The sequence below is a fragment of the Manis pentadactyla genome, chromosome 4, assembly GCF_030020395.1.
Source record: "Manis pentadactyla isolate mManPen7 chromosome 4, mManPen7.hap1, whole genome shotgun sequence".
Taxonomy (NCBI): Eukaryota; Metazoa; Chordata; class Mammalia; order Pholidota; family Manidae; genus Manis; species Manis pentadactyla.
In genome coordinates, this window is record NC_080022.1 from 179747659 (window position 1) to 179867917 (window position 120259).

General features: G+C 38.3%; 1 protein-coding gene and 2 long non-coding RNA genes across 7 annotated transcripts; all 3 read right to left on the bottom strand.

Annotated features, from left to right (window-relative positions):
- Positions 1-13402: 13402 nt before the first annotated feature.
- Positions 13403-72846, bottom strand: ABCA6 (ATP binding cassette subfamily A member 6). Of its 4 annotated transcripts, none has more exons than XM_057501651.1 (39): positions 72082-72846; positions 70878-70978; positions 69399-69603; positions 68546-68707; positions 66982-67085; positions 66370-66596; positions 63246-63387; positions 62261-62446; positions 60753-60900; positions 59778-59946; positions 55930-55988; positions 53241-53351; positions 52070-52245; positions 51797-51916; positions 51401-51539; positions 50739-50829; positions 49724-49863; positions 47730-47846; positions 46532-46715; positions 45990-46156; positions 42813-42946; positions 34294-34431; positions 31801-31908; positions 30809-30982; positions 30470-30583; positions 26889-27005; positions 25273-25347; positions 23894-23985; positions 23093-23213; positions 22397-22514; positions 21196-21287; positions 20791-20969; positions 20285-20360; positions 20113-20207; positions 18564-18683; positions 18224-18364; positions 16646-16725; positions 14867-14938; positions 13403-14735 (listed from the first exon to the last, which is right to left on the bottom strand). In XM_057501651.1, exons 2-38 carry the CDS (start codon positions 70971-70973, stop codon positions 14907-14909), a joined length of 4749 nt encoding a protein of 1582 aa, XP_057357634.1. In that variant the 5' UTR covers positions 70974-70978; positions 72082-72846; the 3' UTR covers positions 13403-14735; positions 14867-14906. The 4 variants fall into 4 exon arrangements, with proteins under 4 accessions (XP_057357634.1, XP_036756067.2, XP_036756068.2 ...); XM_036900172.2 differs by having other exon boundaries at positions 14867-14922; positions 72082-72844; XM_036900173.2 differs by having other exon boundaries at positions 14867-14922; positions 70878-71044; positions 72082-72844.
- Positions 72847-77846: 5000 nt separating this feature from the next.
- LOC130683599 (uncharacterized) lies at positions 77847-83803 on the bottom strand. The gene is made up of 4 exons (XR_008997430.1): positions 83479-83803; positions 81376-81455; positions 80423-80478; positions 77847-78110 (listed from the first exon to the last, which is right to left on the bottom strand). It is a non-coding gene; the product is annotated as an uncharacterized LOC130683599 (long non-coding RNA).
- Positions 83804-83835: 32 nt separating this feature from the next.
- Positions 83836-87500, bottom strand: LOC130683601 (uncharacterized). Of its 2 annotated transcripts, XR_008997432.1 has the most exons (4): positions 87440-87500; positions 85653-85746; positions 84397-84524; positions 83836-83902 (listed from the first exon to the last, which is right to left on the bottom strand). It is a non-coding gene; the product is annotated as an uncharacterized LOC130683601 (long non-coding RNA). The 2 variants fall into 2 exon arrangements; XR_008997431.1 differs by having other exon boundaries at positions 83852-84524.
- Positions 87501-120259: the final 32759 nt, after the last annotated feature.

The following is a 120259-nucleotide window of genomic DNA, read 5'->3' on the forward strand; positions in this document are numbered from 1 at the left end:
TTGTGCTGGGGAAGGGCTTGAGGGTATGGTTCACCTGCCCTTTCTCATGAGAAGAAAGTTCCATCCAACCCTTGACCCTCTGGCATACTTCCCAGTGCTGGCAAGTCTTTCAAACTGCTGCCTCTGCTTTGGGTCTCAGGAATGGCAAAGCATGCCTTCCCTCCACAGTGGCTGGAGTCTCAGCCTCCCACACTGTTGCCAGTATCCAGCCCTACTAATCATCAGTACCCAATGTAATGTGGGCTTGTGATCCTGGAGCAGATCTCCAGGGCTAGATGTGGAGTGCTCCTGGGGTCCTACCCCTGCCCTGCCCCATTCCCCTTTCTCCTGCCTATAGACTGGCATGGGGGAGAGGGCTTGGGTCCTGTTCAATCTTGGCTTTGCCACCTAACCCTTTTCTTTGTGGTCCTCTCTTCTTCCTTAGGTAAAGGTGGTTTGTTCTGCAATATTCAGGTCATTTTCAGGTCCAGTTGTATTTGTTGTATTTTCCTCTTTTATGTGTTTTGGGAGGAAGTTTCCATCTGCCTTCCTATTCTGCTGTCTTTAATCCCCAAATATTGTGTTTTGTTAACTGTATGGATATGATGAGCCTTGGCTACTTGTTTGATAGTATTTGTTAGCCCCCCTTCTGGTAAATAGGCAGCTGACCAGTATAGTGAAAGCTGGTTGTCAGATATGGGTAGCATCATGTAGTGATTTAATGACTTTCCATTGCAGACTTAGGGGTAGAAAAAAGAGGCTGTCTTTGGTGAGCCACCCAACAGCCTGTAAAAAATATATATCCTTGTTGCTGGCTACAAGTCATGTTCTCCTCTCTGTACTGAGGTGCTGGGAGGTTAGTGGAGGGGAAGACACCACCTTCAAAAGAATATCCTGAGGCTGAGGGGTCTCGAAGACCTGCCTGTTTGGCTGCCTGGTCGGCTAGATGGTTGCCTTTTTGTTATTTGAGCATCTCCTTTCTGGTGTCTCCTGAAACGTACTACATCTACCTGTTGCGGGAGTTGTTCTACTTCAAGCAGCCTCAAGATCTGATCTTTATATTTAATTGGAATGTCTTTAGTAGTTAAATATCCTCCCTCTCCCCAGGTGGCTGCTTGGGAATGGAGAACAAAAAACCCACACTTGCAGTCACTGTACAGGGTAAGCCTTTTCCCTTGTGCTAGTTCCAAGGCCTGAGATAAAGCAATGAGCTCAGCTAGTTGAGCTGAAGTGCTGAGTGACAGAGGCTGGGCCTCTATTGTTTCATGTAGGGAGAGTATAGTATACCTAGGCTTTTCGTTGTCCATTAAGAACAAAACTGCTCTTACCAGTGAACTAGATAAGATCTGGGTTGTCTGTTGGTCTGTAAGGTCAGGCTGGGGTGGCATATTCAGCCTTCCCTGGGTGTCTGGGAGCACGGTAGCTGGATTGAGAGCTGAACATGTAGCTATGGTGATGTCAGGGTTTTTTAACAGCAGGGCTTGATATTTGAAGAGTCTATTGTCAAACAGCCATGGGAATCCATTATATTGTAAAAAGTTAGGGATATTGTGAGAGGTATACACTAGGATGTGAGTCCCCAGGGTTATTTTCTTCTAGCAAAAGTGTAAGGACCCCAATGGCTCTAAAACAGGAAGGCCATCCCTGTGCTGTTGGGTTGAGTCTTTTTGCAGGCCATAAGTTGGTGAGTTGAGGCTAATTTGTGAGTTAGAACTCTGAGGAACCACTCCTTGTCTTTCATGGGAGTACAGTTGGAATGGCCTGGCTGGGTTTTGGAGTCTCAGGTAGGGGCCTGTGTTAACAGGTCCTTAAGGAGACCTATATAGCTTTTTGTTGTGATGGTCCCCAGTATAAAGGTTTAGTCATCCTTTCCTTTTAGGACTTCCTAGAGAGGCTGTTCAGTGAATCCAAAATTTGGGATCCATAACCTGCAATATTCTGTTAGTCTTAGGAAAGCCCCGAGTTGTTTCTGGGTAGAAGGTTGGGGAAATGAAATAATGGCCTGAACTCAGTCTGGAGAAAGGCTTCTCTTTCCTGGAGTAAGGGTTATTCTCAGCTAAGTGACCTTTTCTTGCATTAACTGAGCTTTGGCCCTTGAAACTTTATATCCTCACTCAGCTAAGAAAGTAAGAGTTTGAATGGTATGACTGATGGAGTCATGTTTTGTGGGGGAACAGATTAAAAGATCATCTAGATAGTGTATGAGTGTGCCCCCGATGTTTAGGCACAGGTGGGCTAGGTCTTTTGACAGGGCTTCTCCAAATAGATGAGGACTGTCTCCGAACCCCTGGGGGAGGACAGACCAACTTAACTGGCCAGAGGTGTCTAATGGAGTGGTCCATTCAAAACCAACTAGTGCAGTGACTGGAATGGGGTATGTGGGGGGGGACTTGATAATAAGGGGGAGTCTAGTAACCACAATGTTGTTCATGCAATTGTACATTAAGGATACCAAAAAAAAAAAAAAACAAGTAGTGATTGTGATTGTTTTCCTAAGGGGATGCAGAAGAAGGCATTCTTGAGATCTAGGGTTGTAAACCACAGGTGTCAGGTGGAATAGTTACTAACAGAGTATATGGGTTTGGGACTACTGGGTGGAGAGCAAAACTGCCTCATTGATAATTCCTAGATCCTGAACTAGATGATAAGTCTGGTCTTTCTTTCTGATGGCCAGGATTGGAGTATAATAAGGTGAATCAGTTGGAACTAGCAGCCCATGTTTAAGGTATTTGGAAATTAGAAGCTGGAGGCCTTCACAAGCATCAGGCTTCACAAGATATTATTTGGCTAGGAAACTTAGTCGGGTCTTTGAGCTACCCCAGGATGACTACAGGGGAGGCATATCTAGCCTTCCCTGGGATTCCCTTATCCCAAACATCAGGATCAATAGACTGTTCCCAGTCCTAAAGAGCTGATTGGGAGGTTTTGGGAATGACCAGAAGCTGCAGAGGAGTCTGACTGGCTGCGGGAAAGCTGAAAAATCATCCTGGTATGTTATTTTTCTAGTATGTCTCTTCCCAGGAGGGAATAGGGCATGCTTGTACAACTAAAATTGGATGTGAAAAATAATGGCTATGGAGGAGACATGCTAGGGGTGGAGTGATGGTCCGAGTAATAGGGGTTCCTGTCACTCGAAGCACTGTACAAGTTCGAGGAGATAGGGGTCCAGGAGAGGAACTGAGGACAGAGTAGGAGGCCCCAGGTGTCAACTAAAAAGAAAGGTGCCCTACCTGCCACGTCCACGGTTACCCTTGGCTGTAGTCCAGTGATGTCGATGGCGTGGGTTGGGACCAGCCAGTTAGGACCTCTTCATTTCTGCGAGAGGAGCTAGCTCAATGACCATGGGTGGCTCCGATGGCCCAGGGACTATGTGGCCTATGAGGCAAAGGGCAGCCCAATAACCTGTTTCCTTACATTTGCAGCAGGGAGCTTGTGGAGGCCTATCTCTGCTAGGACAGTTCTTTGCCCAATGCCCAGTCATCCAGCAGATAATACTATCTTTCTTTCTTAGAATTCTGGTTGGGACCTTGTGAGATGATGTATATGGACTGAGCCACAAGGGTGGCTAATAGCTGGATATGTCAGGTCTCCTTCCTCTTCTCCTTTTCCCAAGCCCTAGCCTCTTCTTCCTGATCATGGCCCTAGAATATGGTATTGCCCGTGGCCAGGAGTTCATCTACACTGCTATTAGGGTTTGACTAGACCTGTTTTTGTAATTTTTTTTCTGATGTCACATACTGACTGCTAGAGGAATTTATCTCTCAGTATTAGTTGTCCCTAATCTGAGTCTGAATCTAGATTAGTATATTTAGTGAGGGTGTCTTGCAGTCTTTCTAAGAAAGTGACTGGATTTTCCTCTGGCCCCGGACTAACAGCTGCAACCTTTGAAGAGCTAATAAATTTTGGCCTGATATTCTTTAGCCCTGTCTTTATGCAAAAAAGGAAGTGGTTTCTTCCCCACATATCATCTCTGTCATTATAATCCCAGGTGGGGTCTGTAGAGGGGATGGCTGTTTCCCCAGAGGGAAATTTAGTATCTGACAAAAGGAGGCCACTGGCAAATTTACGGGCTTCTTTAATAACTCTCTCTAGTTCAGGGTCAGAGAATATCTGTCCTAGGATTATCATGACTGCCTTCCAGGTGAGGTCAAGAGCTAGGTTGATATGCCGGAATTGATCAATATAGTTACTGGACTGGTAGTACAGCTGCCAAGACCAGCTTGAAGCTGTTTTAACTCAGTTAGTGAAAAAGGTTTCTGGACTAGCACGGTGCCAAATTCTCCACCCACCGTCCTCACTAATGGGAGAAAATCAGTAGGTGCCTTTGGGAGTAGATCTGAATACTCAGGACTCAGTTCTCAATGGCCCTGTGGGGTAAACTGTGAGACTTTGCCCTTGGGGGATCCTGGGTACTGGGGTAAGGGTAAAGCAGGAAGAGGAATAGAGGAAAGGGTGAGAGGACTATTTAATCTCAGCTAAAAATGGATGTGAAAAATAATGACTGTGGAGGAGACACGCTAGGGGTGGAGTGAAGGTCCGAGTAGTAGGGGTTCTCAATGGCCCCTACTGGTTTCTAAGATAAAAAAAAGCCTGAACATATGGGATCTCTGCCCACTTACTCAGCTGCTTGCAGAAAAGGTCAAGCTGCGTGAGGGTGTTAGGATTCAGAGTTGAATCAAGCGGCCACTGCTTCCGGTCCCCTTGTTGGCATTGGGGCCAAATTGTGTTGCAGAAGAATCAGTCTTTTCTTTCTCAGTGTCTCCAGATCTGTCTGGGACCAATGAGAAAGGAAACAGCCCAAAGGCATGGTAGCTCGAATAGACTCCTGGTTGCCCCTGTGGGAAGAAACAAATGGGTTACAGAGCCTGGCATCTAGCATTCCTGGGGGCATTCCAGAAGTCTTAGTGTCCCAAGACCTGGAAATCTATTCCTGTCTTTGGACATCTCTGATAAGAGGACAGAGGACTAGAGTCCTGAGGCTCCCTGTCCTCGGACGTCTCTGATGACAGAGGCCCAGAGCCCTGTGGCAGCTTCCTACTTTAGGCCTTAGGGGGCTTCCCGTGATCTGTGGTGATCCCAAAGAGACAGAGACAGTGACAGTGGAAAGAGAAGCTGGCAGAAGATCTCTCTGGGAGCCAAAAGGAGGCTCAACCAAATGGAAGCTGGAAGAGAGAACACGTTGGGCAGCCAAAAAAACCTGTTTGGGACGCGGCCAGGGGTTGGACTTGGGTGTGATTTACTGTGTACCTAACTCGTGCAGATGTTGTCTTGCGGGTGGCGGGGAAGCCTAGTGCGTCTGTCCCCGATCTGCTACCACCTTATGCTCTCACGGGAGTCTTCTAGCGGCGGCCTGCCCTAGAGGCATTTTAGTGTGGCCTTCCTGTGCCCGCCTTTGGCCAGGGTGGCTGCCCAACAGAACAGGAAAGTAACAGTGACTTACCACCACTCTATCTGAGTCACGGCTCCAAAATACGTTGGGAAGGCAGGAACTCTTATCTGCTGGGGTGATGTTTAATATTTAAAAATTTAGGATGTGGGGGGTGGGTAGGGTAGGGACTACAGGAAATAACACCCAGGAAGTCTTTAGCCCAGTTCCTAGCCCTGAGTGAGTATTCAATAAACACTAATGATGATATTCTCCATAGCCTTGCCCAAACTTGAAAATTATAGATATTTTTTAAATGACTAAATTCATTGGTAAAAAAATAACAAAAAACCCTACCACCTTGAGTACTTAACATATGTTTCTTACATAAGTTGTGATGGCGATCATACTTTAATATAATTTGGGTCATTTGTAAGTTATTTGATTAACCAATCTGTCCATTTTCTCCACTGAGATTTCTGTTACTCTGTTATTCTGGGTTTTTTTGTTTGTATTTTTGTGTTTGGCCCCGACCGAAACTGTCTTAAGTCATTCACTTGAAAAATAACATGTTACTGTCTTTTCACATCTGGTTTTGCTGATAAGAATGCTTAGATAATTTTGATTCTCATTAAGTTGAGGGGTTTTGTTTTTCTCACTAGAGTATTTTAGGGTTTTCACTTTAGCCATGAGTGTGTGCATTTCATGACAATGTACTCTGGTGTATTTTTTTATTTTGTTTTTGTCCTGCGTGGCACTTTGCTGTCAAAGAATTTGCCTTTTTCTTAAGTTCTGGGAAATGTTTTAGCTAATACGTTGGTCAAATGTTATTTCCCTTCTAGTCCTTTTATTCTTTTCTCCTGGAAGTTTCTTAGGTATTTGAGATCTATTGTCCATTCTTGTCTTACCTTTTGTTTATGTACCAACTTGAAACTAGAAAGCAACCCATTCTCACACCACATATAAACAATCTTGCTGACATTTAGCTTTTATAATATTTCTCCCATTGCTACCTTCACAGTGTCCTGGGTTCTTTGCAAAATCACACAAGGCTTTTATCATCTGGTTCTGTTTCTCTCTCTAGACTCTCCCGTCTTAACTTCCTCCAACTCCAGTCATACTTAGGCATGAATTTTTTCTTTAATGAATGCACCACATTCTCATTTACTTCTATTTGCTTTCCTGGAATTAACCACTCCTTTCAACTGCCTTCCCAGAAAGACTACCTCTGTCTGCCCAAATCTACCTGTCCTTCATGTCTCAGGTCTGACCTCTTTCCCAGGAGACTTCCGGGCCCTTCTCATGTGGGTCAGCACTCTCCCAGGTGCCCCCGTAGCACACCATGCTGCCTGCTGCTATGGTAGTATGCACCACACCGTATTTTAAATGAATCATACTCATCTCTTTCTTCCACTGTAGACTGTTAACACCTGTGAGGGTTCTACAGAATCTTCACCACTGTACACTATCACAGAGCCTGGGACAGGAAAGTGGCTCAATACATACACTTGAGTTTTAAATGTATAATATTGAATGTGAGGTAGGGAAGAGAGAAAGAATACAACCATTTGTACTTTCTAGAAGCCCTAGTTATGAGAGAAAGTCCATTGGTGGGATGTTATGTTGGCTGAGGGTAGACTTTTGAAAAGATGGTATTTAGAAGGGGAAGTGAAAAGGGAAATTCCGAAACCTGGGAGAAATCAAGTACGAATGGAGCATTGGTTTTGTGTGGGGGAGGGTAAGCAGAGATTGGGCCAGAATATGAGAAGACAGCCTTGAAAAGGAAAAGAGAGAGTTTCTTTGTCACCAGGAGAAAAGGAGGTGAAAGTGAGAGGCTGAGAGAATTTTTACATTTTTTACAGAAGATTTTACTCCGTGGGAGTTGAGATACTTTTTCTGTGAAGCAGAGAGCAAATTCTACAGATGTGCTTGACAACTGAGGATAGTGTTAGGAGTCCTCATAGGCCCTCTCATGTGCAGTGCTGCAGAGGGAGGTCATACTCCTTAAAATGGAAGGAAAATATGTCAAGTTTGCCTCTGAACTGATGGCTCAAAATAACATATTTTCAAAAGTCTTTTATCATTGCCTGAAATCATTGGTGGATCAATAGAGGTATCAACGGCTACCAAAATGACCAAATCATGAGTTATGAAAGACTTGAAAATGCTTAAAATGAACAAGAAAAAAGTGGCTATCAAACAAGGTGAGTTACCCAAACTTAGGACACTACATCAGCTATCGGAGCTCAGTGACCAAAACAGCAGCACGGAAAGTACATGAACTGGTGTACATATCATGGAGTTTTGTATTGTTCTTGATATTTCATTCTTTTTACCAAATGTATCTTGCCAGATGTATAATTAAGTATGATTTAATAGTCTTACTTACATTCACCAAGTCTGAATTTATATATATATATAAAGTCATTGGGTCTACACAGGTTTCTCCCTTTCCCTCATTTTATATAAGACTGTGAAGCCTGGGGCTTCTTAAATATTACCATCAATTATAGGTACATCATTGCAGGCTGGATAGATTTACAGAAGCTGCACACAGCTCATTGGGTTTACAAGAACTAAGCAATACTGCCATTGGTTTGCTCAATTTTTGTTGACAGTGAGGGAATAGCTCAAGGCAGTATGCAAAAAGTGAGTTTATTTGTTGTGATAGATACCAATCCTAAAGCAGAATGCCTAAATGGAGCCTGGGAAATCTCAGCAACTTCTCTCTTCTAGAGTGGAAGATCCAAGCCTTATTTCACATTTTTGGCTATTAGTCTTTTCTGTGTTTGTTCTCCAGATATTTGATTGAATCCATATATCTTAAATTTTGCATGCACTTTTTTCCTTCACAGAAATTATTTACTGTCTATTACATAAGGAGCTCAGATGCTCAGCTTTTTTTGCAAAATAGTCAAGAGGACTCAAAAAATTATTCTGTCCCCTAAGAGTATTTTTACAATATATAAATATTATTCTTCTAAACCCACTTCTAAAAGTGTTTTTTGCAAGTTTTCTGGTTTATTTCAAGTAAAACTTAAAAAGCTGGTGAAAAGATTGGCTACTTATCTTTCAATTGAGCATTTTCACCAAAACAGCATGCAGTGTGATTTTAAGACATTTATAAGATTTCTACCCATCATTAGACTGAAGTGTTTGCTCTCTCAATAAAGATATAAAATGGATGCATAAAATATAACAAAAGTAGAAATCCAAAGCAGAGCAAATAAATACCCACATTCCATAAATGAAGCAAGAAAACAAAGCCAAAATAAGATTGCTATTACAAGCCAGTGAGTTTTAGGTGGTTTGGCAATAGCTGATTGGTAAACCAGCTAAAATAGAATTCCTGTGTCAGGATAAAATAGTCACATCTTTAAACAAAACCTGGGGCTTCTTTCATAGATATCTCTGAAGGAACTGATAGATATCCTTCAAGAAGAAAAAACTTGAACACAGAAGGACGTAGTTGGATGCTGGAAACTAATATTCATTACATTTGTCAATAACCAACTAGAGACTTCCACCTTGCTGGGTGGAATCTCTCGACTCTCCTCTCTGTCTCTCTTCCATGTTCTTTTTGATTCCTTTAGTGACCTGGCTTCAGAATAATCCACAGGGGAAGTTGAGACAGCAAATCTGATAAAGCTTCTGACTGATTTTGCAAGAGTTATGCCACTTGGATGGGGCCCATTTAATCATAATCTGGCAATGGGCATATTCAGAAGGTGAATATCACAGTCATCAGAAAGCCAATTCCATATGACCTGCATGCCAAGCACGTTAGCTGCTTCATCTGACTTTGCAGTGGCTTTTATCCAATCAAGTCTACCAGAAGTCACTCAGGAAAAACCTTCTGTATGTCTGGATCACATATAACCACCTCTAGGCATTCAATAGTGAGCTTTGGGTCCTGTATCACCCCAAACATGCTCTTCTAACCTACAATATTCAAAAGTAAATGCCCCATAGCTGAAAAAGATGGTGGTATGAGAAGTGAGGCAGAAACCTCCTCCCCAAACTACATATAACATGAAAACACAGCAAATACAACTAATCCTGAAAGAGTGAAAAGAAAGAAGACTGCAACAGACTGCCGACTTCTGGGGAACAGAGAAGACCCCATGGAAAAGGGTAAAGTAGCAAAGCTGTGATCCAGCAGGACCTAAGCCTTCTCCCCAACCCAGTTCACCGGTGGGAGGAAGAGAAACAGAGAGGAGAGGGAGTAGAATCCCAGGACTGCTAAACACCCACCCCTGGAAAACTATTCCGGGAGCACAAACCCACATTACATCATGCTTAGGGGGGTTGGAAAGCAAAGACAGGCAGAACACTAAGAGAGACTGAGATTCCAGCAGCTTGTGGAGAACAGGAACCCACAACTGGCTGCTTCAGGACAAAATAAAGGTGGTCACTTTGAAGGACTTCCCAACAGTGAGAGGGCTGCTAACAGGGTAAGGATTACATAGAGATTGCTGTTCAGGAGAAAGGACAGGTGGACAAAAGCATCCCAGCACACTCAGCCCAGCAGGCTGGAAACTTGCAGGAGTTCAGGCTCTCCATTCCCATAGCTGGCAGCACAGACACTCCCCATTGCAGTATACAGCCTGCCTCTCCTTCCTTCCAGCTGGCACCAGTTCACAAATCTGCTGCCCACACCATTGCACCAGACCAGCCAGAGGGCATCTCCACCCATGGCAGCTACAAGGGTATAACACAGAGGCTCCTCCCTGCATACTTGGCCCACTGGCCCTGGCAGGGGAGGCAGGCACTGCAGCCAGGAAGCAGGGAAGAGCTCTTTCCTCCTGGCCGTCATTGGTGCTTCTCACCTGCAACCCCCACCATCACTCCAGGGGATGGGCAGCTCCAGAGAGTACAGCTTCTGGGCAATAGAGGGTGCCACCTACACAAAGATATTATTCCGTAGTAAACATTAGAAATATGAAACGGCAAAAGAATCTTGTGCAAACCAAAATCCCTCAAACACCAGAAAGAAGGCTAAGTGAAACTGAAATCACCAATCTTCTTGTTAAAGATTACAAAATAAAAATCATAAACATGCTCATGGAGCTATAGAAAAATATTCAAGCTCTCAGGGAGGACTTCAAGAAAGAAAACTGAAAAATATGCTATCTGAAATGAAACATACACTGAAGGGATTTCAAAGCAGACAAGATGAGTTAGATGAGATGGTAAATGAAATAGAAATTGGAGAACAAGAATACAAAGAAGCTGAGGCATAGAGAGAAAAAAATGATCACTAGGAATGAAAGAATAATAAGAGAACTGTGAAACCAATCCAAATGGAACAATATTTCCCTTATAAGGGTACTAAAAGAAGAGAGAGAAATAGGGATAAAAAGTCTCTGAGTAAATAATTGCTAAAAACTCTCCCAGTTCCTGCTGGCTGGAAGAAAAGAGCAGCAGGCTGTGTACCTCAGTGGGGAGTGTCTGTGCTGTGTTGCCAGCCAGGGGAATGGAGCTCCTGAAGCTCCTAGAAGTTCCCAACCTGCTGGGCTGAGTGTGCTGGGATGATTTTGTCCACCTGTCCTTTCCTGAAGGAAATAGTCTCTCACGCCATGGAAATGTATAGATCTCCTAACACAGGGGACCCAAGGAAAACAACACCAAAACATATAATAATTAAAATGGCAAAGATCAAGAACAAGGGCAGACTATTAAAAGCAGACAGAGAGAGAAAAAAGATAACATACAAAGGAAAACCCATCAGGCTATCATCAGACTTCTCAGCAGAAACATTACAGGTGAGAAGGGAATAGCATGATATATTTAGTGCAATGAAACAGAAAGGCCTCAAACCAAGAATACTATACCCAGCAAGATTATCATTTAAATTTGAAGCAGGGATTAAACAATTTCCAGATAAGCAAAAGTTGAGGGAATTTATCTCCCACAAACTATCTCTACAGTGTATTTTGGAGGGACTGCTATGGATGGAAGTGCTCCTAAGGCTAAACAGCTGTCACCAGAGAAAATAAAACCACAGTAAAGGAAGTAGATCAATTACTGAGCAAATACAAAATTAAATCAACAACCCACAAAGTCAGTCAAGGGATACACAAAAAGTACAGAATATGACACCTAATATATAAAGAGTAGAGGAACAAGAAAAAGAAGGGAGAAAAAAACCCTTTAGATTGTGTTTGAAATAGCATAATAAATGACTTAAGTTAGACTATTAGATAGTAAAGAAGCTGCTCTTGAACCTTTGGTAACAATAAATCTAAAGCCTGCAATGGCAATAAGTACATATCTATTGATAATCACCCTAAATGTAAATGGACTGAATGCAACAATCAAAAGACAACAGAGTTACAGAATGGATAAAAAAAGAAGACCCATCTATATGTTGCCTTCAAGAGATTCACTTCAAGCCCAAAGACATACACAGACTAAAGTGAAGGGATGGAAAAAGATATTTCATGCAAATAATAGGGACATAAAAACAGGAGTTGCAGTACTTGTATCAGACAAAATATACTTCAATACAAAGAAAGTAAAAAGAGACCAAGAGGACATTACATAATGATAAAGGGATCAGTCCAACAAGAGAATACAACAATTATAAATATCTATGCACCCAACATATGATCACCTAAATACATGAAACAAATACTAACAGAATTAAAGGGGAAAATAGAATGTCATGCATTCATTTAGGATACTTCAACACACCACTCACTCCAAAGGACAGATCAACCAGACAGAAAATAAGTAAGGATAGAGGCATTAGAACAGATTGACCTAACAGATATCTACAGAATACTCCACCCAAAAGCAGTAGGATACACATTCTTCTCAAGTCCACATGGAACATTTTCCAGAATAAACCACATACTAGGCCACAAAAAGAACCTCAGTAAATTCAGGATTGAAATTGTACCAACCAGTTTCTCAGACCACAAAGGTATGAAACTAGAAATAAATTATGCAAAGAAAACAAAAAGGCTCACAAACACATGGAGGCTTAATAACATGCTCCTAAATAATCAATGGACCAATGACCAAATAAAAACAGAGATCAAGCAATATATGGGGACAAATAAAAACAACAACTCAATACCCCAAAATCCGTGGGATGCAGTGAAGGCTGTTGTGAGAGGGAAGTCTATTGCAATACAGGCCTACCTCAAGGAAGAAGAACAATCCCAAATGAACAATCTAAACTCACAATTAATGAAAGTAGAAAAAGAAGAAAAAATGAGGCCCAAAGTCAGTAGAAGGAGGGACATAATAAAGATCAAAGCAGAAATAAATAAAATTGAGAAGAATAAAACAATAGAAAGAATCAATGAAACCAGGAGCTGGTTCTTTGAGAAAATAAACAAAACAGATAACCCCCTAGCCAGACTTATCAATTAAAAAAAAGAGTGTACACACATAAACAGACTCAGAAATGAGAAAGGAAAAATCAGTATGGACACAACAGAAATGCAAAGAATTGTTGGAGAATACTGTGAAAAATTATATGCAACAAATTCAATAACTTACAAGAACTGGACAACTTTCTAGAAAAATACAACCTTCCAAGGCCGACCCAAGAAGAAACAGAAAATATGAACAGACCAATTACCAGCAATGAAATTGAAGTGGTAATCAAAAAACTACCTAAGAACAAAGGGGAACCAGATGGCTTCACCGCTGAATTTTATCAACCATTTAGAGAAGACATAACACCCATCCTCCTTAAAGTTTTCCAAAAAGTAAAAAAGGAGGGAATACTTCCAAACTCATTCTATGAGGCAAGCATAACTTTGTAACAGTTTTAAAGTTAAGAAAATTATAATTTATAAAGAATACAAGCAAAGATTTCATCATGTTATTATGTAAAATGGTTATATATGTTGTGATGTTATACATTTGAGCAAGGCAATGTATTTCTTGAGTTTCAAAAATAATTTAATTTAAACTCTTACTATAATATGAATTTACTTTTATAGGTCACTGAAGGCTCCTGAATAAAGAGTAAACTCTAGATCATCAATCACAGATACAGAAACACAATGCTCCTGATATAATTATGGTGTATATAAAATATACAGATAAAATATTTAATTATATAAAAAGCTTGTAAAATGGATAAGAAAATGAAAGTACAAAAATAAAGAATACAAATAATTAACACAAAATAAAATGCAAATTCACAAAGCTGCAACCTCACCGTAAGTTTAAAAGTCAATTAAAACAATCTTGATGTTATATCTGCAAATATGCATATACATCTAATTAGGAAACTATATGTACTAAAATGATTCCAACTAAGTAAGAAATGAACTAAAGAGAAAAGGAAATAATTGAAAATTTTTTTGGTGTAGAGAAATTATGGTGATTCTTTTATTCAATTCTATCAGTGTCCACATTTTTCTCCATTATACAAATTTTCTTCAGTGAGCATAATAGCAATTTAAGTTACTCGACATATCACCAAAAAAAAAAGAAGCATCTGGAATATTGCTTGGTCTTCAAGAAATTTTCTGTCGATATTCAAAATGAGATAGCTCTTGTCTAAGGAAAAATATAAAATAACATGTAAAGCTGATATTTTTAAATTGAGTAATACAAAAGATAAGTGCACGTGTATGTAGAGAGATACACACAGGTACACATATGTATATAAAAGGGAAGCAACCTTAAAATAGCAATAAAGACACAGAAAGCTACTGATGAGGCGATGAGGGAAATCAGCACCCCCCACCACCATAACAACTTAATAGAACATATTCAAAATTTTTAAAATGTGAACAAATGCTGCTGCAACTCCCCTTGTTTTCAAAAGGTACGTTTGAGCTGCTTTCCCAAAACATGTGCTTGTTAATATGTGAGTCCAAAGGACTGCTCACTCTGAATTTCAAGGCAATTTCTGACAAGGTTTCAGGGGAAGTCTCCTTGGGTGGTACTTGTATATAAAAGCAAACTCATAAGTCTGAGCTCTCACCAACTGGTGCATGCAATCATGCAGCCTCCCTTACATATTTCAGCAAGAACATTTTTTTACTAAATGTCATATTTCCAAAAATTTCTATTTCAAAAACCTTCCGAGCTTGTGGTTTTATTTCCACAATACCCCGTGCCTGGTTCTTTAGATGATTTTTTAATACTTTGTATTGACTTTATCACAGATTTTCTATCATCCTTAAATTTAAGGGGAAGCATCATTGTACAATTTATTCGTTTATTAACTAAACATATGAAATATTACTAATATTGATATCAATGACTTTTAAAATTATACACATTGGCATTGACAAAAAGTGAATAGGTTGAGGTTTTAAGGGCCGTCTGAATGAGGGAGGAGTTTCCATCTCATGGATGTATCAACTTCTTCATCAAGGTTTCCCAGCTCTTGCTCTTTAGAAAGTTCTAAGAATACCTACATAGGTGACAAAGCAAAGGAAAAAGGATTATCAAGTTGCTGATTGTCTAACACATACATAGGAAAAATGCAGGTTACATTCATGTGACATTTGCAGGGATGATGCAAAACCATAGGAGCTGACTCACCTTTTCCAATGTGCACTGAGAGAGGCTATATTCTTCCAGGTTAAAGTTTTGTTTCACTGAAAGATAAGAAGGCTGGTAGTAGATGCTTATAATTTGTTACCAATAATTTTTTCAAAGCCATACACAATAAAAATGCAAATCATTAATATAAATGGAATGCAAAATTGAATAAACAAAAGTTTGATGAAAGGATGAAATAATGAAAAGTCATAGGGTTAACACAAATGCATATTAAATTATCCTTGATATTAGAATTTTCTCATGTTACATTTTGATGTATGGCAAGACATATAAGTTTCTTGCAGATCTACATAATTGATTGTTATATTCTTAAATGTGAGGAAGATTTCAATTCCCTTTAAAAGGACCCAGTATTTCTCTGTAACTGCTACACCAGTTCCTCTGCTGTGCCGGCTCTCTGCTGTGCTTCCCCACAAGGAAATCTGCTGAGACTGGTCACCAGATTACATATTCATGTGTTCATGCTCACTATTAAACCCTGAGACTCTTGTAGAGTGAGCCGCCCTTAAGTGCTAGGGACAGAGAAATGACTAAAATGGCATAAACAAAACCCCTACCTTTGTGCAGTCTGTATTCTTGTGGGAGGAATATAGTCATTAAAAAAATAAGCATTTAAATATATTAAAAAGTAAATAATGATAACTGCTATGGAGAGAAAAATAAATCTAAAGGACATAGGAAGTGCTAGGCACCCATTTTACAGGATGTTTGGGGAAGGTCACAGTAATCAGGTAATAACTGAGAAGAAACTTATAAAAGTGTGAGAAAGAACCCGGGATATTTAGGAAAGGAATTCCAGGAAGAGGATTAGCAAGTGCAAGGTCCTGAGGCAGGAGGGTGCATGTCTGAGCATTCAGGAAGAGCAGGAAGTCAGCAGGCGTCTGGAGTGGAAGCAGCAAACCGGAGACTTCTTACCAGGCACTGTGCTAGGCACTTCACAAGTAGACTCATTAATCCTCTCAACAACCCTGCCAACCGGGCACTGACGTCGTTCCTCATTTTAGAGATGAGCATCTAGACATGAAGGGAGCAAGCAGCTTACTAGCTGGAAAGCGGCAGCGCTGGGGTGGGAACCCAGAGGGACCGGCACTAGCAGTTGAGCTCTTCACCACTGTGCTGTGTTGGGAAGTTACTCCATGATGGTCTGCTGTTGGGAACGTCCCAGTTGAAAGCAGAAAAATTATGCCGTAGGGAGGGAATGGACAACTCCAAGTGGCAGAGGAGCTATGCCCGGCACAGCGGACAGCCAGAGACACGGGCAGTTCATTCACGGCAACAGGAGGGCAGGACAAAGCACAGACAGGAGGCCGATGGAGAAGTGGGAGGTTTTCTGTTGCTTTTATTTTATTAGTGAAACATAAGCAAAGGTTCCAACTCTGGCAGAAAAGCAGGAAGGAATGTCTATGGAAGGAAAGAGGAGAGATGTCATGGGTCAGGACACTTGGTAGGAATGGACTGTGTACAAACAGCAGAGCAGGCTGCGCCCAGCGGCTCTCTGAGGAGCGTGTCGTGAATTCACAGTAACACCAGTTAAGTATGACTTAACGTTTTTTGCACCAGAGATTAACCTCTTTCCAGAGAGAATCTTGGTTGACTGTAGATGGGATTAAATCCCACCATTATGTACCATTAGAAATTCTTAAAATCATGAAGTATTTACATATTTTTAAAGTTTATTACACAATTACCTACCATTAAATTATTAGCTAAGTCTGAAATCATGCTCCAAAAGTGTCATTTTAAAATGGTAATTCTTACCTGCCTCTAATTTGTGAAAGGCCAGAGAGAGAGGGCGAACATCCGCCACAGGGAGTTTATAGGCCACGAAGGAGGAATACCTGAGAATAGGAAAACGTCATTTTGACCTTGAGTCTCAAGGGGACAAAATGACCATCAAAATAAATACTGATGTTAACAGCAATTTCCTTTTTTTTTAAAAAAAAATGCAATTGTTGAATCACTGTGCTGTACATCTGAAACTAATATTATATGTCAATTATATTTTAATAAGAAGAGAACCTGAGAACAATTTTTTCAAATAAGCAAAATTAAAGAAATGTAAATTAGAATATAGCTTCCAGATGAAATAAATAAAATAATTTATAAATGGACAATTCTTAAAATGGCTTTGGTAGCTGGCTGTTAGAGGTAGTTGTCCTAGAAATAATCCAGCCTCACTGGGTCATTTATGCTCAGATTATGCAAACCTTTAACCGTTTTCTTGTTGAACACAGATATTCTGAACTCATCCTTTTGATGGTTCAAATTAGGTCGGAATTAATTCCAACTTAATATTTCGTCCTAGTCACCCGAAAGGTAGGGAAAAAGAGATAGGAGTTTGACAGAGAGGGACATAGAGTAGAGAGAGTCAAGTCTTTCCCTAAAAACTTACCTGACCTTGAGGCGGGGAAATAGCCAGAACTGATTTTTGGCAGTTTTGTTTCCACAAGCTACTTCTAGCTGGATGACCTCATGCCCCATTCTCAACTGGTTCCCAAACAGAAATTTGATGTTTTCAGGTGGCCCTAATGCTGCCCAGACCTCCAGGACCGGCCCTTGGCAGCCCAGCCCCTGCTCATCCAGCATTACCATCCAAGACCTTCCGGCCTCTATCAAAACCACATCTCAGATTTGTGACCCCAGGGCTGCGGGAACAGGCTGAGTTACATGCCCTGGCATAGGCCTGCTTCCAGCACGTTTATGTGCCACAGCGGGAATAGCAGTTGCCATGCCCTGCTGCTTTGGTGTGATTATCCCTCCAGGGAATTTCAGAAGCAGCTCCTGCTCCACGTGCTTGCCCTCCCCCCAGTCGCACAGAGACAGACGCAAACACACACACACACACACACACACGCACATACATACACATATGCCTTTCCAGCTCCATTCTGAGGCATGAAAAACTCCATTAAAGAGAGACTGTTCAGTTAGCTCAATTGCTGTTTGTTCCCTTTAAGGGGGTTAGTTCCGTCTTTTACTTGTAAATACCTACATCTTTTAAGCATGTTCAGGGAGGCCCAGGGAAGGTACCAACACCCCAGCTGCAGTCAAGTGTGGGTTCCAGTCATCAGAAGTTCCTTCTGCCCGGCTTCCAGGTCCCACTCTGGACTGGCCCAGCCTTGGTGGTCAAGGAGGCCCATGTAGGGTGTCCCCAGGCCTTCCTGAGGGTCATGGATTCCTGGGGGACTCCCAAATCTCTTATAATCTAGAAGACTCAATAAACCAGTTTTTGAGGCCCCTGATTTTTCATTATGAAGCACTCTCTCACAGAGCAGAAAAGGAACCACTGAATGGGAAAAGCCTACAGGTTTCTCCACAACCAGGAATTCCTTTTACCTCTCCTGCTGTGCAGCCTGTGGGAAAAGCTTCAGAATCTCAGCATGGACCGAAGGCACTTGAGAAGGGTCCTTCACTTTTAGTTCTAGAATGTAATCTTCACCAAGTTTGCTTTTCAGATGTTGAGTGGAGCCAATGCACCTATGGGCAAGAAGGAAAACATGTTGGAAAACGGTGCGCCTTCAACTTCTTAGATTATTTTTAAATTCCACATGTAGGGGAAAGGGCCTCCCTGAGGGGGCAGGAAGGAAGAACTCTGGTGGCCCACAGCAATTTTCCCTTCTCACAGGGAATCAATCCCACATTAGGGGTCAGGTGCAGGCTCTGGGGAGACACCCACCTCAGCCTTCCGGACACCATGACAGCAACACGGTCACAAACGGCCTCGGCCTCGGCCAGGTAATGGGTGACCAGGATGGCCCCCTTCTCTGTGTTTTTAATGGCTGCCTGGATCATCTGCCTGAAGCAAGCCAAAAAAGATCCATTAAAAAGGAGAGAAAAAGAGAGAGGGAAGGGGAGTTTTATAGATAAAATACAATTTATGAATCCTATTAGGACCTCATTCAAACAAAATAGGGAAATGTGAACACTGACTAGGTTCTTGATACATAAGGAAAAGTTTTTAATATTTTTAGATATGCTATTTGTGTTCTGGTAAGTTAAAAATAAAAAATAAAGAAAGCTTCATATCTTTTGGATATACTAACTGAATATTTATAAATAAAGGATATGCTGCCTGGTATCTGCTTCATTGTAACTGGAGAGTGGGGAAAGGAAGTGCGCAGAGGTATATGAGAAGAAGATTGATCTTATTTTGGTAACTTGAAATGGGGTGATGGGTATAATCGGCTCATAAGTGATTCTGTCTACATTTGTATCAAGTTTTCATAACTCAGTTCTTTTAAAAAGCTTGGAAAATATCAGACAATCACAAACATGAAACTAGATTGGAGAATTTTATTGACCCAAGTGCAAAGTCATAGATGGAAAAAAGTGGTCAGAGGAGCTGAACAGACAGTCCTCCAAAGAAGAAATTCAGATGGCCAACAGGCACATGAAAAGATGCTCCACATCGCTTGTCATCAGGGAAATGCAAATGAAAACCACAATGAGATATCACCTCACACCAGTTAGGATCGCCACCATCCAAAAGACAAACAACAACAAATGCTGGCGAGGTTGTGGAGAAAGGGGAACCCTCCTACACTGCTGGTGGGAATGCAAATTAGTTCAACCATTGTGGAAAGCAGTATGGAGGTTCCTCAAAAAACTAAAAATAGAAAAACCATTTGACCAAGGAATTCCACTCCTAGGAATTTACCCTAACAATGCAGCAGCCCAGTTTGAAAAAGACAGATGCACCCCTATGTTTATCGCAGCACTATTTACAGTAGTCACGAAATGGAAGCAATCTAAGTGTCCATCAGTAGATGAATGGGTAAAGAAGATGTGGTACATATACACAATGGAGTATTATTCAGCCATAAGAAAAATAGAAAGAGTTTTTTAAAACTTAAGAAAAAATACATAAGCAAATTTGACAACTTTGGTGAAAGGGTGAAAAGGGGAAATGGGGAAAATCTGGTGGTAAGTTAATAGTTTCTAGGAAACAGTTATAGACATCTAATAATTAATAGACAAAATTAAAATACACTCCAGCCTGCAAGACCTAAAACTAACAACATGGTTGTTGTTTCTTTAAAATGTGAATATCACATGAATAGGGTGCAACATTAGAGAGTCTGCTTGTTAAATATTTGTTTTCCTAATAATATGAATTATTTCCACTAAAACAGAAACAGGTGGACTTGATTTTTCATGCTCAGTCGAAAAGTGCAGCTTTGCCCTGAGGTTATCACTCCTGGCTCGAGGGTTCTGGTGCTTCTCACCACATCTGCTGCTGCCCGGTTGGATCCATGCCTGAAGATGGTTCATCCAGAAGCAGGATAGGTGAATTTCCCAGGATGCTCAGCATAACACACAACTGAAATGCAGAGAAACACCTCGATTTGCCACCACCACCACGTCAGTCCTCAGAATAACACCACACACTACACATACCTTTCTTTTGGCTCCTGCTGTTAGTTTCTGTACTGGAACATTCAACTGTTCACACAGTTTGAAAGTATCCACCAATCTGGTGAAAACAGGATGAGCACATCAGATCGAGAGAGGATTTTGAGAAAATGCAGTCACATGGAAGAATAACAGCCTTGGAGGGAAGCAGTATTATTCTCAAAATTCTAACTCCCAGGATCAAAGAACAAAAGCAGTTTGTTTTAGATATGAAAAATGTTTCATCTTACAAAAAGTTTTTAAGAAAATAACTAGAATTCTGATTTTGGAACTGAGATGAGTGACTATTCATGATTATTCATTCACTTAACATTGCCAATTATTTTATGCAGTTATTTCTCTTAAAGATCTCTTCAGCAGGGATCTAGGGGACAGCTCCTGTACTCCATCCTTGTTCTACCACTGACACTCCACTCTCATTAGTGAATTCCCCATCAATGGTGCAGCCTCCCTGCCTCTTGACCCAAAGGAATCACATGACTTATCTGTACCTTGAGATGGCGATAGTGGTGTCCGCCTTCCTCATCCCCTTCACGGCGGCAAACACCTCCAAATGTTCCGTCACTGTCAGGTGGGGCCACAGCGCATTCTCCTGAGGACAGTACCCCAGGAACCTGATCACGCCGTCTCCCTGATGATCCCCAACTGAACCACATCCTTTCAGTTCCACCTAAGAAAGCAAACTGGCTTTAGAAACACACATAATGGCCTTTCCTCCAATCATGCAATTACTCAAGAAACTGACATATAGGTCATAAATGCCTGGGTTCTTTGAGCATCAAAGAAATGTTATAGAAATTATTTAATGCATTTATTATAGAAAACAACTTAAACTACTTGCATATGTCATGAAAATTTTATTTTGGGAATGGAAACTGTTGCTTATTTTTTACTACCTTTCCAGCCGTTGGCTTCATGAGCCCAGATATCATTCTAATAGATGAAGTTTTACCAGCACCGTTGGGTCCCAGCAATCCCAAAATTTCACCTGAAAGAGAATCACTGACTATCAATGTTGGAAATGAAATATTAACATAAGCCAGTTTCTTCAATAACCTGAGCTATGTGTACCCTTTAGGACCATTTTGAAATTTATAACATATAGGTAATCCATGTCACCAAAATATGTTAACTCTTATAATTACATATAATATTACCGAAAAGTTAATGGATTTGACATCAATACATCTGTCTTTCTTTCCTTCAGATTATTTTTCCAGCTAAAAACGTACCCAGATTGTTTTCAATGGTAGATGGTTAATGTGCTGAGTACTCATGTAAGTGATTTCTAAACTTAGGAAGTCAGGGATATTTTCTTCATCCCAAATTCCACCACCAGTGTCTGAGCCACGATCAACTCTCATGTGAACTGATAGAAAAGCCTCTAAATTTGTCTGCCACCCAAATTCATGAACAAACAATAGCCATTGTGTAAATCAAATGTAAATTACATGGTAAGAAAAAGCAAGCTAAAAACCCTTCCATTGCATTCCACTAACTGGGCATGAATCTAAAGATTGGCTGTATTTATATATCCAAAATTGTACCTAACTGGCCCCACTCACCTCTTTGACTTCATCCCTTACATCCGCAGATGCTGCTGCTTTGTGCCTCAGCCAGTCCAAAGGCATTCTCATGTCTGTGTCCCCACCTCAGTGTTTGCTCTGCCTGAGAGGCTGTCATCTCTCCATGCTCACATGGCTGGCACCTCATCACCAAGATCTTGGCTTAAATGTTACCGCTAAAGGGAGGTCTCCCCTAGCCCTGAGTGAACCCTAGTAAGCCCCAAACACTCATGTCCTTTCACATATTTGAGCACTTCCTACCGAGTGCGCTTGTGTGATATCTGATACTTTTCTTGATAAGTTATTTTTGCTTCCTGACCCTCTGAGTAAGTAAAGTCCTTGAGAACAGGAACTTGCCTATTTCTTTCATAACTATATTCAGAGCTTAAAACATTTCTGGCACACTCAAAAAACATATCTTGAATGAATGACATGAGTGCATCATTCAGCAAGTACCACAGGGCCTGTAATAGAGACGTTCAGCAGCTATTTCTAGAAATAATGGTGAATAAAAAAAGTGATTCTTCCAAACCTTTTTTAACGCAGAAGGAGATATTTCTTGGTGCTATTTTCTTCTTCCTCTTTGAAAAGCAAGTTTTCTTCGGGCCTGCATGTTCTTTGTGTAGGCAGCTAGCGATTATGACAGGTTTCTGGAATAGATGATGGCATGATTTTCCTGTTAAACTTCAGAGACTGTACCTATGTTCTCCCTACTGGAGCTGTCCTTGCCCTACGTCATTAACCAAACCACGTTTTCAGTTAAGTATTCCACATTGCTTGTTTCAAATGTAACAGGCATTGATACTAACAATATTCCTTACTTCTAAAGGGACTGGGATAACTCGCTGCCTTCTGGAACAGAAATATCTAAGCTCATGGAAACATCACAACATCTAAGTCAAATAAAAGAGTAACCTTTAAAAGCTCAATTTCTACTTAGCATTTTTATAGCAAATCTCATGTAAATTCCTCAACTTAGGAAATTTTTGGTTTGGAAATTACAGCTGTACATATCAAAGCCCATTCCTCTCAAAAGAAGAATAAAACCATTATGTTTGGTGTTGTTCTTTGTGTTTCCAGGGCACTACAAAGAAGGGTTTGCATCTTTAAGAATTACGAAAATGCATCAGACTCCAAACTTGCAAAAGGAAAACCAGCATATCAGCCTCTATTCTTGGTAGTTCTTGCCTAGTTCCACGAACACCCCCTTTGTCACCGGCTTTTCTACCTCCTCTAAGCTCGCCGTGGCCAGTGCTGTCGCTGCTCTGATTCTTTCTGCCTGGACATCTTCATCTTCATCAACAGGTTCTTCTGGGTTTGCTCGAGCATCTCTACTTTGGGGGGAAATTCTATGGAAAAAAAAGAAATGTATGACATTTTCTAGTTGCTCACGATGTACCCAAGCCAGCTTCTCTGTGATTCTACCAAAGGCCTTTCTTTCAATGAGCTGGGGGTAATGATGCCCTGAGAACAATGCTTCTGCTTTTCCTGAGAACCCCCATCCCGGTAGCCAGATCCCTTCCTTGGTATTGTTTCCATTCTTCCCACAGTTAGAATCTTTGATACTTTCAAATTTGCTGGCAAGTACTGCCACTTCTTTCAAAATCAGGTCACCTGCTCTCTCTCTGTTCCCTCTGAGCCCATCTTCATCACCCCTGACATTTGCCTCGACACCCGTTAGGATTCGCCCTTTCCGTCCACTTGTGAAGCATTCTGAGTGACGCTGCCAGACCAGTTCCGCCCCATCTCTCCTGTTCAAGGATGTCTACTCGTCACGGCTGGGAGAATGGCATGTTCGAGTACCCATCAAATTTTTGAGGGGCTGAAAACTTCCCTCAGCTGGGTAGTGGTAGAGCCCTCCCTGAGCGCCCTATTTCCTGGCAGTCAGCCAGCAATCCCCTGGCCGTCAAGAAAATCAGCGCGCTGTCTCCATTGTAAATATACAGCCGTATTGACAGGTTGATGGTGAGGCCCCTATCTGGGACTATGAAAACACAATAATAAGTACAAAATTAAGTTTTATCCCAACCTGAAAATAGGATCCTTCCGCATTATATTCTTTCCATACTTTGTTTCCATGCATCTTAGAACAAAAAGGAACAGCAAAGCCTGGAAGTAAGGCTAAGAGCAAAAAGAAAATAAAAATAATACAGTTATATTTAGGCATAAGTTCACAAATATGATTTGAACATTTGAATTTAATTGGTGGCCTTTTGTCTTCAGGTAAAATAAATGTGAATCATTCCTATAAATCAGGGGGGAAATCTAGCTCCACAGTGACAGTCAGATGTACAGTGACTGTCCAGCTTAGCGAACCTGCCTTCTTTCTTGCCCTCACGACTCACATCTGGTCTGTCAGCAAATTCTATCTCCTCTACCTTCCGAATCACCCGGACCCGACTACTTTCACCCCGTGTGTGCCACTCCCACCAGGTCCAGCTCATTATAATTTCTCACTATAGTATTGCAACATCTTGAAACCTGGTCTCCCTCTTCTCCTGTGCCTCAAACATCTATTCTCAACACAGTAACTAAAGCTACTCTTTTAAAACGTTAAGTCTGATCACTTCGCTTTGCTTAAAACCCTCCAGTGACTCCTTGATTATTCAAAGAAAAGTCAGTCTTTGCGGTGACCCAGAGGGCTCTGCGTGACCCCTTCTGCCCACCTCACACTTTACCCCATTCCCTCTGTGACCTGCTCCATACCACTCTCCCCATTGGTCACTCTGCCACACTGTACTGGTCACCTGGCTCACCCTGGAACACACCAGTGTCACTCTTGTCCCCTCCTTCTGGAATGCTCTTCCCCGAACTATACCTCCTGTTCACTTCCTTGCCTCCTTCGGATCTTTATTTCTCAGCCAGGCCACCTATATACAGTATTCCTGACCACCTGCATACAGTATTTATTTAGCTTAGTATCTGTCCCCTCCAACCAAAATATAAACTTGACGAGGGCAGGGACTTCTGTCTGTATCTGTTCTTAAGCCTAGAAAAGTACTGGCACATTGTATTCAAAGACAGTAGCCTTCTTCAGCTTAAATATACCAATGCAATGATGTTTCCCCTTCCTTTTATTATTCAACTTTGGCCTTTTTATCTCTAATTCAAAGGATTTGAGTTACATCACATCTGCATTTTTTACAAGCACTCTCAAATTTGGAGGGGGAAGTAAAGAGGATCGATAAACATGAAAAACTAATTTTATATTGAACTAGGGACTTACAGAGTCCATTCTTGCATATAAAAATAGCTCCAGGAATTAGGATCACACCTGAAGATAACTGCTTATTCTAAGACTATATTAAATGTTTTCAAAGCGGGCACCCATTAGAGAAGATCAAATGGTTACTGTAATAAATGATAACTATGCAAAAAGTAGGTGATGGTGAAGGAAGGCCTTCTTACTATCAGGCACACTAGAAAGTCAGCTTCTCTCAGGTCGTAATTTGGGTCTTCATATTTTGCGGAGCTGTGGACTCTCTGCAAAGACAAAAAAAAATGGCTAAACAGAATCATCAGCTATCTGATTTGCACTTAAATAATATGGAATTGCACATTTGGATACTTCCCTTATTAACCAGATTCCCCCATGCTCACTGGAGACAAGCATTTCCCTGCAGAGAAGAGAGGGCACCCCCTTCTCATCTCTCACTGTTTCTCAATGAGCAGGTAACTTCTGTGTGTTCCTCCCTTCCAATTATTTCTTTTAAATCTTTTGGTTTAATGTTTGCTGAAAGGCTAAGAAAAGTGTAACAGAGAGAGGTGCCTGCATTGTGAAAAATTCTAGAGATTGACAACATTTGTGCTAAATGCCTCTCCTAAGCTTTTCTAAGACCCCTTCCTCTAATGGTGACTGTTTCCCACCAAATAATTAGTCACATATTATTCTTTCTTCTTCAACGAATGTATTCAGAAAGTCACTCCCTCCTCCTAAATAATTTGGGTTCTAGGTTATTGTAGTTCACCTTGCAGTTCTACTTATATTTTAGGAGATAGATGTTTTAAGCAAAGGAATGAATTTTCAATTGAGAATTCCAGACATTGCTTAGCCAATGGAAAACGTTTTTGCAGATGAAAGACTTTCCCCAGCACCCAAGACAAATGATTAGTGAAGCTCTATATTTGAACTTCCATCCAGGATTTTTTCAGGGACTTACCAAGTATGTTCCTGACAGAGCTATTCTGTTCATCTCATCATTCACGTCTTTCTATCTGAATCACATTCAGTTTCTTTAATGCCTCCTGGTCTCTCCTGCTTCAGTGCATTTGCTTCACTCTACAGAACATGCTTACCTCCTGCTCCACTGTCCCATTAATCAATTTTTACTCATTCTTCAGGACTCTGTTTGAACACTGCTTCCCTCAGAAAAGTTCTCTGGCTTTCCACAGCAAAACAGCTGTGCTTCCTATCTTACCCTTGGCACCCTGCCCCTCTCCTTTGTAACCTCTGACCCTTTGCATTGACCGGATTCAGTTGGACTTTGTCTCCACTGAGCTCTGTGAAAGAAGGCATTGGGTTGCCCTCTTCTCAGGTGTTCCTAGTTAGTAGCTGTGCCTTAACATGAACACAGAATAGTGTTTGATACATATTTCTGAATGAATGAATGGTATTGTACATGAGTTTATCCTCACACTGGATAAGGAATACCCATTAAATGAGGCAGCGGCCAATCTTGCATTACTTTTGAACAGTGTTTGACAATGCTTATGTTTTGCAAAATGCGAATGGCAAAACTTCTTAAATAGCTTTACTGGTGTTACATTTTCATGCCAAAAAAACTCACACATAGTAAGTGTACAATTCAAGGAGTTGTAGCAAATTTACAGAGTTGTGAGAACATCACCACAATACAACTTAAGAACATTTCCATCACTCCAAAAAGATACTTGGTATGCAATAGCAGTCACCCCCATTCCCATCCACGAAACCACCAGCCTACTATCTGCCTTTACAGATTAGGCAGAAAACTTTAATAGGGTGAATATTCAATATTAGTGACACAGTTGGTAATATTTCTTACCTGTCCCAAAAAAGTTAGAAATCCAGCCAACGTAGAAGAAGGAACAAATATCATGCCAGAAAACATGGTCTGTAAGTCAAGGTGTTGTAGTGTGATCTCAAACATGATGGTGGTGGTCTACAAGGCAAATCGAAATGTATTGCATGTCAGATCTACTCAGTCCACTGACAGTAGAGAAAATGTTAGATGTAGGTGTTCTCACCCTATATAACAGAATTTTATCATATGCAGATTCACCCCTTTCAGAGAGAGAAGAGAAAGGATGAGCTTTTGTTAATGAGAATATGTATGAACCTTTGGCTCCCCGACAGGGAAAAAATCTGGAGATTAAGGTGAAAGCTAAAACGACCAAACAGACTTCATGACAGTGCATTAGTTACAATCTAAGACAAAAGGATGAAGAGAGAAGTTAGCCAAGGAAACGCCATTGTTACAGTATGAAAACCTACATACATTAGAAAGTTATATGGACAGTTATTTTTAAAAGTCCTTATTGCCCCACCCCCTAGACTACAGCTTTCTAACTGTCATCCCTGCTTCATATCTTCCCCACTCCTAACAAATTATTTTTCTGAGATTGTTCATTTTGATTTTAATGGGCCCATTTTCTTTAAGAATACTGTAAGTGTGAGATGAAGGGATAAATGTAATTTTGTATTTTTCTGTTTTAAGGATCAGTTTATCAGTCACCAAGTGTGTACTGAGCACTGTATGGAACCTTCACTGGGTCTTATTAATGTATTAATTAAAATAAAAGTAGTAAGAATAATAACTACTAAATTCACTGAATATTTCACATATGCCAACCATTAAGAACTGAGCATGAGTTGCTTATTTTAATCCTCACGGCAATTCTATAATGTGGGTGTTCCTATTATACCTCTCTTTACATATGGGGGAATATAGGGCCCAGGGTTGTTAAATAATACCCTCAAGACCACAAACTTAGTAAGTGACAAAGCTGGGATTCAAAACTTTACGTGGGCGATTCCTAAGGCATTCCTTATGCCAGTAAGTATACTGTTGGAGGGCTTGCTGTGTAAGGGAAAATTGTTTCAGTACTAAATGAATTTATAGTTTGGGGGAATATGTAATCTTCATATCAAAAACGATTGGGAACAGAACCAAATAACTTCAATCAACTATTCAGTAAAAGCACAATTAACATTTTAGATGACAAATCCAAAAGAATTTTCTCATTTTACAACCACCACAATCTCTCTGCAAAGGTATTGCATGAGTGTTCACATTTATATGTTTCTCTTCTCTTAGTTTCCATGACATAACATTTTTCTATTTTTTTCTACCTCCTTATTTTTTATAACAATAAGTCCTTTAGTCCACTCAGCTGACTCCTCTTGTTCTTATTATTATATAGTGTGATTTTTTTTTACATTTTGAACACAGAAATTTTTGTTTTACAATATCTACTTTGCCTCTGCTATACTGCCTTGTCTTATTTTAATCCATAAGAATTCAAAAATATAGTAGCTATACTAGTGGAGATGAGGATTCAGTAATATGGTAACTGTTGAACCACTGTGCTGTATACTTGAAGCTAATATAAGATTGTATATCAACTAAAAAAAAAGTCAGATCATAATAGCCCCTTGGATTTACATCCAGTTTCTAAAAAGAAACCTTGAAAAAAATATGCATCTCAGAGAAAATTCTGTGTGTATGCTCTAATAAAAATATTAATCCATAAAAAAATTGTTGACGGCAAAGGAAAAAAGGTATCCAACATGTCAGATATATTTCCATTTTAAAAACACAGTGTTTCAGAGTCACATGTTGGGCTCTGCTGAGCTCCTTTATTTGTTCATATCACATTAGGGAGGGTGGTCCCTGCTCCCTAAGCCAAGAGATGAAAGTTAGTTATTGGTCCAGCTGACTGTGCTGTTACTTCTGGAAGGTCTGCCGTGTTCTGTGGAACTGATGCACTTTGAAGTCCTAGACCTTAGCTGAGAAATTCCTATGCACAATTTTTCCACCCCAAAGCATCACTGCAGAGCTGCTTGCAGGGGAAGACGGCCACCCTGCTCGGCTGCTCCACTGAAAGCTGAGGCACCGCGGTCCCGTTGCCGCTGAGCGCTCCCGCCTCTGAGATCGTCAAACAGGCACAAACTGGGAGGAGTTGCACAATAAATAATGGGCTGGTTTGTCACTTGACACACAGCAAAAATGCCTTCATCTAGACATGCGTTTGTCCCTGTCTGGAATGGTTCCTTTTAAGGAGAGGCAACACAAGAGTGGAAAATGCCATAAAGAAGGGACCATGACTCCAGGCTGCTTATTACTAAGGACCAAAGAGCAGAACTTAAAGACTGTCTCCCAGAGACTCATTAGCAAATTCCAAGCCTCACTCAGGCTGGCAGTAACCGAACTGTCAACAGCCATATTAGCCAATCATCCTGACATCACTTGACCATCAACTCCAAAAAAGACTTTATTCAGAGTTGAAACTACAGAAAAGTGCAGACACCAATTCTTTGTTTCCCTATGCTGGACATACATGAGTGCTGACTGAAAAGAAATAACTATTAGATTCACTTCTACTGACATCCGTACTGATTAATCAGCATTTGGGTTTACACTGGGTAAAGGCAGTAGGTCTGTTAACTGCACAAAAATGTTTCCATACGAAAAATGGAAAGACTTTTGGTATATCTGCATGACTGCCTAAAGCCAGTCTTCCAAATGAGGTACGGCTATAGTTTTTCCTATAAATTCTGTACTTGGACTGAGTTTTCCTGAGATGGTAAGAGGGATGATAATAGACACTACCTGCTGAATACCAAGAAATACAATCTAGAGAAGCCAAATCAGAATGTTGTCCACTGAGAAGGGGTAAGTGAACAGCTCCCTGCTGACCAGGACAGTCCAAGGCTAATTTCTTAGAGAAGTCAGTGGGTGATGTCAGATGTTTTTTCATAGCATATAGTCTTTGCCTGGATTCTTCTCATGGTTTCAGGATTCCCACTTCAAGAACTGGGAGCTGTGTCTGCAAGGCAGACATTCAACCACTGGTTGGGAACATCAACTGAAGTGCTGGGATTCACTCTGGGTCTCCAGGGCCTTGGTAAATATTTCCACCCTGGTTTTCAGTAATCTTAGTCCTTCGGTAATCTTTCATTCATATTTATTAATAAGTTATCTGGCATAGGTATAAAAATATCTTCAGTCTCTGAAATTATTAGCATTGAGGTTAAGCGAGACCATCTTGGAAGACTGTAGAAATGCATTGTATTGTCAAATGTTATAAAGCTGATTTTTACTCTATTATTGCCAGGAATCCCTGTATTCTGAAGAATAGTCATCTTGAATAGTCATCAATAGTAGCATCTTGAACTTTAGGTCTTCTGTAAAGTTCTCCATAAACTTTAATCAGAGAGTTGTACATGATTCTTCAGAAACATCATTGAATCAGTAACATATTACAGTCCCTCGCCTTTCCGTGTATAATTTTAAGGTATTAATTTTCCCCACTGCTCAAGGCAAGAGTGAATATATTTAATGCTACATCGAAAGTTGAAAAGAGAACTCTATCTCCCAATTCACATGTTTATATATGTACTTACAATATAGAAGCAAAAAGACCAAAGGCTACTATATTTTCTCCTCTTGCGAAAAATAAATGATATCACGTATGTCAAGGAGACAAGAGAAGCTGCATAACCAAACGTCATTACAACCTGAAGAGAATATAGACGGCAAAGTCAAAAAAGAAATATTAACTGAGGGAAAATTAAATTAAGAGTATTTTTTAAAATATCTTTTGCATATGCACTTTGCATGATTTCTTGTTTTAGTTTATGACAAAAATAAAAACGAACATATCTTAATTACATAGACTATCAAATGTTAAAATTTATCATAAATTACTTCATAAGATACTGGTTATGCAATGTGCTACTTACCAAAGCGAACACAATTCGACTTGTGACATGAGTGTGTGCTCTGTTTGCCATGTAGAAAATTAAATACATTGAAAAAATAATAAAAGCGAAGAGGTTAATATCCACCAGTGCTTGCCCAAGCCAGTAGGCGGAAGTATAGAGGCCTGAAATCCATAGCTGGGACTTAGCTCTTTTCTGATGAAAAAAACAAAACAAAACAAAACACAGGATATACATGCATTCACTTGAAATCCAAATCTAAAACAAACACATTGGAAGATATTTTAAGATATATAACCTCATCTTTTAGTCTTCTAATAATTTTAATTATGCATATACTGCTTAGGAGCCTGAGATCCAGAGCCAATTCCATAAATGTGGCCACTTTGAATTGATTATTGTTTTATTTTATAGGTTGGGTTCACATCACCATTTCAACCCATGCATAATGAATAGAAAAGCAGACCTCATAATGACCAAGGCATTAATCCTCAATATTGTTGTGTGACCTGAAGGACCATAAATTCTCCATTATCGAAATAAGCTCTGGGAGAGTTAGTGGCCCCGGATGGAGAAGAGTGACTTACCTAAATCTCATTTTACCATTTTGCTTTGGATAATGGACAAAACCAAATACAGATATTACAACAAATTTTATTCTCTGCAGCAGAAAAGGGGATTAGAGTCTTAAATCAGATCCTCAATTTCAGCACCAATGATTTCTTCCTTTGTATAGGAAATAATGTAGTCGAAAATTGTAGAATATTCCCATTTAAGGGCTTAGATTAATATGAGTCCCTGTGAGAGTACTGCACTTTTCTGTAACTCTGAGGTAAAAATATTTTGTTTTTAGAAGTAAATGTTCTGACTTGATAGGAATAACATTAAACTACATTATTGAAATTAAACATATATTTATATGTTTTTCTCACAGGAAGACACTTTGAACACATAGTGTTTAAAATACAATTACTGAAGTCTTGAAGCTTCTTTTCTCACCCCACCCTTCTTACTTTGTAATCGCTGATGCTGCCCATGGCGATGTAGGGAGGCACACTGCACACGACCAAGAATAAGAAGATGGAGCCTTCCTGCAGCCCAATCGAGAAATATATATAATTCTGCAAACATAAGAGGTACTTCAAACTAGTGGATATTTTAAAAAATGAAACAAATGCCAAAAATCATAAAGAATGTGCTCTTTGACATACTGAAAAAATCAAAAGTGTATGTCTAGTTCATTAATATCTATACCCGATGGTGGGAAGGGGAAATGATTTCTGATCATTTAACATGTGGTTTCAATTGCTAAAAAAAAAAAAAAGACATAGAAAATGACTCAGTACCCACTTTAGGACATATAAAAAAGAGCTAAAAAGAGAGAGCTGCCCATACATGCTCATCGCAGCGTGATTCACAATATCCAAGAGGTGGAAACACCCCAAGGGTCTATGAGAGCTGACAGGATCAATAAGATACTGTAAATACATACAATGGACTGTTATTCAGCCTTTAAAATGAAGCAAATCTTGTCACATGCTACAACATGGATGAAACTTGAGGAAATGATTCTCAGGGAAATAAGCCAATCACAAAAAGAAAAATACTATACAATTGTCCTTACATGAGGTAACAAAAATATTCAAAGTCATAGAAAGTTGAATGGTGATGGCTAGGGGCTGGGGGTGGGTGTAGTGGGGCATGCTGGTTTAATGGGTCCAAAACTTGAGTTCTGCAAGATGAAAAAGTTCTGGGCATATGTTTCATAACAGTGGTAGTATACTTAACACCACTGAACCGTACACTTAAAACTGATTAAGAAAGTAAATTTTGTTATGTTTACCACAATAAAAAAACTAATAATTCAGGAGTTATGATCCTAGAGAAATGGAACATTCAGGCCTAAGCAGCACGTCTTTCTCAGCAAGCCTAGGGATGTCTATGTGAAGATGTTGGTAGCTGGGTGGATGTGTTCTGAAGCACAAACCTCAAACTCAATGCTGTCGAGTCCATATTCAAGGAGATGAAGTTTAAATCACTCCCCCAAATCAGTGTCTACCTGAGTCTGGACCTATGCTCAGGTAGAGTATAGGGCTGCCTCTTAGATATAATTACAGGAGAACAGAACAACAGCCTATTTCAAAAAAATTCTACAATTCCCAAACTTTACTTAAGGCTTTGGAGGCTACATGCATAAATTCTTATTTTTTCCTGGGTGGGAGAATACATTATCATCTTCATAAGAATGGCTATGAAAGAAAGGCGTGTGTCACTGGGAAGCCTGAGACAGTAACCATGGGGCCTGGTTTTTATCCTGAACAAACAGGTAATGAAATGAGGAAACTAAAGGACCTAGAGCAGGTGACAACTCTCTTTCTACTCCCAGTTGTTGGTTCTACCTTCTGAGCATTCCATTCAGACACCTGTACCCTTGACATCACTGCTCTCATGGTTAGTGGTGGCTTTGCCTCACAGATGCATCATGTCTACTGCAGACTTGTCAAGGATATTCCATCCTTCTGCTCTTGCCTGTACCTCTAGCACCATTCATGCAATGAGGCCAAACTGAAATTGACCCCTTGGTCACAAAATAAGCTTCCCTTTTTGACCTTTTTGATGGTTCTATTTCTAATCCTGTTTATTGCTCTTCCAACCTCCTGGTCTGAAACAATTGGAGTTAGCTTTAGGAGTTCCTCCTTGGGTAGCAGTCAGGGTCTAGCCAGAAAACCACAATTCCCTCCAGTACTTGAAACAGAAAGTAATCACATGATGATTACATGGGTGCAAAGAGCAGAGAAGTCAACAAGGCTGATGAAGCAAGAAAGCACTGTCACTTCTGGGTTGGAGGGACAAAGGAGGTGAATGATGTGACTGAAGTTCAGGGCACAGGGTCCTTCTGCTCTCCTGCTCGTACTATTGCTTCTGCTGTCTAAATACAGCCTGTAGCCAGCTGGTGGAGTCCTGAAAGGGCAGCCTGTAGGCACAGACACCCCTGCAACGTAGAGCAACTGCAGGTAGGTGAATGAATCAGTCAAAAGGCATGAACTAGAAGATTGTCCTTCAGCTTAGCCAACCTACTTCCCATTTAGTCAATAAAGGGCCCACCAACAAATTATAGCAGATTTATAAGACTGTGAAGCTGGGTTTCAAGTGCTCCTGATTTCCAATTCAGTGTATACACACACACACACACACACACACACTCTCTCTCTCTCTCTCTCTCTCTTTCTATCTTCAATAGACTTCTGCAGTCAAGTATACATCTTTTCAGAAGATTCCACAGGAGACTATGACATAATATTGAAAAGTATTTTCCTATGAGAATTCTCAGATAACTTAACAAGAAAAAAATCAAAATTTTTAGATGTTATCTGTTTAAAATGTTAGGACAAAATAATAGTTCTTAGGATTAATAATCAATTATGAATATTTAAAAGATAAAGAGGGAAAACACAGGTTATTTGTCAAATTCCTAAGTGTTCAGAATGACTAAATCCAATACTTACAAAAGGAAATACTCCTCTTTCGATTCGGATGTGTTGTGTACAATTAAACATTTGAAGTAGCGCGTTGCTGATAATATTCATAAGAATAGGAAAACAATGCACTCTCTTGGTATTGCACACAACTGAAAATCTATAATCCTTCAAATAAAAGAAAGACAAATAAAATAATGTTAATTCTACATCATTAAAGAACAAAGAAAAAGGTTTTATCTGTAAGACTCTGACAATGCCACATTCCCACTGTGTGACCATATTCAAGTTAATTGACCTTTCTGAGTTTTAGCTTCCTTTCCTGTGAAAGGGGATAATTTATGAGTTGCTATATAGTTTAAATGAGATAATGTATATTAGACCCTAGCAAATGCACAGCACAGTTGGCAATATGCATTTTTATTATTATTACTAATTTTAGACCATTTTGCGGCTGAGGAAATTTCAGCTAATGGAATTTCAGCTCAAAGTGGCTCTGACAAGGAGACAATATCCATTTACAGTGAACAAGCAATGGGATCCTGATTTTTCTGGATAGGAGATAATCATGGGGTTCATCAAATATTCATGGTTGCACTGCCAGTGAAATATTTTTACACTTTCTGAAACAATTTTTATGCTCTTCATGTTTATAAAAATATTCACGCATTCATCAAGAGGCTCAATATTGTTTAAATATTACCAATATATATTTTAGATAAGAACATATAAAAGAACAGCCAAAAAGTGTAGTTTCTTACCGTATGCACAAAGAGATTACATTTTTTATGATGTACTTAATTTAGGTAGGACTGAATTCAATGATACACTTTCAAAGGCTTTTTAAAAAATTTCCCTTTTAGCAAGAAATAAAGAGGTTGCTTCATTTAATTTGGCTCCCTGCTTTTCATTGGAGTATATACAAACATCACTTGGGTAGTTAGCCATTGAATAGGATTCCCTGAATTCATAATTACATTGGTGGGAATTATAAGGTCTAATACTTTCCTGAGTCTGAATAATGCAATTATAGTTTCTACTTTCAATGTAAAAATCATCTAATTCAGAAGTTAAGATAGAAAATGTTCTACCAAAACTTACTGAAACCTCACAGTTTATTTAGTGAGGACCCAAATGTTTTGACCCAAGTTGTTATATACTAGTGGGGCTGACTTCCTGTGATTTTTAAAAGTTTAAAAATGTAGCATTTTGGGTGGCAGAGGAGGAAGGCAAGGCGGAAACCTCCTCCCCAAAACAAATAAAACATGAAAATACAGCAAATACAACTAAACCTGAAAATAACTGAAGACTGCAGAACTATCTACAGCTGGGAAAGAAGAGAAGACTTCACAGAAAAGGGTAAAGTGGCAAAGTCAAGATCCGGCAGGACCCACGCCCTCCCCCAACCCCAGCTCACAGGTGGGAGAAAAAGGAACAGAGCGGGGAGAGGGTAGGGGCCCGGGATCACTGAACACCTGACCCTGGAAATCTGCTCAAAGAACAGGAACTCACAGTACAGGGTGCTCTGGTGATTAGTGGGGCTGAACAGCAAAGGCAGACGGAATTCTTGGGAAGCTGAGATTCCAGCTACTGTGGAGAACAGGCAAGCTCTGCTAGCCCCTCTGAGACAAAAGCAAAGCAGGCAATTTGAAAGACTTCCCAGCAGCAGGAGGGGCCCCAGAGGAACAAGGGTTACATGCAACTCTCTTCTCAGGAGAAAGGGCAGGTGGACGATACTTTCCCAGACTGTCCTCAGACCAACAGGCTGGGAACTCTTGGGAGTCGCAGATGCTACACCCCCTTGCGGGCAATGCAGCGCTGAGGCTCCTCCCTGTGCATGCAGCTGGTAGACAACCCACTTGGCTAGAGGGTAGTGTCATATTTTGCTGCTGAGAAGGCAGAGGGAGGTCCTCCCAGCTTTCTTGGTCCCATTTTGGCCCAGCTGGGGAGAGGCCTGTGGGACCCAGCCCTGGGAGCTCTTTCCTCCCAGTAGGCACTGGGTCCTGCCCACCTGCAGCGCCTGACATTGCTTCAGGCCAGGTGAGAGGGCAGCCCCACACACAGCAACTCCAGCAGCACAGCCCCAGATGCCTCCCTGCACCTGTGACCAGCTGACGGCCCACTAAGCCCAGCAGAGGTGTCAGTCTTTGCTGCCAGGTAGGCAGAGGGAAACCCTCCCAGCTTTCTTGCCTCTGTTTCAGCCCAGCTCTACAGGTGCCTACAGGAGACAGCCCTGGGAGCTCCTTCTTCCCCACGGGCACCAGAACCTGCTCAACAGGCCTGGGTGGACATACACACCAGCCTGCTCACCCCATTAACTCTGCAGCCCCCACCACTGTTGCAGGCCAGGCAGAGGGCAGCCCTGCCCACAGCAATTCCAGCAGAGACTTCTGTGCATACCACAAAGGTGCAGCCAAAGCAAACTGCCCACCTACAATCAGACAAGCTGGGCAGAAAGGCAGCCCCACCCACTGCATTCCAACAGCTGGGGCTTTTACACTGGAAAGTAAAGAGTCTTGAGCTTCTGGAAACTAGAGAGTGTCTCCTTCATAAAGTATTACTCCAAAGTAAGAAACACAGACACTTGCAATATGATGAGGCAGAGGAATATGTTCCAAAAAAAACCAAGATAAAACAACAGAAAGAGGGCTGAATGAAATAGTAATCACCAATCTTCTTGATAAATAGTTCAAAGTAAAAGTCATAAACATGCTCACAGATCTACAGAAAAATGTTCAAGCTCTCAGGGAGGACTTCAACAAAAAGATAGAGGACCACCAAAAGAGCCACTCAGAGCTGAATGATACAGTCTCTGAAATGAAACACACAATGGGCAGATTTAATAGCAGACTACCACAGGTTGAAAAAGTTGTAAATGATATGGAAATTAGGGAAAAGGAAAACAACAAAGTTGAAAAACAGAGATAAAAGAGCTCCAGGAATGAAAGAATAATGAGAGTTGTGTGACCAATCCAAATGGAGCAATATTCACATAATACAAGTACTAGAAGGAGAAGAGAAAGACAAAGGAATAGAAAGTCTCTTTAAAGAAATAATTGTTGAAAATTTCCCCAATTTGGGGAAGGAAATAGACACTTAGGCCATGGAAGCAAAGATATTCCCTAACAAAAGGAACCCCAGGAAGACAACACCAAGGCATATAATAATTAAATTGGAAAAGATCAAGGATAAGGAGAGGGTGCTGAAAGCAGTCAGAGAGAGAAAGAAGATTACTTATAAAGGAAATCCCATCAGGCTATCAGCAGACTTCTCAACAGGAACTCTACAGACTAGAAGGGGATGGCATGATATATTTAAAGTACTGAAACGGAAGGACCTCCAATCAAGAATCCTCTACCTGGCAAGATTATTATTTACATTTGAAGCAGGTATTAAACAATTTCCATATAAACAAAAGTTGAAGGACTTCACTTTTCACAAGACATCACAAAATCACTTCACAACTAAGTCAGCCTTACAGAATGTGTTAAAGGGACTACTGTAGATAGAAATGACCCTAAGGTAAATAGCTTTCACAAGTGAAAATAAACTGATAGTAACAGTAACAGACTGACTAATTACAAGCAAGTAAGAAATTAAAACAAAACAAAGTAAGTAAAATCAAATATACACATGTAGAGAAAATGAAAGTTCCTGTGGCCAGGATTCTCAGCTGACTCTGATCAGCTTGCTCATTACACATGTGAGCAATATGTTGCTACTGACTCCATATAAAGAGCTCCACGCAGTGCTATGGGCTGCACAACTACAGGAGAGCAGAGGCTGCAGTGAAGGCAGTACTGATGACAGAGGCTGAGACAGCTGCAGGAGAAGAGAGGCCCAGAGGCTGAGATGGGCTTGCTGCATGCAGACTCACTCCGAGGTGGAAGGGGTTCTAGTTCTTGACCTGCCACCATGGGAATAAAGTTGGGTATGAACCCTTTCAGCCTAAGAACATTCCATTGTCATTTTTTGGTCTCACTGAATCAAGAGGGAACTCGCCTGGGGATGAAACCCAGTGGCAAGACATCACAAAATCAGTCAAGGGATACACAAAAAGTGTAGATTATGACATATAATGTGGAAAATATGGAGGACAAAGAAGAAGGAAAACACAAAGTTCATTTAGATTATATTTGAAATACAGTAATCAGCAATTTAAGATAGACTATTAGATAGTAAGGAAGTTATCCTTGACTCTTTGGTAAGCACAAAACTAAACTCTACAATAAATACACACACAACAAAAATAAATTAAAACAAAGAGAAATCCAATTCTAACACTAAAGAAAACCATCAATAACAAGAGAAGAGTATAAGAGAGGAAGAAAGGAACAAAGAACAGCTATAAAAAACAGCCATAAAACAATTAATAAAATGGCAATAAGAACATATCTATCAATAATCACCTTAAATGTATATGGACTGAATGCACCAATCAAAAGACAAAGAGTGGCAGAATGGATAAGGATACAAGACTCATATTATACTGCCTACAAGAGACTCATTGAGACCCAAAGGCATACAAAGACTAAAAGTGAAGGGATGGAAAAAGGTATTTCATGCAAATAATAGCAAGAAAAAAGCAGGAATAGCAGTACTTATATCAGACAAAATGGATTTCAAAACAAAGAAAGTAACAAGAGACAAAGAAGGACATTACATAATGATAAAGGGGTCAGTCCAACAGGAGGATATAATCATTATAAATATCTATGCATCCAATAAGGGAGCATCTAAATATGTAAAATGAATACTAACAGAATTAAAGGGGGAAATAGACTGCAACATATTCATTTTAGGAGACTTTAAGACACCACTCACATCAACAGACAGATCAACCAGACAGAAAATAAGTAAAGAAACAGAGGCACTGAACAGTACATTAAATCAGATGGGCTTACCATATATCTACAGAACATTCCACCCTAAAGCATCACGATAAACATTCTTCTCAAGTTTACATGGAACATTTTCCAGAACAGATCAATACCGGGCCACTAAAAGAGCCTCAATAAATTAAAAAAGATTAAAGTTGTATCAAGTAGCTTCTCAAACCACAATGGTATGAAACTAGAAATAAATTACACAAGGAAAACAAAAATGTCTACCAACACATGGAGGCTCAACAAGATGCTTCTAAATAATAAGTGGATCAATGACCAAATTAACACAGAAATCAAGCGATACAGGGAGACAAATGAAAACAAAACTCAACAGCCCAAAAATTGTGGGATACAAGGAAGGCAGTTTTAAGAGGAAAGTACATAGCAATACAGGCCTACCTCAAAAAACAAGAACAATCCCAAATAAACAGTCTACACTCAAAATTAAAGAAAATAGAAAAAGAAGAACAAACAGAGCCCCAAGTTAATAGAAGGAGGGACATAATAAAGATCAGAGCAGAAATAAATAGAGAAGAATAAAACAATAGGAAAAAAATGAAACTAGACACTGGTTCTTTGAGAAAATAAACAAAATAGATAAACCCCTAGCTAGACTTATTAAGGAAAATAGAGAGTATGCACACATAAACAACATCAGAAATGAAGAAGGAATAATCATAATGGGCACCACAGAAATACAAAGAATTATTAGAGAATACTATGAAAAATTATATGCAAATAAATTGGATAACCTAGAAGAAATGGACAACTTTCTAGAAAAACACAACCTTCCAAGACTGGCCCAGAAGAAACAGAAGATCTGAACATACCATGTACCAGTAATGAAATTGAATCGGTAATCAAAAAAATACCTAAAAACAAAATTCCAGGAGCAGATGGCTTCATGGCTGAATTTTATTAAACTTTTAAAGAGCTAATCCCCATCCTCCTTAGAGTATTCCAAAAAGTAGAAGAGGAGGGAATATTCCCAAACTCACTCTATGAGGCCATCATCAAACTAATACCAAAACCGGACAAAGACACCACAAAAAAAGAAAATAAAGACCAATATTCCTCATGAACACAGATGGAAAAATCCTCAACAAAATATTAGCAAAATGAATTCAAAAAATACATCAGATGATCCATCATGATCAAGTGAAATTTATTCCAAGGATGCACATACAGTACAATATTCATAAATCAATCAATATCATACATCACATTAACAAAAAGAAGGACAAAAATCACATATTTATCTCAATAGATTCTGAAAAAGCATTTGACAAAATTCAACATCTTTTCAGGATAAAAACTCTTAACAAATGGGTATAGAGTATACATACCTCAACATAATAAAGGCCATATATGACAAACCCAGAGCCAACATCATACTTAGTTGTGAAAAGCTGAAAGCTTTTCCTCTAAGATTTGGAAGAAGACAAGGATGCCCACCCTCCTACTTTTATTCAGCATAGTACTGGAGGTTCTAGCCATGCAATCAGGCAACACAGAGATAAAAGGCATCCAAATTTGTAAGGAATAAATTAAACTGTCACTATTTGCAGATGACAAATACTATACATAGAAAACCCTAAAGAATCCACCAAAAAGCTATTAGAACTAATAACTTGATTCAGCAAATTTGCAGGATACAAAATTAATACACAGAAATCTGTCATATTTCTATATGCTATCAATGAACCAGCAGAAAGAGAAATCACAAAAACAATTCTATTTACAATTGAATCAAAAAAGAATAAAATACCTAGGAATAAACCTAACAAAGGAGGTGAAAGACCTTTACTCTGCAAACTATAAGACACTCATGAGAGAAATTAAAGAAGACACCAATAAATGGAAATCTATCCCATACTCATGAATAGGAAGAAATGGACATCCTGCCTGAAGCAATTTACAGAGTCAGTGCAATCCCTATCAAAATACCAACAGCATTCCTCAATGAACTAGAACAAATAGTTCTAAAATTCATATGGAACCACAAAAGACCCTGAATAGCCAAAGCAATCCTGAGAAAGAAGAACAAAACTGGGGGGATTACACACCCTGACTTCAAAGTCTACTACAAAGCCACAATAATCAACACAATTTGATACTGGCATAAGAACAGAACAGACCCATAGATCAATGGAACAGAATAGAGAGCCCAGATATAAACCCATTATATTTATGGTTAATTTATATATGATAAAGGAGCCATAAATATACAATGGGGAAAAGACAGCCTCTTCAACAACTGGTACTGGAAAAACTGGAGAACTATATGTAAGAGAAAGAAACTGGATTATTGGCCACAAAAGTAAATTAAAAATGGATCAAAGACCTGAATGTAAGTTATGAAACCATAAAATGCTTAGAAGAAAAGACAGGCAAAAATCTTTTGAATATAAGCATGAGTGACTCTTTCCTGGACACAGCTCCTTGGGCAAGGGAAACAAAATCAAAACGAACAAGTAGGACTACATCAAACTAAAAAGCTTCTGTACAGCAGAGGACACCATCAGCAGAACAAAAAGACACCCTATAGTACTGGAGAATATATTTATAAATGACTCATCTGATAAGGGGTTAACATACAAAATATATAAAGAACTCATATGCCTCAACACCCAAAAAACAAATTACCTGATTAAGAAGTGGGTGGAGGACCTGAGAAGACTTCTCCAATGAAGAAATACAAATGACCAACAGGCATATGAAAAGATGCTCCACATCGCTAATCACAAGGGAAATGCAAATAAAAACCACAGTGACATATCACTTCTTACCAATTAGGATGACCACTATCCAAAAGACTAGAAATAACAAATGCTGGTGAGGCTGCAGAGAAATGGGAACCCTCCTACACTGTTGGTGGGAATGTAATTGGTGCAAACACTATGGAAAGAAATACTGAGGTTCCTCAAAAAAATAAAAATATAAATACCATTTGACCCAGTAATTTCACTCCTTGGAATTTACCTGAAGAAAACAAAATCACTGATTTGAAAAGACATATGCACTCCTATGTTTATTGCTGCAGTATTTACAATAGTCAAGATATGGAAGCAACCTAAATGTCCACCAATAGATGAATGGATAAAGAAGATGTGGTACATACACACAATGGAATATTATTCAGCCATAAAATAGAAAGGAAATCCTCCCATTTGGATCCAGAACAACATGGATGGATCTAGAAGGTATTATGCTCAGTAAAATAAGCCAGGTAGAGAAAGACAAATACTGAATGATTCGACTTATTTATGGAGCATTAAAAAAAGGCAAAACAGAAGGAACAAAATAGCAGTAGACTCATAGACTCTGAGAAGGGACTAGAGGCTACCAAGGGGGAGGGGTTGGGGAAGGTGGTGAGGGAGTGGGAAGGAGATATAGGGGCACAATAATTTGCAGTCACAATACTGGTCACTGGAACAGCATGGAGAATAAAGTTAATGATTCTCTATCATCTTACTACCTAGATAGATAGTGTCCACACTAGAGGGGGTGAGGATTTAATAATATGGGTATGGAACTACTGCATTTTATATTTGAAACCAACATAAGATTGTATATCAATGATACTTTAATTAAAAAAATAGCACTTTGTTAATAGATTTTTTTTTCATAAAAATAAAAACAAGAGGCAAGAGGCAAACATACCTTTTGCTTACCAGAAACCATGATAGCTCCATTGTATGATGGGTCATCTGTACCATTTCTATTTTCAAAGTCATCTACTTCCAAAAGTATATTTTGATGCTTCACTGACTGTATAAAATCTTCAATATTTGATTCTAGTATGAAATCAATAACAGAAGACATATAAAGCAAGAACACATATGTCAAGTTTTTAAAATAAACCACATACATACACAACTTAGAGTCAATTTTAGGGTGTTATGTGAAGGCAGGTTTCTTTGCACATCACAATAATAATACTGGTCCATGATGGGCACAGGATCTGAACAGACACTTCTCCAAAGAAATTCAGATGGCCAACAGACACATGAACAGATGCTCCAGATCACTAATCATCAGAGAAATGCAAATTAAAACCACAATGAGATATTACCCCACACCAGTTAGTATGGCTAACATAGAAAAGACTAGGAACAACAAATGCTGGCAAGGATGTGGAGAAAGGGGAACTCTCCTACACTGCTGGTGGGAATGTAAAATAGTTCACCCATCGAGGAAAGCAGTATGGAGGTTCCTCAAAAAACTCAAAATAGAAATACCATTTGACCCAGGAATTCCACTTCTAGGAATTTACCCTAAGAATGCAGTAGCCCAGTTTATAAAAGACATATACACCCCTATGTTTATTGCAGCACTATTTACAATAGCCAAGAAATGGAAGCAACCTAAGTGTCCATCAGTAGATGAATGGATAAAGACATGGTACATATACACAATGGAATATTATTCAGCCATAAGAAGAAAACAAATCCTACCATTTGCAACAACATGGATGGAGCTAGAGGGTATTATGCTCAGTGAAATAAGTCAGGTGGAGAAAGACAAGTACCAAATGATTTTACTCATCTGTGGAGTATAACAACAAAGAAAAAACTAAAGGAACAAAACAGCACAAACTCACAGAACCCAAGAATGGACTAACAGTTACCAAAGGGAAAGAGACTGGGGAGGATGGGTGGGAAGGGAGGGAGAAGGGGTAAAAGGGGCATTACTATTAGCAGACATAATGTATGGGGGGGCACAGGGAGGGCTGTACAACACAGAGAAGACAAGTAGTGACTCTATAGCATCTTACTATGCTGATGGACAATGACTGTAATGGGGTATGTGGGAGGGACTTGATGACGGGGTGAGTCTAGTAAACATAATGCTCCTCATGTAATTGTAGATTAATGATACCAAAACAAAACTAACATTGAGCCAAAAAATAATAATAATAATAATGATAATAATATTGGTCCATGAAAGAGAACCCAGTCTACCATCTTCTAGTTGCCAAATCTTATGCTGCGATGAGTTAGCTTTGTAATTCTGTTTGATGCAAGTTAACATGTGACCATTAAAACAAGATAACTGTATTTTGTGGCTCTTGGTTAAAAAATACATTTGAACTCAGTATTTTGTGGAAATATAATGATTATATGAGGAATATTTCAGATTGGCCAGCTTGAAATGGCCAATAATAACACTCCCCTTTTTTCCCTTATTCCTTGAAATTACATATATGTAATGTACATGTGTAACAAAGAAATATATTTCATATCTGTGTTGCATATTTTTATTTATTACACAAATACATTATTTATTACATAAATACATTTTTTCTTAGGAAATTGGAAATGAAGAGTGCCACTATCAGACCAAAGTTTTTGATATGCCCCTAAGAAGAAAGCAGGTGAGATTGTCTGAGAAGTAAGCACTGAGAAACACCCACAGCCTAGAGTGATGAGGAACAAACAACTACAAAAGTAAAACCAATTTCCAGAATACCTAAACTTAGAGTGGACAAGTTTAAGGGGCAAGGTGGGCTCAGGAGCCACGGTTGGGCTCATTAACTGGTTCACCAGCCCTGGCACAGGCGTCTGCCGGCCCTCCCCAGGTCTCACACAGCTGCAGGTGTCCCCAGAATACAAGTCCCCAGACTTAGTTCTAAGGAATGTTATCTGGGGAAAACAGCAGGGCAAGAACTAAAGCAACTCCAGGCAGTTAAAAGGACAGGATGGAATGGGACAAGGAGGACTCTTGCATTTTGCACATTTGGACTGCGAAATGGAACTTCATGCTGAGGACACTTAGAAGGGACTGTGGGATTAGAAAAACAGGGCCAGGCCCCAAACAAATGGGGGCTCCTCCAGTGGGAAAGGGGTGCACTCATAGAATTAAGCTCCCCGTGCATCCCTGGCAGCCCTGGGGCCACCCCACCTCCACAGTCACCTGTGGTGGGATACCTTAATGGTGATCCACCTCCCCTGAGGCAAACAGGGACTCATTGATTTAAAGACAAACACGTACCAATCATCAGCACATGTTCAGAGAAGAGGAACCAGATGGCATAGAAACTCCAAACTTAAATCACAAAATACTTAACAAATGAGCACAGGGAAGAAAAAAATAAGTAAGTTAACACAAGTATATTGTTCTCAGAGTAACTGGAGATGAAAATGTATGCAAAAGACAGTAACAGGCTGGAGATAATTCTATCTTGAAACTGGAATTGAAAACAAGAATGTCAAATAGAAATGAACAAAATGCCTTTGTTTAAAGAGGAAACTTAAAGAAGCCTGAGACACAAATGTATATGAAAATGGGAATACATATGGGGACCCATCACACAATACTCCTACTCTGAATATGTACATTTTTTGACATCTTGGGCAAAAACATAAAAGCTTCTCTTCAAAGTTCAATAAGCAGCTAGACAAAACCAGTTATCCATCATTTAGGCTAAAAAGAATACAGGTGTCAAATTATCTAAAGGAATCTTCCTGGTCCCATCAGAGGGGTGTAGGGTATGAACAGGCCCTCTTTCCGTGTCAGTAGTGTGTATGATATTTAAGATGCAGGTCAGGCTGCTGTAACAAAGAGGTCTCATAATGGAGTGGCTCAGCCAACGTGCAAGTTTATTTCTCTCTCACATCATAGCTTAGGGGGTCAGTGCTTAGGCAGGTTACACAGGGACCCAGGTTTCTTCCATTTTGTCCCACCATCTCCATCCTTTGCACATAAGCACTGTGCCCCAGAAGTTGTTTTCTATAAAGGAAGTCAAAACACAAATTTTTCTCTATCTTATGATTTGACTTTTTTCCTCCTACATAAAAATAACTTATATCTGGATTTAAAATTTGTTTTTCTGTTCACCTGTGTTATTGATGATTAACAGGCTGGTACGAGAGTCTTGGGAAAGTTGTCCAGGAGACAGGAAATACAAGTCAGGTTTAAATTCCCAGTCACTCTTTTGAATGAGTATAGCACTAAGTATCTTTTCCACAATCAAAGGGAATGTTGCAATTCCAAATACCAATAGCCTAACAACAAAGAAAAATTACCACATGAATCGATAGCCATTTTTTTTATTCAGTCAGACATCTCATGAATATTTGTGGTATACCCACTCTGATTACACCCAGCTCATGATTACAGGTGCTAAGAGTTTGAAAGTCATACCTTCGATGCTACACACTCCAAAAAGGCTTTGCTATATAAGCCCCAAGCTATCAAACTATGCAAACCAAACAGATGGTGGTAAGAGTTATCAAGTGCTGCCACACAGGTATGCCTGCGGTCAGCACAATCGAATCCTGCCCGTAACCATCCTCAGCAGGCATGTTGGCTATCATGTTAGTTTTAAGTTCACTTCTACTGTAAACTATCTAGAAAAACCAGAGCACTCTGATACTCACAGGGTAAAAAGCGCTTTCTTTCCATGTTTTAACTTTAAGAAACGGAGCCGGGCTATTGCACAGACCTGCATTCTCCAGAGGCCCAAGTCACTCACAGCGGGTTGCATTTCAGGGAGAGAAGAGGGAGCCGGCTCCGCCTCTTGCAGGCCTTCTGGGTCTCTTATCATCTCTGCTTGCTTAAAATCTACACACACACACACACACATTATTAATGCCTTCCTTGGGGTTTCAAAGTTCTCTCTTTTTACTAACCTTAAAGATTGTTCTAGAATGTTTGTGGCTACAAAGCAAACAATGTAAGAAATCAATTATGTTTATGACATCTACATGTAATAAACTCAGTGATAAAATATATCGATTCAAACCAAAATTCACACATTCAGTAAAGGGTGATCTCATCCTGCCCATATGCCCATTCTTTGCAAAGGGATAGAAGATCCCATATGTGACAATATTCTGAGGGATTTCAAGAAATGTTCTCCATAGGTATAGCCAATCATTGATGCTAAACTTCTAATAAGCTATCAATAATTTAGACGTTTAAGTGAAAGATCACCAGCTCTGAAACCACCAGACCTGTCCCTGATTCTCAACTATATGACTTATGAGGGGCACATTTCAGGGCAAATCACTTAACTCCTCTGAGGTCTGATAATTCTAATTTAGAAAATTAGAAATGGCACTTGTCAAAAAGGTTGCTGTAGGGAGGTAATGCAATATATCCGTACATTGATCAGTGTCTGGCAAAGAGGCTCCAAATGTGACAGCTCTTATTATCATCCATTAAAATTCACAGCAGATGATCCTAAGCCTTTTCCCCCATTCAGACCATAGTGGAATTTTGAACAAGCTCAGTGGCATATGAAGCTATGAGCAATATCTATATGAAATATCTGCTCAGACTTCCTGGTCTTGGTTAAGAGCCTTGACATCCTCCAAGTCTCCAAGTAGCAGTGAGCATCTGGGGATAAGAGAAAACTGCTAATTAGGAAGCAAGTTGTTTCCAAAGAGAAAGTTGATGTACTCAAAGATAGGACCTGTGCTTAGTCCTTGTAATGATGTTAGGAAATAATCACAAGTATCTTCCCAGACAGCAGAGTCAAATTCTTTCGTGTGAATCATGCCTAAGACATTATCAATTCTAAATTGACACATTATGGGGACATTGGCTTTCTATGAATTATATCAATGGATTTACCGTGTTCAGTAGTTGGTTTTCCTTCCAGTTTCATGAAGACTTCATTCAGAGTTGATGTGGAAATGTCATAACTCACCACACCCTGGCAGGTACCTTTATCAAGATCACTGAAAAGATCTAAGCAACAGACAGGAGTAGATACCTTTGAAACTCCATATCAGTTATGAAACCTGGTAAATTATCACTTATTTTTAAATGATGCAGAATATTGTTCAGAAAAATCTATGTCTTTGGAACCTCACAGTAAGCAAAAGCAAAATTTCATTAGAACACTCTCCCACTCTGAGATGAATTTGTGAGACCGTGCTCTCTATGCTCAAACTGCCTACATTTCTATTCTCAGCTCATGAACTCCCTGCAGACTTCTTTGAGGAAATATGAGCAATCAGAAAGAGCACTGTCTTCTCCCCTCCACACCACAGATCAATGTGCATTTCTACTCATATTCCAGGTCTTCCTTCAGTGTGGACTCACATGTGTTATTTAATTCTGTATCCCTAGCATCATGAACAGTGCCTTTTATATAATAGGTTCCCAGTAAACATTCATGGTGTACCTCTTCCATGGTGGATACTTGGATGAGGATGCAAGCTTCTTTGAGAAGCTTCTCATGTGCCACTTTCTGCATTGGGTGGGCTGATGGGTCAGCAACATTACTCAGGAACTAGATGCATATGAGGCTGCAACAGCACTGTTTTCCCAAGGCCTGCATGTGGCATACAGAGTACCTGGGAGTCCCCTGTGACCTACAAGGACATACATATGCCACTGGACTTGGAGAGGCCTGAGGTCTGTGTGTAGAGGCTGCCATGGGCCCACATATCAACACGAGGGACTCTGGCTAAATGACGTGCTCTTGGGGAGGTATCGGCACAGAGCTCACTGCCCTCCTTCTCCAACCAAGAAAGAAGGTGGGCTAGTTGCTCTTCAGGGATGCTAGTCCAAGAACAGAGGAACACAGTACAGACTGTGGAAGTGAGGACACCCTCTTCCTGCTACTAGGGACACAGGGAGCCGCCAGATTTGGGGGTGAATTCCTGAGCATCTCCCTAATGAGACTGAAATATCCAAATTAGCCTATTTGTCAGGCCTGTAGTGAGTCACATCTTTAATAAGCTAAATGTTTAAACAAAAAGGAGGCTGTTTAAATCAGAAAAGACTCATACATTTTCTCATTTGTAAGACAGAAAAATTAGAGAACGCATCTCATGGAACAGCTGTGAGGACTAAATGAGATGATATATATGAAACCATTAGAATAGCACCTGACTCGTGGTAAGCATTGTACAAAGAGTTAACAATTATTAGAACTATTTAGCAAACAAATCCTAGGTTGGAACTGCTACCCAGGACACTAGGAACCAATGGAGAATCCTATGTTTTTCTCTGGGAATAAACTATATTTTTCTATGGGAAATAAACAGACAATTAAATTAAAGTGCAACAGGGAACCTGTAGCAGACACCTTGATTGATGCCCCACCCTCTTCTCTTTTGAGCTCACTTATACACAGCAAATGTGCTTATTCTGAACACTTGCCTAAACGTATTTCTCCCTGGGCTCTGAAGTATGCCAAGCTCCTGTTGAGCACAAGCCAGATCGTTCAAAAAATTAATGCTCCTGGAAACAGCCCTTAACCAAAAATGGATAGGGAGTGGAGAATAAATGCCCCAACTGTCCTACCCCTCTGAGGACATGACTCTGAGCCCCTTACTTAGGTACTCACTTATTTCTCTAGTGGTGTTACACCCCAATGCTTGCTCCATAATGCAAACTTCCCTGGCTTCCTTCCCTCCCCCTTTCATGCCCCCATGCCCTTCTGCTGTGTCTGGGTATCAATTACTAAACAAACTGTACTGAAATCAATCCTCAGCTCGAGTTCTGTTTCTCAGGGAACCTAACCCAAAACAAACTCTAAATCCATTGAACAATGAAATTATCATAATGAGAACATGTTGCCAGATTTCATTCCCTTCCCATCATACTTAAGTTACCTGGAAATGTATTTGTCCTTTCCACAGGCAAAGTGTACACAAGCTTGTCTTTGCTTTCTATTTTCAAGTCAGCATCAGGGATATGGTGACTAATAAAGGATGTTACTTTTGCTGGATCACATACTTCATTTCTGTATAAGCTAAGATTTAAAAGAAAAGACAATTCATTTGTACTTTCTCTACTACTATCACAAGAGCTTTTATTGAGTATCTAGTGACTGAGTATACTGAGCTTTAGGAAACAAACAAAATGAGAAAATAATAACAATAATAATAGTAATGTCATCAGTTTGAAAAATCTTATGATCTATACAGAGGTATATAAACTCAGAACTACAAATTTACAAACACATTGTGTAATGGAAACTGTATTAAGTAGGAAGATAAACAGACCATTAGGCAGAAGAGTCTTCTCAGGGATAATAATTATTACACCAGACTGTGTGAATATCAGAAATTAGTGACTAGTAGGGAAATTTGGCCTACACGCATGCTTTGGCCATAGGATTTTTGGAGTTTGTTTTTTAAAAATTCTTTTTGTCTGGACACAGTTTCTTGTTAGACATGGTCTTCTTCGCTCTCTGCCACCAAATTTACTCCCACTTTTGATACTAATTTCCAAAATTATTTGATTTCGTGCCCTAGGAGAGAATGAAAATGTCACAGGATTGTACAGATCAACTGCGGAGAACGGAGGGTGGGAAGCGGTAGAGGTGAAGGCCACACAGAGCAATTACCTGGAATACGGTCCAGGAAGTAGCCCAGCTGTGATCTGTCAGCCTGGGCTTATAATTTTGAAATTTTGCTTATCATTAGCATTAGTAATGATATGATTAGTAATGATATCAGTAAGTAGGAAGGTAGGAAGGTAGGAAAAGCATTTGGGAAATGCTCATCAATACAGTTTGGCAGAAATTAAGCATAAGGCCAATTCTCTCTCACAACTGTCTACCTTTTTGATACAGCAGTATTGAGAAAAATATATATGTATCCAGTCTATCCTCAAAGTCTTTACCTTAAGTGATAACCAAGACCCCATTTCCTCTTCAGAAAGACAGAAGAGCCTGCACACCTCAGTCTCCCATTGGACATGATCACTTTTCTGTCTGAGTAAAAGGAAGCAAGAAAGAAACAGTGATAGGAGTCATTTTTTCCCATTTCTCCATTTTCTCTGGATAATATAGGTGAAGATCCAAAGCTCAGATTTCCAAAGCAGAAGTGTTCTATGAAGCATATTTATCTCGCGTGCAGTTAAGAATTTGAAATACACATTAAAATTGATGCATTTAAAAATGAGCTTATGAATTCTAGTCTATTTCAGTGCATTCCAACAATCCTTGAAAAAACAAACAAGCAGAAATTACATGGACACATTTTCTATGCTGGATGCTAAAGAATGAGTGGATATTTTTCAGTCAGATACGTATTAAAGAAGATTTGGATGTTTAAGTCGATTGAAAGCTGATGTAAAACAGAAATCACATTTTTTTCTTCATGGCCACAATCTAGCAAATGTATATAGTTGGCGAGGAATTCTACAGCGAGACAAGGCTCCTGTCATCTCCCAGGCTGCTATGGATGTAATGCACACAGAGATAAAGAGAACTGGGCTCTTTCCCCAGGAATAAACATTTCCCAAGTTCTTTATTGTCATAGTGAGATAAAGCCAGCAATTACCAGCCAGGATGTCAGCCTCATCCATGCAATTGGTACTCAAGAGGATCACACGGTCTGCTTTGCGCTCCTTAAGGAAGCTCCAAACTCGATGCCTGGAAAAGGGGTCCAGTCCAGCAGTTGGTTCATCTAATAGCAAAACCTACAAGGGATGATGCCATCAAAAATATGCCTCTCTCCTACATTGCTTCCACATGATAGCATGGGTAACAACAAAAATTTTAAAAATAATAACTATCCAACCATTTACGTCCAATGTACTTATATTCATAGTTAAACATAGCAGATTCTCTATTGATACGTTACACCGAAAGCTCTACTACTTTTAGTATAAAAGAAGAGCTTGACTTTTTAGTAATAGTCAATCTGCATTCTTCCACACGCATAATCTTCACTTACTTGGGGATCTCCCAGAATGGCAATCCCAAAGGTCAGCATTCTCTTCTGTCCTTCACTTAAATGTTCAGCAAGGTTATCCTGAATGTTTTCTATGTCCAATTCCAATAAAATTCTTTGTACCTATACAAGAAAAGATACAAAGCTTAAGATCACTGATTGTGTTTCATCGCCTACATTTCATTCGTAACAAGGCAGATACATCACTGAGGGGCATTCTGTGGTCATGGTTTAACTTGGCAATGACTGGCTGTGCAGTCAATCACGCTCATTTACCTCTTGCTCCACTGACTGTGGCTGAATCCCTTTTATTTTAGCAAACAGCCTGAGGTTTTCCTTCACAGTGAGAATATCGAACTGAACATTGGACTGGGGACAAACACCAATGATCTTTCTGATTTCCTCCAAGTCTTGCATTTCAGAGAGATTTTTATTATAGATGGTAACTGATCCTAAAAGCAGAAATTTAAAATAATTTAACATTGGCAAAATAATGTGTCTTATTCATGCTTGGAGATCTTATTTTGGAAAATATTGGCATATATTCACAAATACCTAAAATAATGGCTTCATAATTTATTAACTACTAATTACTCTGAATGTACATATATGCTTATAGTAGTGTATATTTCCTCTGAAATATCACATAGCAATGGCACAAAGATAGTGATTCATATAAAAATTGGGGAAATATAAAATATGTTCAAAATCTTTTGGTTCTGTAGCCAAGATATGGAAGCAACCTAAGTGTCCATCAGTAGATGAATGGATAAATAAGATGTGGTACATATACACAATGGAATGTTATTCAACCATAAGAAGAAAACAAATCCTACCATTTGCAACAACATGGATGGAGCTAAAGGGTATTATGCTCAGTGAAATAAGCCAGGGGGAGAAAGACAAATACCAAATGATTTCACTCATTCATTGAGTATAAAAGCAAAGCAAAACTGAAGGAACAAAACAGTAGCAGACTCACAGACTCCAAAAAGGGACTAGCGGTTACCAAAGGGAAGGGGTTGGGGTTGGGGAGGGTGGCTGGGGAAGGAAGGAGAAGGGTATTAAGGGGCATTATGATTAGCACACATAATGTAGGGGGGTCATGGGGAAGGCAGTATAGCACAAAGAAGACATGTAGTGACTCTGTGGCCTCTTACTACTCTGATGGACAGTGACTGCAATGGGGTGTGGTGGGGGGAACTTGATAATATGGGTGAATGCTGTAACCACAATGTTGCTCATGTGAAATCTTCATAAGATTGTATATCAATGATACATTAATAAAAAATAAATAAATAAATGATATGGTTCTGAGAAACAACTTTAGGAAAACAAACATATTTTCTCTTAAGCAGTCAAATTTAAACCTTAACATAAGAAAGACTGCACATGACCTCATTCTATTATCACACATTTTGCCTCTGAGAAATTTCTCTCTGCTCACCTTCTGTTGGAACACATAACCCATTAAGGATGTTTAGCAATAAAGATTTGCCAGCTCCACTTTGACCCAGAATTGCTGTGATTTCACCTTCATATACATCAAACAGCAAGCCTGTTTTTAGAATAAAATACTAACATAAATAAGAGGGCATTATACAGGGATGGTTCTAAAAAATACAACAAGAAAATTAATTTTAGTTGCATATTCTCAAGCATTTCAATAATTTAAAATACATAATACTCAATACTTTCCAGGTTGCTAAGACTACAAGCTTACTGTAGAATATTTGAGAAAAAAATATAATCACTTAAGAAGTTAAAATTAACTATCCAAATATTGATTTGTAATACTTATTTCCAGTGCATATGCATGCACATATATTATATATATATTAACAAATTTTGCTCCTGCTCTATTCTTTTCTAGCCTACATTTTCAGATATTAAATCATAAACATTTTCCATGGCATTACATTCTAAAATATATTCACCAAAAATTAATATTTTCTGTGCCCATTTTTTAAATTAAATCAGTAGAAAAAAATCATTTTGCTAAGAATCCTTTATTTTTTTTGTTTGTTTGCTTCTGCACTAAGTGAAAACCCAACTCTATTATGGAAAATTGTTGGACAGTGTAAGATGAAATTGTTAAGAATTTTATAACAATTATATCTGAAAGATTGGGTCCTTTCAAATATGTGACCTACTTTCAAACATTGAAATTAATTAATGACTGGGCTGAAATCCCAGTTCATCCATTTTCTGTCTGGATGATCTTAGGTAAACCAAACTATAAGGTTCGGTTTACTTAGTTATTAAATGTGTTGGTAGTAACAATTATACATACAGAGAAAATACATGCAATTGTGATCTAATCTATTAACCCCTTAATTGTAATCTGACTAAAATATTCTAAAGATCATTGGAAGAACACACTCAAATAATTAAGAAAAACTAAAGAATAGCAAGAAATTAGTCTTGGCTACATGATACTAAAATTTATTTGAAAAATATAGTAATTAAAATAATCTGTTACTAATATGGCAACATCAGTGGAGTAAACATAATAATGAAAATAATATGCTCCTGGTCCAGGATATACCGACCAATGGGATAGAACTGAATCCTAAAATAGACCGAAGTAAACATAACAAATAAAGATTAGTGAAATGATCTTTCAAATCCATCAAAAAGATGAATTAATAACATTGGTACACTAAACCAGTACATTAACAAGTTTTGTGTTTGCTGTTTCTAAACAGAAAATGTTTTCAAGAATAAGAGAAGAGTAGGCTGACCCATATTAACAGGAAAAAATATATAAGCCTCAGTTTCCTCTGTAGTCAAATGGGGGCGATATTATGTATCTCAAAGGAGTAAATGAGGAAAAGCTCAGGTAACTCACTTACCAGCACACACTAAGTACTCAACAAACTTTAAACATTTGTTGCTATTATCATCATTATTATTGCTGTTGTTCATTATTGCTTGCGGGAGTATGAATTTTTATAAACTTGGAGGGAAATGATTTGAAATATGAATCAAGAATCTTAAAAATACAGTCCTTTGAGCCATTCTGCTTCTAGAAATTTATATCCAGAAAATAATAAATGATCTTTACAAAGACTGAATGAGAATGGCCCTCATGGTGTGCTTTATGATAGCGAACCACATGGGAGCAAATCACATTTCATACACGACCACTGTGTTAGTTCAGTGAATCACAGTTTCCATACAATGTAATTCTGCTTAGCCACTGAAAAACAGGATGTAGATAAGGGACTTCAAGCGCATGTTCCCAAAAATGTTCCAAAGTTGCTTGTTTTAATTAATCTCACCAGTACAGATAAAGTATGTAAATTAGTATAAAAAACTTATCAATTTTAAGTCTAGATGTACTTTCCCCAGAGTGCAAGTAAACTATTATTAATAGCAAATTCATCTTTAAAAATTAAGTAAATCTTCATAATGCATGAGCAAAACCAAAAGTTTCTGTGATGACTGCCCTTGTACTGTTCACCATGTAACTTATTCACTATGTAAGAATTTGTTCTCCATGTAAGAACTTGTTCGTTATGCTTCAGAAGATTGGAGACTGATGAAAATTAGGCTTGGGGTGGATTAATGATTGTGCATTGAGCATTGACTCCCCTATACAGAATTTTATTGTCGTTAACAACCATTTGATCAATAAATATGAGAGATGCCCTAACAACAACAACCAAGAAAAAGTACACACTTCCAATTGTAAAATAAATAAGCAACCGGGATGTAATGTATAGCATAAGGAATATAGTCAAAATATTGTAACAACTTGGTATGGTGATAGCTGGTACTTAGAATTATCATGTATATAAATGTTGAATCACTGTGTTGTACACCTGAAACTAATGTAATGTAATACTGTGTGTCAACTACCCTTCAATAAAAAATAATTATCTTAAAAAAAAAAAAAATTAAGTAAATCACTATGTGATCCCATTTTTTTATAAATTAATAGATGCATGAAACACCTTGAAAGATTTTACATCCAGCTCTCAATCATGGTCAGTATCCAGGTGGCGGAGCTCGATTGTTTATGCTGTTTCCTTTTCTGATTTGCTTATCTATATTTTCTATTTTTTCACAGTGAATTTTCCCCACTTTTTGTAATGAGTAAGTCAATGAAATAATGAAATGCTTCTCCTTACCTTTCAATGCTTCCACTTTTCCAGACATTCCTTTATATTCTTTTTTAACATTTCTGATTCTGAAATGACAAAAGCGGTGCCTACTTAGCCAACACAAAAGTAAAATAGAACAGATCATGAACAACCCTCGCAGAGTGATACGCAGTCGACCACTTTATGTGAAGTAAGGGAAGGTAGAACCAGTCGGCTCAGAAAGATCGACTTATTTTTGATTAATTATTTTGCCTGAGAGAGACAATAAAAGTATCTCTTTAGAAAGTTATAATTAAATGACTAGCATTTGGCTTAAAAAAGCAGAACACTTTGTAATTATCCCCCCTTTCTTCCTCTTGTCTTGGAACATCTGTTTGTATGTTTGTTTTTGACCCTGTACCAGATCAGCTCATTTACCTGCACTATTTCCCCACCTGCTCCCACCTCCCACCTTGTTCATTAATCAGACCCTCAGCTGCATTTTCTATAGTTCTCTCTCTGATACCTTCTCTTTGGCTTCTCACTCTGCTTAGATGTGATCAAATTACTCTCCACCCCTTATCTTAAAATTTTTTTCAAAATAAAGTGTAAACTTGCCATCTCCACTTTCTCATTTCCCGCTTTCTCCTCATTCGCTGTGACGGCTGCACCACTGCTCTCGCTCACCTCTCCTCAGGGCATCGGTGGCCTCCTAATGACAAATGTCACAAACACTTTCCATCCGTACGTACTGGATCATAGGTCACTACTGCCGCCTGTCTCCTTGCCAAAAGTGTCTACTGTCAAGGTGATGTTTGACTTTGTTGGTTTTCTTCCTGTTCTTCTAAATGTTCCTTTTCTTTTTCCTCTCCTCTCTCCCAGCTACATCATGTTGGCATTCCCTAGATCCTCTATGTGCCTTAGGGGTCTGCCCCTTCTAGGATCACTCAGTAAGTTATCTGGTTGGTTCTCGTGGTTTCAGCACTAGCCTAGTGTGGATCCATTCTGTCTCCTGAGCTTTAGGCTCCCACATCTAAAGGTTTGCTGGGTTTATCCATTGGAATATTACACATACACACATATTTCTAAGTGAATGGTTATCAATCCTGAATGCACACTGTGATCCTAAAGGGGTTTTAGGGAGGCATCAGGACACAGGAGCCAAGCTCAGACAAATTAGAGGCGTTGTGACTACATGGGATCACATAAAACGAACCTTCAAGTTGAAAGGGAAACAGAGTTTACCCTATTTTCTGAGCATGAATCAGACTAAAGGTAAGGACATTTATTCAACCAAGATGCTGGTAGTGAGCGGGTTAACACAAACCAGTTGGAAATTTAAAGGCTTAAAAGGTGCTAAATCTGACAAGGTATCCTACTCCTGCCTTTCTTTGTGTGTGGGATGGCCATGTCTGTAGTAGCCAGAGGTTAAGTAAATGGTTAATATTTAAAACTCTCTAATTCTTTTTTTTTTTGGTATCATTAATCTACAATTACATGAAGAACATTATGTTTATTAGGCTCCCCCCTTCACCAAGTCCCCCCACATACCCCTTCACAGTCACTGTTCATCAGCGTAGTAAGATGCTATAAAATCACTACTTGTCTTCTCTGTGTTGCACAGCCCTCCCCGTGCCCCCCAACACTATACATGCTAATCGTAATGCCCCCTTTCTTTTTCCCCGCCCTTATCCCTCCCTTCCCACCCATCCTCCCCAGTCCCTTTCCCTTTGGTAACTGTTAGTCCATTCTTGGGTTCTGTGATTCTGCTGCTGTTTTGTTCCTTCAGTTTTCCTTTGTTCTTATACTCCACATATGAGTGAAATCATTTGGTACTTGTCTTTCTCCGCCTGGCTTATTTCTCTGAGCATAATACCCTCTAGCTCCATCTGTGTTGTTGCAAATGGTAGGATCTGTTTTTTTCTTATGGCTGAGTAATATCCCATTGTGTATATGTACCACATCTTCTTTATCCATCCATCTACTGATGGACATTTAGGTTGCTTCCATATCTTGGCTATTGTAAATAGTGCAGCGATAAACATAGGGGTGCATCTGTCTTTTTCAAACTGGAGTGCTGCATTCTTAGGGTAAATTCCTAGAAGTGGAATTCCTGGGTCAAATGGTATTTCTATTTTGAGCATTCTGAGGAACCTCCATACTGCTTTCCACAATGGTTGAACTAATTTACATTCCCACCAGCAGTGTAGGAGGGTTCTCCTTTCTCCACAACCTCACCACATTTGTTGTTGATTATCTTTTCGATGATGGCGATCCTTACTGGTGTGAGGTGATATCTCATTGTGGTTTTAATTTGCATTTCTCTGATGACAAGCGATGTGGAGCATCTTTTCATGTGTCTGTTGGCCATCTGAATTTCTTCTTTGGAGAACTGTCTTTTCAGCTCCTCTGCCCATTTTTTAATTGGGTTATTTGCTTTTTGTTTGATGAGGTGTGTGAGCTCTTTATGTATTTTGGATGTCAACCCTTTATCGGATCTGTCATTTATGAATATATTCTCCCATACTGTAGGGTACCTTTTTGTTCTATTGATGGTGTCCTTTGCTGTACAGAAGTTTTTAGCTTGATATAGTTCCACTTGTTCATTTTTGCTTTTGTTTCCCTTGCCCAGGGAGATATGTTCATGAAGAAGTCCATGTTTATGTCCATGAGATCTTTGCCTATGTTTTTTTCTAAGAGTTTTATGGTTTCATGACTTATATTCAGGTCTTTGATCCATTTTGAATTTACTTTCATGTATGGGTTAGAAAGTGATCCAGTTTCATTCTCTTACATGTAGCTGTCCAGTTTTGCCAGCACCATCTGTTGAAGAGACTGTCATTTCCCCATTGTATGTCCATGGCTCCTTTATCGTATATTAATTGACCATATGTGTTTGGGTTAATGTTTGGAGTCTCTATTCTGTTCCACTGGTCTGTGGCTCTGTTCTTGTGCCAATACCAGATTGTCTTGATTACTGTGGCTTTGTAGTAGAGCTTGAAGTTGGGGAGTGAGATACCCCCCCATTTTATTCTTCCTTCTCAGGACTGCTTTGGTTCTTCAGGGTCTTTGGTGGCTCCATATGAATTTTTGAACTATTTGTTCCAGTTCATTGAAGAATGTTGTTGGTAATTTGACAGGGATTGCATCAAATCTGTATATTGCTTTGGGCAGGATGGCCATTTTGACGATACTAATTCTTCCTAGCCAGGAGCATGGGATGAGTTTCCATTTGTTAGTGTCCACTTTAATTTCTCTTAAGAGTGTCTTATAGTAAAACTCTCTAATTCTTTAACTTCAGTGTATCTTAGGAGAATCTATAGGACTCTTTAAAAGACACATATATGTGGGTTCAAGTCCACACCCCTGAGTCGGAATCACTGGAGGGAGGGGCTCAGAGCGGAGACATTGAAGAGCTCATACAAACCTGTTTCAAACCACCCTACAAAGTAAACATTACTCTTGCTTCATAGGAGACCCAGACTCAGAGAAACTTCTTCATTCATCCAAGATTACACATCAAATGAGCAGGAAGTATGCTATGAACATCTAATAATTTCTGTTTTCAAATTCTTACTTTTTCCATTATATTATATAAGCCAGATAAAACTATGGAGAAGGGATCTGGAGAAAGAAAAGAGATGGGGGTGCCAGAGACAGAAACAAAGAGGGAGATAAGACAGAGGGTGGTACAGTAACACTATATGGAGCTAAGCAAAGAGAATTTTCCTTTCAAATACCAGTTAGGAGACATGGATGGTGATGGCAGCGGAAGAATTCAAAGTGACATTCATAGAAATAAATTTCTTCTTCCTTATTTTGCCCTTGGCCCATCCTGCTGCTGTTGGTTAATAATTCATTAGCCTTGTACTCATATATTAGTGTAAGTGTGTTACCTGATAGCTTCTTTTCCTTGGAATTCTGGAGGTACTGGTTCAAAATAATCATCAGAGGGATGCTCAGGATCTGCTTCCTTCTCAATGAACTTATTATCAATCTTTCGGTGTTGGAAACAAGAAGATGCATTCAGGAAAAATAATGGAGGATAACGGCGTTCATTTCCATCTAGTTAATCAAAAGGCAATAAAATATTGGGTCAGTGACATTAAAACAAGGAGCAAAGAAGCCTTGTTCAGAATGGTGCAGAAGATCTTGAACTTTTAAGCATCATAGAGAAATTATTTTCTAGCTTCCTATTACTGAGAAGAAAACTTGATAATGAAGTAAGCGAATACAAAGGAAATGACACTCTCACAGAAGTTAAACAATATACTAGAACTTTCAACCAATATAAATCAAGGTTTGAATAAAATATGGTCTAAAAGTTATTTAGAAGAATGAATGAAACCAAGTTTTGGGGAATAGCCTTCCTATGGCACATAAAATGATAAACATGTTGTGAATTTAAGAAATTGCTTGACCACAACAATGTGACTGAATGTAATACTGAAAATCATATGGTATGATTATATAATAAAGTACATGGAAAAATGTATTTGTTCAGGATGAACATATGGTTATTTTCCATATTTAAAACAATGAAGCACTTGTTATTAAGGGCCTCCAGATATTAAGCCAGAGTGATAAAAAGAGAGCAATACACACAAACAAATACATACAAAGCATGTAAGATAACTTTAAATATGGTCCAAGTGGAAGGAACATAAGAAAATAAGAAGATAAATAAGATCATACAAGGAACAAAGCATTCTGATTCTAGTACAGATGAAGGAAGTCTGGACTTCTGTGAAATTTTTGGTTGTTTGAAATAACTGTTATTCTTCATTTCTTAAAATGCATAACCTGTAAGAAAACATTCCTCAATGTGACCAGTATCTGTAGAGGTAAGAGAAAAACCGACTATTACTTACAGGGTAAGATTTTGTCAAAGTACAATGTCAGTACCAGATAGAAAATAGCATCAAAAGCCAATATGGAAAAAGTTGCTACCATTGCATATGTGTTTCTTGAAGGATCAGGAAAATTTACACCATTCATATTATAATCCAAGTGGATAATCTAAGATTCAAGCAAAAATAATAAATATTTAGATTAAATGCATAAAAATAAACCCATGGAGCAGTAAGAACTATCATTTTTCAAGAAGCCCTGAAATCAAGTTTTAGTGAAACCATTTCTATTTTACAACAATCAAAGGGATATTAGAAAGAAATACTGATGTAAAAGATACCATGTTCTAAGAACAGGAATTTTAATTATAATTCATTTGCTTGTTTTCATAAAATTACAATATTCCAAAATGTCTGTTCTAAGCAATGAAGAAATAAGTATCTTAGAAAGAATATGAAGAATTCTTTGAAGCATCTTATTAAGATAAGGATATGGAAACATGCCACTTTTTCTAGTTAGTCCTGCAACAAAGATTTGTATTTATAATTTTGCCATGTAATAGCTACCATGCTCCAGGCACTATTTTCAGTGCTTTTCATATCATCCCATTTAATCTTCATTGCAATCCTATCAGGTGGGCCTTATTATGCTCACCTGCTTTTTATATATGATGAAAGTGAGGCACACGGAAGTAGAGTAGCTTAAGCAACTAAAGTCAAAATCACACAGTAAGGAGGGGCGGCAAAGCTGAACTCCGAATACAGGAAGTCCAGCTCCCAAGCCCACCTCCTCCTCCTGGACACTGCACCACTTCTCAATTTACGTTAAAATGTTAACATTTCATGACAAAGTTGAGTTTATTCTACGAATGCAAGGCTGGGTGGACATTTGAGGATCAATCAGTGTACTTCAACATAAAACAAGATTGGAGGAGAATATAATGTGGTCAGTCTAACAGATACAGAAGAGCCATCTGATAAAATTCAATAATTACTTATAATAAAAGTCTCTTCATAAACTAAGAAGATAAGAGATCTCCTTAATCTGATGAACTAGAGGAATGAAGACCAACACCAAAATCATACTTGACTGTGAAATGTTAAAAAGTTTTTCCTTTATTTATGTTCCTATTCAACATTGCACTAAAGGTCCCAATCTGTGCAATAAGGCAAGAAAAATAAATAATGGCATAAGGACTGCAAAAGGAAAAAAAATAAACCATCATTATTTGTAGACAACGTAATTACATATATGGAAGTCCCAAGATAAAACTCAGAGAAAGACTAGCTTTAATAAAAGAATATAGGAAGGAAGATTTTCAAAAATACATTTTTTTATCAGTCTTATTCAGGATGTTCTTATTCAAGTTTCCACTTGTGAGATGGTAATTTCTCTACAATGTAATGACATTTTCAAATCTTGCTTTAGAGTAGAATTAGAATAAAATCTCATAAGTTGAAAGACTGTTGATTATGAAGGGCTATGAAGAATCACATTCTTGTGAATATTCAATGAATTATGCTCTTACCCTAGTCAGTCCAGCAGTGAAGGCAAAGGGGCTGCAAATACTCAAAATCCACTCCAGAGCTGAAGGAAGTTGTTTATAATATACAGTGAACCCCACACCACCCCAAAAGAGAGTGAGAAGAAATACAACCAAATTGGTGAGGACTGTTTTCTTTATCAGCACACTCATCAGGAAAGCTAATGCTATCTGAAAGACAGAGAAGACATCTAGGTGTCACACAGATTTAGTTCACTGAGAATTATTGATAGCACAATAAAATAAGGATCTTTATATCATGACATAAATATTTACCAGGGAGACAGTGATGAAAATATTAAGGTATAATTATGCTCAGTCCTCTCAATGCTTTATAGAGAGGATCTTATTTTTTTTGCTCTATTCCAAAGGTTGGGCTTTTGCTGTTGTGGAAAGAGTTGGGGGAAAAGCTGCATGAAGAGCTGAAGAAAGGATAAAAATGAAAAGATTGAAAGGAATGAATATATTAACCAAAAGCATCTATACACCCTCTGCAGAAAACACCGTGGAAGGTGGGGGAAGTTAGAGGCTCTTGTTTAGAGAAGGAAGAGGAAGGTGATGTGGGGGTTCAGAACAAGATGAGATATCAAAGGGAGAAGAGGTGTTATGATAAGCTTGCAGGTGACAGGGACCACTGGGGAAGAAAAGATGGGCCCACGGTTTGGAGCATCCTCACTGATCATCTAGAAACATCTTAGATATTTTTTGAGTCAAAATTATTTTTTTCTTTTTGATGCGTCACATCATTAGTTCAGACCTTCATGCAAAAGAGATGACCGATTTATTTAGGTTGCATCATTGTCTCTCACCTATTGAAACTCTCTCAAGCAAAAAACATGTACACATACACACACACACACATACACACAACGGACATGAAAGAAATGACTGGAATAGCCTATCAAGACATTAATTTTTGCTACATCCAGCTAGGACCTAAACCAGAGTTGTAGTCAATGTATGAACTTACCAAAGACAAGCCATATACGAAGAAGAGTGTAAATACAACCATGAAGCCCGTCGTGACAATCATTTGGGTAGATGTTAGGATAATTGTAATGATTATGGAAATAATGAAGATGAAAACAGCATAGATCAAACCCCAGGAGAGCCTAAACAAAGATGAAAAGTTATTTCAGTTATTTTAACTTTACTATGAAATATTTAAAACACACAAAAACATCTAAACAATAATACCATGATTACCCTTATACTTGTCACCTAGATTAGTAACTGAAATATTACTAATATTACATTGGTATGGCTGTGCTGGTGCCTACTGGCTAGGTCCCAACTCTTTATTCATGTATCGTGTAAATAGTATGAATATTGCACAAATAGTACCATCTTCTCCATATTCTTCTACAACTTGCCTTTATCACTCAACATATGTAATATTATACACTTTTGTATAATATTTCATCTTATGAATATATTCTGATGTTTTGTCCATGGAAATTTAGTTTTTTTTTCCCATTGTTACTGCTAATGCAAGAGTGCTAAGAACATCCTTGTCTTTTTTGGGAAAATGCACAAAAATTTCTCTCAAATTGCTGCAGTTCCCCAAGATGAACATTTCTAAAAGGATAAGCATTTTGCATCTGCAGCTTTGTTACGTATTACCAACGCGTTCTAATTGCAGAATTGAAAGGAAACTTAGCTGCTGATCAACCAAGTAACCATGGAAGGGTGGAGGGCAGACGATAATCTGACCATTCTTGAGGCTCTCAGCTGGCTGCACCTCCACTCTCTCATAGTAGAAGAGTGAAATTTCATAACTCCACTAAGCCCATTCCATTCTTGCTATTCCCATTCAGAATTCCTTTATTTAAACTGATACAAATTACGGTACACCCTTACATGTTCACAGCGTTTTGCTTTAGATGTGCTAGTTTCACATTTTTATGAGGTAGTTATTGAGAAACAGTACCCAATCTGAGATCTAACAAGCCTATAGGGTATTTTAGCCCAAGCTTCTGATTTTGCAGAGGAGCAAACTGCAGGCCCTATTTTTAGTTAATGGGCCTATTCAAGGTCAACCAACTAAATCAATAAAAATAATGAAGACCAAGCTGCAGGCCTTGGCTCAGTGTAGAGCTCGTTCCTCTACATAAAACTGCCTAATTAAATAAGAATTCAACCACTGGAAAAAAAAAATAGCAAAAGTATTAAAACCAGGAACTTGAATCAGTATGTCCCAGTAGAACATATTTAAGTAATGTTCATATGACTTCTTTTTAAATTTCATGTCATTACAATTATTCAGCCTGTGTTAGCAACATCAGCATTTCTGAAAAAGCAGAGCACTTTTGCAGAATCTCCTCGCGAGCACAGAAGGGAACTACTGTAGGTAGGAACTGAAAAACCATCTTGTAGGAGAACTAACAATGAAGGAAATTAAAACATTACCTAGAAAAAGGAACTTGTTGGGAATGGGGTGTGGGGTATGGTGGGTAAGATCTTAATAAACCTATGAAAACCTTCATGGTAAAAACAATGCAAGTCAAGCATCGTACTTGACTCATAAGTGCCAGTTACATTTCATATTTATTACCTTAGTTAAAAAAAATAAACAAGGTTGTCATAAAATTTATTTCTGGTTGACATCCTGTACTTTATAAAACATGTTTCAGAATCTTTTTCCTTCCTTCTTAGTTTGGAGGATATACATAAAGTCATTTTGCTAAATTTTAGTCTATATGCATACTAAGAAGTATTCATCCTGAGAATGAACCGACATCTAAATATGCAATAGCTTTCTGATTTTAATCTGGAGTTGACCTGTTCTACCCATTCTTGGGTGACTACAGGGATGGTGTTCCACATGACTTGAAAGAAGGTCCTTTTTACACAGATCCCCTCTCTTTTCCCTCCTAACAGATTCCATCTATTCCTTTCTGTCTCCCCAAGTTTTGCAGTAAGCCACACTTCTCCTTTCTGTTTTATTTCAGGACACAGTTTCCTCGTTTTCTATTTCACAATTCAGGTATATTAGAATTAAAACTCTCTGTTAACAAAACATAATTTATAGAACATTTAAAGTTTCCTAGACCATAGTTTTATTTCAGAGAACATACGGCTGCAAAGGATTGCTCAATAAATAGTTCCTCATCCATTTCAGATAGTTTCACATGTATCAAGAGTAATTTCTTGATATGGGGAGTATATGGAGAAGTATTGCCCAGGATTCAATGTTGAAAAAAATGTTAAGTTTCTTTTCAGGTAAAATAAACAGATTATTTTTCCTAGACAGTACGGATTTGGTAACTAATTGTACTGCAGAATTCTCTGCATTGTCCTCTTGGAAGTTTAGAGCTTGTATGATTTGCATTTTTATCTACTAGTCTTACCTATTTGTTTTTTGCTAGGTTCTTTGTTTCTGCTCTTCAATTATTTTTTTTATTATAGCACAAATACACACACATAGATAGGTACATACATACATATGTGGAAATATATATGAATATATATATTTATTTAAAAATCACTTTAAATCATTTGTGGAATGGGGAAAGATATGAATATACCAATATATGAAGCGTATGCTCTGATTAAGCCCTTCCTATATGCCAGCCTGTGCCCTGCATGTGCTGGGCACATTATATAGGCTGTCTCAGTGCCAACATACAGTGATTGGCTGCTGCAAAAAATATAGCCCTGGTGATCAAACCTCTGAACACAAACTAGCCATTATAGGATTATACTTTCTTCAACATAAGGAAGTGGGGAGAAATCACAGGACAACTGTGGGCAGACCCAGCAGGAGAGGTACAATCGGGGCCCATGGGTTGGAGTCCCAGCTCCGGCACACATCATCCATCTGACTTGGACAACTCTTCCATTCTCTTTGATCTTCATGTTGCCTGCCCTCTATCACAAGATTATCTTAACATGACTCATGGCACAGAAGAAATGCTCAGCAGATCATAATCACTAGCTTGTGGAGCAAAATTAAATGACTAAAGCAAAAAGAACAGAAAAAAATGTAGCCAGTGTATCAAGTTTAAATCATGATGTTCTGAAACAGTAACACTTTTCTATTGCTTGTTAATCTCTCAAAACATTTATTTGCACTGCTGGAATCAGTCACTTACCAGAATGCGAAATCTTGTAGGCCCATCATTTTCATCAAGTCCTTACTCTTTTTTCTCTCTTTTATAACATTGAGTGATACAAAATATATAAATGGGAAGAAGTAAAACAAGCAGTAGAAAATAAATATCTCATTTTGAAGAATTTCCACAGAAATAAAAGGTAATGTCTTCATATTGATAGCAGTAACTGACATCAACTTCTCCATGACTGAGTGATTTGTCATGATCTAAAGTGGGGTTTAAAGAAACAAAATCATATTTCAAGAATGGAAACTGGTGAAATCTGAATCAGGTATGGGGATGGTACCAATGTCAAGTTTGTGGTTATAATATTTCTCTATGGTTGTGCAAGATATTACTGTTAGGAGAAACTGGGTGAAGGGGACATGGATCTCCTTGTAGATTGTTTTTGCAATTTCCTGTCATTCTAAAACAACTTGAAAATTTAAAGTGAAAAACAAAAAGCCAGTGTGTTCCTGTCTAAATCCAATTTCAGCATTTGTACACCTGTTTCACTACATAAACGTATGAAAACCTGAATGTATGTCATCTTTCATCAAAATCTTGATGTATCTGGAGTTAGTTCACATTAATTATTAGAACTTTTCTTACTTGTATAATGGCAGCATCGATTGCAGTTTGTAAAGTCACAAATCCTCTATTCCAGTATTTGGCCAGTGAGCATGAAAAGTGATCATGTGTACCCCAACACTGAGCTATAAGCACAAAGACCGGCATGACCAACATTATTGGCAATTAGAGAATAAGAAACAAGAATCCAAGAGAAAACAATCTAGAGGAGGCTCTACCAGTCAGAACTTCAGCCAAATAGAAAAAAGAAGAAAGTGGAAGTTCTTAATAAGGCAATTTTATTCACAGAGACTATAGTGTGCATAGAAAGTCTTAGAAAATAAAAAGATGGAAGCAAACACTCTACTCCAAACATACCAAACTCCTTGCTGAACTTTTTTTGTGCTCAAATGCTCATCCTCCAGATGAATTCATGGCTCACTCCTTCCCTCTATCCTCATGTCTTCTTAAAAATAAACTCATCACAGAGGTCTTTCTTGGCCACTATAAATAAAAGTATCTAAAACAGCTCTTTCAGTCTCTATCTTCTAACCCTGCTTTTTTTTACTTGGTTGCTCTACCACCACCTGGCAGAGTGAATTGTCCACCCCCGCCCCCCACTGCCCTATCTCACACCTGGCTAGAATAATGCATGCAAGCAGACTCTGTATTTGGTGCACTTGAATCTCCAGGGCCAAGAACAGTGCAGGACATGTACTCAGTAAATGAATGGAGAAGAATCAATTCTATTAGTCACATCAATTCCACCTCCTCAAAGAGTCTCAAATCCATTCTTTCCTTCTCAGCTGCCCCCACTCTGGTCTGAGCCACCACCAACTCACTACTAGGTTTCACTGCACCCTCCCTGACCCTCTGCGACCCATTACCTGCATCCCGAGTACTGTGTCCAGAGGGCTCCTTTAGGCTGGGAAATCTGATCATGTCTCTGCCCCAATTAAAGTGCCTCGATGGCTCCCCATTGCCCTAGGTTTACAGGAAGCCACAGGATCTGACCCTTGAGTAACTTCCACCTTGTTCTCCAGTCACATTCCTGTTCCCTGTTCAGCTGTACTCCTCTTCTTCCATATACACTAACTTTCTCATCCGGGGCCTTCACCCCTGCCCTTCCTCTCTCTGTAACAAAATGCCATTAGCACCATACATGTGCCTTTCCTCCTGCTATTGGTGTAAATATTACTCTCCAGGTAGGACTTCTCTAATCCCACAGTTTATTAGGAACCTGTGGTCTAAGTCCTCCCCTAGTGGCCTCAAGAGCTTTCCTTCCACTTGCCATTAATTGTTCAATGTCTGTTTCTCCTACTAAATTGGAATCTCACTTGAGGCTAAGACCTATCAGTCTTGATCACCCTCCACATTTTTTGCAACTCACCTGTGAGTGCCCTATATACCTGGTGGACGACTCAATACTTTTATGAAAGTCATCCACTGTGAGAAGATATGATTGACCTTGGAATAATTTCAGCAATGAAATGTGTTTTATCTACTTTCTCAGGTGCCATCAAAGCATTTCTGTTGCTCATCCCGACCTACTCCATATGTTAAAAACATGAAAAATGCAAAAATAATATTTTATATGAAAAGTCACCTGTGAAAAGATCTTCATTCAAATATGGAATGTAATATCCCTGAAAAAATTTTAACTTATAAGAGAAGGTATCATTAAAGACGACTCCCACTACTTGGAATAAATTGTCTAGAAGTATTTTATCCATGTATGTCTGATCTGGTGCTGCAATGACTCTTCTTCCTATGAATTACAAGGTACAAATAGACACAGAGCATTATGACAGGCTTTCCCCCAAACAGAATGAGATATCCAGCTGTATCATCATATAATTTTCATCGAAATTAAACTAAAATCATTTTCCAGTTAAACTTATCCCAAAAGTCAAGGAGGGGATCTTTTTTATAACGTTTTAGATTCTAGAATTGGTTATCTCAGTTACATAATGACCTCATTTACAATGAAGGCCTTTAAAATATTTACAGATTACATCAGATGCAGACAGAATATCTTTAAATTATCCATTCTTATTTTTCATAATTCTAAAGTTATTGTTTAATAACCATGACTTAATCTCTTTTAGATGTTTTTTCCTGAGTTATAAATCTTAATCATTGCATTTTCATGTTAAAAACACCCACACCCTTCAGTGGCATTTCCTCCTAGATACTATTCTGCAAATCTGAAGTTATAAATCTACTGTTTTAGTTAAAAGACAGTAGAAATGTAGGTGTTCCTAAATAGGACCCCATCAAGCTGAAAGGGTTTAAAAAGGTAATTGTTAAGAGAAAAAAAAATCAACCAAATGTGTATGAATCTTGATACCTAGATATTTAGCATAACAGATCACTGTACCTCAAAATAAGAATCTATACATCTTATCAAAAAGATACAAAATAATATCAGTAATTCTTTTTGCCATTAGTACACCTACCTTGCAAAAAAGGAGCAAATGCCGTTTTATTCATTATCTGTTGGGTTATATTAGAGATCGGCGTATACACAACAGCTATAGAAGATGTATTAAACTTATCTACCCTTCCAAGATCCTGAGGAGGCATTTCAGGAAAATGCACATTTTCTTGGAAATATGCCAACAGTGCTATATGGAGTCCCAGAATTATTGGGAACCCCCATTCCTACAACAGAGGGGAAAAAAGAATGCATTTAGATGGTATTACCCTTGAAAGCTCAGTCAACACCAAAACACTGCTGAAGACAAATCACAATCTTGCCATACGGTTGGCTTCTCTTTGTTCTCCCCTCTTCAGAGCTAAGGGAACCCAGTGACATACATGCTGACATAGCTGCCACACACATCATTCTCCAATATATTAAATTCTGCACTAAATCATGTGCTACTGTAGAAGCCACCATAGAAACTAGCAGGATGTCTAACAGGATGACAATCTCTGTATGTCTGGGCATCTGACTCTAGATAATCTACAAGACGGAGTAGCCCACACAGAGTTCCTGGTGGCAAATAGCCACATTTTTGTCAGTTGCCATATCCTTGTATTAGAAATCAAAGAAAATGAAGAAGAACTGAAGGGTAGAAATTGTCTAGTGGTCCACCAATTACATGAATCTCTTCTTGTACTGCTCAGTGCTAGACATTCCCAGCTTCTGGAAACCGAGTTCTGGACAATGGAATGTGGGCAGAAGTGATAGGCACCACTTCAAAGCCTGGCTCGTGGAACTGTGGACAACCTTCTATATTCTCTGTCTTGGTCTCTCTACTCCCTGATCTTCTGACTGGATGCTGGGGATCCGGTGGAGGTCTCCAAGGCCTTGGGAGGCAGCCGAGTCACAGATGAAGAAGCCTGGGCCCCTGAATGACTGTGTGGAGATTTCTTCACCTACCCAATGAGCTTCACCTTCACTGCCAACCTTATTTAGATTGTGAAGAGAGTGAAAAATAAACGTTCGCTGTGCTAAGACACTGAGATTTTAGGCTATTACCTATAGATAGCCCGCCTGCTTGGTACAAGCTGACAAGTCAGTGGTGTTACTTGGTCGTAATTCTTGGAAATAATCTCCGTGTAGAAAATGTAGGGCCTTGAAAATGAGTCCCTCCCAAATTAAAATTGCCCCATTTCTGCTAGGCACCATTTTAATTGTTTCACCACTTATTACATATGGTAGCAGCCTTAATAGTTTAGAGTTTCCCATATATTTAAACTTTAACTTACTCTCCTTTTCTTCTTTTTTAAAAACAAGTAATCCTATCAGTCCTTGTTAATTCTCCATTATATTTTAGGGACTGCTGTGACTCTCTTGATTCAACAAGTACAACTAGAGGTGACCTCAGAATCAGTAAGGCCAGTCTGCTACTTACAATATCAAATAAGAAAATCATTCGGCAAAGAAATAATAGTGTTAACTGCAGAAAGAGGCAAACTTTCAGACATACCAATGAGCTCTCTCTTTTCATCCTCCATTTCTTAAGAAAATTCTTGCACAGAAGTGCTTGAGTTTGTTGATACACACTTCTGTGTTTCATATGCATTTAGCCTGTTCATTAAACAAATAAGATAGTAGACATGTATAAGCTAGAAAAATAAGTGTAATAAGAAAAACCTTGGGGAGAAAAGAAAAAAGAATAATCTTGATTATATTTCTGGAGAAAATGATTTCTGCTTTTAAGAACTGCAAAAAGTGGATTTAAATATTATTTCAATAATTCATGACTATAGAATTTTACATCAAATGTACTCACTGTAAGCTGTTCAGGAGACTGGGTAATGGTGACGAGGTAGAGAGACAATTAACACAATTTTATAGTAACATATAGGGTATTACAATGAAAAAGATATTATTCGATTTCAGAATGTGTAACATACTTCATATTTTTTACCTTTTATAACACAAATTCAACTATATGAATAGAGTAATTGAATTTTATCTCATTTGATTAATAAAAATTTATTGTTCTTTGCATTTAAATAGAAATCCCAGAGATAATTAAATTAACATCAGAATTCTGATTAAAGTCTTCTGAGTAATTTATTATGTACATCAGATACAACCCCAGTGAAATATTTTCTTGTGGTGTTTACCCTCTAGATTGAACTGAACTCTTATCAAGAGTTGGCCTGTGAGGTAACAATCAAGATTCAAACTACTTGAAACTTGTTGCTGAGATACAAGAAGAAAAAAACAACTTATCTCAATTTTCTGAATTCAGGAGTCCCTGAATAACTAAAGAAATAAACTACAAAGTAAGTTAAGAAAGAAGGAAGGAAGGAAGAAGGAAAGGAAGGAAAAAAGGAAGAAAATAAGAAAATGGAAAAATAACTTAATCCAATGTTTGCAAATAAACCAAGAGACCTCTTTTTTCAGTTTTTATAATCTCAAAATTAAATTACTAAGATTTACATATCCAAATATTTAGACAATTCTCCTTCAGCTAATATAGAAGCAAATTTTACAATTTTCCTATATTCTACTGTTCTATCGACACAATAAAACTCGATTGAGGAAAAGTAGAAACTTTCTATCATTAGGTTTTCCATATAAAACACATTAGTGTTCGGAAAGATCTGAAAAATAGATTGATTTTAGCAGCGTCCACCCACATATTTTGCATAGCACAACAAAAACAGAGCTTTACTTACTGTCAGGAAAACTGGAGAACTCTCTGGAAACGGTGTCAGAAGCACAGTTCTCTTTGTGTAAAGCAACAGTCAAAATTTCTTTATTGCCACTTCTTCATTTATTCTTTAAATGGGTGCTTACTCCCACGGTTCTTACCCAGGCTGGTTTCTGGAAAGGGGTGTAGTCAGAGCAAGCTGCACATGTTGAACTTGTTTTGTTTTCTGTCTTTTCTTCCCCAAGCCAATTATTTGCAGGGAAATGACCGTACCATGCTTGGTCGGGATAACACAAATCCTGTGTTTGTGCACTTGGCCTTTCAACTCCAGGGATAGAGAGAAAATGGTAAACAAGAAAAATGGAAATAGTCCATCAGATATGATGAGAGCAACATGGGAAAAGAGCAATAAATGGGTAAAAATGAGAAATCTCTAGCTCCTTTTATTTTTTCACTACTAATATGCCTGAACACCACCTCCAGTGGTATATTTGAGTGATTTACACTCCATGGCAGAACATGCTGGAGCTGGCTGACCTTTTTTTTCACCTAATAGGGCTAAGCGATCCATCATCTGCCTTGAAGGAACACCTGAGCTGGACAAATGAAGAATGAGGAACAAGTTCCTTTCTCCTGCTCTGTTGATAATGGATGCAGGATTTCATGCCACATACAAACAAAATGAAAGTAAGCACATTGCAAAGGACAGAAAAACATAAAAAGATACAGGTCAATTTTTATGCATGAAGACTAGGAAAAAAATACTAGGAAGTGTATTCAATTCCCACTGCACAGTCTATCTCTCTCTGTAAAGAGTTGCAAACTTTTCTTGACCTGCCAAAGTAAATGGCAAAACAGGAAACCAAAGTCCATGAATTGGGAAATCTCAAATATTTGACATGGCTCCCAATCCACAGATGTTAATAATCATAAAGCCTGAGAGATGTTCCGGAAAAAAGGAGGATCATTTTTTTAATAAAAGGAAAACCATGATATTATATATGTCTACATTTCTCCCCTTGGCAATTAGTTCTATTTTTTAAAATTAAACAGTGTATTACATATCTTTTACATTAAAAATTGGCAAAAACAAAGGTAATAAAGATGTTCTAAAGATCTCATGAAGGGTGGGGAGGGTAGAAGGTCAAAAACACTGTTAAAAGTTATATCAATAATAGAGATCAATGATCCAAACCAAAAGTCTAAGTTTCTTTTAAATCACCTGGAATGGAATAAAGGTTAGGTTTTCATTAATTTTGTTATTGTTATTATTATAGACCCTATATTCTTTATTTTAGGTATCATTTTCACTGTGCATTTCTTACAACTGTATTAAAATTGACAACTACAACATAAATAATTATTTAGATTAAATATATTTTACTAGTTTCACTTCTTACATTTGCTTCTTATTTATTCTTTGTGTTCCTCATTCTTAACTTCTTGACTCTGATTAACTTTTATTTAGGTGGTCAGCTTCCATGTTTAGATTTCCCCACAACGAGTGACATAATTTGATGAGGAAGTGCCCCATCTCCTCCTAGAAGCACATTGAAATGGTGAATAAAATATATCCAAAAAAGAGGTTCAGATATATAATCAAACTAAAAGGAAGGGAGGAAAAGGTAAAGGAAAGAAACTATCAAACAATGGGAGAAACAAAGAGAAAGGAAGGTGCATCCCCAGGAATTAAAAATGAAATAGGAAATCAAAGCCAGAAGTGTGAGAGAGATCAGCATTCCAGCTGTCCAAAGACGTGTTTAATACCCCCGTGACCTGGATTTTCCTGGACAGGTTATGAAGCTGATTTCATATTTCTGCAGGAACTCAGAAGCTTCACAAGACTGTTCAGTGCTAGAAAAAGAGACTAGAAATAACACCTACTACCTCAAGGAAGAGTAAGGATTTGTATTCTTTGCCCAATCTCTGGCTAAAAAAAGATATATCCTCCATAGAAAATAAAAAGCCTAGGAATATGTAACACATGCCAGGTAGAAGACAGAGGCGAGAGATCTGAAGTTATTCTCCCTGCACAGTAAGGTACCACAGCCATTAGTGTACATACTCTGCCACCAAACTTGGGTTTGAATTCTGGCTCTGCCATGTATTAGCTGCATAACCACACCATCTACTTAACCTTTTCTAGGTTATGACAAAAATGGAGATAATAATATAATATAATAAATATAATATAATATAATATAAATTAATATAATAAAGTGGAGGTTAAATTTATTAATCAAGTTGATAGAAAAATGCCTAGAAAACTCCAAAAACAAAAAATATTACCTGTTGGTGACCATCCTTCTCTTCCTCCTCTTCCTCCTCTGACTCTACTGTTATCCTGGGTCTCCACAGAGAAGAGACAAACAATTTTTCAGAGATATACCCAGAATTCCAGGCATAAAGCAACAGAGTTAAAAGAAATATTCTTCCTAACAGCTAAGCCTATAAATCAAAAGTCAGCCATGAAAGAGAATGAGCAGAGCAAAAAGATGGGACTATTAGCAACCTTGGAAATTGAAGATAATAAAAATTGTGACAGTCTATAAAATCCTAAAGTATTAAAAAAGTAATGTTAATTAAAACATGAGATAATGAAAAAAGAAGACTAATAGGAAAATAACCCATTAGCACTTATAGGCATCTAAAGGAATCAGTAATAGTGAAGGTGGAAAACCAAATGGATGAGTTTTACAGCTGAAGAAATAAATACAAAATTTAGTGCAAAGACAGAACTAGGAAGAAAAATATTGAAGGCAAGTTAAAAGACATGAAAGACAGAAAGAGGATGTCCAATACACATCCCTAATAGGCATTTTATAAGGAAAATAAGGTGAATAAATAAGAGGAGAATGCTCAAAGACAAATGGATAAGAACTTTCCACAACTGAAGATATGAGCCCTCAGTTGAAAAATTTGAAAAACAATGTGTCTTGTGCAGAGTTCAAAACAAACAATAATTCAACAATTATTTTGCAGTGAGCTATCAAAGCATGAAAGAGAAAGATAGGAGAGTGAGAAATAGTAAAAAAAAAAAAAAATAATAGAAAAGCAGATTATCAACTAAGGATTGACAGTTAGTGAAAAGATGACATAAAACAGTGGAATAATGTCCTCAAAGTGCTGAGGGAAAATGAAGTGTCAACCTCAAATTCTAATACCCAGCAAAACATGCATGAAATGAATATCTCCTCAGTGAGAATTTACCTTTCACACAGCCCAGCTGAAAGAATACTGAAGGATGTACTACAGTTAAGAATAAATATTTTTTTTAAAATAGAAAGAGCTGTGTGTCATGTGTGTTTGGTAAATAAGTTGTCAATACTACATATTAACTGTAAACAATAATTTTGTGGGAGACGAGGCAGAACTTCCCACCAATTTACACAATCTTTCAGTCTCTATTGATGGAACCTTAGAGGTTTCTATGATTTCATAGTGTCTTAATTGCTAGTTAAGAACAGAGACAGACTGGGTATGGGAGTGGCAAACATAGGGATTTTCACACATGAACTATGTAACTGTTTTCCTCAGAGTTTGCTGTGGGAGCCCAAAGTTATCTGGACTATTGTCCTCATCTATGTATCACTAGAAATCCTCCCATTTCACTTAAAAGGTAGTCTTAATGAGCTGTAATAGTGAAGACAATGCAGGTGAGGGGCAGGCATTTGACAGAGCATGTTCCTGAGCAGGGGAAGGGGTGGTGATGATGGGATCAAAAGCGCAGGTGTGGATCCTGGCCTTATGCAGAATATTGTTCATTTTTGCACTAATAAGAAGAAAGTCAGAGTGCACAGGTACAATGAAACCCAGTTGGTTGTTAAGATTGTGAAAGCTTGTGCTTTCTCCTACCTGCTTCTATTTTCACAGTCAAGTGAGAAGCAAGGTCATCTGCTGAGAGTGAGAGAGATGCTAGCATCTGAGAAGCAAGAAGATGTGACTAAGTAATTTAATTAGTTATCCAATCCAGCGAAAGAATGAACAGATTAGGGGGAGGTAGATGAGTAGGCATGTCCCACTTGAAAACAGTGGCCATCCATTTAAAGTGAGACTAGTTATTTTGCTTATGTGTATTTCCTACCAATGTTCACCTCCCTAATGCAGGTTTAACCAGACTGGGGTTTTGCCAAGCAATTGTGATGAAAGATGAGAAGACCAGGCATTGATGGTGTATACAAAGGAGTGGCTATTGGCCAAGGTAAGCCTCTCCTTGAAAGACTCCTAAGTGAAGATGGTAGATGCCTCTTCTTCCTTGACAACGTGATTTGGCTCATCAACTCCCAGATCATACTTTCCAGTACACGATGGAGAGCTGACTCGATGTGCCCAGAAAGGTGGAGAACTGGGTAGGTCTGTCTATGTAAGATTACATCAAAGCTGTTGAGGAAAAACAAAATATGTGGACATGATTAATTTTCTAAGAACCTTTTCAAGCAAACTAAAACTTAGACGTTTGGCAGCAGGTTAGAACTAATGACATGTTCTCTGGAATTTTAGCTGCAGCAGTAATTTTAGCCACTGATTTCTTCTCCTTTTGCTTATTTTCCTCCTACAAGCTTCTATATTTTTCTTATCTCTTTTTAAAGAACATGTACAGATATCCATTTGTGACCCGAGTGACTAGGATCAAATATCAGAATTATCAGCATTACCCGAGAACAAAATCTCAGCACAAAGAGTTCATGGAGCTCTCTGCAGAGGCACCCACCCCAGCTGCTAGTGTTGAAGGACTGCCTGCCCGCTTGCTCAGGGCTCACAGGACCCCTCCCTGGGTGTGGCGCTGCTCCAGCTCTCCTCTGTTTTTATCCCTAGTTTGGAGTCACAGGACGTAGGTGCAGCTGTTGGAGCCCCACCCCTGTGAGCCTGCCAAAAGGAGATAATGCTGCCCCCAGAAAAGGGGAAATTGCTGCAGCTGTAAACTCAGCAAGCACTCCCAAATGTAACTAACACAGAATTCTTGAGTCTAGTTTATTTCAAGCAAATTCTATGTTATACATATATTTTACTATAACTTCAAAAAATAAAATGCATTGAGGCATTAAGAATTTCTAGGTAATAAATGCCTGTTCATTTTACTTGAATCCACTGTTGTTTCTTTGTTTTGTTTTTAATCTAATCCAGAGGAATCCTGCTAGATTTTCCAAGGCATTTGCAATTGAGGGCGGGGGAATCTGAGTTAAAAGACATGAACTCTAGCTCATACATGGGTTAAACTCCTTATATGGGTTTTATTAAAAATGACAGGCTTGGTGCTTACTAGCTTGTATCTGCCCCATGGGAAACTGCCCTCCTGAAGAATGAGGGCCAGGCTGTTCTTAATGTAACACTGACAATCATTTGCATCAAGGGCAGAAGACCACAGTCCACCATTCAACCTCTGGGCTGTTGGTTATAAAAGGCCTGGCTAAAATAGCGACAAAGCCAATCACAGGTTTTGGCTTTCTGGAAACCGAATTGGGAAATTTAGAGGAAACCAAAGAGATTCAGAAAGAGAGGCAATGAGGCAGGAGGGACAAGGTTGGCCATGGGGGTAAATTAAAGCTAGAAGTAAAGAGAAGCTTTAAGTAAGCAGAAGGAGTGGGTAAAGAAGAGCTGTACCGAGCAGTTAGTGCCATAGCCAATCAGTGAACTGGGGGAAGAAGTAAGACTCTACAGAATGATGAGCAGGAAAGCGCAAAAAGCTGAGTCTCTAACCTCCGCAGGGGACTCTGTTGAGATTTCATGACCTCCAGCTGTGAAGATTCCTGTGGCTGTCTTGAATCCACCGTACCCTTCAAGTGCCTTATTTTTGGATATGCCTGGGATCACAAGCCCCTCATAACCTGAGTTAATGCATGCGAGTCTATTTCGTGTAACCAAAGAAACCCGAGTAACACAGAAATTACTACCAGGAACAGAGATTTATGAAATACAAAATCACCAAGAATGGGGAGCTTTTCCAATTCATGAAGACATCCTGGCTGGAAAACATTCAGAGTGTTCTACTTATTCCAGAAGTGTGTTTTCCTGGGGTCCTTACCATGCAGCCAAAGATGAGGCTACAGGCAGGAGCTGCAAAGCAATAATTTTAAGGGTGTAAAGAATGAAACAAAGCCGAGTTGGATGATTTTAGCCTATAAAAGTAGCAAATTTACAAAGTTAAAGTCCAGAATGCCCTGCTGAGAGCAGCTGAAGAAACCTGTCCAAGGATGCGCTTTTATCTGACCCTTGGCAGGGCCCACGGCCAAGCAGTTGCATCGGAAGAAATCACAGAACCTCGCAGCATCCTTTTTTGATCAGGACAAGTGCCCATTTGACAGGAATGAGAAAAGCAAAAGGCATTACTTTTTACTGGGCTCCTCTTTCTGACCACTTGTGATAATCTATCACAAAAATGAAGCAAACTAAACTGATCACCTTTTTCTCTGGTTGAGCCATTAGGGCCTGGAAAAAAGGACACATACAAAAAAAAAAAATTCCTGGAGGATCACAGAACACAACAGGAATGTGAGACAGTCTTGCATGCTAGATGTTGAGTAATCAAAGCTTAGAGGATATGCTCACGTGGTTAATGAAATCAGGGTGTCTCAATACCGGCATTGACATTTGGAGCTGGATACTTCTTTGTTGTAGGCATGGTCCTGCAGGTTGTAGAATGTTTGGCAGCCTCCCTAGCCTCTACCTACAAGACATCAGTAGCAACTCCTAGATGAGATAACCAAACACATCCCCAGAGAAGGCCAAACGTTCCCTTGGGAAGGGGGTGAATGCCCCAGGGGAGAACCATTAAACTAAAGCAACCAAATAGGTGTGGTAACCTAGGGATAGAAAATGTCTCAGGTACCAAAATCATAAATATATTTCTTTGTAGATTTTAATTATGCAATTAACACAATGGATAGAGTTTCCTTTTCAAGGAAATTAGAATATTACAGCTAAAATGACAAATTTTTATACACATTTTAAGCCTTCCTACAAGTTAGGAGAACTTGCCTCTTTTACAAATTATGTGTGGAAATAGTTCTTTGTAGGAATCAAGGTGAGGAGCCGCGTTCTACCTTTAAGTCAATGCCAAGGTGAAGGGGAAAGAATGCAAACCACAGACCAGATCGCAGTGCTCAGCAGAGTAGGGGAGTCTGTCAGGGACGAGCATGAGATGAAGAGCTCCTGTAGGGTTTTCAGAAGCTTAGAATGGGCATTGAATTTTTCTGCGGGTCAGAGGACTGATTTATCTAGATCTCATAGAGCAGAGAGCCATTAATTGATATCTGAACTACTTACCATAGCAGTAAACAATAATGAAGACTATAATAAAGATGACTTAAGAGAAATTCATCATAGATTTATTTATAAGAGATAAAGTTGCATATAACCAAAATGGAAAACAATTGGAAAAGGTTCAGTGAAAGCCTTGATAGCTGATCAAAGGAACTCGATACAGTCATTACAACACAGAAGTGTGATAACAACGTGAGAAATGCTCATGAATTGTGGAGTGGAGAAATATGGGAAATTACTATGCTCACCAATGTCAGCTTTGAAAAAGCACTTATGAAAAGCACATTGAATATAGGACGGCAGAAATATTTACTGTGTTTTATTACAGATTACTCTTATCTTCATCTACCTAATTTATATGTATCCTCAAATTCCCCCAAATTTATTTTATAATCAGAATGTACAATTATATTTGAAGGTTATACTGTATAATTTCATCCTTCAACTTATCAATCTTCTTATAGTCAATGTCACATTAAGCTAGTACTTAAGCAAATAATGGTTATAAATAGCTGATATATTTGACATTTAGGTCTAAAAAAACAATATTTTGTTTTTAAAATGTGCTCAACATTCAGCCTTATTGATAATAACAAAAAAACAGTCTAAGATTACGTGAGTTTTGAATTAAGCACAAAATAGGCCTATATAGCGATTCATATGTTAAATTAGTATGTAAAACACTAATTATGTTAAGTGTTTACCCTTCCCTATTTGTATCTCTCCCCTCTAAAGTGCCAAAGTTTAAAACACCATTTAAAATCTTAATCATTATTGAAAATTTAAACTACCAGATGCTTCATTGTGTTAGCTGCAGAAATATGGAAGATTCTTCTGTAATTATAGAAACTGATAATGTAGTAAGACCTAAAGCCTGTTAGGAGGTTCAGAGTTTTAAGGCTCTTTCTGAAGTTTTAAGGCTTTTTGTCCAGGAGGAGTTTTTATCTAACTGTTGTCTCAACTTCGTCATCAAAATTTCCCAGCTCCTGTTTAGAGAGTTTTAAGTAGGAGAAAATTAATAAGGGAACAAAAATGTCAGTGTTTTTAAACGATGGATGCACACAGAGGTTCCCCGTATGATGCTCACTGGTCTAAAGAAAACTTACCTGTTCCAAGGTAGCCTGAGAGATGTTCTATTCTTCCAGTTCCAAGGTCCATTTCACTGCATTTAAAGGGTCTGACATTAGTGACTTACATTTTTTTCACCAGAAATGTTTTCAAAATATGCAATAAACACAGCAACTTCAAATCCATGAGATACTTTAAGACACAGGCCGAGTCCTTAAGTTTTCTTGAAGGATAAATTCAAGAATATTGACACGGCTAATCAAAATAGCAGTACATGAGTATATAAATTACCAGTAGAGTAGCTCATGAAAGAGATCCCGGTGTCCTATTCCAGTATTTTGCCTTTTGATTGTTTATATATGTATGTTTTGGACTCCAAATCAAGCATTGCTTTTTGATATTTATAAATCTATGGATTTATAAATACAAGTACACTCTATGCTGGTCTCTTAGTAATGAATTTCACATTTCTGCATGTTAAGGCCTCACAAATGTCCAGTGTGGGCTCTAGTCAGTGCCTCTGGAACGAGAGCAGAAACCCTTCCCAGTCCTGATTTATCACACGGTTCTTGTCACGTTATCTTCCCATGTAACTTCCGTTTCCGATCTGCATTTGGGCCTCCAATCATTGACTCTGTATTCTTGCTCCTCATGCCTCTGACTTTGATAAATATGGAGATATTCATATGGGGAAGCTCAACATGGTGTTCTTTGGGACAACATGGCAATAACTATCCTCTGACACCATGCAACGGAACCGGCACAGAATGTTCAGACTTATTTGCAGCTCGATTTCTTTGTTAGCAGATGTAGAATTGACCTCAGTCTAGGGCCACCGGTCCTCCATTCCCTTTGGGATTTTTTAAAGACAATTCCAGCAGAGGTTTCCCAAGGTTCGATTGACTATATAATTCTCCTACTTGAAATTACATAATATGTACTCCACATAAAAATATGCAATACATAAAGTCTTAAATATGTCTAAGCTGACCTGCCTTTCATTTGAAAAAGGTCTGAGATAGAGGGTGAACATCTTCCATAGGTAATTTGTATGGCATCATGGGGCAATACCTGAGAGGAAGAGAGAGTGAGATTTATCACTGCGGGTCAGTGTTAAATTGGGGAGCATTTAAAGGGAAGGCAATACTGGGAAGAAACTGATAGCCAAAATAACAAAATAATTTTTCAGTTTTCTTAAATAGAAAGGTAAATAGTTACATTTGAGAAAACATGATTTTAAGCCAAATAACTTATTTTTGGTCATGAAAATTTGATGACCACAAAAATCTGATGGCCTCTCATTTAATGTTCAATCAAGATCGATTCTGAAAAATAGCTCTGATAAAGAACCTTTCATACTCAGCCTGTTCTTTCTTCCAGTGCTCTATTTCTTACTCTGAAAAGTCATTCCTTCAACCTGGAACCTTTTAATCAAATTTCCCCTCTACAGTTAATTTTCAATCTCTCTTATAAGAATTAAAACTGTTGAACTCCCTCCTATTACCAAAAATTCTTCCTTCGCATCCAGCTTCCCGCTCCCCAGATAAAGTCATGCATGAACTCGACATTTGCACGATCTGGGGGATACTCTTTAGTCATTTTTTTTAGACTTCCCAAAAGTATTAAAAAAGTGATACCCATCATCCTTAAAACCACACACACATGCTTTCTCTCCTGGCTCTTGATACAACCAACACACGAATGATTTTCTTTCTCTCTAGATTTGCTCTAAGGTTAGCTATTAGCTACACGTGGTTATTTACATTTAAATTAACTAAAATAGATAAAATTTTAAAGTCAATTCCTTGGTCACACTAGCCACACTGGAAGTGTTCAGTAGCCACCTGTGATTACTGGCTACCACACAGAACAGCAGAGATACAGGACTTTTCCATGATCACAGAAATTCTACCGGACCGTGCTGTTCTAGACACCACTTAGCATTTGTCATTATGGCTGTGGAAGTGGTGGTGGTGGTTTCCCCACCAGCTTTTCTTCCTCAATCCAGTCTCAATACTGAGAGTTCCTGAGCTCCATCCTGGATCCATTCCCGTTTCCATCTTCCTTGATGACCTCACCCATTCTCCTAAGCTTAATGGTCTTCTAATAGGGTAAAAATGTCCCCGTTTGTTCATTTCTAGACCAGATCTCTCAGTGACCTTTCACTTTTCTTCTGACCCAAAATACATATCTGTATTTTGGCATCTCCATGTGGATATCTCTTTATACATCAACTATGTGAGCTTTCTTTCCATCTTTTTCATGTATGAAGTTCATTCTTGACTTAATTTTTACATGTGCTGTTTGCTCAAGTGAGTGGCTCTTATTCCTATTCCTCGGCTGACCAAGCCCTGCTCTGTCTTAAAGTCTTACCTTAATGTAATTTCTCAATTACTTGTATCTTCATGTGCTTAACATCTTTACCCTCAAAAGACTGCAAGTACCCTAAGAACCTTGCCTATTTATTGACTGTTGGATACATAGTCTCCAGCAGATAGTGGGTGCTCAATAAATATTATTTTTTAAAACAAGTAGATAGGAAAACCCTATACATCTTTCAATTCAGTTTAACATCATTCTGCCCTTCCCATGGGCTCAGTTATCCTTGCTTGCTGCCCATATCTGACCATACAAATTTAAAAGAACCATAGGGAATATCAAGTGACTTATAATCAATTATCTTAGGACAGAGTCAATTTCTCTTAAGCATGCAAGTGTGTGTCATCAAGCACTTGATGCAATTTTGCACTTGGTAAAAATGCTATAGGTTGATACATAATTTTCCCTGTCTATTTCTTAAAATCAAGTTCATGGTGTAGTTTGTACTTTGTTCCTAATCTCCAAACTGTTCCATCATTCACACACTCACACATGTGTGCACACACTCCATCCACCTTTCTGAGGTATGAAGCACTCACTGAAAATAACTTCCAATTGCTCTTTTTTTCCCATACATGTGACCCCCCCCCCCAACAACTTATTTTGTAATAAACAAGCCAGCTCAGCCTTTCTCTTCCTGTCAAGGCTAGGACAAAACTAAATGATGTATACTGTAAAACTCAGACCTGTCACCCAAGCCAAAAACCTCCTTTACCTTTCCCGCCCAGCAGCCTGTGGAAAGAGCTTCACAATCTGCGTGGAGAGTCCCCCCTGAGAGGCTTCCTTCCTTTTCACTTCTAGAAGATAATCTTTACCAGACTTGCTTTTCAGATGTTGAATGGAACCAATACACCAAGCTCAGGGAAGAGAACAAAAGAGTTGAAAGAAAAAAATACTTGTCTCTTAATTTCTTCCTTAACTGAAATGCAGAGAAAGGTGTTTGATCATAAATCAAGTTGCTGGAGAGCATCAGCAAAAATCTCTCTTGGGGACCAAGTGCTGGCTCTCAGCAGGCACCCACCTCAGCCTCCCAGACACCAGGATGGCCACGCGGTCACGCAGGGCCTCAGCCTCTGCCGTGTAATGTGGCCAGGAGGGCGCCCCTCTCCGTGTTTTTAACAATGGTCTGAATTGCCTGCCTAAAGGTAAAGTAAGGGATTGTTTACATTTAGAAAGTTACTTAGGAAAATAGATGAATGGGAATAATGACTGAATATAAAATTTTAAACTAAGTTGCAAGAAAAAAATCTTTGCTCTAGAGAGAAAGAATAGAAATTGTACTGAATTATGTAATTATATTACCACACTACTTGGCTTCATAGAATGAAAAGTAGATTGGGAAATAGTAAAATGTTTTTTTTTCAAAGTAACATAAGTTGGGATATAGAGAAACCACATTGTAGGATTTTCAGTAACGGAAAAATTGAAGAAAGAAGTAGGGAAGAGGATTAAGAGAAACAAAGTTCAGTCCAATACATCCAAGAGTCTATCTGATTCTTAAAAATGTTTATTTTTTTCTTCCTTGAGGAATTTTGAATACTATATTGAGTTTCACTGAATTAAATAATAGAGGATGTGATCCTCAAAGGTTAATGGAGCAAATGTAAAAAAGTAAATAAATAACTAGACTTACAGTTTTGACTCTGATACTTAATATGACCCTCCAAATATCTGCTGCTGCCCTGCGGGGTCCATCTCCATGGTTGGCTCATCCAGAAACACCAGCAACGGGTTTCCTAGGGAGCTCGGTGTGAAACACAGCTGGAACGAGAGGAACAGTGTCTGGAACTGACCTGTGGGGTGCTCAGAGTAAGCCCCACCCTTACCTTCCTCTTTATTACCTCTGATAAGACCCTCCCAGGAACTGTTAGGTTGTTCCTGGAGCTTGAGAGCTTCCACCACTCTGACAAAAGACAAACAAACAAACCACTTTCTTGCTATTTGAATTGGGACAGGACTTTAGCTTTCTCTGCCAACATAGCAAGTGTTTTTATAATTATATTTTCCCAAAATATATGAACAGCCTCAAAGAATGGAATATTATTCCCCTTCATAGTCTTAAACCTAAAGTATAAGGAACATTCTCATAAAGGGAACATTCTCGTAAAGGGAACATTCTCCTAACCTTTGTTAACACATAAGGAAACATTTCTAATGGCTATTTTCTTCTTTCCTGTTGAAAACAACTTTTCTTTCTCTTATATTCCTGGTGTAAACAGCTTGACATGTCAAAGCATGATTTTCCTGTTAAACATCAGATATTTTGTACATTCATGTTTTACCTTTCACATCCTAGGCTCTGAATCCAACCAGATTTCTTGCCAGTGGTAATTCAGCCTCCTTTTTTCAAGTAAAATGCCCAAATGTATGTTCATGAACAAATACTACTTTATCAACTACTTTTAAAACTAATTCTTAACCAAATACATCCCCTTTGTATTATGCTAAACATCAACCTTGCCCTCTGCACTGTTTCATTTCTAGTTCATTTCTTATTGATTTCCAGATAGTATAAATTCACTTGCTCTTTTTCATATGTCATTCACAGTTATTAATATTACAATTGCAGTACAAGGCAAAAATGAAGTTGCAACCCTTGCAAAAAATGTGGGATTTTGTTAACGTTGATAAAAACACCAAAGAACTCTGAACAGCACAGGTGAATGAACATCTGGCAGCTTAAGACCCAGAAAATAAACCTGAAGAAGACAAAGTAAAAGAGTGAAGACAGGATAGATGCTTTAGGAGGTATGATTTAAATACGACCTATTACAAAGGCATTACAGAAATAAAAGCAAGGTCTCCAGCTGAAAGCCAAGAGTTCATCAACTGTCCAGGACAAGCTTCCGACCTCAGCGCTGCCTTGAGGGTGCAGCCCCTGGTACTCACCTCAGCCAGGACGGGGCAGCGAGGGCATTTGTTTTCACTCCTTCACTTGAACATCTTCCAGCTCTTCTGGGTTTGGATGGTTTTCCCTAATTCTCTACAGAGAAAATAAAATAACATAAACATGTAATTACAGCTGTACACCTAAGAAGAGGAGGTATGCTTTTGTAATTCTATTTTTTTACCTTTCGCTTTATAACAATAAACATGATAAATTTACTGCCTACAAGATTCTCCTTGACAGTGTCAACCCCTGCAGGAGCCAAGTTCCCCGAAATCCTCTTTCACTAATTTTCTCTTTCAAGCCTTTTGCCCATCTGTCAGCAAGCTCAGATGGATACTGATCAGTGTTTTTGGCCTCTTGCCATCCAGATGACATCATAAAATGTTACGTTAATTGGCTACCATCACATTATATCATAAAATGTTACATTAATTGGCTACTCTTGTCTTTTCAAAATATTCCAAACACTCCTATTATTGTGTCTCCCATTCAGGGACCTGTACTTGGCTATAAGCAGTGGAAAAACAAGAATTGGTGATTAACCACTGCTTAGAGGGATGTGCAGGACAAAAATGCGACTTGCTTAATTAAAATCAATAAGACCCATGGCTTAGAAGCTATGTAGCCCTGCATTCAATATAATCCTATTTCTTTTTCCCAGAATGACACTGTCCAATGTGCCTAGCTGGAGATAAAGAGAAATCTGTCCTTACAACATCATGTTAAAGGTACTGCCACAAAATTAAATACTGAAATTATTTTCGGGTGTTCATTCATGTCCCTCCAACCTGAAACCTGAATGTTCACTCATTGTTCCTTTTGCATACTTCATTTCCAGACACCGTATAACAGAAAGGAGAATGATACCCTGAAGGTATGGCTAAAGGCAAGAAAGATAATTAGAATTAGCACCGTAATGGGTTTCAGACTCAGTGGGCAATATTTGCCTTTTCTCGTAGAAAATTTGACCATTGTCTTATAAATTTGACAAAAATATCTCACAACATACTTCTCACATAGAGAAGTTTACCCAAACCAACATCGTTCCAGTTGAAAAAAAAACACAAAAATTCCTGGATTAAGTTAAAAAAAAAAAACAAACTCTAAGGCATAGAAAAGATGACAAGATAGTAAAGACTTTTAAAGTCCTTAAAATGATTGTATGTGGAACATCTCTACATATATTTATAAATAAGAATATGCATTTAATGTATGAAGACCCAGGTGGAAAGGTATATAATTTTAAAACTCTATAAAAATTTGGGAAATTTTTCTCCTTAATAAACTCCTCTTCTGTCATTGAGAGAAAAAGAGTCCTGTAATCCATTTTGTTTCCCCCTTTTGCCTCAGTTACCATAATGCACAAAAATAACATTTATATTTTGGTTTTGTATCTTTTCCCAGTGTAAAATTCCACATAATTTTTGTCCTTTATTCTTCATTATTCAGATTAGTTTACTTTTTCATCCACATTTAAATGATGTTTAGTCACACAGCATCTGTGGTTTTCTTATAAACCACCTTAAAGTGTCTTTGGAAAGATCATATCAACAATGTATATCATCACAGCATCAATCAAGCCTTTAGAATTTCTGGTATGTATTTTACTGTCATTGTCTACATAGAAAAATGCTTTTAGGTTTTACTGCCATTATATTTGGACGTAGAATATAGGAAGGGTGGATACTTTTAGGATATTTAAATTTGCCCTTCTTTGGACAGGGTCAAGTCTATCACATGGCCATGAACCCTATGCATTATATATTCAGGCAGAGATTTTTCTTACTATTAAGATTGCTAAGAAAGTGGGTTCACCAACATGGACTTCATCTATTCCATCATTCAGACTTTTGGAGCTTCTCACATGCATAACGGATAGCTGTTGAAGAAAAACAAAGATGAAATGAAAGTTTCTGTACTTCACGAATATAAAATGTAAACACTAAATATGCCAATGTTGTACATGATGTTCCAAGGACCCCCGCGAATACTCCATGAATGGCGTTAAGACACGTTCTCCGATACTGTCTGTTGAGCTGACATTCTCCCTTGGCTGTAATCTCCAATACATTTTGTTTTCCAATTCTATATAGTAGGGATTTACAAGTTTCTTTTTAGTGGGAGTGACAAAGTCTAGAACTGAGAGGTAGGGGAGATTTGTCAGTAGGTCCCCCCAATTCTCAGTAGTGCCTGGTTTCTCCCAGACGTGGCCTCGTGCTATCTTTTCCTTACCAATCACTCCAAAAGCAATTTATTGACACTAAGCAGTATATAACAAAGAACACAATATGTCACATCTTCCATGCAGTCCTAAATTTTAAGAAAAGATAGACTTGAGTCTCATAATCAATTTTATACTGTTTTAAAAATCTTATTTTCAGAAGTTATCAGCTTTGAATAACTTCTAAATTTTACAAAATGCTCTTGTTCCAACATTGGGCAAAGATTTTACTAAAGGGCTATCCAGTCAAGGCCAGTGACACTGTAGGTAATATTGCTTACCTCTACCAAAAATGTGAGAAATGCAATTCACATGTAGGAAGGTATTAAAATCATGCATAAAATTAAACTGGGATTTCCAGGTGGAGTTATAAAAGGGTGCTGAATATAAACATTGAGATCTAAAAGGGGAAAAACCCAGAAGTATTATAATTTTCTCATACATGATGCTTTAAGATATTTTTTTATGAATAAGGTGCTCTTTTCAATAATCCATTTTCAATTTTCACCTGATACACAGCAATATTTTTAGGATTTCCTCTTTAATAATCTTGAAACTATCATAACTGACACACAAGATTACAACAAGGTCTGACATAAACATCTAGAAGATTTGCATCCCTTGGTATGTGTAGACAACAACAATATAAAAAGGGGGTGTAACATTATTCACTTTGTTTATTACCATAAAACCTCATGTTTTCAGCACCATAGTGAAGAATTACTGATGATATGACTTGGGAAGTTAAAAGACCAAATTAATTTTGAGGTGGGTATATATATATGAAAATCATTTATTTTGAAATCTAAAGTAGGAATATTGACAAGGTTGAAACACCCTCAGAGGAGAATACCACAGACAGGCCTCCCCAGGGAAGGTCGTATCCCCACGCAGTCTGCTCTGGTTGTTACCTAAATGGTCTCCTTGGTCCAGCTCTCCTCCCGTTCCAAATCCGTATGATGTTCCGAAGAATATATATTTTGATTTGAATAGGAATTGCTTTTTTTTAATATATTCTATTAAAGGTAAGTCTTCTGACTGAGGAGACTTTGTTTTGTTCAAGCAAAGTATCTGGCACATAGCCGGGAAATACAATAAATATGAATGAACGAGTACTGGGAGGGGCAAAGATTAAGGAGGATTTTTATGTTTTTATTTATCCAATAATCAAAAAAGATATATATCAGGGGATCCAATTTATGCAAAACACTTTGTTTAAGTGGTACTGTAGTCACTGTAGTTGTAGGAATAAAAGAGGAGGAACAGAAGAAAGAAGAGGATAGAAACTGCTATCAAATATTTATTATTCAACAAGTACTTTGATGAGCTATTTACCAATCACTTTGATGAGCAATTTACCAGTACTATGATAGTTAATACTCTTTGAAAAACTCAATCCTTCCCTATAAAGTGCCATTGTTATACATAGTTTATGAAGTTCAGATAACTAAACCTCAAAAAACGAAAGTAACATTGCCCAATGTCTTACAGCAATTGTCAGGTTAAGGATCCTGATTCCAGAGCCCAAGCACTTAACCACCACACTTTTATAAGGAGATATTGTCTGAGTCAGCTGTCCATACATCAAGTCCATGTATACTGTGCTGTGCATCAAGAAGTTACACATAGGAAACAAACGGAACAAAAAGCATGTAAAGAATGGTTCCCCCACGAGCACTAGAAACAATTTCTGAAAGAATAAGCAATAGAAATTGAAATAATCTGACAACTCATTGGCTATTTTAAAACCTTGAATCTCAGACTCTCCTCAAACATTTGCCGTAATTACAATTATGAAAGGTTTGCCTCAACAAATTTGTAGCCATGTATCTTCAGTCACAGAAAGCTGAAGCTAAACTTCCTAAATCTATCAAAGCATTGAAAGAACTTAATCTTTGACCACCCTCCTTCCCTCCCATTCCATTTCTTTTTATTATCTCATTGCACTAGCTACCCCATCTATCTCGTCTGGCTCCTCAAAACAATAAAAAGAATCCTTCCATTTAATCTTCCTTCTCAGAAGCAACAATAGAAGTAACAACACATTTTTAGTAGGAAAACACTTCCTGTTTCTACTTCTCTTTCTATATTTAGTCTTCCAACTGCTATCAACAAGATCCTACATTCCCTGCCTTACAGAATGGCAGTTTTAAAAGCTACTGATGGGCTTCTAAATGTAGAAATATGGGGGAATAGATAACCCTAAAAAAACCTCAAACACACTGAACAATTACATCTGGAGAAGTTAAAACAAATGCTCCTCAGTTGCACTGCTGGTGGCAGAAAAAGACAGAAGGGATTCAATCAAGGGCATAAACAAAGCCTGAAACCTGACTTGGACTATTAGGCAAACACTAAACCTGAGCAGCCTGGGAACAAATGTCCACATTCCAGGGCAGGAGTCAAGGGGCCAAGACTTAGGCCTTCCTGAAGGTCCTTCCCTCCAAATACCTTTAAGAGAATAAAATGAAACCCTCTTTAGGGGTGTTCCTTGCAAATCCCATAGTAAGGCATGATACTCTAGGTGGTTTATGCAATCCTATGGGTGGTTTCTACTGTATTTTTTGCAAAAATAATTGAAAACTCTTTTGGGATGAAAACTCCCTAAAAAGTTAGGATCTTCAGAGTTCCATACTTAAAGGTCAACTAAATATGAGCTCCCAATTTTAAAAGAAATCAAACATATAAGGCAACAAGCCACAATAAATATGAATCAGGAAGGGAAAAAAGTAACAACAGATTAAAACTATCTGAAAATTTTAGCTGTTAGAATTGTCAAATGGTAATTACAAATATATTTTCAATTAAGTGTATAAGGAAATCAAATGTGGAAAAAAGAACACAAACAAGTAACAAATGACTATGAGGAACAAACGGACATTTTTGAAATAGAACCAAATGGGGTTTTGGAAAACAAAGTTGAAATTTTTAAAAGTCAATGAAGAATTAAATATAACTTAGAAACAATTGAATAACAAATAAAAGTGAATAGGAAGGCAGGTCCAAAACATTTCCCAGGTACAGCAAGGTCAAGGACATGAAAAAACTGAATAAAATGCTAAGAGATGTGGAGACTAACACTACCTTAGTGCATGGAGCAAAGAGTAAATATTTTTTTCTTACTTTAGTAAGAGAGGCAATATTTGAAGAGGTATTGGCTGAGAATTTTCCTGAACTGCTAAAATAATTGAATTCAACAATTTATATGGAAAAAGGATAAATAAAAAAAATCTGTATCTAGAAAGATGCTAGTCAAAGATCTCAAAAGCAGTCAAAGACAGAACCTCAAGAAGGAAGGGAAAATGGACTGACAGCAGACATCTCAATAGCAACATGTAAGCAAGACATTAGTGAATTTACAGGCGAAGAGAACATAATTGTCAATCAAGAAATGCATTTGTAGCACAATTATCCTTTAAGAATAAGAGTGAAAAAATGTAATAAAAATTTCAAGATGTTATAGATAATTGACCTTCATAAAATAATATATAAATAATACATTTTAGGAAACAAACAATTTTAAAAAGGGCACTCATGGGAGACAGAGACTAAGATCCAACTAGGAATGGTAAGCCAAAAATGTGTATAAATATTCTTAAGTTAATAATGTTTATTTGTGAGATTATAAGAAGAGAGACCCAAACACGAGGGAATAGCACATTAGTAGGGGGAGCAATTATTGATCATAAGGTCTCCAAAATATAGCATTGGAAGTAATTCTGATATTGATTGAGCCTTTAAGCTTTGTTAAGTTTAGCATGTAAAGAAGAAAACCAAGGCTGAATTGTGTCTCCCCAAAATTCATATGTTGAAGTTGTAAGCCCAATAGCTCAGAATGTGATTGTATTTGGAGACAGGGACTTTAAAGAGGTAGTAAAGATGAAATGAGGTCACTGGGGAGGACACTAATCCAATATGACTACTGTCCTTATAAGAAGAAATTTGGACACACACACACACACAAGACCATGTGAAACACTGGGCGTGATGGTTATTTAAAAATCAAGGAGAGAGGCCTCAGAAGAAAAACCTCTGTGGACACCTTGATCTTGGCTTCTACTTCCAGAATTGTAGAAAATAATTTGCTGTGGTTTAAGTGACTCAGTGCATGGTACTTTATTATGGCATCTGTAGCAAACTAATACAAAGAGTAATAAATTACCAAAGTAATAAAATACGGTGTATGACTTCCAAAGCAGAAAGGGTAAATTATGGAATAAAGAGAAAAAAACAAATTCAATTAAAAAACAACAACAAAAAAAGCAAGGAAAAGGGAAAACCATATAATGTGCAGACAAATGTAAAGCACAAAGTACAATGATATAAACAAGCTGGAGCATATTAACAATGACAATAAAGTCATTAAATTAAAAGCAGAGACTGTTGGATGGAATTTGAAAACAAATAAAATCCAACTTTAGTCAGTTTACAAGAGACACACATTTAAAGCATAAGGACACTGAAAGATTGAAAGTAAACACATGGCAAAAAAGATTTACCAGGCAAATACTAACCAAAAAGAAATCTGGTGTACTTACGGTAATACCTGACACATTTGACTTTATGACCAAAAAACATTATTACAATAGGTACATACATACATACACAAGTAATGATTCCAGACTTGAATGTGCCCAATAAAATTGTCTCAAAATATATAAAGCAAAGATTGATTAAACAATGACACTGACAAATCTACCTTTATATTGGAATGGATACAGAAAACACCAGATAGATCAAAGACTAATTCTTAGAGTTAAAGAGGCATTACCTTGTTATGACATTTGACCATCATAGCACAACCACTTATAAAACTGATCCTAGGAATAATATTAGATATCACAGGGATGAGACTTAGATGCTAAGAAGCAATTTAAGAGCCTTTAGGATTTTGCTGGCATCCTGAATTCTCCTGTCCACACTAAATTCAACTTTTGGATATTACCCACAAAGACCAGCCAATATAAACTATAATAACCACAGGGAAGTAAGACATTGATCTCTACCCTAGTCCCACCAACCTATACTCATAATGCAAAGGAAAAAGGGAAATCCAGAAAATGGAAGAAAAGCAAAGGTATAGACCTTGCTTCCTTTCTCACCAACTAAGGGCATGTCTTAAATGGGGTTGTGGGGAGAGCTCCACATGGCTTATAAGAAGGAAGATGATTTGGATTCAACCTGTCTTATATTTTCAATTCTTAAAGTGAATCTAAGTTAACAAAATGAGACTATTTTAATACCTGAAATGGTCAGAAAGCTATGGTATCAGCTCAAGATGTCAACAAGGCATGGGGAAGGAGATACAGTAGAGTGTGTCTACAGTAATAAATGCATTGATTAATAAAACTTTCTCATGTTTATTTGTCTCATTATGTTATTAGTGAATACGGCCACCTATCATACTTTTGTTGTTTTTAATTGGGAGAATTATTCAGGAGGAAAACCTCACTGAGTTGAGAGGCTTGGGTTTGGGTCTGATTCTTTGAAGTTTTTCCCACTCTGTAAAATGAGATTGTCCCAAATGATCTAGTCTTTCAGTAGCAACATGACAGGATTTCTACAGGTATTTTGCTTCTTTGCAAAGAAACAGAGGTGTAAAAGAGAAACTTCAAAGAGAGGATGGAAAATAGCATGAAAATGAACAAGAAATATCTAAAGTCATGAACGTGGTCCAACAGCAATGGAAGTATAAAAGAAATAACTCCATTCTATTCTAAGGATTTTACTTAACTTCGCATTTTTTAAAAAGGAACTTCTAGAAAGTTTAATATAAACATGTATATGCATATACACAGATACAATAAGAAGGTAAGGGACCCAAAACTACTATTTTTTCTCCCCTTGCAAAAGATGAATAAATCCCATATGTGACGAATAAAAGAGAGGCTGTACAATCAGCAATGCAAACCACCTGCAAACAATAGGGTTATCTGCAAGACTAGAGATGACAGGTCACGTGTGGGACAGGGTGCAAAGGGAAAATTAGATCACACAGCTGTCTAAGGCAAATTGCATAGGCCTTTTGTTAACGACAGCATGTCAAAGAAAATGAATTTGTTTTGATTCTATTATTACATTTGGCCTGCGGCGAAAAAAATGATCACTTATCAGAACAAAATGAGTCCCGCTGAAAGTTCAAATTCCGACATCATGAAACAGTTCCTTGAATGTGTGGAAAGAAGAATCAAGCAGCCTAGAGGAAGGCCCAGAGCACAGAGGCCTGAAATCCGCAACTGAGAATGAGCTGTTCGCTGGTAAAGAAATAGAAGGGATACGGAAGGCATTGAAATCTTAGGTAGAAAAGGTATTTTGCTTATGTGAACATACTGATTTTTAACAAATTTTAGGAAGAGTATGTTGTGGCAGCAGTTAGTTTCTTCAGTCTACATTGCTTTAGATAGGGAATCCGAGCTTCAGTAACATCTACCCGGTTCAGGGAAGCAGGTCTCAGGACAACTAAGCCACTTCCACGATCCCAAAGGAAACAGTGTCTCCGTGACCAGAAAACAGCACTCTCTCAAGCATCTGACACCCGTCATGGGAACGGACGGCCCCTGGCTCCACAGGAAGGGTCAGGCTTCTTTGTAAAGCTGCTCCACCTGCGGTCTAGTAAGTAAAAATGGCTATACTGTAAGTTTTTAAGGCCCAATTTACAAAGCATAGATGAAAGTTTGGGAAAATGGTATATCTTGTATTTTGTGCTATCCTTTACAAAATACAAATTTCTTTAAGAATTGTAAAGTAACTACATGCAGTCAAAAAATACCGCCTTTTTATCTGTGAAGTTGATTTAGACGAACCCCCCTTAAAGCCAGGGCAATTTTACCATGTTGAATAGTGAACCTTCCGACTGCTTTAACATCATGATTAACCATTTAATAGAATCTATAATGAGATTAGGATACCGTAACTTATGTGTGAACACATTCTTCTTGAAGGGTTATCTTGGTGCCCAAAATAATGAAATTCCAATCACTAAAGTCAGACCAGGGTCATCCCTCCCCCTCTCTCTGCCCCCTCCCTCCCCTCCCCCTCTCTCTGCCCCTCCCCCTCTCTCTGCCCCTCCCCCTCTCTCTGCCCCTCCCCCTCTCTCTGCCCCTCCCCCTCTCTCTGCCCCTCTCCCTGACTCCACCTCCCTCTCCTGGCCTCCTCTGTAATTCCGGAACCTGCCCAGGCCAGTGTAAGGAGAAATGCAGTCTGCGCTGAACAAAAAATGAAGGAAGCATCCAAAGAATCAGTTCCCCATACTTTATGTCATCCTGGAAATTCAAAACACATCTGTAAGCTCTGGAAGTTGTTACAAATCATACAAGTAAACATCATCAAAAGATAGGGTTTTGAGAGAGAGTAAAAAAACTCAATGGAAGCATTTGCCTGACTTAAGAAGGAAACAGAGGGAAGTAATCACATTTGCTACTCTTTATGTTATGCAAGTTCCACTCCCAGGAACAGCATAATATTAAAATAAATTTTAAAATCTTAATTTTATATGCACGTGAGCACTTTTTCCTTCATATTTGCGTCTAGTCATTGTTAAATGAAGACAGATCCTCTTCAGAGCTGCACTTCTAGTCTCTGAGGCACTGAGCTAAGTTGTCATTTGTTCCAGTTCCCTGTTTCCAAGCAGACGAATTATCAACAGCCTCTAAGACTCCAACAGCAATTGTCTTGAAGCTGTTCTTAAGTTCTTGTTCCTATACGAGTGTAATTAAAGGAGAGCGAAATCTGCATACATAATTTCTTAACTTCTGGAAGTTTTTAAATTAATGTTTCAGGCATGGAGGGGTCTTCCTGTAAATCTAAGTTGGTTTGCAGACTGGGTAATTTATTACTGTTATAACAATAAACTAACAAAATAAAATAGACTTTAAAAAAGGACTGTAGAAATTGCCCTATTTCATATACAGAAAAAACTAGAGTTGGCATTATGTTAATTTCTTATCATGAAATTTTCCAGCACAATCTCGTTTTCCTTAACCACTCTGCAAACTTGCAAACATCCTCCCTATTTCCGGAATTCTTCCCTATTTTATCTACCATAATCAAACATACCTCTTGGGGATTATTAAAGACTGAAAAATGTTTATTAAAAATGTGTATGATCAAATATTGCACTGCACTCTGTAAGATGTAAAACACAGAAAAGTCAAGACCCAAAGGACCCTACAAAATGTTGGAGAACATACTATAAACTGTGACATAATCATAATTTTAGGGTTAGGCCATATATTCTCATAAATCTCACTGTAGTGCCTATATATACATATACCAGCCATGCTTGCCTATATCAGGGTATGTGACTGATTTGCAAATTCCTCCAGGGAAATCTGACCTAAGATTAAGGATCTGGGTTTGAGACTTCTCTGGTGTTTGAGATTTCCAAGCAAGTGCATTCATTCATTCATTGCAGCAAAGATGTATTTGGTACCTACTGTTCTAGTCAGTGAGCCAAAGCCCAAAATATGATTCTTTAACAGTTCTACGATTTTTCTCTATCATTTTAGATTGTTCAGTGTCTTTTTGGAAATCAACTCTCTTAATGTTCCATGTTTTGGTAAGCTGGGTGTTATTTTTGATTAGACAAGATTTTCACTAGAAAGGTGAGATTAGCAATAAAACATAACTTGGTAGTGTATCAAGTTTACACTGATACATTTCTCCTTAAGCTGGCATGGGCAGGTTCAGGAATTACAAAGGAGGGGAGGAGAGGGAGGTGGAGGTGAGGGAGAAGGGGCAGGGGGAGGGAGAGGGGAAGGAGAGGGGAGAAGGAGGTGGGGGAGAGGGAGAAGGGGAGGGATGACCCTGGTCTGACTTTAGTGATTGGAATTTCATTATTTTAGGCACACAGGATAACCCTTCAAGAAGAATGTGTTCACACATCAGTTACCATATCCTAATCTCATTATAGATTCTATTAAATGGTTAATCATGACGTCAAAGCAGTCGGAAGGTTCACTATTCAACACGATAAAATTGCCCTGGCTTTAAGGGGGATTCGTCTAAATCAACTTCACAGATAAAAAGGTGGTATTTTTTGACTGCATGTGGTTATTTTACAATTCTTAAAGAAATTTGTACTTTGTAAAGGATAGCACAAAATACAAGACATACCATTTCCCCAAACTTTCATCTATGCTTTGTAAATTGGGCCTCAAACACTAACAGTATAGCCATTTTTACTTACTAGACCGCAAGTAAAGCAGCTTTACAAAGAAGCTACACAGCTTGATAGTGTATCAAGTGGTAATAAATGTAACGGAAAAATAGAGCCGTGTAAAGGATAGAAAACGTTAGGCAACATTTACATTTCTAAGGCAAATAATTTTATTATATATTGAACTGTTTCCATTAAATTTTTAAAGTAAAAAAATTTAATGAGACTAAACATAAAATTGAAAACTTCCTGATCTTTCAGAGTAAGTCATAGCAAGTATGCATTGAATGCTCACTCTTTCCCTTACAAGAATGTTAACTCTATAGGGTGGGATTTTTGTGCACTCTATTTATCCAGCACTTAGCAGTACTGAGACATGGCAGACACTCAAGAGCATTTGTAGAATGAATGAAAAATATATACATCAGGCTCTGTTCTAGGCACTTAGTCAATGGATTTAATCCTCATGATAATCATATAAAGTAGGTACAATTATATTCCCCATTTTACAGATGGGGAAGGTGAAGCAAAGAGTGGCTAAGAAACTTGCTCATAAGTAGTAGAGGCAGGATTAAAACTCAGGTGGTTGTCTCCAGTCACCCAGCCCTTTATTCCTCTGCTATATTGCCTCTTACATAATGTAACTCTGTGGTGGGGGGGAAATATTTTCCCAGATGGGGGCAAATTACCTTGAAAATTGAAATAAAGTGGGAGAAACCTATTTATTGCTTACAAGCAGTTGTCCACTTCCGCTCGCCCATGTCTCTCATGACCCCACCCACCTCTCTGGTCCAGATATGCCCCTGCTCCCCCATGTAATCACCTACTGATATGGAGATGGACTACTTCTCTCCACCCCTTGGCAACACCCATTGATTCGGAGATGTACAAAGGCCAGGCGAGATTCTGAAATACTGCAATTTTACCCACACATAATAAATCGATACCATACTTGTGGAAGGAAAAATGCTTCTCTCTGCTTTAATGATCTCTGTAAATTTGAAAGTTCCAAGAATGGTGTTGCTAACAATTCCCATAAAACAGGAAAACAGTTCATTCTCTCGGTATTTCATGCACCTGAAAATCTATAATCCTTAAAAAAACCCACAAAAACCACACAAATACAAATTCTAAACTCTTAGTGTAAATATATTTATTGTATAATTTATAAATTACCAGGGTGGAATTAAAGTAAGAAGGAAACTATTAATTTTTCTTTGGCATTTCTGCCTTTTTGAGTTGGTACATGAATGAATTATTTTTGTCATTCTAGTGATTTATTCTGTAAATGGAATGAACATCATTCACTAACACTGAAAAATGTCAAAGATTCAGATTTTATGTGACAAAGAAAGTGGCAGGACTCCTCTAATACAATTCTAATTTAGAAAATGTATTTTTTCAAATATGAGATCATTCTGTATACAGTGAATTTGTATTTTTATAAATGTATACATTGTGAAAGGATTCCTCCCATCTAGTTAATGAACACATCCACCACCTCACATATGTATATAGATAGACATACATGCGTGTTATATTCCTTGTTATACCCTCGATTCCCAGAACTTAGTCATCTTATAACTGAAAGTTTGTACTCTTTTACCAACCTCTCCCTATTTCCTCCACCCTCCAGTTCCCAGCAACCACATTTCTACTCTCTGTTTCTATGAATTTGACATTTATTTTTTTTAGATTCCACTCAAAAGTGATACCACGCAGTATTTGTCTCTGTTTGGTTTATTTCACTTAGTAATGGCCTCAAGGTCCATCCAATACATGTCTAAAACATGCATTATTTTTACAACAAATAAAATTACTAATAAAATTCACCCTTTTATGAAATTACTGAAGATAGAAAACATGCCCATTAAAGAATTAAAGTTTTATACCTTGCTCACAAGGGCCACGGCTGTGTTCAACTTATGCTGATAGAGAATGGTCAAGTTGCTTTTCTACAGTTCTAAAGTGTTTGAATGAGGCAAAAACCCATTCACGATAAAACAGTTCATGGAAGCAAGCATGCCTTCTGGTCACGAGACACTCTGATGGCTCCATTGTAGGAAGGATCGTCTGAGCTATTTCTGGGTCTAAAGCCATCCGTTTCTGAAACTATCTCCTCACGCTTTAGTGACTGCATGAAGCCTTCAATATTTGATCCCAACATAGCCAATGCAGGAAGACACCATGAACACAAGAAAATCAATGTCAAAGCTTTAAAATAGGAATGACTTCCTGTCATACTAAGGAATACCCAGACTAACATGTAAAGACCCTCACTCCTTGAGAAGGTAACGAAATTAATTCTGATCCTGGGACACTGAAATCCAGTCTCCCATCTTCAGTGTAACAGACTCCTTTCAGAAATGTTAATTTATTTTGTAACTCTTATAAAGCAAATAGAGTTTATTCCTGAGAGTTTGATTTGAAATTCTCACAGAAATAAAACTACTTATTTGGGATTTTTAAAAACTTTACCAGAACCCTCTAATATTTGTAATTATAAACAATAATACTAAATCATACATCATGACCCAGGCTTGTCCCAGGGATACAAACCAGTCCTACTCATTATGGAGCCTGCTAACTCTAGCTAACCTTGCCACGATGTTCACAGTACTACTGTCCCACTCAAAACATCTTTAAAAAATAAAGTGAACTTAACATTTTCCATAATACCATTATTTTCCTTGATTTGTACATGAGCCCATCAATTTCCTTAATGTGAAAATGAAGCAAACTATGGACACACACCACTTTTTCCCCATTGCCTCTGAAGTTGTTTTTAATATAGGTCTTTTTGCCTCTTAGGTTAGTGCTTCTAACGATCTTTGATGATAAAAATTAAGATTGAATGTAATCCAGTCAATGATTCTATAACACCTTTCTACACTGATAGTAACTGCACTAGAGGCGGGTGAGGATTTGATAATATGGGTTACTGGAGTAACTGTTGAACCGCTGCGTTGTACATTTGGGTGCAGCCTAACCTCTCATCCATGCCTACTTTGAAGCAGGACTCAGACATTCACTGCATCCCTCGCAGCTAACCCAATGGCATAAAGCATTGCAAGGATGGCCCACGTCCCCAACTCTCCCTTTATATACATACTTCACTGTGTAACTTTGCAGTGTTCTCCCGCCATGGGCAGTGTGGCTGCTCCACCCACCACCAGCCGCTACCATGGGACTTGCTTTGACCAATGGCATGTTAGCAGACATTGGCCAACAGAGGCTTGAAATTGGCTTATGCTTTGGGACTTGCTCTCCTGAGCCACGGTTCCAGCCATGAGAAAGTCTGGGTCAGCCTGCTGAAAGAATAAATACACCTAGAGTGGGGCACAGTCACCTAAGTCACCCTAGCCAACCACTTGACCACCAGACATGTAAATGAGCCTATCAAAGATCCAAAAATCTAAGTGAGCTCTCCACCCACCCACTAAATTGCTAACGCTCCAACTCATGCACTAAGTAAATGCCTATTGATATAAGACTGAGTTTGGGGATAGTCTGTTACATAGCATCATTGAGGCAGGAGATAACTGACACCAGAGGTGAAGCATATTTTATCTCAGATTTCACAGAGGAAACGGAATAATGTCCCATTGTACATTAGACAGCAAACATTTCTCTTCTTTTCAGAGTCCCTTTCTGACTTCATTTTTTCCATATTCTTTCTCCACATGCTCTCCTGGCTTTACTGAAATTAGTCCTCCCCATGGGAAACCACTATTTCCCAGGTAAAAATGTTTGTTCTACCTCTAGTTCTCTCCATCTTGCAACTTCGCATCCAACACCTCACTCAGTGAACAAAGAAAGGATCCTCCTAAGAAGGCAAAAAGGGTTGCAAATTTTAAAAGACTTTTTCCCCGAGAAAAGTCTTTTCTGTTTAACAAAAACCAGACATGAGTGGTAATATTGGAGTTTCCAGTTTAAAAAAATAGACATGTGACTAATGTTGACAAAGAAAGTTACAGACAAGATACAATAAGCATGGATCTAAGAACTCACTGGGAGATCGGAATCCCTCTAAAGCCAAGTACAGCTTTAGGATACAAATTACTCACAAGGACTGCAAACAGGGTTCTTTTCTGAAAACAGGGTATAGAGTATCTCTCTCATGTGAAGTTCTGAAATAACCAGTTAGAATAAAGAAACCAATGATCACCAGACAAGACGTCAGCCTGATCCATGAACCGGGTACTAAAAAGAGTCACGTGGTTTTTAAAATCTCATTCAGGAGGTTCCAAGCTTGGTGCCTTGAAAAAGGATTGGATCCAGCAGTTGGTTCATCCAGTGGCAAAATTTGCAGAGAAATAAAAGCCTAAAAGCATCATCCACGTTATTGTGAGGATGTTCAGAAAGTAGCATCGAAGCCGGTATGATTTCTAAATTCAAATGCAGTCCCTGCACTGAGTCCCTAACAGGCTTGCCTGATCCTTCATGATCAATTCTCTCTCACATTTGGTAATTCGATTTTGGACTTTAGCAATAGTTTCATATCCTTCAGTCCAAATTAACCTCAAAAAATATATTTTTTCTCTCACACGAGGATAACCTAAATAAAATGGCAATCCAAAATGTTAATCTCTCTCCACCACTTAATTTTTTAGCAATGGTATTGTGAATAGTTTTTATGTCCAATTCCAGTGTAACTTTTTATCTATCAAAGAAAAACCTATATTAATACAAAATATTTTACTTAACAGTCCTAATCTCTAATAATTAAGAGAAATTATTCTAGAACTTTATTGATTATTAAGCTTCACTTATGAAAGAGTAAAGTCATAGCTAAGCAAAAATCTGGTCAGGTGCAAATTGAGCAAATTATTTCCAAAGCCATTCATTCTAATATGTTCACCTACCTCTTGTTCCACTTCTTTTGGCTGAACCCCTTTTACTTTAGCAAATAGCCTGAAGTTTTCTCTCACAGTAAGAAAGTAAAAATGAATATTGATTTGTGGACAAGATCCAATGTGATTGAGTCCTAATTTGACTTGTTAATCTAATTTCTCTGGTGTCTACCTAGGTACTGTCAGTTAACAGTAAGGTATTTTAATGATATATCCACAAAACATGAATATATTAGTGATAGGAAGAGGAAACAATAGAATTTTTTCAGAGAATGTAGGATGATTAAAAACAACACAGAATTTTCACATGAAATACTACATTACAAGCTGTTACAGTAAGCTCATATAATAGGGATACATTTGAGCAAGTGTTGAAGAGGAAGAAATACAACAACATGTAACTTCTGGAAGTATGAACACAAAAGACATTGGAGACATTGTAGAAAAATACGTAAGAAATGTATGGCTAGACATCGGGCAACTTGGAAAAGAGAAAGGAAGAGAATAGCGGACTGTGGTTTTAGAGATATAACGTGGGAGAGAAGATGAAAATACATGAAAACATCTGGAGCTGAGCTAACCAAAATGGGCAATCGTGCTGTGTAAGAACAAAGGAAAAAGTTTTAAAAGGGGAACATTTTTAATTGAGAAATGATTTTATTTGCAGAAATTATAGCATTTGGGGAAATATGTCAAAGACTGAACGGATTTTGTATCCGCCTGCCTGCTGCCACAGTTACTTCCTGTCCTAGTTAAAGGGCATTTTCTTTATTCCCAGTAGCCAAAACCAGAAATGAGAGCCACCCTCATCTCCTCCCGCTCTCTCACTTCCTCCATCTCAGATATAATTAGCCACCAGATCAGATTGTTTCTATCACCCAAGTTTCTCTGGAGTCTGTCCCCCACTCTACATTGCATGCCATCTTAATTTGCTGCCACTTCCTAACATAGATTATACGACAACGTCCACCTGCTTTGAGACCACCCTCCAGCTTCCTAAAACACAAACCTTGTCAGTAAAAAGTCCTTCATAGACCGTTTCAATCTGTCTCTATCTCCTTCACCAGTAGTCCTAAGACTCTTGAATTTCTTAGACAAATAAAATTTTTTAAAAACAAATATATTTTTGTTAATAAAAGACAATAAGAGTCTACTACCTGTTATGACCATCACTGCAAAAAAGAAAAAATATATTTTTAATTTAAAAAATATGGTTAGGCTATAATCTCACAGTATTAAAGACTTCAAATTAACGAATTAAGGTATATGAATAAGCTTCACATTGTTTTTCTCAGCCAAAACAAGTGAAAACTTTGTCAGGGATCATTCCCAACACTTGAACTTCTGCCCTAGAGGATGGCATTCCAAATTCCACAGACGATCTACCAAGTTACCATGACCAGGCATCTCAGGGGGATTTAATTGGAGGTGTGCCTCAAAACCATGGGTATCTTTACTATTTTGCCTCAAAATCATAGGTATCTTTACTATATTGCCCTGTGTGTAGCTGTGCACAAACAAGTGCATTTGGAAAAAAAATCTGCCCTTGTAATTCTCGTTAGCTGGTTAATAATTCCTATACTAGAACCACATCTCATGCCCCAACTATGCACCTGCCGTACCTAACAATTTTTTATTTTCCCCACACTATGCCGTTTCCCACTGCTGGGCACACATGCTGTTCCTTTTGATTACAAAATCTTTTTTGCACTATGCACATTCTTGAGACTCAGAAGAACATGTTTACGAGAGCCAAGTATTAGCAAGAACAGCGTAATGAATTATCTTAGGTCAGTGAGTTCAACTCAAGCACTAAAAAGCATCATAATCCAACAGCTGTTTTAGTTTTTCATTGCCTTCTCCCAACTATAACACACACACAAACTTCAGAAAAGATAAAAACCGAAAGAAATACAAAGTCATTTTTAATTAAAATGTTTTTACAAAATAATTCCATTCAGACAGATCAGTAAATGGTGATATGAAGAATGAGGAAATTCTGTTGTTTTCATACTTTTTCCTTTTCCCTGCAACCAGTAACACTTCTTAAATTATAAGTAAATAAATATTAAGACATTATCTTATAGGAAACAGAATGCCTTTAAATTAAACTTTAACCACACTATTGCTTACCAGGCAAAACTTGATCAACATATAATGGTAACAAATAGAGAAGAGCATCAAATGTCAAAATGAAGAAAGCAATTATCATTGTGTACGACTCCCCAGAGGGATCAGGGAAAATAACACCACTCGGGTAATAATAATCCAGGTGCAAAGGCTGAGATTAAAAGAAATAAAATAAAAGTTTAATAAAACTGCGCAACTAAATTTTTTCAAAAATGGTGTTATCTAGACAAATTTAATTCACATTTTAATATCCTCATCTTCAAAATTACATGGTGCAGATGTCAGTAGGAAATGTTGCTTTTTACAAATAAAACTACTGCCGCAAAAGTGAGACATACTATATGAGAAACAACTGAATGGAAATCAAATGACTGATCGATCGTCACAGAAGTTTTAAAGAAGGAGCTTTAGGGAAGTGGATAAGCAGCCAAAAATAACATATTCTGGGAAGAGAAACTCAGAAGGGGCAGTGAGATTGGACGACATTTAATGTAAATACAAAAATGCTAAGTACACAATAGTGTGGACACAGTGAAATATTAAACAGGTATTGAAGAGTTGCGGAGATTAATTGTAAAGATAAATATAACAGAAAATAGAAAGATAAAGATAATAGCTAACATTCACATAGCTTGTATCAGCACTTTTCTAGCATTATACATATGTGATAACACGGTTAGCCCTCACAATTACCCCCATGCGATGAGTTCCACTGACACCCCCATTCTGCAGATGAAGCAAGTAAGACCACAAAAGTCAAGTGATCCCCTAGTCACCCAGCTGCTACGTGGCAGAGCTGAGACTGATTCAGACCATCTGGCCCCATTCATTACTTAAGACCTTCACACTTTACTGCCCTCTTTAAATGGAGACAGAAACTAGATATCTGAATGGTCAGATAACAGCAATTATTTTTCTTCTTCAAATTTTCTAGGATTTTACAAGTGATCTATCTGCTTTGTTTATTATCTTGATACTAATTTTAAATGTTTTCTTAAAATATATTAAAATACAAGGTGATGGAGCATTAAGTTTCATGAAATACCAGACTCTCCAATAATTTTGAATAAATAATCAATAAAATTATGAAATCATTGTGTTCTTCCCTGGGCCATTCCAGCAGTGAAGGCAAAGGAATTAAAAAGACCTAAAACTCATCCCAAAGATGAAGGAAACTGTCTGTACAATGCAGTGAGTCCCAGACGTCCCCAAAATATGGTGAAGAGAAACCCAATGAAACTGGTAAGGAAGGTTTCTTTATCAACACTCTCGGGAGGAAGGTCAAAGCTCTCTGTAGGAGGGAGGGCTCCAGTTGGGGTATGTTTTTTGTTCTGAGAATCACGAATAGCAATATTCATCAGTCTCTCACATTGTCAAAAACTTTCTCAAAATATATAGAAAACAATAGAAAATGAACGACTCAATCATACCAATAGTCTGCTTTATTATTTGCTCATATATGAGACCTGAAACAGCTTAAGAGATAAATGTTTTGTCAACTCACCAAAGACAGGCTATATAGGATAAAGAGTGTGACTATCAGCATGAAGCCAGTCAGTACTATATTTTTGTAGACAGATGTTACAACCAGAGCCATAAAAATGGACATAACAAAGATGAAGCCAGCATACATCAATCCCCGGAGAGTCTATGGCAGAAACAAGGTGTTAATTCAAAATGTCACACACATAAATGTTTGGAGAGGCAATATACAAAACAGCTAAGAGAACGAGTTCCAAAAGCAAACATACTAGGGTCAAATTTAGGGTTAAACTGTGGCTATGCACAGTCCAGCTGTGTGATCATGGCAAGTCACCTACCCCTTCCCACCGTCACCTGGGGTTAATCATGGACTTTACCTCATATGGTTGTTTTGAGGGTTAAATAGGATAATGCACATGAGACTTTAGGTTAGTCATTATTATAATTATCCTCATAATTATAGGATCAACTTAAAAATTGGTGTAATTGCATCTAATCTGATTCTTTCCATCTAGTGACCGTGTAAATGTCATTGGAAAAATAATAATATCACCTTTAAACTCCTTTATGTTAAACTTTCTAATGGTATACACTGTTCTGAATATTTAACTAAAATCTCTGCAATTTAAGTAAAGCTTTTTTCATTTTTTATCCTTATATGACTTTTGACATCAGCCACTCAGCCTGTTGTTCTTAAGAATCAGAATACAGCAATGTCGCCAGGAAGCACAAAACTAAAAGTAAAAGGTGTCGTGGGAGTTATAGCTGCACAAGAGTGACCCTTTATCACAGTAATCACAGCATGGTGGTTTTTGAAAATCTGTGGGAATAGACGGAAAGATCAGTTTTAAACAGGAAAATGACTCTCTTAAAAACTGACCTTTCACGTAAACACTAATAAACTGCCAAGTACCCTCTGGACTCACATAGGTTTTTCAGATCAATATGAAGCTTCATGCAGGTAATACATTTGAAAGCTTTTATATACTCTTGTGGGGTACATAATGGAAATTGTTATTACTACCCCCAAGTAAATAGCATTTTCATATATATGAACAGTAAACTTAAATGATTCTAGTTTTCCCAGTATGGATTTCCTCCAAAAATTAAAAACAGAACTAACATATGATCCAGCAATTCCACTTCTGGGTATTTATCTGAAGGAAATGAAAATACTGACTCAAAAAGATATTTGCACCCCCATGTTCATTGCAGCATTATGTACAATAGTCAAGACATGGAAGTATAAGTGTCCATCAATGCGTGAATGGATAAAGAAAATATGGTGCATATAAATATACACAATGGACTATCATTCAGATATAAAGGAGGCAATCTTGCTATTTGCACTGACATGGACGGACCTTGAAGGCATTAGAATAAGTGAGATAAATCAGACAGAGAGAGATAAATATTGTATAATCTCACTTATATGTGGAATCTTTAAAAAGAAACACCTGGACTGGGATGCCTGTATCTAGTATGGGGTTTCTCTCAGAAGTTAAATTTTCAAAGCCATATGTTTCATGCATATGATTTCATTTTTACAATCTCTTTTCTTGTCATTGAAGAACAAGAGGGGTAAGAACATATTTATACACACTCCCCAATAACTGATGCAATGTTAACTAATTTTTTAAACTCTCCAGTCAATGCAAACCCTGCTACCTTGGACAGTTCTTTGGGAAACTCTGCTGCCTTCTACCTCAATTTAGGGCTCTTAGAAAATTGGATCCAAATGTAATGCTTATCTCAAAAACACTAAACACAGTATGGTATGCATTTCCATCGGCACATTTCACTAACAGCTTTTCCTATCACTAATTTCATTTTATTAGTATTTTTGAGTTGTGTAGCACACTGGCAAAAAGAATAAGTTTTTTTTAGGGCAAAAATCTTAACTTTTCTGTGCCTTGGTTTTCTTGTCTGTAAAATGGGAATAATAGCACTCTGAGCTGTGAGTAATCCTTGGAACACAGTGGGTTTATTGTTCACTATTATTCTTATTATTACTGTACACTATCTCCAAGTCTGGGAAAGGGGACAAAAGACTAACTGGATAGAGAGAATGGAGAGAAAGAGACAGAGACAGCTTGCGTATGAAGTATTTTACTATTTAAGCATTTACAGCCTAAGTATTTTGCTATTGACCTTACAAGCATGGGCACTGTCTGTGCTAGGTAATTGAAACACACTGTCTCATTTAATCCTCAATTCCACCCAAAGAGCACTTTTATTAACTAGCTCCATGAATTGGCTGCAATGACATGGAAGCAATTAGTTTACTATTCAAATATGTCACTCCTTTCTCCTCCCCTCACTTCCGTAAAGGGAGTATAACCCCCCCACATCATGGATCTTGGGTGTGGCTGTGACATGCTTTGGTTTCATGGCAGGCAGAATATACTTCTTTGCCCCTTGACTTTGGGTTTTTGTCCACATGACTTGCTCCAAACAATGAGACTTTATCAGATACGGCAAGAACAGGAGCTTGAAATGTGCTTGTGCCCCGAGGCTTGCCCTCCTGCACTCCTGTGATTGAAGAAGAACCTGCCCGACTAGCCTACTGACCCAAGGGTGGAACCCAGCATGGAACAGACCTGGAAGCAACCTGCAACTTGGATCTCTACCCAGCCAAGCCTAGACTAGATCTGCCAAATTCCAGCCATGCCACAGACAAGTGAGAAAGAATAAATGCTTGTTGTTTGAGGTCACTAGGTTTCGGGGTGGTTTGTTATGCAGCATTTTTCTGGCAGTAGCTAACTGATACAGGCATCATATAGTTTCTTCACTCAGGGGTGCATACGTACAATCCTTACGTATTTTCTACTGCATTTTAAAAGCTACTATGATAACCAAATTTAATTTAATGCATGCAAGAAAAACCTGGGAATAAAGCTCATCACATTCACATGAACTTACAATCTGCAGAAGTAATCCATCCAATGGTTAAAAAATCTTTTACAAATGGAAGCTTTGGAAACCTCTGGGGTCTAATTTATGGCCTCCTTTTTTTAATTCCCTATGCTTTCGTGTATTATGTTCTAAAAATTGTATTAATTTTAATACAATGTTTAAATCTCCTTCAGAATGATGTGAACATGAAGAAGAAAAGCTGCTCATTTTCACAGTGTGGCCCTATCTTTCAAAACTATTCATCCTTGCAAACCCAGAGCAAGGCGGTGAAGCTTTTACAAGGACAATGCTAATTTCATGAATCTTCTCTACAGGTATACAAATACCATCCAGGTCAGAGCATGAATACTTACACCGAACATCAAGATAAACATAGAACGAATTGCCAAGAGAGGAGGTGTGACTGAGACAGGCTGGCATGGTAGCTGGAATTGGGAGTTTCTATCAGAAAAGAATAGACTCCAGTGGGCCAGAGGGTCTAAGGGTTGAAAGCAGCAGATAGCTTGGACCATGCATGCAGGGAGACGAGTCCCTGAGGCTTTTATAAATGCTTGGTAAGTTAAAGAGAGGTGAGGTAAACAACCAAAGGGAGGAAGCACGGAGAGCCACCTGGGGTAGATTCAGCACTGGTCAGGCAGAGCACACGACCAGCATGGGTAAGGGAGGCCAGCATAAGTCAGAGCTCCAGAAGCTGCAACAACGAATCACAAAACAGGGGAAAGTGGCCAGGGATAAAAATGAAATAATCTAGAGGAGGGTCCAACCTTTCTTTCCTACACCAACCCTACTTTTTGGAGTATTCATTATACAATAATAATGACTCACAACAGCATGGATTTCAAAGATGAGAGGGGTGAAGGGTGTGTGTGCTGTCTAACAAAACACCCCCAGTAGAATTTATCTCACTTCGCACCCACCTATCCTTGCCTGTAACACCGCTCCAGTCCCTGCACTGCATTTGGAAGGAGGATCTTTGCTCCAGTGGAGAATCACTGATTCAGAGGATGAGTAAAGAAACCCAATCTGCAAAACAAACTTCAAATTAAACATGTACATGTTGCATGATAATGAAACATTGCTCATTGGACAACACCCCTTTCATAAAGGAAGCCAAAGCCACCTTATCCATTCCCTCTGTGTCATGTGAGTGACTGGTGTTCACACCAACACTGGATCAGAGTCATTAAATTGATCCATATGTCCCAGGACATGAGGAGGCTGTGCAGGGGAAGGGGTAACTCTGAAGAATTCCCAAAAGATGCAGAAATACAGCCCTTGAACAGTGATATTGTCCATTTCTCCAGCACATAAAAGAGAACCAAGCCAAGTTACAGTGTGGTCCAGAACAGAGAAAAACATTCAACACATTTTAAGATACAAAGTATTGCCCTTAAGCATGGCTTCATTCCACTCTCCAATTTTTCCTTTTCCAATTACTCTCTGTCCTTTAAAGAAAGAAAACATTCAAAAATATACAACTTTGACACATTTGAAGGTTATATCAAATGTGTGTACTGATCTTGACCCACTAATACGGCAGCTCTAATAGCAGGACTGCTGTTGACGATATCCCTTCATATGGGATGTAATGTAGGTATCTAGCATCTCATATGTGACTTCCCTGCCAAAAATGTTTAATCTGAAGTTAGTCATGTTTTTAGATCTAACCTTCTGTTTACAGGAAGTGTAGAAGGTAAAGAGAGAGCTGAATGACAGCATGAAGAAGCAATCAGATAAATACAGAACATGGATATTCAACAAGATGACTAGTTTGGTCTTTTTGGTTCCTGGTTGAAACAAACCAACTTTAAAAGACTTTTTTGGGAAATTGAATTTGGACATGGAATATGTAATTACGGCTAATTTTATGAAATGTATCTGTAGTTACATAGGAAAATATATCCTTAATTTTTGTAGATTCAGCAGTAAAATGTATATCTTGAAAGGGGTGGAGATATGAAGCAAAGGTGGAGAGTTGTGAATAGCTGTCAAATCTAGATTGTGGGAGAATAGGATAGGTTTTTGGGTTCATTTTTAATAAACTGAAAAAAATTTCTACTGGGTGATCATTTTAAATGTATCTTTCATCAACATAGCAACCAAAATATTAGTACTGAATTGCTTCAAGATCTCTTACACAGAATGAAAAGGATGATGGGGGCTCTTAGCTCCAGCGAAATGCTACTATTTTTAAACAGAAGGTAGCCTCTGTGTGGTCAAGGCAGCCCCAGATATACCACAAGGTAACACAGCAAATCTCTTCATCCTACTCCGTGTTTTTGTACTAGAAACTAAACAGAGCACAAAGATATTGACAATCAGTGATCTGGCTCCCTGAAGACACTCTGTGTTTACAAAAAAGCATAGTCTTGAAAAGAGATCCCAAAAAGCTCTAATTTTTGACACAGATTTTTTTTCCAGTCCTGTGCATAACAGAATCTTAACTAAAATGTCTCCAGTAGAGAGCTATGGTTTGCTCATTTAAAAATCCATTTCATTTTGCCTACCATATTTTCCTTTTTATTTTCCTCTAACACTGGAGTGGCCCAGGGTAAATCAGAATGACTCACAAGAATCAAGTGGACCAAGTATTTGGAGGATGGCTAGCTAGCTGGATTCCATAAAAGTTACTTTGTTTTTCAGGAGCTGCCAGATGGGTAGTTACTTTTGTAAATATTAACTATTCTGCAATATCTCTTATTCTATAATATTGGCAAAATAATATATATAGAATCCAAATCAACTAGATGTAGAATTTAATATAAAAAAGCAATGAAAATAGCACAATGCCAAATGATGGATTTCTATTCACTAAATATGGAAAAATGCAGATTGTGAACCATACCAATAAACTCTCTTTTTCATTCTCCGTTTCTTAAGAAAATTCTTGTACAAAAGGACCTGAGTTTGTTGACACATGCTTATCTCTTTTTAATCATTTTGTCCTGTTCATGGAGAGAGAGGGTAAATATTGTACAGCAATAAACTAGGAGGGGGAAAAAAAGGCAAAAAAAAAAAAAAAGTCCAGTTACACAAAAGCTTCTGAATACTTTGAAAATATAATTTTGGATGCACTAATTTAATATCTTATTTGACACTGCAGTAACACATTCAATGGGTTTTTCAAAAAGAGTATAAGGTATTAATGAATGAAACATGTTCTGTCAGCTGGTATTTCTCTCCAGGCCCTTAGAACTATGAGGGAGGACGGTGATGGTGTGGGAATCTTTTTCCCTTTTGTCCCAGAAGTAACTTTTTTTCTGCCAAATCTTAACATGACAACAATCTAAAGTAAATCAGTGAATAAGATGTTAGTAATCTTTTGGATCCAGAAAATACTTTGCCCTTACAAGAAAAAGTAAAGCTACCAAATACCAAAATAACCTCTAAATTCTAACTTGCGGTAGTTTCTTAGTTAAAACACCCATCTTCACTCTATGGCTATAGGTGTCTGTCTGAATAGCTCAGTACGCAACCTACAAAGGCATTTTAGGGGAAAAAAGAAAACGCAGGGAAAAGTGACTTGTCCTAAGGCCCACACATTCCCTGGAAATAATACCTTGCAAATTCTCAAAAGGTTATCCAGAGAAATGTAAATTGGACCAAAAAATTAATTATACTTCCACTCACTTCTGAGTCTATCTCCCATCACATTAACATATTATATAACTGAGTTTAGAAAATCAGATCACGCATTTGGTCTACAATATAAAACACAATAATTTAGAAGTATCAGAACAATACAATAATTTTAATGATGTCAGTCAAGATGCCTGGCATTGGCTATATAATTTATGTCTTAATTACCATATGCAAATGAAAGGTAAAATCAAATTTCACTTACTTCCCTGAAAATAAGAGTGAGGAACTTGGAAGCACCTTTGATTCACAGTTTTCACTTTGTCCAGGAAAACAGTTAAGAATCCTTCAAGGATTCTTCTACAATGTTCGCCTCTTTTAAAACTGTTTTTATTTAGTTGGGTTTCTGAAAACAGGCCATGGTCTGTGTGTAAAAAGGCTGCCAAACATTCCTTACTTGATAAGTTGTTGGATTTTTTTCCCATGTCTTTCTTCTAGTGCAATTATTCTGCAGGGAGTGTGCAATTATGGACGGTTGACTGGAGCATGTCACATGGTATTTGTTTATGTCTCTTAATATCTGTTTATAGCAAAGAAGGATCAGATACAAAAAGATAGCAAAAGAACTCACAGTCCTGGATAAGCCTGTGTCTGCTTTTAATGATCGGAAGTTCTACAGCCAAATCAAAAAAGAGCAACTTAAAAAGAAAGGAAGTTCAACAGAGAGGGAAAATGAGCATCAGTATCTCAGAAATCAGAATTATTCACAGGTGAAGCACCACCTCAGATGCAACTGTACTTCAGTTAAGGGGTTCCTGCTACTGACTGATTCCTGTGCTGGAAAGAATTCCAAGGGTTTAAGATGAACTATCGCATTAATACTCAAAGCTAACACAGGAAGTTGGTACTCTTTTTATACCCATTTTACAAATTTGAAAAGTGAGGCATAAAGGTGCAAGTGTTTGCAGATGCCTGAATAAAGATAGAGCCACCCTGTGAATCTGGAACATTGTCAGGTCTCCAAGCCCCTCACTCTTTACTACCACCATGTAAATTATGCAAATCAGGACAATGACACCTAATACCATTGTAGTAGTTTAATAATTAACTAACCATAGTTAGTAGTTGAGACTAGGTGGGCAGAATTTTAATCATTATTATCTTTTTTTCAGCTACAAATAAATTGGACGTTCTCAGAATTGTAAATAACCTATTTATAAACCCTGAAAATTTCATTCCATTTTTAATGTAATCAGTACATTTCTTGGGATGTATATGAAGTTAATAGCCGTTCATAAAATGAAGGGCAGAGAAAGACTGAAGCCCTCTGAGACTATTCACGCAATTTCTGTTTTCATTAAGAATGGAAATAAACATTTTCTTGGACTTTATTGTATTCCTGCCCTTCTTCTTGCTTTGCCAGTCATTACTAGAAGCTAAAGTCCATGAACTGGACAGCACCAAATATTTAACCTGGTTCCAATCCCAGACATTAATATTTATTTTAATGGGTGGAAAATGCAAAAATCAAATTGTAATACACATATACACTTTCTTAGTAACTAGATTTAATACATGACCATAATGTTAGGGATTTTAATGTCCAGTGTGGCGCAGTGAAGTGCTTACAGGGTTAGAGCCAAGCTCGACACTCCAGACCTGTCTCTCCTTGGCCAAGTGCCTTGAACAGGTGACAAAATCCTGAGGCCTCTATACATTCACAGGTACCAGGGGTTGGGATGCCAACATAGCTTTCTGAGGGATAGAATTTAACCCATAACAGCCATATATGTGGCTCACAGTCAACACTTCACTTTTGACATGGAAGGCCCATTCTAGTTTTCCTTCCCCTTGTATCCATCCCAGTGAAACTAAGCTCTCAAAGCTTGCGTGGCTTCTGACATCTTGCCATCATCATCTCCAGTAGCTTCCTCTCATTTCTTTGCACCTTTCTGAAGCATTTGGCACTGTTGAGACCCATTGCCAGGAACTCCTTGATACAATTCAGTTTTCTCTCCCTACTCCTCTCTTTCTAAAACTCCTCCATTTATGTCCCTTGGTACTTTTCACTTCAAGTTTTAACCTTTCCTTTCTTAAATATATCCATTCAGTTTCATCCCAGATCTCTTTCTATCTATGACCTCTATTAGATCTTTCTATTGAATCCATTTATTCAATTTCAACATGTCTGAACTCAAGTTGTAATTTGTCTTCCTAACATACTGAGCCCACTGGATCTTCCCTTTTCTCTCAATAGACATCTGGTCCAGAATGCAAACCTTTGTTGTTTAATTTCTCTCCTTCACAGTAAATATTCATGCAATTACCAAGCACTACTGGCATGTAAGGGCTTATGTCTATCTCTAGAAAGCGCATTAATTTTGTTTGTCTTGTTGGATTTACGTCCTTTTCCTGAACTGTAGAGCTGGACAGAGGAACTAGTTCTTTTCTCAGATTCATCTTTTATGGTTACGCTAAAATGCTAGCTCCTTAAATCATAGGTCAATCAAACTTAAGGTCTTTAATGAACTATTTTGCATCCCAAGTTAATTTTTTACACGAAGAAAAATAATTCCGATTTCTTTAGAAAAAATAATTGTATTTTTAAAAATTCATTTTCTTCTTCTCTTGTTCCTTAACAGAGATTACATGACTTGTATTATTAATGAGCTTTTCAAAAGAAGAGCTTTAGTTTCAATGATGGAAACTTATCATTTTCACTTTGATTATGAAATATCAAAAATATATAGAAAAACACGGGTGAATGTGATGAAATCCCATGTGTATGCTTCCCAAACTTAAAAACTGCCCCCTAATCTTATGCTTGTTCCTTTGACCCAGGGCATCTTTTCCCACTTACTTTTGCTTAATTAGTTAAACAGAATTCCTAAACAGAATATGGCATTATTTTATGTGTTCCTAAACTACAAAAAAGGCATAATACTCTATATATCCTTCTGTAACTTGCCTTTTTCACTTAATATTTGTTTTTTATATATCTATATTGATACATGCAGATGTAGTTAATTCATTTTAACTTTCTGAAAAGTAAACAAAATTCAATTTGTTTAGAACTTACCTACTGTTGGTCACTGGCTGTATACAATTTTTCCTTCTTACAAACAGGTTGGTGTGACATCCTGGCACCTGCCTCCTCCTGCATATGTGCAAGAATTCCTTTACGGGGATGGCCAACGGAGTGTAGAGAACACACCCCAAAAAGTGCAGTAATGTGAAGTCAAGAAAATATTTGAACTTCTGTTTACATTTGTTTTTCAACAAAAATATTAAGGCTCTTAATATCTAACACATAGATTGAAAGTGGTGCCCTTATTCAGCGCATCTGTAAACCAGAAGTGTCTCCTAGAGATGACACAAAATATTTAACAAAGGAGTGGGGGCTGAGGTATTGATGGTGGCACATTAGCCATTCATGTGTCAGCATTTAACCCTATCAGGTTGGGTGGTTATGAGATGTCTGCATTATACTATCACAATTTATCCTCAGAATGACTTAAAAGGACTCCTGCAAAGGAATTGTGCATTGAAAATTATTCTAATAAATCACATACAAGTGTAAGATTTAAAAATGGCACACTCTGAGTTCAAATGTCTCGTATACCACGTTGCAAGGTAAATTATGAGCACATATTCATAACTGACAAGAACTTTTTCATCTTCATCTTCTCCTGTCTAATTTGTTATTGCGACTGCTTTATAGTAACACAGGAAGGCATGTATATCATGTAGGCAGTTCAAATAATTAAACTTACATACATCAGGAGTGCATGACCTAAATTATTTTACTAATACAGTGCAAACTTTTTAATAAAATGTAGGCACACTGCTCTGTAAGTGGAATTTCTCCGTCATGAGGTCTGAACAGCCTCAGCTTGATTAACGTCCCACGCTGTCAAAAATTTTTTGAATGTAGATGTTAAGCAACACTGCAGGAAAGCTCCCATTTCCCAACTCCTTGCAAACACTTTAGCAATTTTTGTAGTAACAATTATTAAAATTTCAAAAGTGTATATGAAAGAATTGCAAATTATATTAATAAGAATTCATTGTTTTATTATAATAATTACTTATACTATTATTATAAATCGAAACCTTACAAATTCCCCAGGTGAAATCTGAAACTGGCCTCCTTTTTGGAGGGCCAGGACTTAGGAAGAGGCCACCCCGGCAGGGGGCAGGGTGGAGCAGCAAGGGCGCTCTCCTACCAGCCTGGGTGCTCCATCCACTACCTGGCTGGGTGCTCCCCTACCAGTCTGGGTGCTCCACTGCCTGGTTGGATGCCCCCCTATCAGCCTGGGTGCTCCACTACCTGGCTGGATGCTCCCCTACCAGCCTGGATGCTCCCCTACCAGCCTGGGTGCTCCACTACCTGGCTGGGTGCTCCCCTACCAGCCTGGGTGTTCCACTGCCTGGCTGGACGCCCCCCTACCAGCCTGGGTGCTCCACTCCACTACCAGCCTGGACGCCCCCCTACCAGCCCGGGTGCTCCACTACCTGGCTGGACACTTATCTACCAGGCTCTTCACAAATCTGTCTTCTCTAATCTAAATGACTAAACAGTTTTAGAAAGGATATCAGGCAGGACTAATTTTCAGAGGACTCTTAGGAAAAGGCGCTAAATACTCCAAAGTCTGTTGCTGAAGATCTGTTTCCTTCCTTAGGTGCTTCACAACTTTCATCCCCATCCCTCAGGCGCCACTCTATTCAGGGTCTTCTCAAAGCTGGCGACAGATATCCACTTAAGTTTGAAAATCCCTGCCTTAGCTAATGCTGATTCTTTTTCCCATGCATTCCACACCTGACTGCTTTTGACTGATCATCTTCAGTTGACTTGGCAAGACAAATAGTGGAACTTGAACCACTAGTCACCTTTGGCAACACACACCCTCACATGTGTGTGGAGGTGTGTGCACACCCAGAGAGATCCACCTATCATACACTTTGCTCTTAACTAGTGAATTCAATACTTCACAAGACCCATGAAGCAGAAGACCGATTCCACAAAACGCTAAGCGACACTCTCTGTATGAGAAAGTGATCAAGAATATAAGCTCTCACATCACACCGCCTGGGTTCAGATCCCAGCTCTGCTATTTAGGAATTCAGTAGCACTGGGAAAATCATTTAACTTCTCTGACCTCAGATTCTCCAGCTATAAAGTGGAGGGTGAAAATAAAGGTCCTTATTTCTTAAGGATTGTTAAGGATTGTTGTTGTAAGGATTAAATGTAATATTCAACACCAGTTTTCCTTAAACTTTAGCATGCATCAGAATCATCTGGAAGAAGTGTTAAAACACAGAAGGATGGACCCACCTTCTGGAGCTTCTGATTGGGTACATGTGAGGCGACGTAAGAATTTACTCTTCTAACAAACCGCCAGCTGATTCTGATGCAGCCGGTCAGGGAACCACTGGTCTACAAAAAGTGCATAGAACAAACGAGCAATGCTGCTCCAAATAAGTCATCCATAAACGTTAGCAATTACTGTTTCAACAGCTTAGTTCTAACTGTCAAGTCTCTTGAACAATGAGAATTGTTTTATTACTTTTAAAATACTCTGATAAAATGACTTACCTTGATGCTGTCTCCCATTTCCAAATTATCATTGAAATTCCAAAGTAATCATTTAGATGGGGGAAAAATCAGCTGAAATTTCTCAAATATGTGAGTATCCCTAGTTTTATTATTTGAGGCTAAATAAGGGGGAGAAGTAAAAGCCAGGTTAGGGACTGTGGCTATAGCTTCATCAACAATGTCACCCAACAACACTGTTTCTGGGGGTTTCTTTTTACCATCTCTGCCCATTGCCGTCCCATGATCCCATTTACCAATAAAATGTACTTTCGGGATAAGAGAAGATAACCGAGGGTTCTCTCCCTAACCCCCACCTTTTGGAGAGTATCTTAAGTCTCAGATTTTGTGGCGCCTTACAGGGACCTAAACAGGGATTTTAAACCGATCATTTAAAAGCCACCACACAATTCCTGTGTTTTCTAATCTCTGGCTGTTGTGCTTTCTTCCATTTGATGAATGGCTGGGACTATTTTCATTTCTGGCTTACCCTTCATTTCTTGTTCTTTGTTCTGACATTCTGAACCCCGCTGCCTCCTATTTCCCAAACGACTGGCACAAGCTTGACCCTTTGGCTCAGTGGAGTTCAGCCTCTGCCTCCCCAGAATGCCTTGCTGGCTCCAATTTGGGCGCCCCATCCGGACGCCCCTTTCCGGCGCTGGGATGGCTCCCCTTCAGCGCGGTCCTCTGCTGCCATCTAGTGGCCAAAGCCTTTCACATTTTGCCGTGACTCAACTAGGCATCTGCAGCGTGTACGGGGGCTGATTTCACCTGGCAGGATTCTAATTTGTCTCATGGTTTCTGAGGAGGGAGGAAAACTAAAAAGGCTGCATGCACCATGATTGCAAAGTTTGAGATAAAATATTTTTGAATAAAAAACTCTGGAATTGCCACATTTCCAATGTGAGATTCATTCTCCTCTAGAACAGAGCTCAGAATTTAAATTGTGAATTGTTATTTCAAGTTTTTTTGACTTTCAATTAGACTTAAATAACCAAGAAACTTCCAGTGGCTTTTTATACAATTCGGTTCTCAATTTTTTTTCTGTCAGTGGTCTGTAGGGTAGGCTTTGCGTCTTCACGTGCATGAGAACATCCACGAGGGCCCAGACAAGTTCCTGGGTTTGTGTCTTACAGCAGCAGTAGAGACGATGATTTTAATGGCCTTCAGTCAAATAGGGCCAGCAGGAATTTTTTTAGCACTTATGACCTTGAACTTCAAAATGTAAACAAAACTTTGCACACATGTGGATCTCCTGTACTGTCCTCAGAGACTGTTACTGTCATCTTGGGCAGCCATTTCTAATGTTAATAATGTAGGCTTGTCAATAGTGATGGCCCCCCAGATGAACAATCCCAAATTAGGAACCTTATTAAAAATGGCAGATAAATAACTTGACATGTAAAAAGACAAGTCACAAATCAAAAGATCATTTTAGATGGACTCAAAACAGCACTGAGAGAAATCTTCAAATATGTACCCAAAGACCTTGAGAATAAGCTTGCTGATAGAATTTAAAAGATGGGTCTTACTACTTCGCTGTGAGTGCACCAGAGCCAGGCAGCCATCTTCCTTGAGCACAGAGTGCGAAGTGTTACCTGTGTACGGAAAAACCGAAGTGTTAAAGACAACTTTTCCACTGAAACCTTTGGGTAAATGAATCTATTTTCAACCCAAATCTGTGCTTTAAATCAGTGCTCTCAAAGAGAGAGATTTTGCCTCTGAGGGGACATTTAACAAAGTCAAGACATTTTTTGGAACTACTGGCATCTGACAGGAAGAGGCCAGAAATGCTCTTAATATCCTACAACGATGGTCCCCACCACAGAGAAGGACCCAGACCCAAATGTCAATAGTACTGAAGTTAAAATACCCTGCATTAAACAATCATAAATCATCTTTGTGCAAAATCGATTTTGTGAGAAGAAATCCAGTATAGTTTAGACAGTAAAGGGAAGATAAGAGAGGTCATTATTCTCCAGCAGAATGCACTGAATTTTGCAATATCCCCTCTGTTGCAGTATCTTACCAAGGCCTCCAATGCTCTAGCCACTTCTTGCTCATGTAATCCATGACGTCATGGACCAGTGTCCTGTTCTGTGGGATGTCCAGCTGATGCAACTCCCTTTGGAATAGATTCAGGGTGGGTGAACCCTCAGTCTAACCTCGGTTCAAGATTGAAATGTGTGCTCTTGTCCATTCCAGGTTAATGCAAAATGTTTCTGGTTTTCTTTCCCATTAGAATGGAAAAGAAGACATTTGCCAAATTAGTGTTGGAACACGTGTGATAGAAGCTGTTCTTAATCTGCTCTTGCAAAAAAAAAAAAAAAGCCTATCTGACTATGATGCTAAATAAGAACTACTAGTTGGTTGAGTTTGCAGCAGATGAATGTCATCCTCGGGAATCTGATTCTTGCAGGGGCAAGATTAGCATATTAAAATAGAGATGTGATGAAGACCATCCCCACCTGAGTCTTTAACATCCTCCATCTTCTCCTTGTCCCTTCACAGAATGAAACAGTTTTTATTTCCTATCTTGGCTAAGAGGACGTTAGTTTTACAGTCTTTCATTTCCCCTTCCCCCACTGTATTAGGTTGGAGAGTGCCTGCCCCGCCACAAAATTCATATTCTTTGAATTCACAGAAACCTCAAGACTGTGACTTTTTTAGAAATG

Excerpts from the sequence above, each read along its gene's own strand:
- ABCA6 (XM_036900172.2), bottom strand. The coding sequence starts at position 70,973 with ATGCATATGAAACACAGAAGTGTGTATCAACAAACTCAAGCACTTCTG. Across the intron at positions 53,352-55,929 it reads AAAAGTGGAAGCATTGAAAG|GCTTGCTGTTTGATGTATAT; the intron begins GTAAGGAGAAGC and ends TTCTAAAAACAG. Across the intron at positions 16,726-18,223 it reads CAGGCTGCACAGCAGGAGAG|GTATTCCTCCTTCGTGGCCT; the intron begins GTAAAAGGAATT and ends TCCTATTCTCAG.